Source organism: Haliotis rufescens, unplaced genomic scaffold (genome assembly GCF_023055435.1).
Source record: "Haliotis rufescens isolate VD_foot unplaced genomic scaffold, xgHalRufe1.0.p SCAF_9, whole genome shotgun sequence".
NCBI classification, from domain to species: domain Eukaryota; kingdom Metazoa; phylum Mollusca; class Gastropoda; order Lepetellida; family Haliotidae; genus Haliotis; species Haliotis rufescens.
Genome location: NW_025964383.1, coordinates 40,402,036 through 40,520,902, shown reverse-complemented (window position 1 = coordinate 40,520,902; position 118,867 = coordinate 40,402,036). Strand labels below are relative to the sequence as shown.

At 41.9% G+C, this 118,867-nt stretch overlaps 3 protein-coding genes across 3 annotated transcripts; 2 read left to right on the top strand and 1 right to left on the bottom strand.

Annotated features, from left to right (window-relative positions):
* The first annotated feature begins 3,137 nt into the window (after nucleotides 1-3,137).
* Nucleotides 3,138-12,163, top strand: LOC124113592. Its single transcript, XM_046474026.2, has 4 exons — nucleotides 3,138-3,559; nucleotides 4,419-4,844; nucleotides 6,288-6,719; nucleotides 10,008-12,163. Exons 1-4 carry the CDS (start codon nucleotides 3,529-3,531, stop codon nucleotides 10,781-10,783), a joined length of 1,665 nt encoding a protein of 554 aa, XP_046329982.2. The 5' UTR covers nucleotides 3,138-3,528; the 3' UTR covers nucleotides 10,784-12,163.
* Nucleotides 12,164-46,810: 34,647 nt separating this feature from the next.
* LOC125377536 lies at nucleotides 46,811-56,973 on the top strand. The gene is made up of 2 exons (XM_048391285.1): nucleotides 46,811-46,858; nucleotides 55,583-56,973. The coding sequence occupies exon 2, from the start codon at nucleotides 55,613-55,615 to the stop codon at nucleotides 56,492-56,494; it is 882 nt and encodes a 293-aa protein (XP_048247242.1). The 5' UTR covers nucleotides 46,811-46,858; nucleotides 55,583-55,612; the 3' UTR covers nucleotides 56,495-56,973.
* A 6,069-nt stretch (nucleotides 56,974-63,042) lies between these two features.
* LOC124113574 lies at nucleotides 63,043-110,448 on the bottom strand. Its single transcript, XM_048391266.1, has 4 exons — nucleotides 110,298-110,448; nucleotides 75,683-75,904; nucleotides 64,976-65,218; nucleotides 63,043-63,789 (listed from the first exon to the last, which is right to left on the bottom strand). Exons 1-4 carry the CDS (start codon nucleotides 110,362-110,364, stop codon nucleotides 63,554-63,556), a joined length of 768 nt encoding a protein of 255 aa, XP_048247223.1. The 5' UTR covers nucleotides 110,365-110,448; the 3' UTR covers nucleotides 63,043-63,553.
* Nucleotides 110,449-118,867: the final 8,419 nt, after the last annotated feature.

Below are 118,867 nucleotides of genomic sequence, written 5' to 3'. Positions count from 1 at the left end.
GCCTGACCACCCGATCTCGTTAGTGGACTCTAAGGACAAGCATAGATGCCTTTTACGGCAAACATGGGTTAATGAAGACCAATTCTACCCCGGATGCACACCTTTAGTAAACGGATTGGGAAAATAGGGACGCATCACAGAGATTCTTGTGTAGCTGGTTTTGTGTTAAGGCAGTGAGGGCACGAAGTAATCCTGCAGAGAGTTAGAGCTGGTTTTGTGTTAAGGCAGTGAGGGCACGAAGTAATCCTGCAGAGAGTTAGAGCTGGTTTTGTGTTAAGGCAGTGAGGGCACGAAGTAATCCTGCAGAGAGTTAGAGCTGGTTTTGTGTTAAGGCAGTGAGGGCACAAAGTAATCCTGCAGAGAGTTAGAGATGGTTTTGTGTTAAGGCAGTGAGGGCACGAAGTAATCCTGCAGAGAGTTAGAGCTGGTTTTGTGTTAAGGCAGTGAGGGCACGAAGTAATCCTGCAGAGAGTTAGAGCTGGTTTTGTGTTAAGGCAGTGAGGGCACGAAGTAATCCTGCAGGGAGTTAGAGCTGGTTTTGTGTTAAGGCAGTGAGGGCACGAAGTAATCCTGCAGAGAGTTAGAGATGGTTTTGTGTTAAGGCAGTGAGGGCACGAAGTAATCCTGCAGAGAGTTAGAGATGGTTTTGTGTTAAGGCAGTGAGGGCACGAAGTAATCCTGCATAGAGTTAGAAACAATAAAGAATCAGATGTCCATCTCTTCATTTTCTGCAAGCTTACAAGAGCCTCTAAGGGTCGACCACTATTTATATATAATACCATTATTATCGACCAAAAAACACTTGTCCCAGATAATACCTGAAAAAAATAATTATGCTTCAGACTGCTGAAAACAAAAGAAATTGTCTGCCACAAAATATACATGGGTGCAAGATATTTTAAAATATTTGTCAATTAAGGCTCATAGGTTCTGTCAAGAGATGTTATGCAGCTCCATATGAACAAATGTCCAATCCCCATACAAAAACTCGATTTGACGACGGTATAGAGAAATCTTTGGTTCTCGTTATCAAATGAAAGGAAGTGGCACATTATTATTCTCACCACAATTAACACCAGTAGAGGAGTTTGTTAGTTTTATGGACACAAACTGACGAGGTGTAGAGATGCCTCATTGTTGATTCATAGTCCATATATTAACACGGTATCATAAATCTCGTAATCCACACCCCCTGTCGGTTGTTTACGTATGCAAACCTTAGCGCGATATTCCATTCGTGACCAACTCGTGTCTTTCCGGGACAAGCCGAATAGCTTGCAGGTTACGGAAAGGGGCGAGTGGTGACGAATGCGCGATATTCCAGCGCCTGATCGAATACAGGATACGCCGTGGAATATCACGACTACTCGTAAGTAAATTTGTTCGTAACAGTTTCTGAAATGTTTTTGAATTGGCATTACCCTTCCTCCATTGGTGATTGGTTAAAAAAAAAAATTAGTTTGAACGACCTCCGGTGACCCAATATAGGTCATATGCGTACTGATTATGCCATTCGTGACCAACTCGTGTTATTCCGGGACAAGCCGAATAGCGACTCGTGCCCCTCTCGTGGCCATTTTTGCGACCGGGTTCCGTCTTAGCGCAAACGAGCATACCTAAAACAATTAGCAGCTCGTTGCGTAATGGTTCCCATATCTTTCCCCATATATTATATATATTTCAGGTGCAATTTAAAGCACATCGGGACATGCTAAATTATACAGTATGATTGAACACATTTAACTGTTCTTGGGTATGTTTTTAGATGCAAGACATATGTAAAATCTTCTTTGACGAAGAACTTGAAATCATACGCGCATTCTCATTGGTTTGTCGTATTTTCACACATAACATTCATCGATAGGGGGGACGAGTCTTCTTGCAGGTTACGGAAAGGGGCGAGTGGTGACGAATGTAATTATGCATAATTCATAACAGGAAGTGATGTACAACACATATTCCACACGTGTCACACCACAAAATGGCGATACCGCGATAATATAGTTGCCCGCCCTTGAGTCGCTAATGTCAGGTACTTAGTTTACCGATCTCGCTAAAGAATATCAGCAGCGATCAATCCTTATTGATGTGTCATAAAAGTTAACCAAATAACAAGAAATAATTAGCATATAACATATTTATAAGTAAGTAAGCGTCATTACGATCAATTATGAATAAACTTCCCCGATAGTATAGCTACATTCATAATTAAGGACGGGACCAATGCCCACCTAAACCTGAAATGGCACAGATTTGTACAACATCTTTTCAAAACTGCTGCCTGCGCCAATAAACAATATAACTAGTTTACCCCAATACAGTTGGCTCGTGTAAGGCATGCGTAACTGGGATATGATCTTCCAGAAGGAACTGTTTGGTTGTTGGTTTGTTTCTTGTTTAACGCCACACTAAGCAAAATTCGCGCTATATGATGGCGGCCTGAAAATAATCGCGTCTGGACCAGACAACCCAGTGATTGACATCATGAGCATCGATCCACGCAATTTGGATACGATGACATGCATCAACCACGCCAGCGAGCCTGACCACCCGGTCCCGTTAGTCGCCTCTTACGGCAAGCATGGGTTGCTGAACTGACTTCTGATAGTAAGTGAGCTGAAATGGAGTCTAACGTCGCGTCTAAGGGTATTGCACTTATAAAGCGATGTGAATGTGTGTGTGTGTGTGTGTGTGTGTGTGTGTGTGTGTGTGTGTCTGCTGGTACTAGTCTGGACTAATGCCGATTTTTTAGTGCTAGCCAACTAGCCAAAAGAGATATTTGCCGCAGTTCAACATGAATACCCCACTCAGACACAGTATACTGACTCCGAGCCGACCAGTCCTTGTTTTACCCCCTTGAAGCCGAGCGCCATGCGGGGTAACAGCAAGTACTATCTGTTAACCTCTTTAGGTATGACCCGGCCGGTGATCGAATCATGTAGGATTGGAACCCACGATCATAGGTTTCTGACACAACAAAGGGTGGCAACTCTTCACACAGAATTGCGGCGCCTTAGACGCCTTGACTATACATGCGCCCCGAGTCTAAAAAAACCTGTTATACGTTAATTATAGTGATTACAGGAGGCCTTGGGGAATAACGCGTCAACAATAAGGTCACATGTGAGGGAAATTTGTCGCGTGCACGTTACATCCGGGTTGAAGGTCCAAATTCAATGGGTGGTAGACAGAGAGCGGTCGCCATGCTCGGGGTGCTGTTTGTGGAGGCAATCACCAATACCGGCGACACTACTTTGGATTGCCAATAGCTGTGATATTAGTAGTGCATAAGCGGCCCTCATGGAGTGTCAACATCTGTGATATTACTTGCGTGGAAGGAATCCTATTGGGTCTCAATATATGTGATATTACTAGTGTACTATCATATAAACGGTCCACGGGGAGTGTCAACATCTATCACAATACGAGCGGGCTTGGAAGCGTTCTTCAGTAGGTTTTACCGTCAGTGACGCAGAAGAAGCGGCACTTGGAGCTGACAGAGACGGCCCCCAGATACCAGATCTCGTCATGGCGGGATCACATGTGATCCAGAGGAACAGTGAGTATTACTGTTTCACCATCTCATCAATTCCCCCCCCCCCCCCCGCCCCCCCCCCCGTGTCACCTTGCCGTGATGATAACCAAGGTAGATGCATGCATTCTGTCATAAATTTTATCAAGATAGATTTATACACCCGTGTTCCATTTTATATCAAGCAGATTTGGAAACGTGTTATAGTGTTTGTTAAGTCAGATTTAAGCATCTGTTTAATTGAGCAGTCGACAGTTTAAAGCGGCGTAAAACCATATTCACTCATGAGTCACTGTCTGCCCGTCACTAAACCCACGACCATACTGACTAATCTGAATAAGTATGAACCTTTGAATATTCGGGGGGAAACAAGGACCCATGCCCTGAGTGAAATCTATCCTTGACAAACAGTTTGTTGAGTCTGTAAGGGCCGTGGATCTGACATAAATACATAATCTGGGCCTTGAACTCAAAATCAAACATCAAAATACCAGTATACTGAAGTGATAAGGTATGGGATCCATCATGTTAATAAATGACCCACATCAATAGAACTATGACATGGGGCTGCCCCAAGTATATTTAGATCCTTGTCATGTTGCTAGGTCGTCGTTAGGCACAATGAACGAGACACTGTAATGGGTATTCTTATAACGACCGATATATTTAACAAAGAATGTGGCCACTGTAACTTACTTCGTAAGGTGATCACACGGATCTTGTCGACAACATGATATATATATATATATATATATATATATTCCCACATTCTCCTGTATACCTTATCCGGAAATCATAATAATGTCATCACTTTGTTTTATGGATTTTCATGTTTGGTTTTCAAAGAAGCCATTTGAGTGGAAATCTTTTTTCAATATCATTGCAGCAGATGTATTTCAATTCACCGACAAGCCTGGACAGAACGTGCGCTTGGCGAATGGTAAGACGTCAGCGCTGTGGTTCCAGCGTTGTTTCGACGGCAAGTGTTTCGTCACGGAACCTCTCTCCAGAGGAGGACGTCTAACACTGGAACTGTCCGGGAGTGGCGCCCTGCTTCTTGGTCTCCTCAACAGACGCCCAACAAAGTCCGAAGTCCGTGATGTTGAGAACAAGCTATCACCAAACTGTGTCTATTTGCAGGAGTACGACATGCACAAACAGAAGAAGTTTACAGTGTCACTTTCTCGCGAGACTTCTCGAGAAGTAAAACTAAAAAATGATGTCGAAACAAGAACCCTTGAGATCAAGAACGGACATATTTTTCTTGCCTTTGAGCTCCTGTTTGGGGACTTTGTAATGGAGCTCCTGTCAGGTGAATGTTATTTTATGTCGGTGATGGTTATATTTGTTTGTTTGTTGTGTAACAACCCCCCCCCCCCCCCCCCCCCCCCCCCCCCCAGCAATATGCCAGCTATATTACGGCGGTCATAAACCCCCTGGTGAAAATCCGGGTTGGAATAGGTCTTCAGCAACCACTGTTTGTCGTAAGAGGCCACAAACGGGATCGGGTGGTCAGGCTCGTTGACTTGGTTGATGCAATTCATGGTATCCCAATTGCGTGGATCAAATGCTCATGATGTAAATCACTGGATTGTCCGGGCCAGACGTGATTATTTACAGACCGCCGTCATATAGCTGGAATATTGCTGAGTGCGGCGTTGAACAACAAACAAACAAACAAACCATTCCCGTGCTCGTTTTTTTCATTAAATATGTGTACAGCCTTCGTGAATATTTCAGTAAGACGCCGTGACGTCGGAAAATAAATTACGTTAATTTCCATTCTACCATGACTAAAAACTATTTTTTTCTTGCGCATTTACAGACTGTCGTCATATAGCTGGCATATTGCTGTGAGCGGCGTTAAACAACAAACAAACAAACAAAACTTTTATGATTAGTCCTCAGTATGTATGCAGAAACTAAATTGTTATTTGAAAATCAAGGCTGACGGTTACTTTGGTTAAGTGTCAATCTTGTTGACATTTGAAACTGCTGACTACATATGCATGGTACCAATTGTAATGTTTAGTTTAATACAGGCTAGAAATACTGACAGGCTCCGTGCTCTAGGGGAAGAGCGAAGAGCGCAAGGTCGGTGGTTTGGTCCCCTGCTCGCGTTTTACCAAAGACGTTTAAAGATGGTACTTGTTGTTACCATGACTGACGCTCGGCATTAAGCGAATACAACACGATCTGGTCGTGTTTTGTGTGAGGCAGCCAGTTGGCTGGCACTATAAAACCTGTATTAGTTTGGACCAGAATAAGCAGTCACGCACGCAGTCACGCCTCTATGAAAATGCAATATACCTAAAACGCAATGTTAAACGTCATTTCACCTCACACGTCCTTTTTTGGGTCCGCCAGATTGTCATGATTTGACAAATCGAAAGAACCATTTTGTTCAAACAAATGCAGAGTAGCTTTTATTCATGTCAAGACTTGCACGTTTTGAATATTTTGAACAGGAGCTAGTCTTTCACCTAAAAGTGCGAAGTGAGGTAAAAAGTCTTTCTTTGATTCAGGTCTTGAAGGTACAAGTAAACTGTACTCCTAAGCGTCGCTCATTTTTGCCATACTTCTGAATTTGACATAAGACAAATCCGTGTAAGCCAAAAAGGATAACGGGCATGTTTGTTACTATTTCACAACATTCCAATGATAACCCCCCCCCCCACACACACACACACACACACAAAAGCCCCCAAATACTTCGTCCTTAACACAGTATGACATTAACCATTTGAATTTTCAGATGATGGGAGGAATTATAAATTTGACGCTGTTTGCGGCCCAAACATACGGTACCCATCACGAAGCTGTACATCTGTTTGTCTTCAGAATGCATATGGAGACACACTGTGCTCAGCCAGTCGAGCTGTTGAGAAAAGGGAGACAATCCATCTCATCTTCAATCCTGTTGATGAGGCAAAATGGTGTCATATGATCACGTATCTATCAAATAGGAGTCCTGCAATGATGGATGCAAATAATATGAAGATGGGACTTAGATCTCGCATGAAATTCAAATTGCGTGGGTCTGTCCAACTTTGCTTTCAAGATGGCGGCGTTCCTAGTTATGCCTTCAATGGAAGGAAAAAACGGGCTGATGTTAGCGACCTTGACCTTTCCGCTCCCCTCTTTCTCTACATGCAACTTTTTAGAGTACGAGTTGACCTCCATACAGGTAAATATGCAAATTCTAAGGTCAGGTAGGTACTACTTTCAGTGTTTAAAACATATATTGCGTAGCTCTTGTCTATCGGCGATCAAGTCAGAATTGACAATCCAGAACCTGGACAAATTACTAGGATCAATGAAATCATTATCAAATAATGGTCTAAGACACCCAAATCGGTGTCTAAGAGTGGCGTAGCTGAGGCATTTCACAACTGAGGCAACTTTGGAGATATTAATTGAGAAACAATTTAGCGACCACGTTCGGAATATCAGTTCCCAGACACATAGCTCTGAGGCTTGGGGTCTATTCCCGAACAGTTGGATTTGGCCGAAATATATCCGAAGGTTTTCCATATTCCAATTTTTCGCTCTGTGGGATGTTTTTCTGTGTTTCGTAATCCTGTTACGAAACGTTATGACAGGTCTGGGAAGCTCTTAACAAACATGACGTTTCAGAGTCTAGAGTAGCTTTCCTTTGATAAATATAGAATACTGAACGAGCTCCCGTGTAATACCAATTTTATGAAACGAGTGAATAGTTCTGGTATCTGACGAGCGAAAGCGAGTCAGATACCACAACTATTCACGAGTTTCATAAAATTGGTTTTACACGGGAGCGAGTATAGTATTTTATTTATTACTTGCCATTTATAACGTTTTTAGAATTATACTGTTGAGTGTGAATGGGCTGACACCTACACGATCAACGGCATAATCCAACTGAGTTTAACACAATAATACTTTAAATACGTCAAAAGATGAAACGTATGAATTTAATACCATCGAACGGTCCACCTTTAGACTTCAGGCGTCCGTTCAACAAAAAATATCGTAGCGTAAGGTTATCGCAACTCATATACTTTAACTTAGACCAACGACTGTCATTGCGCAACCGTACGATCGCCTTGTGGAACGGGGCCTTGCACCTCAAAGTTTACATTCACGTCACAATACCGATGACGTAATTTGTGGAATGTTGTTGCAAGATCCTTCGGCGAAACAATGCCATGTGACGTCAACCTAGCAACAAGGTTGCTGGGGTCATCGTGTGTGCATAAGCTCCTCTCAGTGATCTATCATCTCCGCTCGCAATGTCGTTGAATAAGCCAAGGGATGTTGAGAGCTATCAATATTTGTTCGTGTAACGTGTTCCGAGAGTACATAAGCACGCGTTTTGGTATTACACAATGTGTAATAAAGCTGTATGTTTATTAAATGGGTGATCTCTTCACGGGCAAGTAATAAAGGACAATTACTCCAGCAGGCGGACTGATGGATTCCCGATACTGATAAAGTTGAAACATATCTGTAGTAAACTGTCATTTTGCCCATATTTTGTCCGACGAAACAGATTTCATTGGACGTAAAATGCAAAATAGCGGTGAAACTTATATAAATGGATAACTGAAAATCATTGAAAAGTTTCTGCTGGAACTATATTGATTGCTGTCCGACTCCTAACAGGGTCTACATATGACGTAATGTATTAATGCGCACATTCCAGGAACACTTGCAATGTTAATATACCGTTTTGAGAGATAAAAATAATTATTTTGATAATAGAATTTTAGTGTGGCATTATGTGTTACAGCGGTTATGACGCTCGTGTGTTTTGCGATGGTAAATATCATGTACTAGTTGCCAATGCTCGCTAAATACAATGTTTATTTCGTAAACAGGATATTTACCATCCGAAATTACTCTCGCGTGATAGCCTCTATTCTTGCCGTGGTAACAATATACAGTCTCCTCAAGGCGGGACGGCCTCAGTGGCGTAGTGGAGGAGAGCGTCTGCCGGGAGAACGATAGATATAGCGGAATGGAGGTGGTTTGATCCTCTGACCGCGTCATACTAAATAGAGAATCTCACCCGAGTGTCTTTTGATATCAAATATATCAACACGAGTTGATAAAAGTGGAAAAATTCCGAGGCTTGACGAGGATTTTTGCCACTTTTATCAACGAGTGTTGATATATTTGATGTCAAAAGACACGAGGGTGAGATTTTATTTATCATCCAACATCATTCTTCCAACTTTTTCAATTTGGAGACAGTAATTAGCAGTGTCTTCAGTGTAAAAAGTACTGCTAACAGCTTCAGTAGCAGAGCCATTAGTGATGTAATTTGATTGTGACGTCATGGTAACCAGTGATGTCACAATGGTCTGCAAAGCATTGTGATGTAATTTCATTGCAGCGATATCTACAGTGTAGATATCGCTTGATCTCATCCAAGCGATATCTCTTGTGGGAGCCAGTTTTGGATGATAAATGACGTTTCAGGATGGTACTTGTTGTTACCCTCGGCATTAAGGGGCTAAAACAAGGACTGGTCGGCTCGGAGTCAATACAAGTCTGAGTGGGGTATTCATGTTAAACTGCGACATTTTATCTCAGTGGGCTATCACTATAAAGCCGGCACAGGCACGCACAAATGCAAGCAGCGATAAATACGTGAGTGCACTTGCATGATGTATTAGTGAAATAATCTTTAACGCGACGTAAAACGCCATTTCAGTTCATCTCACTTAATCCTGGTGGCATGTCAGACGTCGAGCCCGGACAACACAAACCTATGGTAGATAGTATCAGCGGTGATCCAAGCTCCCGTCGTATATAACACATCAACCAGGGTACAGCTTATTTGGTGTTCAATATTGAGGTACATTATAGTAGATTTGAATTTCTGCGACCAAGTGTTTGCTGGTCGGGTTTCTCGGCTTCGAAATAATCCGATATTTAATATTACCGATATTGTCATCAACGATCCACGCCTCAAGGTATAACACGCAGTCAACCAAGTCACCTAGCCTGACCACCCGATTCATTTGGTCGCCTCTTACGACCAGCATAGGTTGCTGGAGACCTATTCCAACCCGGTCAGATCTGTGAAGTCTTGATTATGCACAAATACATTCCTGCTCGGTGATGAAATTTGTTGACGTAGTTTTCATTATATGTAACTTTTATCGACAAATTAGAATCGAATATGAAAATTTTGTTCATAATATTCACTTATTCAATATTTGATCCAAGCAAGAAAAATATTACGCTGGTGGCAGAACAGGAATTCTTACAGTTGGCCCATTTACGATGTCGTGCGGCCATTTTAATCTTAATTCTTAACTGCCCGTTTTCGTTCGTTTTCGATACACAGAAATCTGATATGCTGCTCGTACAGAAGAATATATGCATCATCAGATTGGTTGATTAGAAAATTCAGCCGATGTGACCTACTATTTATGGTTTGTTTCGTTCCAGAGAAAGCAGAATTTTATTATTATTTCTTTTTCAGCTCGGCCAATCTCATTTGGACCGACAAGATGTGTCATCGATGGTGCTGACAATAGATCTGGAGATGGTCCACTACCACGCGAATTGCCAAGATCTGTCATCGATGGTGCTGACAATAGATCTGGAGATGGTCCACTACCACGCGAATTGCCAAGATCTGACATCGATGGTGCTGACAATAGATCTGGAGATGGTCCACTACCACGCGAATTGCCAAGATCTGTCATCGATGGTGCTGACAATAGATCTGGAGATGGTCCACTACCACGCGAATTGCCAAGATCTGTCATCGATGGTGCTGACAATAGATCTGGAGATGGTCCACTACCACGCGAATTGCCAAGATCTGTCATCGATGGTGCTGACAATAGATCTGGAGATGGTCCACTACCACGCGAATTGCCAAGATCTGTCATCGATGGTGCTCATGCTCGACCTGCGGCAGGCGCTGGTTCCTCAGAGTGTCTGATGACAAAGAAGTCGTTTTCGAACTTGATACAAAGCAATTACGTTTATCTGCAAGAAATCCTTGATCCAGGCCCTTTGGCGGATCATCTTTTAGCGGGTCATAAAATGTCCCCCACACAAGCAGAAGAGATCCTGGAATTGCCGACTAGGAGGAAGAAGTGTGAAAAAGTTCTTCACATCCTCATGAAAGTCCCTGACACTGAGGAGACATTTGTAAGAGCCATGGGATATCCACAGCACCCCCAGAAACACATTCTATTTAAACTCGGTTTGTTGGAAGGGGCTAGTTCCCGCGATTGTGAAACGTAAGCTCCATGAAAATGTAATTCCGACCTCCTGCAGAGATGGCGGATCCACGGATTTTACAAAGGGTGTTGCTGGTTATTCTCATCTTCTTTGTGTGTTAGGGGAGGTGTTCAAATGTAAACCTTTTACATTACGACCCTCGGTTGTGTGGGTGTCATATCTAGAATCATATATTATCCTTCTTTGAGCGTGCGTGTGTCGGGTTTGGGGAATGCTACACGCCAATCAGACAATTATGTACATATGCATTTCCATAATACGATGGTATCTTCGGGCAGAACATCACTGTGGCCCCTGACTTTCCCACCACTTGGTTTCGCCGCTTTGTTTTGTTGTTGTTTTACGCCGCACACAGCAGTATTCCAGCTACATGACGGCGGTCTGTAAATAATGAAGTCTGGACCAGACAATCCAGCGATTGATGTCATGAGCATCGATCCACGTAAATGGGATCAATGGCATGCATAAACCACGTCAGTGAGCCTGACAACCTGATCTCGTTAGTCGCCTCTGACGACAAACATAGTTGCCTTTTACGGCAAGCATGGGTTGAAGAAGACCTATTCTACCCCGATCTTCACGGGTTGGTTTCGGCGCTCAGCAGCACCCTGGTTGATGAGTAATGTTTAAGCCCCTATAATCAGATTTTGTCTTGACCCTGATGAAGGGCAAGAAGAAACTATGAAACGTTGTGTGTGTATAATACAAAAAGTGGTCATCCTTAATACTCCGTGTCATAACTAATCTTGGGTACTGAGCAATGGCCTTTGTATACATGTAGAAGTTTCAAACGATTATCGCCCAGTCGTCTAAGGCGCCACAATTCGATGTGCAGTGTTGCGTACCATGGGCACGCCAGAAATCTATGATGCAGGGATCGAATCCAGGTTCGCCCTGATTATGTTTCTAGGCACAGACACAAACAGACAGACAGACAGACACTCACACTACATGCAGGCGCCGCGATAAATTGTGCAGAGTTGCCTCCTTTGGGCACACCAGAAACCTATGATTGTTGGTTCGAATCTCGGTTCGCCCTGATTATGTTTCTAGGTTTTTTACATCAAGCTGACACGCCGTGATATGACTTGAAAACAGATCAAATCGGCGTTAAACCCGACGATGAAGTAAAATTCTCGAAGTCGATTGGTCAGATTAACAAAGATCAATTTCCACTGGACGACGGGACTACTTTTCATGTATCAGTCCCAAAAAGACACTGTAACAGCAATCGTATTTTTCAAATTGTGGCTATTTTGTTAAGTAGTGAGTGAGTATATTTTTACGCCGCTTTTAGCAATATTCCAGCAATATCACGGCGGGGGACACCATAAATGGGCTTCACACATTGTACCTATGTCGGGGATCGAACCCGGGTCTTCGGCGTGACGAGCGAAGGCTTTAACCACTGGGCTACCCGACCGCCCCTAATTTGTTAAGGAAGATAACTTATGGATGTCAACTTCTTTATTATGAGGAACACAACGTTTCGGAGTATATACCTACTCCTTCATCAGGTGAATGAATGCAATGAGTCAGAGAGCATATAAATGTACATGTAAGAACAACAAAAGTAATAAGATAACAAAAGGTGGAAACTTAAAAAGGGAAGCCAACAGATAATTGTCGCCGATAGGTGATTAGCAATAGACAAGGTAAGCTAACATTTTACAATTATTAGAGCTGATAATTATGGACAACTGGAAGCCAGGACTAAATTATAACTGATTGGTAATTGACAATGGAGCAATGGACAAACGGGAGGCCGGGGGTAATTGGCACTGGTAGGTAAACGGGAGGCCGGGGGTAATTGGCACTGGTAGGTAAACGGGAGGCCGGGGGTAATTGGCACTGGTAGGTAAAAGAATAGAAATAGCAAAGGGCAAATCCTCGCTGTGATCCTCATAATAAAGAAGTTGACATCCATAAATTATCTCCCTTATGTGTATCACTTATAAATGCCTTTCAAGGAAGTTTATGTTTTTAGTTTATGTATTTTTTCTCACGTTGTTGTTTTGGGGTTGTTGTTGTTGTTTTTATTTCTAACGACACATGAAACGAATGACAGGTTTTTCCGTGTTTCCTCTTCTTTATGTAAAATGCATGTCTATGCTCGACAGCTGCTGTCTGTCAATGACGATATCTTGCATTTCAAAACAAGCCTTGATTAAAACAAGCCTGTTGATTTTGTTTGTTTGTTTGTTTGTTGTTTAATGCCGCACTCAGCAATATGACGGCGGTTTGTAAAATAATCTAGTCTGGACCAGGCAATCCAGTGATTGACATCATGAGCATCGACAAACCTGTTGAACATCTTTTGAAACGTGTATTGTTCTACACATGATAGATCAATCAGACAGAAATATTAATGCAATTATGTGATCTTTAAAGGTTTTGACAGCACTACATTTATCACCCGTGACAACATGTTGGTGAAAAGCGTTTGGAGAGAGGGGGCAGTCTTTTTCACACGCAGAAAAATATAACACAGCTGATTCTTATGGAATACTGTAAGGGACATTCTCGCGATCTCGCATTCTCGCGATCTCGACCTTTGGAAACGAGGTAAATATGCCCAAACACGAGAATGCGAGATCGCGAGAACGCGAGGTTTGGCCAAAATCTCGCGTTTTCGCGATCTCGCATTCTCGTGTTTTTGGTACATAGCACTTTTTGTCAAAAGTCGACAACGCGAGAATGCGACATTTGGACATGATGCAAAATCTCGCAATCTCGCAATCTCGACTTGTCAAATTAGGCCACAAAATAACGAAATCGCGAGAACGCGAGAATGCGACATTTCATTTTCTCGCGATCTCGCGTTCTCGTGTTCTCGCGTTTTAGACGCTGTCCGTGCGCATGCGTAATATCATAAGGTCAAGCGCATGCGCACGTTAGTAGTCCTTTGGTCATGCTTCTTTCATGCTCTTCATTCTCCAAGTAGTATTTAGCAAACTTATGACTTGAGCTTGAAAATGCTATGTAATTTACATACACAAAGTCTGAGTCATCTCCCGTTGTTACAGTTTCCTATGTACTTTATAATACAACCATAAACATGCTCAATATAATTTAACAAAAGAAATTGTGTCTATGAATGTCCAATGATGGTGAAAACATAAATGTGTCCCAAAGCTGGAAACAAAACTATTACCGTCAGTGAGTGAGTGAATAATATTGCTTAAAGCCGCATCAGCAGTATTTCAGCTATTCGCGGCTACACTGTCAGTTACAGAAATAATCACAAGCCAGTGAGTTTCTCAATGAGGCAATTTTGTACACGGCTAGAATATTCATTAAAATAAAATTCTCACAGACCAATTTGTAGCATTCGGATAAAATGATATTGTCCGATGTTGTTTTGTTGTTGTTTTTTATACGATACCATATTCGCTACTTTAATTAATAGATTTTCATCCGCTCCCGCCTGACAACAAAACATCCTGCCTTACATTATTCTACACGTAGCCCTACTGAGCACACATGATGCATGCGAATCGCATCCGCCGACAGCAATTGTACACATATACCTAAAGTAGGTCGATAAGAACAAATTAAAAACGTTAAAATAAAATGCCTCCTGTCTCCCATGTTTTTAAAAAATCAATCAAACTGTAACTATTAATTTTTTTGCGGCCTTAACATTCAAATGACAGGCATGCTTATACTGGAAAAGTACCCCCAATATCCAGTCTGGGGGACCAGCATGACTCTGAATAAGTGAGTGAGTTTGGCTTAACACTGCTTTGAACAGTGTGTATATTTTAGTTATATCCCGGCTTGTCGGATTAAAGGGGCACTAATCTTCTTCTCGGCTGTCTAACACTGCCAGCTGGGGCTCACCATCTGCCGATATGCTCACTGACGCAACTGAGCGTGACAAGAGACTGGACTACCGTGTTCAAGAACATTGATTGGTTACCTGTAGTCTCTGAATCTCAGACAAAGGGCGCATGTTAATTAATTTCTTCAGCCTAAACAAACGGACAAAAAGAACGATGGAAGCTCATCAGATGTCGTTATTTGGAAATACCCCAGATGGTTATAAACTGAGGGCCACAAGAAACGTTACCAACATTAACTGATTTGCCACTTTGAAACAAAGATGCCAACCTGTTCAAAAACAGTAAAGAACACATTTCACGAATACAGCCTTCATGTTCTCTGTCGTTCTTTGCACGTGCTTTGCGGATTTTGGGAAATATTGGTGTTTTTCAGCAATTCTTTAAAACAATCTTCCCCAAATTATCGTGCAATTTCCGGGTATAAATTACGCAGGGATCTGTTCCCTATCAGTGGTTGCGATGATTAACACCAATGAACATGCCAAGACTGACCGCTGTCCAGAAGGAGAGAGCCATAGGTGTGCTGCAGATGGGTGCGACACAGAGAGCGGTTGCCATTAACATGAACTGCTCCAAGATGACCATTACCAGACTGGTCTCACGTCTCCGACAGACTGGCAGAACCGCAGACAGACCACGGAGTGGCAGACCATAGGTCACGACCCCGCAGGATGAACGCTTTTTACGGGTACGTCATCTGAGGAACAGATTTCTTACTGTGACGTCATCAGATGCCAACAGCTTAGGACATCCGGCCAGCAGACAAACAGTGACCAGACGACTACGACATTATGGTCTCCGGGCTTATCGCCCTTTCAAAGGCATGACCTTGACCCGTCAACATCGACGTGCCAGATTGACGTGGTGCAGACAACTCAGCGATGGCAACAAAGGGAATGGCGGCGAGTGCTGTTTAGTGACGAGAGCAGGTTCCAACTCTTCAAACCTGATGGGCGGACGCGAGTGTATCGACGACGTGGTGAACGTACGGCTCCTTGTTGTGTCCAGGAGGTGGAACCTTTAGGGGGCGGAAGTGTGATGGTCTGGGGCGACATTTGCGGAGACGAGAAGACGGAACTTGTCATCATCGAAGGCAATCTGACAGCACAACGCTACATTGACAATATCTTACGGCCAGTGGTTCTTCCTTTCACCCAGCGTCAACAACGGACGGTGTTCCAACAAGATAACGCCACACCCCATAAAGCCCGTATTACTAGAGACTTCCTCAACGCCAACAACGTGACTGTCCTGCCGTGGCCAGCTCGAACAACAGATCTGTCACCCACAGAACATCTCTGGGACCAGCTGGGGCGTCGTCTTCGGAAACGTCAACATCCTCCCTTCACGAGACAAGCGTTGATGGTTGCCCTCCGTGAGGAATGGAATCGGATACCTGCAGTCGATGTGAGGACGCTTGTCTACTCAGTGCGACGCCGCATTCGAAAATGCATTGCCGCTCATTAAGGTCATATCCCGTATTGAACGGTCTGGGCCGTCGTCACATTAAAGTTGTAACCAATGTTGTTGATCGAATACTGGACGAATGACCCCTTGTCAAGAAATGTCCCTGTTGGAGGTCAAGGACTTTGTTGTTGAATTAGTAAATTCGCATTTTACTGTTCTGAATTATATATTTCTACAATACAATTGTTATTGCTGCTTCAATTTGATTTGGTCATATTTTATCCTAGAAATATCGTTGGTAACGTTTCTTTTGGCCGTCAGTTTATTTTTATAGTATCCGAGCAGTGAAAGCATTTTCGGATTTTGGATTGCGCGGATAATACGATTGCTATCTCTTGTTGTCATCCACGTTTTGGGGCTTAACCCTACACCTGTGTCTTTGTTGCCATTCACTAGAAGCTCAGTTAATGAACCTATTACAGGTATAGTTAGTAGTAGCACTACTCAGATTACCTGACAACGGTTCCCATTTGGCATGTCTTGTGTCTGGGGTAATTATTTCATCTGAATCCAGGTTTGAATTGAGGTGAAATGTTGTTATGTAATATTCACGTGGCAGCCAAGCAAGAGGAGTGATCAGTTCATTTACTTTTTTGTACACGGATCATTCCTCGCCATCAAAAGTTCCACAGAAAATACGTTCATTGATTAATCACTGTTATCTTGCATAGTGGATTTGTAAGTGTTTACATGTGTAGGTTTACTAAAGCAGACAGAATACACTCATATCATGGCGTGAAGTGCCGATGTAAAAACAACATACTTGGTTCAAAGGATTAGCCGATAATACGTTTATTGATTGTTCATTGCTTTCTAACTCCATGGATATTTTTAAAGCACCATGGACATCATGAACATAATTGTCACACGTGCTATCTTAGCTGACCGATGAGACTTGCCACCTTTGTAAAAACATCTGAAAGAAACTTAGTGATCAGTTGCAAAACGAACACGGGTTATAATATCCAGAAACGCTCTATGTATATATTTTAACATTTGAATGTAACAGAGCCATGTGACGTCGAATAAGTTTATTTGTACAGCTGCAGACGTATGGGATATTGTTCCTGTATGTGAATATTCACGGATACATTCCTCGAACAAGGAAGCTGCCCAAATGTATACATAAAACTGCGGTGGGTCGTAATTATGATATTTGCATTTTGTTTTCATTCATTTGCTGTTGCATTGGATAGAATCAGTTTTGTTTCTCTTGTACCTGTAGGCGTGTATACATGTATATTACACTCAATGTGTAAAAAGTGATTCACTCAGGCAATTTATAAAATGTCTAAATATTTCAGTAATATAAAAAATTGACTGAATCCAAGTCCAGATTGACTAACAATTTTTAAGAGGTTCAAACGGGCTTAAAAATAGACTATTTATCCTAGTATTAGAGTGAGTGAGTGTGTTTGTTTTTACCCCCCTTTTAGCACTATTTCAGCAATAACCACTAGGCTACCCGACCGCCCCGCTAGTATTAGAAGCCAAAACTATAGAAACGTACTTTGAATTTTGTTTTCTTTTAATCCTATCATTTTCAGTCACTGGGTGATGAAATTGACCGATTTTCAGTCAATTTGGAAAATAACTGAATATTTAGGCGTTGCAAAAATTGCCTTCGTGAAACTTTATACATTTTGGCTAAACAATATACCCACAATGAAATACTATCAATAAAAGCGATACATGCGCTTACGAATGGCGCAGCACAGGTCGCGAACTAGTCTTGATATCTGCTATATCATCCGGATACTCACGGGGGAGGTTGGGTGGGGGCGGGGAGGGGGGACAATAACTAAGGCAACAACCAGTCTCGGGGCATTTCTGTAGATCAGTGTCCCTTTAAAATGAGAGGAAACCTTCCATTGTAGGTTTCTGGCACATCCAAGGGACGCAACTCTACACAACGAATTGCGACAACTCAGACGACTGAGCCCCACGATGACTGTATAGGAAATCAGCACAAAAACACGAGAACGCGAGATCGCGACACTTGTCCAATGTCGCAATCTCGCGTTCTCGCGTTCTCGTGTTTTTGAAAATAGTTACATATAACTGTATAGGCAATTAGCACAAAAACGCGAGAACGCGAGAACGCGAGATTGCGACATTGGTCAAGTGTCGCGATCTCGCGTTCTCGTGTTTTTGTGCTAAATGCCTATACAGTTATATGTAACTATTTTCAAAAACACGAGAACGCGAGAACGCGAGATCGCGACACTTGACCAATGTCGCAATCTCGCGTTCTCGCGTTTTTGTGCTAATTGCCTATACAGTTATATGTAACTATTTTCAAAAACACGAGAACGCGAGAACGCGAGATTGCGACATTGGACAAGTGTCGCGATCTCGCGTTCTCGTGTTTTTGTGCTTATAGCCTATACAGTTGTATGTAACTATTTTCAAAAACACGAGAACGCGAGAACGCGAGATTGGTCAAGTGTCGCGATCTCGCGATCTCGCGTTCTCGTGTTTTTGTGCTAATAGCCTATACAGTTGTATGTAACTATTTTCAAAAACACGAGAACGCGAGAATGCGAGAACGCGAGATTGGTCAAGTGTCGCGATCTCGCGATCTCGCGTTCTCGTGTTTTTGTGCTAATAGCCTATACAGTTGTATGTAACTATTTTCAAAAACACGAGAACGCGAGAACGCGAGATTGGTCAAGTGTCGCGATCTCGCGATCTCGCGTTCTCGTGTTTTTGTGGTAATAGCCTATACAGTTGTATGTAACTATTTTCAAAAACACGAGAACGCGAGAACGCGAGATTGCGAGATTGGTCAATTCTCGCGATCTCGCGTTCTCGTGTTTTTTGTGCTAATTGCCGATACAGTTGTATGTAACTATTTTGTAAGGTAATTCGTCACGGTAAACTCGCGTGCAACGGCTTGAACTGAGGTGCGCACAAACCATTGTATCCAACATCTTTAAGACACTGCTTATTACTGTCTACAAACTCAAAAAGTTGGAAGAATGATGTTGGATGATGAATAAAATCTAACGCTCGTGTCTTTTGACATCAAAACGACGAAATAAACCACGAGGTTCATAGAAATTTCTGCTTTGCAAATTAATGCAGTTTATTTCAAAATGGCTGCTCAAAATCACGTGACTTTTGACAATGTCAGAATGCACATTTTCCAAGTCTTTTGATTATACAGAAATATATATGTAGACTGGTAACATAATAAAGTCAAGAACACGCTCCCTTTCTTGCCTGTGAACTGACTGAATTTGACAAATATTGTCTGACAACTAACAGTCAAATAACCAACATGGATGCCAAATGGTATTTTTCAGAAAGAGTTTGTTTGTTTGTTTGTTTGTTTGTTGTTAACGCCGCACTCAGCAATATTCCAGATATATGACGGCGGTCTGACATCAAATATATAAACACTCATTTGGGTGGCCCAGTCGTCTAAGGCGCCGCGATTCTCTGTGCAGAGTTGCGTCAGTTGGGCACGCCCGAAACCTATGATTGTGGGTTCGAATCCCGGTTCGCCCTGATTATGTTTCTTGTTTCACCATACCCGTTCTCGTAGGCTTCATCGAAGAGGTAAACGTCTGAGACCTGCATCACTTCGGGCTTTCCTCTCATATTAAGCTGACACGCTGTGATATAACTGGAATACTGATAAAAGCAGTGTTAAACCCAACTCTCGCACTTACTGTATAGATGACTACGCGTTTAATCGCTAAGAACATCGAAGAACGAAGCGGGATGTATTATACGATTAATCATGACCTCATTTCTGATGATTCGATTGTGATCTTGTAACATTATAACGCAGTGAGTGACGACGTTAATTGTGAGAGGGAAGTGACCGTCAGGTTGCTCTCCATGGATGTTGTGGCACTTCTATCGTAATGGCGGCTGCATGAAGACGATAAACATCCCAGTGTCACCCACAGGGTACGGGTAATTTACATGTTTGTCGTGTCTCGAAATATGAATTGTAAATAGTATATCGTGCCAAATATATGGTGAGTTACTGAATAAATACAGCAGTTTCAAGAAAGTGGTAATTGTATTTATAATGTTAAGTGTATTTTACAACATGGACCAGGTTTATATTGTATCTTATGAGTGATGTCGGGATCGAGTTATCGCCCTTGATGAATTGTTTGTTTATTATAGGGTTAAGATAATGATTTTGTATATCATTGATTATTAAGTTCATGTTCATGTACAGAATATAGACGTATGTTTATATGAACTGAATGATTGTGTGAATATGTATGTGTATGAAACCTATGCAGTATTGTTTTTATAATGTTATTGTTTTGTACATTAAAGATGTCATTATCTACTCTGGCAATAAACACTCACACCCGTAGCCTATGTTTGAAATTGTATTTTCCTTCACAATCCCCGGTTACAATATGACAATCGGTTTTGGGAGAAAAGGTACGTGTAATCGACCTGAGGATTGTGTGAGCATATGCGGGAAATACCCGCCTTAAATAGGGGTAAATATTTTTAAATCTTGTACATTTTATCAACATCCTTAAAGAGGCTGTACATAATGTTGATATCTCATATAATCATTAAACGACTCGTGGTTGTTGTTTATTGTACAATAAAACACTAGCCCCTCATGGTTTATTCTCCCTGCAGTGTTTTATTGTACTCCCACTCGTCGTTTATTTCTTTACCAGTTGCCCGCTCATTTATGATAACATGCGGGCGGTTTAATGATAGTTTTATCCATTTTAACTATAACATAATGTAAAGCGGGATGTTTTGTAGTCAGGTTGGAGCGGATGAAAATATGATAATTAATTTTGTATTTCAAATTGGTCTATGAGAATTTTGCCTTTCATGAATATGCTAGCCGTGTATAACATTGCCTCATGGAGAAACTCACTGGCCTGTGATTATTTTTGTAACTGTAGTACTGCTGGTGCGGCTTTAAGCAATATTACTCACTCACTGACGGTAATAGTTTTGTTTCCAGCTTTCGGACACATTTATGTTTTCACTATCATTGGACATTCATGTACACAATTTCTTTTGTTAAATTATATTGAGCATGTTGAGGGTTTTATCATAAAGAACATAGGAAACTGTAACAACGGGAGATGACTCAGACTTTGTGTATGTAAATTACATAGCATTTTCAAGCTCAAGTCATAGGTTTGCTAAATACTACATGGAGAAAGAAGAGCATGAAAGAAGCATGACCAAAGGACTACTAACGTGCGCATGGACCTTGACCTTGTGATATCACGCATGCGCACGGACAGCGTCTAAAACGCGAGAACACGAGAACGCGAGATCGCGAGAAAATGAAATGTCGCATTCTCGCGTTCTCGCGATTTCGTGTTTTTGTGGCCTAATTTGACAAGTCGAGATTGCGAGATTGCGAGATTTTGCATCATGTCCAAATGTCGCATTCTCGCGTTGTCGACTTTTGACAAAAAGTGCTATGTACCAAAAACACGAGAATGCGAGATCGCGAGAACGCGAGATTTTGGCCAAATCTCGCGTTCTCGCGATCTCGCATTCTCGTGTTTTGGGCATATTTACCTCGTTTCCAAAGGTCGAGATCGCGAGAATGCGAGATCGCGAGAATGTCCCTTACAGTATTCCATAGATTCTTGATCAGCAACAGGTTTTTCTTATTAACAGATGTCTTTCATATGATTATGAGTAAAAAAAGAATAACCCACTCGGTACGCTAAAGCTCGGATTATAAAACAATAATTTCACTTGTGACATATTTTCCGTAATCACTCGATCGAGCCTCGTTTGTTATTCTATAATTCATGTGTCGACAAATTTCTCATAGTAAAATTCGAATGCCTTATGTTTGATATATTTTTATGGCCTTCTGGGTTTTTCCTGAAATAGTTTATCAAGTTAAAAGTTGATACGCTGAATTTTCTTTTTTTTCGAGATTATAATGAAAAGGTTTCTGAATACCATGATCATTTCTAATTTAATCTTGTATATCGTTTTATATTTGATCGAAGTTGATTATATAGGCATGCCCACGGTAGACTTTGCATTATTTTCTTCAAATACTGTTTGGTGATGTTAACATCATTTTGTGTTTGGTGTTGTTATTTGTTATTTTCAGGGTTAAATCCATGGTGTGATTCCGTTAAACGTGCATTACCTTATAAAGTATAAGAAATAATTCAAATTACTCGTGCCACATGTTTGAAATGGAAATGATCGTTCAGAAAGAATTTAAGTAAATGTGTGAGTGATTTATAACTCTTTGAGCAATATTACGACGGGAGGATATTTGTTCCCCAGCGCGCTCGATATAGTTTTGACAGTGCCGACGGACGTATTCTACAGCAGAAGCACATTACGGAAAACAATTTGGGCTCCGGTTTCACACAGAAAACAAATATTATTTTACTCCTACTTTAAGGGAACAAATGTGTACCGTAAGTCACTCTCAGAAACAAATACTCTGGGTCTGAAAATGTTCTGTTTCAGAAAAATACCGCCCCCCTATCATACATTTCAGTATATGACAGCAGCCTGTATTGACGGTAATCTGAGAAACCAGAGAAAATTAACAGTGTGCTGGTGGGGATCGATGACGTGCAATCATCCAAGTCACCGAACCTGACCACCGATCTCTTCCGTGGCCTCTACAGACAAGCATGGTTTGTTTGTCACCTATTTTAATCCGGAGTCCCCACGGCCCGATTAAGTGTTAAAGTTTTTAATGTTAGCAGCTGTCCAAGAAAATCGATGCCATGGTCATTCTAGAAATATCGATTAATACCGATCTCTAGGATACCATATTGTTCAAAATGTATGTGTCTTAAATATGTTAAAGTTGACCAGTATTCGTTAGGGCACTTGATACAAGTTTGGTCGCCTTATCGTATTCCAGAATAGTCGATACTGATGTCGGGGATGACTGGATTTTACACCTGCTGGTGACATACGGCCGAACGTGTGAAGGCGTGTATGTATAGCGGTATTTTCCCTACATGAGTTGTTCCCACTAAGACCATGGAGAAAAAACCCCGTCTGTTTCACAATGAGCCTACATTCCGATGTGCTTACACCTATGTTGATTGTAACTGGGGGGACAAGAATTAATCTTAATCCAGTCATTCGTTGTTCATTCACAAATTCACCAGACGTTTCTTCTTTTGTGACAATAAAGTCTCACAAGTTCCACGAGTCTTGAAGTCTATTGCAGTAAATACATGCCAACCGGGCATTCGTGGTACAATATCAGTTGGGGAAACACGCTTCTCAAGAGCCAACAAAATGAAGATCGGATGGTAACAATGTGTGGACTCGCTGCAGTGTTATATGAGCTCTTGACTGCCGTCAAACACACGTTTGATCAATGCAGAAGTTGATAATTCCATCTTGTCATCAGTTGGTCCAGAGTGTTTTAAGAGCCGCACAAAAGAAAACAATCGCCCCAACATTACCCGTCATCCCCTGTCATCGTTTGTTTTCTATGTCACCATGGTATGAGGATATGATTTATCATCCAAAACTGGTTCCGACAGGAGATATCGTTTGGATTAGATCAAGCGATATCTACACTGAAGATATCGCTGCAATGAAATTACTTCACAATGCTTTGCAGACCATTGTGACGTCACTGGTTACCATGACGTCAGAATCAAATGACATCACTAATGGCTCTGCTACTGACGCTGTTAGCAGTACTTTTTACACTGAAGACACTGCTAATTACTGTCTACAAACTGAAAAAGTTGGAAGAATGATGTTGGATGATAAATAAAATCTCACCCTCGTGTCTTTTGATATCAAATATATCAAAGATCGTTGATAAAAGTTGCAAAAATCCTCGGCAAGCCTCGGAATGTTCCCACTTTTATCAACTCGTGTTGATATATTTGATATCAAAAGACACTCGGGTGAGATTCTCTATATCTACTAATGTCTACTGTCCACTGTAAGAATTACAGGTGAAGTGAAATGGGGTTTTACGCCGAGCTCAAGATCATTGCACTTTATATATATATATATGTATATGTGTGTGTGTGTGTGTGTGTGTGTGTGTGTGTGTGTGTGTGTGTGCGTGCGTGCGTGCGTGCGTGCGTGCGCGCGCGCGCGCGTGTGTGTGTGTGTGTGTGTGCGCGTGTGTGTGTATGTGCGCGTCTGGGTATTTGTGTCTCTGTGTGTATGCGTGCGTGTGCGCGCGAGTTGAGATTCAAAGATCACGAGCACACAAACTGAAAGCTGTGATTTTCTACACGAGAAATCAACTGGACTGGACTCATTAACCATTGAGTATCGATAAATTTACCGTGGCCCTTTGCTTAACAACTACATGCTCAATTTGTTTCGTGGTAAAAAATAATTATTTGGAAATTCGGTTTCGTCAAAACTTTTCCCCAGATACCACTGATGGTACACCTGGTTTAAGACCTGTATCTGATAATTGTTCCTCCAGCGTTAAACTGACGCCGTGGGGATGTTGAAATACTGCTTAAGCACCCATTCACTCACTCTCCTTCAGGAAGAAAATCACATCTTTCAGTTTGCGTGATTGTGACCTTTGTGAATCTCAGCTCGCGCACACACACACACACACACACACACACACACACACACACACACACACACACACACACACACACACACACACACACACACACACACACACACACACACACCCAGACGCAAACATACACACAGACACACATACACACACAGGCACATACACACACACAGACACACATAAACACACACACGCGTCTCCCAACGCGGACATCGGATGGTCAGGCTCGCTGACTTGGTTGAAGCATGTCATCGATCCCAATTGCGTGGATCGATGCTCATGATGTCAATCACTGGATTGTCTGGTCCAGACTCGATTATGTACAGCCCGCCGATATATTGCTGGAATAGTGTTGAGTGCGGCGTAAAACAAGAAACCAACCAACCATATCTCAGTTGACAGATAGCTGTGCCCATTAATCTCACATTTCGTGCATACTTCACGAGGTGAATGGAACATAGGGTTTCCAAAATAAAAGTGAACGAGTGAGTGAGTGAGTGTGGCAGCATTGCGCCTTTAATAATATTCAAGCAATATCACCGTTCTCATGAATAGTTGAACAGGGGACTTGGCATGAAGTGCGAATGAATGGACATCTTTTCCACTCAACAGGTTACGCATACAGAGTTTTCAACCAACAATAAGATTTGTGCAATTATAATATGTTTGGAAAAAGTAAAGACAACATCCATGTATGCATACATGGTCCACAGAACTGTTTGTCTCTCAGGTTTCATCCTCCAATTTCTACCTTCATATCAACAGCTCATAACACAGTATTCCCTTCTGATGTCGTAATAGAGAGAGTGACAGGATATAAAATAGTATTATAAATAAATTAGTTTGCTATAGTTTTCAGGTCGTTGACACACTATTTTCATGCAATGTATTATAAACATCTACTTTTGTTTGAGTGAAACGGTCAAATTCAGCGAAAGGAAAATCCAATTTCCTTATGCAATATAATCCCTATGAAAATTCCAAAGAAGTCCTTACATGTATGTCAGTTAAAACGTTCCCAAAGTGCGCTTTGATGCACATGCACATTTCTGGTAGGAGAGTAACAATCTAATTTGCAGTACACTTTAAATGAGATTTCAAGTTGAGTTCAAACGTTCCAACATGAGTTGGGTTTACAGGCAATTGTCCAGGGTGTACATGGTCCAGGCATTGTTTGCCACAGAATTCCGAGGCACTTCCTTGTTGGTTAGCAGACAGTTAGCTTCAGAGGATGCTGTTGTGCTGTAGCTGAAGTCGATGCACGAATGGTCTCGCAGACATAGGATGCCACAATCGCCAGCTGTTATGGCTGATGTAGTCAAGGATGGGATGGACACCTTCCTGTTTGCTGTGGGCGTGTAGTAGGAACCTAGACAGTAGATAGAATTTACGGCTACAAATTATATTCAGCGTGTCAGCCCCTTTCTGATTAGAAATATGTATGTTTGTGTTGGCCAAAGAGAACATTGGTTTGTCAAACGATCGAAATACGTGTCACATTGAAGATAGTAGAGTAGGTTATTGGGCACAGTTATTTCGTGTTCCTTCCTTTGGTTCATACATTTTTCTTTGAGTGAATAATCACTATTGCGTATGGTTATAAGTTGTTCGATGGGGGAAACCATGAACATATAATGAGTGAGTGAGTGAGTTTGGTTTCTGCCGCTTTTAGCAATAATCCAGCAATATCACGGCAGGGGACACCAGAAATGGGCTTCACCCATTGCACCCATGTCGGGAATCGAACGCGGGTCTTCGGCGTGTCGAGCGAACGCTTTGACCACTAGGCTACCCGGCCGCCCCGAACATATAATGAAACCAAAACCACATTTGTAGATAATTCGGATATAACTGGTGCCCAGTGATGTCGTAAAATGAAAACTCTATGTCAATGGACATTGTGATGTCTGTTGTTTAACGCCGGACTCAGCAATATTCCAGCTATATAATGGCGGTCTTCAAATAATCGAGTCTGGACCAGATATTCCAGTGACTGACATCATGAGCATCGCACTACGCAATTGGGATACGATGATATGCATCAAGCAAGTCAGCGAACCTGACCGGACGATCCCTTTGGTCACCTTTGACGGCAAGCATGGGTTGCTGAAGACCTATTCTAACCCGGATCTTCACGGGTGACATTGTAATGAATTTATGGTAACAACCCGAACTCTGAATGTATCCCTTATTTACTACAACTCTAGGTTTCATATTTAAAGCTTCATGGGGCTAAATGTTGATTGTAATCAATCTCAGTATAAAGTTTGCTTTTTGGAATATCACAAGGATATAAAGTAAACGCGACAAAACATTTTCATAATCTTAAGAGTCAGAATCGTACAACAGATGGTCTCATTGTGTGTTTCAGTTGGCTGCGACTATCATCACGTACGTTGTCATTGTTTGTTTCAGTTGACTGGGACTATCACCACATACCTTGTCATTGTGTGTTTCAGTTGACTGGGACTATCACCACATACGTTGTCATTGTGTGTTTCAGTTGACTGGGACTATCACCACGTACGTTGTCATTGTGTGTTTCAGTTGACAGGGACTATCACCACGTACGTTGTCATTGTGTGTTTCAGTTGACTGCGACTATCACCACATACGTTGTCATTGTGTGTTTCATTTGGCTTTTAATAGATAATGATCATGGAAATGCTTTTTGTCGCTTTTATTGATGTTGGTATTTTTATTCGTAGTAGAACTGGTTTTTGCTATTGTGTTTAGATCTGCATGACGTACTCAACAAATGAGTGTCTGAAAAATGCTAATGGTTAAGAATGAGTGAGTGAGTTGGGTTTCACGCCACTTTTAACAGTATTCCAGTTATATCACTGCGTGTCAGCTTAAGTGGGAGGAAAGCCTGAAGAGATGCAGGTCGCAGGCGTATACCACTATAAGAACAAATGACATGACAAGTAATAGGTTTGGTCATGTATGTAAATCCAGGCGGCAACATCAGATATGGAACATTCACTGCAAAACACTGCATAGTGTTACATGCAGATAATATTAACCTGAGATGAGTTCATAATTGTGTTGAAGTGCGAATGAGTCGCAGATGGTTTAGAAAACCAAAACAATACAAAACAATTTCACTGTACACCACAAGTAGGTTACTCACAACATGACCCGTGAAGAGCCGGGTTAGAATCGGTCTTCAGCAACCCTTGCCTGTCGCTAGAGGCGACTAACGGGATCGGGTCAGGCTCACTACCTGTCATCGTGGATCGATGCTAATGATGTCAAACACTGGATTGGCTGGTCCAGACGCGATTGTTTACAGACGGTTGTCATATAGCGGGAATACTGCTGAGTGCGGTGTTAAACACCAAGCAAACGAATCAAACAAATTAAACTCACGACATCGCTTTGTAGCCCCGACTCCTTGAACATCAATGTGGCCGATGTTCAGCCTCACGTTGCTTGAAGAACGCCTTGTGACGCGGACAAAGCGGATGGGGAATGTGGCATTGCAGGTGAAGGTGAAGTTCTCCTTCCTGGCGACAGTGCTGGACACATTCCCACACCACATCACCTGGACATCAGGGCAGAGGCTGACATCTTTGTCCATCACCTCCACGTAGGCATTTTTCAGGTTACTAACTGCAACAAGCAATAAACACACTTTCTGTTGATGGTAAGTTGGGACACAAACTATGTAGCTAAGATTATTTTGTGAACGTGAACTGCTGCGAAACGTTTATTAGATAATGCACTTAAGGCTAACATTGAAGACACATCCTCAGTAAAATAGAATTCATTAATGCTCTGTCATGGTCATGTCGTAAATAAAGATTAATAAACGAGTGTCTGTCAGATATCATTTATCTTACAACGAGTTGTTTTAAAACGTATCTAACGAGCGAAAGCTTTGAAACAACACGTTGTAAGATAAATGGTATCTGACAGGCAGTAATTTGTTTCTTACACACCTTAAAATCGCATCTTTTCAGTATCGAATCGATGCGTTTTGTCTATTCTCATGATCGTAGTGACGTACTGTTGTCGCGCGTCCTGTTGTCACTGAACAAGCAGTACGTCGTGAGACGCCACTCATGACAGTTGTGTCATGTACTAATCCGACACTGTCATCACGAGAACAGACCAAATGCATCGATTCGATGCTAAAATGGTGCGATTTTAGGGTGTGTAAGAAACAGATTACTGCAGATACCATTTATCTTACAACTCGTTGTCTCAAAGCGTATCTAACGATCTGGATAATCTTTGAAACAACTTGTTGTAACATAAATTACATCTGACAGACACTCCTGTATTATTATCTAATATTATACAAAATATGGTATTGGTGTGTTTCAGTTCATTTTACTGAGAAACAGTATTGCTGAACAAAACATAAAATGTAACAGTCACAAGAGAGATATACGATATACACATAAAAAAACAATGTTCGTTTTTGGACAAATTCGTCCTTTTAACTTACCGTATCCGCTGTCCGATGCTGTAAGGGTGATGTTGCTGATACTGAAGTAACCCCTTAGGTCCACCTCCCACCAGGATGGGTTGTCTGCGCTTGTTACCGATCCTACTTTAGAGTAGGTAATATCGAGGGCCCGTATTGCAGAATAACCTGTAGTAGTGCTGCTTTGTTTGGCATCCTTTCCAAAAGCAATGCTTTCACCTACAAGGAAAAACAGAGACGGTCACGACTGTTGTTAGATGAACAGGTTTAATGATAACAATTCAATTACGAGAAAATGTGGATTTGAGGTACTTGATATTATACAACGTAAATGAAAGGTAGGTAGTAATGTCATAGCAACGGGAATAGCAAACTCATTATGAATCAACCTGATTTTGAAGGACCTATGAAAATTGGTTTAGTTGGTTTGTATCTTTACAAAATCCAGGGACAGGGGTGACCAGTGATCTAATGGAACACAAACTTGTTAAAACGCTATGTACCTGAGTTATCCTTAGATTTTCAACGCCATGGCCAAAATTATTAAGAAATCTACAGCATGCATAATTTTTAGCGTTTGTCCTTCAGTTGGCGTACTGTCAGAACCACCATATCCTGCATTACAACTTCCAAAATAAAGGTCATACCAATTGTGCAGATGTGAAACTATTTACATAAATGATATATCATGTGTTGTCAATTCATATTGAAATGGATGTGCTACAGCATATCAAACACTCCTTGTTCTAGTGGATAGAGCATCTGGCCAAGGAGAGGAAGCTAGACGATTGGACACACATGAACATCGACAAGTACACGATTGTCGCTATATGAGTGAAATAATTAGGGACTCGACGTTAAACCCAATTTCACCTCACCGCCACACTATAAGTATCACAAAAAAGTTTGGCGTAGTTTTTTTTTCTCTCAGGTCTCCACAAGAAGCTGATAGACTGCTATTTTGGTTCAGATCTTATTGCAGGAACCTATCGTTTGAGGACTATATGTTTTTGAGCAAGCTAGTGCACGATACAGGGATCTTAAGCCAACTCTCCAGATGGGGGCACGGGTGGCCCAGCCGTCTAAGGCGCCGCGATGAGCTGTGCATAGTTGCGTCCCTTGGGCACACCAGAAACCTATGATTGTGGGTTCGACTGTCTGTTCGCCCTGATTATGTTTCTAGATTTGCCAGCACCATACCCGTGCTCGTGGGTTTCAATGAAGTGGTAAACGTCTGCGACCTGTATCACTTGGAACTTTCCCCCCACTTAAGCTGACACGACGTGATATAACTGGAATACTGTTAAAAGCGGCGTTCAACCCAACTCACTCATTCTCCAGCTGAGCGAACGTTTCCGCATCTACAATGTTAGTTCCCATATGTTGACATATTACAGCTCGTATAGTAATTAAAATTATGTATTATCACAGCTGAATATTTGTTTCCTTCTCTTCAAAACTCAACGAGAAATACTCACCATGTATATTCTGAAGCCTTGTAATGCTAAGGAAGATTGCTACACTGGCAAGGGCATGATCAAGCATCTTGTCTCGCCAGGACCCGCAAGCAGAATGAAAATGTTTAGGCGTAAATCCCAAACGTGAAGATAGAAACGTGATACAAGCTGAGGGGTGATATCCCGAATGGATAACGTTTCTTTCTCGCTAGAGGTACATTATTTATGGCTACCAGGTGTGCTTATTGATTACTCTGGTCGCCCATTTGACTTGCAAAAAAAAACACTGCGCCTGACCATCATGAAACGAGTGGAGCATAACACTAAGAGAGAGAGAGAGAGAGAGAGAGAGACAGAGAGACAGAGAGACACATAGAGAGACAGAGACAGAGACAGGGGGATATAGCCATCAGTATGTCCGTTTGTCCGTCCGTCCGTCTGTAATCATTGTTTGTCCGAAGCATATTTCCTAAACCGTACAACCTAGCTTCCCAAAACTTGGTACACTTACCAATCAGGCTCAGTAGTAGTGCCTTTTGCTATTTAGAGATTTTTAGAATTTTATGTTTTTGTCGTTTCCATGGAAATATGATGAACTTAGGAAATTTGAGGGTAGTGCTCTTGTCCGGAGCATATTTCCTAAACCTTACAACCTAGCTTCCCAAAACTTGAAACACTTAACAATCAGGCTCAGTAGAAGTGCCTTTTGCTATTTAGAGATTTTTAGAATTTTATATTTTTGTCGTTTCCATGGAAATGTTATAAGGTTAAAAATGCATCTCAAAAACATTAGAAAATTATAGCAAATAAAACCATTATAGCTGCAATGAGGAGTTGCATTAGATATTGTTTGTGACAGAACTTTTACTTTGAAAGGAATCAATAGATAAAAGACATTTCACATTTATCACAAGTGTATTCTCGACATTTCATAATTATCATTGGATTGTTTTTTTCTGGCTAATGATAGATAATGAAACAGATAGAGAGTTTCAAGGTATATTTCATTTGGAGCTTCCGGATGCGTGTCACAAAATCAATGAGAGATGAGCAATCTGGCACGTAGGCTTCTGTATTTTTCCGATTACGACACACATGAGTTCATGGTCAGATCTAACTTTTAACGAATCAAAATGAGGTATTGTGACATGTGTCAATGACAGGCCAGGCCCGAACACTATAAAATGATACCTTCAACATTAGGGGAGGAGAGCGCGGTTTGCAATCGATTGAGTCGAATCCCGATCGTTCTAAGTTTCCCCCAGTTAGTGACGAGTCTGGCCGGTCTGATCCTGTCGTGTTTTGATAGATAGGCTGAGAGTAAGTAAAACTATGTGAGTATAAAACTGGTGTTGCGTTTCTTTATTATGCGTGTGTGAATGCTGATAGAGACAACTTGGAGTAAGTGTCGTTCGACCAATCACTCCTTGACGGAGCCGAGCCGCGGCGGACAAGGCGAGTGGAAATGTCTTGGCGTAATTGACCTCGAGGACCAGGAACGGCAATACATTTAGTAACTGTATTAGGGTCGCACTGGACGCCCGAAAGCAAAATTGAAAACATACCTTTGTATTTTTCTACGCCACACTCAGCAATATTCCAGCTATATGACGGCGGTATGTGACCAACTTGTACAACAAATTGATGCACAGGACTTGGCATGACCAGACGAAGTCGAAGTAGTGTATTGGGCACAGGAACCTTGTTTTTGGAACCTGTACTCTCAACGACAAGACTCCACCTCCACCGACACAGAAAGCAAATGGGTGCTGGGGACAGATTCTACATCAAGTCCCCACGGGGGAACGTCGCTGAATATAAAGTAAAGTTGATTATTGGAAATTTGAATAAAAGCCTACCCGAGGCATAACATTATACACCAGCGTGAACATTTTGTTTGTTAATTTAATCAATTATGTAGATTTTATGGCCAACACCTTTCTCTGGGGATAATTAATACCGTAACTGATACCGTTTGAATAAAACACTATCAATATCACAGAGTTACCATGAAACATTGCAGTAGCAAGTCAATCAGGTACACCAAGGCACGTGAAACGATCCATGCAAAACTGGTAATTAACAAATTGTAAGAACAAGTTGGCTCCTAAGATGAGGTGAATAATATCTGCGACTATTCATGCGGAAAAGGGAAGTATCAGCGTCTTTTCATTCCCTATTTAGACTTGCCTTGCATGTGTTTGTGACGGCTGCAAACCACCTGGGCAGGATACTGTCTGATGAAATTCCCTATTTTGACTTACCTTGCATGTGTTCGTGACGGTTGCAAACCCCTGGGGTAGGATAAGATAATGTATGATGAAATTCCATATTTTGACTTGCCTGCATGTGTCGTGACGCCTGCAAACCACCGGGGTAGGATAAGATAATGTCTGATGAAATTCCCTATTTTGACTTGCCTTGCATGTGTCGTGACGCCTGCAAACCACCAGGGCAGGATAAGATAATGTCTGATGGAATCCCCTATTTTGACTTGCCTTGCATGTGTCGTGACGCCTGCAAACCACCAGGGCAGGATAAGATAATGTCTGATGGAATTCCCTATTTTGACTTGCCTTGCATGTGTCGTGACGCCTGCAAACCACCAGGGCAGGATAAGATAATGTCTGATGGAATTCCCTATTTTGACTTGCCTTGCATGTGTCGTGACGCCTGCAAACCACCAGGGCAGGATAAGATAATGTCTGATGGAATTCCCTATTTTGACTTGCCTTGCATGTGTCGTGACGCCTGCAAACCACCAGGGCAGGATAAGATAATGTCTGATGGAATTCCCTATTTTGACTTGCCTTGCATGTGTCGTGACGCCTGCAAACCACCAGGGCAGGATAAGATAATGTCTGATGAAATTCCCTATTTTGACTTGCCTTGCATGTGTCGTGACGCCTGCAAACCACCAGGGTAGGATAAGATAATGTCTGATGGAATTCCCTATTTTGATTTGCCTTGCATGTGTCGTGACGCCTGCAAACCACCAGGGCAGGATAAGATAATGTCTGATGGAATTTCCTATTTTGAATTGCCTGCATAAGTTCGTGACGGCTGCAAACCAACGGGGCAAGATAACATGATGTCTGATGAAATTCCCTATTTTGACTTGTGAGATATGTTCCCGTGTTTTTTAAGGTGAACAACTGACTTGCCTTTACATGTGTTTATGGCGGGTGAAACGGGTGGGGCAGGATACGCTCACCTCTTCACGCACACTTGGTATCATCAATGTTTGATAATGTATCATAGAAACCTGCTCACGATATTTTCGGAATCGAGGGTTTTGTTGCTCTTATTTACTACCAGGTACCTAAAGTAAATGCATTCTTTCATGACCTTTGGTAGGTCTTATAGAAGGCAGACCGGGATTGGCATTGTGGGTGGCATCCTGATACTTGTCGAACTGATAGCTGCATCCACCTGTGGAACTGTCACTGGAGTTACTATAGGTCAATATTGCCATTATGTAAGGGCATACAACATAGAAGTGGAATGTCTATTTTAGAATATTTCTGGCCTTGTGAACAAGCTTGCTGACCACACACAGCTTTCTCACATTTCTAAATCGTTTGACTTCATAGGTCTAAGTGAAACATGGGTACAATCCTGTGACCTTTCTCAATATATGCATGACTTTATCCAGTTAGATTTACAGGCGGAGAGGCATGGCATGCTTTCTGGTAGAATTGTTGTGATGATAAAACGCCCTCTTGCCAAAACGTTTGTGAAACGAACGTCGATTTCCAAGATTCCCGCTTTTTAACAATCCACTATTTGGTATTCACAAAGATGTGTTATTTGTGCGTGTCTATGGCCATCCTTATGACACCAAATCATCAATATGTGGCATCTCAATGTTACAAGATTCATTTCTTGATTTTCTACAAGAATGTTGTGATTTATACTTGTTCATTGGTGGCGCCGTTAATGCCAGAAGAGCCAGTGATGATGACATATCAGAGCAACAGGATCTGGATGACTTAAGATATCTATTTGATAAGCTCAATCTAAAGCGTTGCTCATCAAACAAAATAGGAACTCAGTTACTTAATTTTTGCTCAGCTTGTAATGTGTCTATTTGTAATGGTCGATGTGGTACTGAATCGGGAATTGGTGACAACATTTAGCAGTGCCTCTGGAGCAAGCGTCATTGACTACGTGACGTCCTCTTCAGTGCTTTTTTCACTCTGTCGACGCTTTACAATTGTAACTAGGTCAGAGTCCGTCCACCTTCCGCTTGTGTGTTCATAATAGTCACGTGACAACTCACCCGCCGACTCAAAGGCTCATGGTGCACGTGAACCTTGTGACTACCGTTATGTTTGGGATGTCACCAAACGTGACGCATTCAGAGACAACTTACATTTTGATGATTATCTGGACATGTTTGACTCTTTTTCAGAATTGATACTTGCAGATATTGATAAAGCAGTCACAGTGTTTACTGTACCATTTGTAATGCTGCAAGCATTATGAAACGATATTGTAATACATCTAAGAAAAAGTCTGGTTTGATAAGGAATGTGAATATTTTAGTTGTGAAAGAAAAAGGCTCTTATCTGTTTACAGGTCTCGTACGGATCGGGGTTCATTGCAGAGATGCACAGAGGCAAGACATAAGTATACATCAGTGCTAAGAGATAACGTAACCATATTGTTAGTTCTTGTAACACTTTGTTAGATAATATACACAACAGTGAAAGGTTTTGGTCTGTTTTCAAAAGGCTTTCGCACAGTTCATCACATCGGCCCAATATATCCATAATAAAATGGTATAATCATTTTATGGATAAATTTAACATGGATCCAGATGATCTAGATGATGGTCAAGGTATAGAGTTAGATAATATTGGTGAATGTTTTGATGACATGACTCAGTTTATCCTCGATTTTGAAATGTAACAAATCTGCAGATACTGACAAGTTAATTGCGGAGTTCTTCCATAGTTCCAGTATTAAGGATATTACAAGAATTTAAACCAATTCCGTTTGAAAGTGTTATAATGTGCTTTTTACAAGCATCAAATAATGGCAACAATAATTGGGTTTCCCCAAATTGAAGTATTTGTTGTTTCGACTTTGATTTGAGTATGTATCGAAATCACAAACAGTAAGTATCAGGTCTTTGAAAGGCATTTAGAAGAGACACACATAAGGAAGAGAATATATGGATGTCAGCTTCCTTATTCTGAGAAACACAACGTTTCGGAGTATATGGTTACTCCTTCATCACCTGCACATGCAGAGGGAGTGATTGATCTGAAGAAAGAAAATGTGAAGAAAAATACAAACGATAATTTGACGTCTTTTTAGATACCTCCAAAACTGGTTCACAATTGAATCTTTATTAGGCTGTGTATCCTGCGTCAATTCGGGCTTTCGATAGAAATATTGTTGAAAACTGCATATTTGCCATGTTTTCCAGAATCTTGTCAATCACATTCGTGTCAAAAGGGACAAAAAATTCAATAACCTAAATGGTTTCATTGGATTTATCAAAAAGGAAGAAATCAGGTTTGTTAGCCTGGATAGGTCTGAGGCTGTATACGGACCTGTTCAAAATAATTTTGTATTTATCATTTTCCATGACGCCCTCTACATATTCTGGGTTGTACCATGGATGGATGTCTGTCAAAAACACAAACATGGCGAAGTGGGAAAAAAATGATCAAGCTACCCTTAAGATACTATGTTTGTGCCAAAGCTGATCATCCACTGACAATTTCATATTTACATTTTGATGTAAAATCACACATTGACGGTTTCGAGTTGGAAGTGACTGGTCTTGAGCAGCATACAGAGAGCGTTCGGTTTCACTTTTCAGACCAGCCGACAACATCGAAGCAAGGACTCTGCATGGTTGCTGATTTTCTCAACACACAACATAAACGCCATGCAGTGGTCCTTCAGAAAGCCTCTCCTTAAAAAATTGGGTCTGGGCCGATTTCATATGGCACCTCGCTTGGTTGACACTCATTTCTGTACCGCCAAGCAGTACAGAGCCAGCACCAATGCATTCGTTATGTCTAATGTTTGGACGACATCTTTGTATACTCTGAGGTTATCGTTTTGATAAGGTTGTTTTTAACTCATCCCACCTAATTTTGCAATCTAAATCCCCCGTGTCTCCCCGCTTATCTTTTAGCGGAGACGAGATGGTTCCAATGACTAAAACATCTGAGTAATACCATGGGCATTTTTAGCTATCTAGATATATGGCATTCTCTGTGTGATAAAGTTCACCTCTTCAATAGCATATTTCATTATACCGAAGGGACAGTTAATGTCAATTACTGAATCTAAAACGTTAGTGACCATCCCCTTAGATGCCTGACAGGACCTCGGTGTATTTCAGAAAACCGATAAAGATGTCAGGCTTGATTGAATTTTGCACCTGCTATTAAGGAGATCGCTTTATGTGAGGACATGTATTTTTAAAAGTACATGTATGTGTGGATATGGGATGACTTCCTCCATGTTATGTTATGAGTACACCATGCTTGTGGTGAGAGCATACAAAAATCAAGACCGGATGGTCACAATGTGTGAACTTCTTGTGTATCATCGGTTCCCTACTACACGCTTGGTTGTCTGAACTAGACTGGTTTAATTATTGCGACATAAAACAACGTTAAATCACTCAATCATCCCTTCCAACAAACAAACAATATTACAGTAACATAACATGAGTGGATAACCGAAAGGGAGTCCAACACTTATGGAGAATGGAACCTCTACTTTCAGAAATTCAGAAAACTAAACCCGTTACCAAAGCCTTCTGGAAGAAACGTAAATACAACGTCAAGGCTTGCATCTTCGTGTGAACATGTGCATGGCTTTTGAAATGGTTAATCACTCTGGTTTATAGTTTCAAAATCGAAAGTACACTAAACCGAATGTACGCTATAATGACCTGAAGACACATTGAAAATATATACGTTAGGTTGAATAGTTCGCAAGTAAATAATTTAAGATGTTTTGGTTAAGAACGTTTTATTTGTGGCACAGAGAAGAGTAAGATGAAGAGCTCTTTCTCCAGGGAGTCCAGGGGCGATCGGGTAGTCTAGTGGTTAAAGCGTTCGCTCGTCAAGCCGAATACCCGGGTTCGATTCCCGACATGAACAATGCGTGAAGCCCTTTTCTGGTGTCCCCCGCCGTGATATTGCTAAAAGCGACGTAAAACCATTCTCACTCACTCCAGGGAGTCCAACTGATACGGATGAACGTACGGTTGATTAAGAGAACACCACCAACAACGAATGACACTTTTGATACTGTAAAAAGTCTAAACTGGAGAAGACAAGGGTTTTGTATGATAGTATACTTACCAGCAAGAGAAGCTGATATCATTTTCTTCTTTACCGCGTTGTCATATTCATCATTAACACATCTCAATACTTACTTACTTGGTTTTTAATCTCTAGAATTTGTTAGGGTCTTTATTAGGTTGAATATATGCCCCATAAGATATATGAAGACTTGTTTTGTATTTTTAAACTTAAAATTTCAATTTCAAAATATTAGGTTCAAGTCCAGAGTTGGAAATGATATGTATTTTCCGAGATGTATAGTGAAATGTATGTGTAATTGAGAAATCACCGTTTAACCATATGTATACAACTGGATACGGCTTCCCTGATATGTCTTGAAAAGTGGTTTTGTTTCAAGCTACTTGAAGATTGATGACCCTGTGATGTTGTATGTTCATAACTGTTCACTGCAGTGTAAGCAACTACTGCCTTACCCACTTCCTCGTTTCTAAATGTCCCCTTCAATAATCCCGTTGAGGGGCATCAATATAGTGGGTCGTGAATGTGCTCCTACAGATGGTTCATTCATAAAACTATATGCTTATGCGTGAGTGAGTTGGGTTTAACCCCGCTGTGAACACAGCCTTCATCAAAGATATAAGTTTATGAAAAAGCAACGAATTTGATACCATAATGACACACGTCTGGAAAGCACATTTATTCACGGGTGATGTCTACAAATAACATGGATTCCTTTGATGTTGGGGACACTGTTTTCATAGATCTTAAAGGGAATGACACAGTGTTAATATCGTTGCCAAATTATTATTATTATACAATAACAATTGATAGTATTGGATTTGATGCCAACCCAATCACTGTCATAGATTGGTTATTTAATCATGCCTCTGCGGAATATGTCGTCTTATGCGTTCTTACACCGTCATACTTTCGGTATGCGTAGATAATCCGACCGGTGGTTTATCGGCAACCTTACATGAAAACACAATCTTCAGGAAAGAGACGTGTAAAGTGTCCTGTTTCGAATTGTCAAAACGCCTTCAAATCGTCCATCCAACAAGTAAATTACATGTGTCATCCAACAGGGTGTTATGAGCTGTTTGTTGTTTAACGCCAATATTTAGTCATATGACTGATCTGTATATAATCAATTTGAGACCAAACAATTCAGTGATTGGCGTATTGAGCACCGATCTACGCAATGGGATACGATGACATGTATCAACCAAGTCAGGGAGCCTGACCACCCGATTCCGTAACCGCCTCTGACGACGAGGTGCGGAAGACCAACTCTAACATGGATCCTGTACACCCCGAGAACATCCCAGGTCATATGTTCCTGAATCCGCTGTGTCGCACAGGTGCTCGAACTGTAATGTCCAAATCGCCAGAAGACATCAACTGTCAGCAGTGTCAAAATGTCCATGTTTCAGTTGATGTCATCACTTTGGTGCTGGCACTTGCTGGCAAACACATTGCCGTTAAGCCTTGTTTAAATGTCATGGGAAGTGACAGTGACACCAGCTGAAAAGTAATGTTGCGGCCGTGAGTAATCTGCTGCCGTGACATTTGCCAAGTGAGATTGCAGCTTGGCACATATAATTATATCACAGGTATAATACCATACAATGAGTTGTAATTGTTATTACGTTTGATGTAGCTTCAAATAGGCTACAACAAACTCTTTAATTATTATTGCCTGAACCAGATGTTCCTTGTGAGACTACTGGACCAGAGGTGGACAACAATCATACTGATAACCACAACATGGATGGATGTAGAGTCAAGGGAAATCCTTTCAACACTTATTTTTAATTAGGTTGCATACATAACCAATTGTAATACTTTTACTAAAAGGCCACATGATGTCAATAATACCATACTAAAAGTTGCAAGGTAGCACATTTTGAAAATCCAGCACCACTTTATGGCAACACTTGTGAACATTGCATATTATTGTTTTTAGAGTTTATGCAAAAACATGTTTTGTGTACATATGCTATATCCAATTAATGACACAAGCAACTAAAAACAAAGTAAACAGTAACATGAGTCACTGCCTTTAATCAAATTTGACAATGGGAGACGATGGTTTCCAAATGATTTTTTATATTCAATTTTTTCTCGTTCCATGTCCAGCCTCTGTCTTTGAATGTCACGGATGTCCCGCTGGATAGACAACAATATCTCGCCTCCAAGTTTGAGAAACGCCTGTCAAGTCTGTAACGTAGAAGAAAGTGGCTTCAGTGGCAAGGAGACCTCACTACAATGTGTTACATCTCAGAGAGGAACCCGTGGTAAACAGCAACGAGTAACCATATCAAATAATATAGCTTCTTACCTTTACATTTCAACTTGGTGGAGGGTGCTGCCAACAGCTCTCATCTTTTCCAAGGGCTTACCCACAGGAATTCATTTGGCCAGATTTAGAGCCAAAAGTGGGGGAACCCATCAGAAATCGTTTTTAGAAGTACTCGAGTATTCGCATACTAATATAACTCTTAAGATATTTAATATTTTTTATATCTTTATATTGATATTAATCTGAAAATTTTAATTTTAAACAGTAAAACAATATTTCAGATTTATAGGCATTTTTTACCCATTATGACATCAATGGATATAGAACTTTTCCAAAATAAATCATGTAAGTAGATTTTCTTTATAAATAATAACAGAAAATAATTCTTTTTTGTTTTTGATAAAGTGTACGAGCTAAAATTTATTATTTTCTCACTTAAGACATAGTTTATTTTAGAAGATCATATTGCATAACAAATAGTCTTCAGGAAAATAAGTGATGATAGTTATCACCCCCTTTGACAACATTCACATTGCCTTGAAACATTGACTGGACTGGATATTGTTTTTCTTGCACTGCAACGATCTTCCTTTGTGCACTGCAACGATCTTCCAGACGTTTTTCACCGATAAGAGCTTACGTACATGCATTTATAGATGTTCTTGACCCGATTGTAATGGACAAAGTTAATTAATAAACAAATACTTGATATATCTAGTCCGAAGCAAGCATTGATTTCTAGAACTGCAATATCACTAGACATATCTGTTGCCTTATTATTGAGAGACTTTTAAATTTTTAAATATTGATCAACAGGACATGCATCTTCCTAAATGAAATTGTTGACTATCTCTGCTACTATATGATGCTTTGTTTGATGAAATACGTAATTAATTGGAATCATATACCTAAGGTCACTATGACGTTGGATAATGGTGATGCTGCGCTCAAATGGCGGTCCCCTGATGTGCCTCTGTATGGCAGCACGCAACACAACAAACTCGATTTGGAGTTAAGACCTCCCTCAGCATTTCTGACTTCGGCATAAAAGAACCTCAGTCTCTCATTCAGTTGAGAAGCAGGAAGCTCTTCGGAAACCAAGCCATTCTTGAAGTGAAAAAGATTGCCTTGTTCAGGGTACAAATGTGACAGTAAGTGGGAGTAATTTGTTATCATTACGGCGTCGTGTTCAAATGAAATTTCCGAACATCAATTCAGCATAACATATCACAAATCTTACAAAACGAAATATTTAATTTACATTAAGATTTTTGTCAATCCCGTTATTGCCAATATGTGCGATGACACATTGGTCACGGTTTACATTGCTACCATGGCAATAGTGTAAGGGAGGTAACTCTCGCTGATGTTGATGAAATCTGCGTAGGAATTTTAGGTATGTGTTTATGTATTCTTTTATGTTTTAATGTCTTACGTCGTAATATTTAAACTCCCCAGGATGTATTACGCCAAGTAGTTTTTGAGAGGTTCCCATCAACGATGTCCTGTGCTGCTTTTGCATCAAGGGACACGAAGCGGTCACTGGAGGCTTGAACTTCGAGCACTACGGAAACGCTGGCTGTATTTCCTAGTTCAGGGGCCATCTCAGAACGGTTTTCAGCTTCAAAATGTGAGTAATAATAATAACAAATTTAGGTGGGTGTATGAAAGTCTTAACCATTATGAAGTTGAAATAAATGTCTTTTACTCTGTTAGAAACTGATTTATTTTTTTCCTTTGGCCAAGCCCACGAAAATTACATCAGTTATGATTATGATTGTGTAATTAATGGAAAAAAGTAAATTTCATTTACATTCAATGTCTTGATTTATCTCAGAAAATGTCTCGTCATCCCATTCGCTCAATATTTCATCGAAATCTCCGATGCGGAAGTCAGGGAAATTTTCTTCTGTTCCTCCATGTTGATGATTTCATAAATAGTTCCATTAATTAATGTATACATACACGGTGATGAAACCAAAGAATTTAGTGATGTTATGCCCATTCGACAACACTTTTTAACTAATCAGATCAGAGAACATACCTACTTTTATGTAACAAAACTCGATGACGTAATTTGTGGAATTTTGTTGCAAGCTCCATCGGCGAAACAATGCCATATGACGTCAGTCTAGCAATAAGGTTGCTGCGGTCAACGAGTGGGCATAAGCTCCTCTCAGTGATCTAACATCTCCACACGCAATGTCTTTGAATAAGCGAAGCCATGGGATGTTGAGAGCTTTCAATATTAGTTCGTGAAACTTGATCCGACAGTACATAAGCACGCGTCGTGGTATTACACAATGTGTGTTTATTTAAACTGGTGATCTCTTCACGGGCAAGTAACAAAACATAAAGCAATCTTGTCTTGTTTAAAGTCCGACAACTCTTAGTCTAGATCGCGTGCTTTGAGTACCCCACTGACAAGCGTAAATTGGCACGGCTCCCAGCGACTATGCTTGCCGTAAGAGGCGACTAACGGGATCGGGTGGTCAGGTTCACTGACTTTGGTCGATGCATGTCATCGTATCCCAATCGCGTAGATCGATGCTCATGATGTCAATCACTGGATTGTCTGGTCCAGACTCGATGATTTACAGACCGCCGTCGTGTACCTGGAATATTGCTGAGTGCGGCGTTAATCAACAAACAAACAATACCGCATGAAATATTACTTTAATTAACCATTAGGGTTTAATGAACCCGACAGCTTATGAAGGTTTTATAGAACTGGATCCAGTGGAACTGCGAATCAAATTAAGTCACATCAGCCTTTTCGTATGTCTATACGTATCGATGTTTCAGTGTAGATTGCTTGTAACCATGGAAAGGAATAATTTATTAAAGATGTTAAATAAAATACTTCCCAAAGGAGCATCTCCTACTGGCAACCTCGCCCAGAGCATGCACACATGATAAAAGAGGTGGCCATTAAACAGATCAAAACGTATGTTATAAAGGACGATATAAAGTTTATTCTAACGTCATTTAGAATAATCCGAGTTCAATATTCACTAGATTCTATGAAGACATGATACACATTCTTCTATAAATTCATCTGAAACAGCGGCGCTGAAGTAATCCAGTTATAACAGCGTTCGCTTGTCCCACCGAAGGCCCGGGTTCGATTGTCCACATGGGTACAATGTGTGTCGAGTGTCCCCCACCGATTTATACTGTTGGAATATTGCTAAAACTGGCGTGAACACACCACTCACTCACTCACTGAACACCCATACAAGATTGATCACATGCAACTCATAAATGTGAATGTGAATTAACCACGGGCAAATATATCTGATATCCCTTTTAAAATGTAGCTGTACGGCATCCGTTACAAAACGGTGTTTTTATGATTTGTGGATCAAAATCATGATTCCACCATGAATTTGGAGATTACTCCAATCTGATTTGTCAGTCAGAAAATATTGAATCATAATAAACCCGCCCTGAAACAGCTAGATTGAAAGCCACTTCACTGCGTAAGGATATGCGTCTGTACTTTCTGCTTGTCCACCAATAAAGTGGAGCTCACAAATTCGGTATCAATTGGAACTTTTGATATAGGAGTTTTGATGATGCCTATCTTGTTCCTGCGAATGAATGGAGTGATGAGGGTTTTGACCTCATACTATCCAATCTTTACAATCCTGGTAATAATCATATCACATACGTCTTCAGAACTATCTTTGGAAACTGTGCTTTGAAATAACGTCGGTTTGTTAGGCATACTTATGAATTATTAACAACAGATACTCTAGTGGCTTATGGTACCGAAAACACGGCGAACAAACAAATGATGTCACTAGTAGAACGCACTGTTGCATGCTCAATTCGCTAAAGAGATAATAGTTCGTTAAGGTCACTTCCGTGAGTGAGTTACGATTTATAGTCACATCGGCATTATTTCACCCATATCGTGACTAAAGCAATGTATACGTTAAGAAAACATCAGTCAACAAAGGACAGCAAAACAACTACACTTATCACAGATACATATTTAAAACTAGTGTGTTGCCATAAAATATATTACTAAACATAATAATAAATAATAAAACGGGCTATAGATCGCCAAAACTGAAGGTGTATCCCTTTACTAGGGACCATGGGGACTTATAGTACCTTATTTACACCGTCCCTTGTATACAAGTTTAGCCATTAGTTAAATTTAACAAATACACTACAGCTAAAATCGCGGTTGGACTAAATTGACTTTGAATGATGTGGAACTTCCGTATCCTCTGAGAGGGACAATAATGTTACAGTACTTTAACCCCCTTCAAGAATACAGTCACTAACAATCTCAGTAGCAAATTTAATTTACCAAATTTAAAACAACATTTATTTATGCTCTAAAACATATAAATCAACATTATTTAAACATTTCCATATCCTTTAAAAATCATAATTAAATTAGTACTAATACTATTAAAAATATCTTTGACAGATGACGAATTAAAATATTTATCATATAATGGGTAGGTTTCTCGGCAGGATAAAGCCAACGGATAAAAATGATATCCGTTGGGGTCATATGCGGATAGAGATGCAAATATCAAAGGTCAAGTAGGACTACTTTCACTTTTTATAAACAAACATTGCGTCGCCCTCGTCATTCGGCGATCGAGTCAGAATTAACCATTGGGAATCTGGATAACTACAGGGATAATTGCTATCATTATCAAAAGAACAGTCTAATATACTGAAAATCAGTGTCTAACTGTGACGTAGCGAAGGTATTTAATAAGTTTTGGCAACTTTGGAGATAAGAATTTCGAAACAATTTTGCGAGGACACGAGGCCTAGCCAAGCGGGATCAGTAGCCATATCTGTGCTTGTAGACCTCTGCGGCTTGAAACCTTCTCCACAAATGAACATGGTTGGATTTTGCCGAAATATGTTTGAATTGTTAACTTGTTTCGTTTTGTCGCTGTGTGTACATCTGCCTACACTTCTTAACGTTATAACAGGACAGACCGACTGTCAACAACGCCTGACCGTGGCCGTGACGTCTCATAGACTAGGGTTAGAGAAGCTTCCCTTTGGCAAAGGGCAGTTACTCTAGCGGATAGGGGGGCACGGGTGGCCCAGTCGTCTAAGGCGCCGCGATTCGCTGTGCAGAGTTGCGTCCCTTGGGCACGCCAGAAACCTATGATTGTGGGTTCGAATCCCGGTTCGCCCCGATTATGTTTCTAGGTTTGTCAGCACCATACCCGTGCTCGTGGGTTTCACCGAAGTGGTAAACGTCTGGGACCTGCATCACTTCGGGCTTTCCTCCCACATTAAGCTGACACGCCGCGATATAACTGGAATACTGTTAAAAGCGGCGTTAAACCCAACTCACTCACTCACTCTAGCGGATAGACCCATGGATTGCCGCGAAAGGCAATTAAAAGCAATTGTTGTTTTGCGTATATGTTGCTTCGCCACTGTTTAAAAAAAAAGAGATTTCAGTTGGAACTATATTGGCTACTGTCATTGCTGACACATCACTTACCCTGTGACGTAATAAATATTAATGCGCGCATTCCAGGAAAACTCGCAATGTTTCGGTAATGTTTGTGAGAGAGGGAAAGCGATTTTAAAGCACAGAATTAAAGAATGACATTATATGATAAAGAGTTTATCACGCTTATGTGTTTGGGGATGGTAAATATCCTGTTTTATACTAATTAGGAATAAACACTACGTATTTAGCTCGCCAAGGCTCGCTAAATACAATGTTTATTCCTAATGCGGGATATTTACCATCCCCAAACACACTCGCGTGATAACCTCTATTTATCCCTTGTGAAGGCAAAATCAACACAGTCAAGCAGGACATGCTTGACCGTGATTCTCTCATCACAAGGGATACATAATGGAAGATCCTCACCCTTCAATAAATATTCATGAGTATATCTGCTATGGCCAACACCACATCACCGCATTATGACCTCTTCAAATCTAGACTGACAAACCAAGTAGGTGGAACCGATAGCTGAGGTCAAAATTTCATCAAAAATATTCAATGGTGTTTCTGAAAATGATTCTGGTTAGTGTTTCAGGAGTTGATAATGTATGTTAAAAAAAAGGATAAAAATATTGGATAAAGGATGCATGGTTTACGTTGTCTTACGTGTATTGTGTATAGGGATCACAGTGATTCAAACGAGTTTCACTGACCTACAACATTAAACACTAACAAGACAAGAGGTCATCAACAAAGCCCCTTCCTTACAAACAGTATTATCTCTTGACCCCAACTAAGTTAAAACGTAGAAGACAATCCACGAGCAACGGGTACTAGCAGATTACCTGCCTCTCATGTCACTATTGCAAGTTCCTAGCCTTGATAACGGGTTCGACTTCTCGATCGACCGTATGATGATCCTTGGTTTGTCAACCCCAAACCCGTGCTCATGTGTTTCAACCGCGTGCCTTCCTTCCAATCGAGGCTGGAAGCGGAGTAAACTCAGTTTGCTCACTCACTTTGTCTTGACGTGAGAACCCCGAATCTACACTGCAATAGACAAAACATTGTATGCAGTTCACTGACTGACATGTCGTGAGGTTTACACTCCTTTTTCCAGGATGACTCACGGTGCCGGCGGTTTCCCCAGTGGCAGCGGGGGTGGGGGGTTCAGCGGCGGGGGTGGGGGGTTCAGTGAAGGGGGGTTCCACATGCACCACCACCACACCACACACCACGCTTCAGAAGGAGGAGAGGGAGGAGGAGAGTGTGGGGAATGTTGCTGCTTCTTCGTCATCCTCGGCATCAACATCGCCAGTATCCTCCTCTGCATCAGGCAGATGTTCCGCTACCTCCGGATCGCCCTCCTCTGGCTGTATGTAGCCACTGCCGTCCTCACCGCCGGACTTCTCATCAGTCTCAGAGTCTTCGGCACCAACAAGTTCCAGGCCGCGCCAACGGACATGCGCAAAGTAGAGCACGGCGTCAACAACGCCTTCTGTCAGAGCCTCACTCTCAACTCCAGCGATCCTTTTGAAGCCTACATCTTTGACGAGGAACCCGAGAACTGAGGATCTTAATACAAGCTATGTCACAGAGAACAAACATTTCGAATACTGGGGATTCTATCTCCTCCCCGGGTCTACACTACAGGTCAACAGCACCACCTCCTATTCACCATTCACGACCCTCTTCGTCATCCAAGGTGACAGCAACCTTCAGACATGTCTGGACGGTAAGGGAGACTGCAGTGGGTGTTACTACACGACTTGCTACCACACGACACCTATGTTCCACGGAAGCAGACAACTACACATTCACACAGGACATGGGTATGATGACTGATGACACACATTCACACAGGACATGGGTATGATGACACACATTCACATAGGACATGGGTTTGTTGACACACATTCACATAGGACATGGATATGGCGACACACATTCACATAGGACATGGGTTTGTTGACACACATTCACATAGGACATGGATATGGCGACACACATTCACATAGGACATGGGTATGATGACACACATTCACATAGGACATGGACATGATTTCACACAGGACATGGATATGATGACACACAATCACATAGGACATGGGTATGATGACACACATTCTCACAGGACATTAGTATGATGGCACACATTCACACAGGACATGGACATGATGACACACATTCACATAGGACATGCATATGATGACACACATTCACACAGGACATGGGCATGATGACACACATTCACATAGGACATGGATATGATGACACACATTCACACAGGACATGGGCATGATGACACACATTCACATAGGACATGGATATGATGACACACATTCACACAGGACATGGGTATGATGGCACACATTCACACAGGACATGGACATGATGACACACATTCACATAGGACATGGATATGATGACACACATTCACACAGGACATGGGCATGATGACACACATTCACACAGGACATGGATATGATGACACACATTCACACAGGACATGGATATGATGACACACATTCACACAGGACATGTGTATGATGACTGATGACATCCTTCAGATGTTTCTCCTTCAACAGGATGGATCTATACTAAGGCCAACTGCCCATTGTTTGAAATACTTGCATCCAATAAATGAAAGCCGGATCTGTTTATTGACTTTACTGATCCTGAACAATTATGTTCTGGTGAATTAAAGAAAATAGCTGATGAATGTATTCCTAAGTCCCATTACTAATGCCCTCATTCGTAAACCTTGGTTTTACAAAGACTGCAAACAAGCTAGGAAAGCAAGGAAGAAGGCTAAGCACTATTGCCGTCGCCATCCCATGGTCCACAATATGAACAATAAATTTAATTGCTATAGCCAGGCGTACGTTTGAACAGAATAAACGCCAATCTTGGCAAAATTGTTTCAAAAATAAATTCACTAACACCCATATCCAAGGTATGGAACATGATACAGAAACCTAAGGTAAGGGTTCTTAATCTAGCATCCATCATCTTAAGGGTGGGGACGAACTATTAACTGATAAATTGGGTATTGCAAATAAACTTGGTGAAACGTTGGTTAAACACTCTTCCTCGCCTTTGTACCACAATTCCAAAATATCAAAAACAGGGAAAAAAAAGAAACATATTAATTTTTATTCAAATAACGGGGAAGATTATCATGAAATATTCTCTATTCATGAACTCCGTACTGCCCCTGGACAAGCTCACGAAACTAGAACACGGATATAACGAACACGGATATAGCGAACAAGCGGATGCAACGAACTGTTAAAAAATCCCCGATTTATCTCCTATATAATATCATATAAAATTTACGTATATAACGAACTCTCTACAGCGAACTAACGGATACAGCGAACTGATATCTGTATGCAGTTTTCAGTCTTTCACCAAGCTGCCAATTTACACATAAAGACAGATGAGTCAAACAAGAGTACGTATCATTGTAATGACATCGTGATGAGTGATTTCAGTGTGATGGTATAAACACTGATGTAACAGTCTGTCAATACAAATTTTGGATATTGCCAATACGACGTTAAACTGTATATCGTCCATCAGCTTAAATAGAGCAGGCAGTTGATGCTGAACAACTGATAAACTATGATATGTCCTACTACAACAAGCTATTATAGGCCAGTCACAGTGTATGAGAACATATCATTGGAGCAACAAATAAAATCTATATCTTCGGATATAAATATTACATTTATAACATGACGGAGGACGCACCAATGTTTCACCACAAACAAAGCCATGTCTCATTACTAAAAGAGTAACGGTTCAATTCCCACATGTCTCACAACAAAATGAGCCCTGTCTCACTACAAACAGAGCCCCGTCTCACTGCAAAAAGAGCCATGTCTCACAACAAACAGAGCCATGTCTCACTACAAACAGAGCCATGTCTCACTACAAACAGAGCCCTATCTCACTATAAACAGAGCCAAGTCTCACTACAAACAGAGCCATGTCTCACTATAAACAGAGTCCTGTCTTACTACAAACAGAGCCATGTCTCACTACAAACAGAGCCAAGTCTCACTACAAACAGAGCCATGTCTCACTACAAACAGAGTCATGTCTCACTACAAATAGAGCCATGTCTCACAACAGAGACAGTGGACCAGACTGTTTCCGCGGCTTCACTGAGGACGTTCTTTGTCTTCCACAAGTATTGGCCATTCCTTTCACGACAGTGTGACAGGATAGACATACTGTTCAACCTTAATATCAAATTCACTCCTTTCGACATATCCATGGATGCCAGTTGTCTTGTGGCTTGGTCTGGTTTTGGCATTTGACAAATTACATTATAATCATGTGGCAACAGTCAGCTAGCGTGGGGATATCTCGCACCTTTAACTTGAGATTATTCTCAATCTGATTTCAAACTAACGGAATGTCCTATTCCACAAAACGGTGTTCTCTTCCCTGTGTGGATGGTTTAGGATTTCACACCTCTATATGTATAGTTGCTGTATAGAACGGGGTGATGGTTTTCCTTGTGAGTTGGTGTGTGGTTTCTCGCCTCTCTCTATGCAGTTCTGTATTTTAATGCCGTGTTACCCTGTTTGAATTACCGGGTTTGGGTTCCATTTCTCGGTTCTAGTTTGTGCCATTTTGGATTTATTTTCACTATTTTGGAAACCATGTTTTTGTTTGGAAGTTGATAGCTGCGGTTATAGACAAACTTTGACCCTTCGGGGGGATTTCAGGCACCAAAATGTTGTGAGTATGAATGAATGAGAATGAATGAGAATACTTTATTTTTAGCCAAAATATACTTTTCTGCAGTTAACATGTTGTAAAACAGTTAATTTGGTATGTTTTATTGGCGAAAGATTTCGCTTGCCGTAACTGCTTAAACTTCGGAAAATCGCTCAATAATATCTATGCTATGTTAGCAATGCTGTCTGCATTATGGTGTAACACTATGGTATTTACATGCTATTTACACATTTATTTATTATTTCTTTTGTAGATTAATTTAACTTGGTTTGAACTTTGTATTCATTAGGCTTTTATTTTATTATTTTTATTTTATTGCAGCTTAAAAATTGTACCAGTCAATGTACCAGTCTCAGTTATTCAGTCAAAGTCAGCTTTGTAAACCAGTGAACATTATGACAGTCGGTCTGTTGGTCTAGTTTGTACAGTCAGGACAGCGATCACCCACAATATGTTGCCAATGTTGAATTGGTCGCTCAAACTGTTTGAATGATGATTTGGAGTAATGTGAAATTTGTGACATTTTTCTGCCTGTCTGTGGTCAGTCGGGATTGTGACATGGTTCGAAAAATGTGCTTAACAGCTGCGGTTGTTGAATAAATGACTGTGTACAGAAATGTTGCCTTAAATTTTATTCGCTACAACAACAGGTGGTATATGGAACGCGATGATAGACCTCCTTGTGAAGATAAGTGGTGTACGCGTCACACTTTGTGCTCGACAGACATGTGATATCTTAACATAGACTGTATTGAGTCTTTGTTGTATAATCGAATTCATATCAGTTTCATAATATGCATCACTGTCGGTATAAAATAGATATTGTATTTCTCATGAACAGTCTGACGCTATCTTGTATATACATGTAATCGTATATGTAATTTTAAATCATGCATATATTATAATTCGGTATTTTTTATTGTTCATCTTATTATCACAAGCAATGGAGATGTCAAAACACGTGGATTTGGTAAACATGTGATAATGTTGCGACACACTGTATGTGACATTCCAAACAGACATGAATCATAGCACAGTAGCCAAGCTGTCAACATCCATTACACAACTAGTTTTGTTTGTTTGTTTGTTTGTTTTTTGTTTAACGCCGCACTCAGGATATTCCAGGTATATTACGGTGCTCTGTAACTAATCGAGTCTGGACCAGACAATCCAGTGATTGCCATCATGAGCATCGATTCACGCAATTGGGATACGATGACATGCATCAACCAAGTCAGCGAGCCTGACCACCCTCTCCCTCTAGTCGCCTCTAATGACAAGCAATACTCGCCTTTTACGGCAAGTCTGTACACAATTAGTGCCTGCGTTGTTTTATGGATGTATACGTGATGGCCGTTATTATGATCCTGTGCGATTGTATTATTATCACAGGGGCGGTTATGTAGCCCAGTGGTTAAAGTGTAAGGTCGCCATGCTTTAGACCAGGTTCGATTCCACATATGGCTACAAAGTGTGAAATCCATTCCTAGTGTCCTAGTCAATATATGGCGGGAATATTGCTTAAACAGCCTGCCAACCCTATTTACGCAGTGATCATTATCGTTAACATTTAAACATTGCCACTGTTATCATCATACTAATATTTCTTTTCATGATAATAAACCCAGTCTATATCATTATCATCCACTCCTTAAATTGGCTAACACCCCAACATTGCCCGGAGCCACTTTCAGCACGCAATGTGTAGATTTCCTACTTAGTATCAATGTTCATATTCACGGGTAATGAGGTCACATCTCTAACTGGTTAAACCCAAAGAGACATTTCATATGCATTCCGTCACGTGACAAACAACTATCAGTGGGTGATATCAGGTCATGGGATACATATACTCACCGCTCACGTTCCACTGCAACGAGTAAATACGCCCCCGTCACGTACACATATTGTACCGCTGAACATTTTATTTCATGTGTTCACATTTTGGTTTGAAAGGTAGGTGCTAGTCTGTCTTACAGACCCTGATACAAATATATATCAAATACAGCCCATGCAAGTCTATAATGTTTGGCAAGTCTAGATCACTGCAGTATCTGAAAATGAAGTGAGTCACTGGGCTCCTTTTTATTATATTTTTATTAAGATAACTGAACAACTGTTTTTTTATGTACGATATGTTCATTTCAGAGACTAGATTTTAGTCTAGGTAGGTGCCAGTTCTCCTTTCTTGTGTAATTAGGAACGGCTAGGCTAATATAGAATTACAATATAGAAAAACAACTTGAAGTGAGTTTCAGCTGATTTGATTTCCATTTGCTGGGACTAATCTTGCACTAACACTGCCTGTCCCAGACTCGATTGTTTACAGGGCGTTGTGAGCGGGTAGGTACCTAGTGTGATTGTGTCCCGATGACCTGAACGACATTGTAACACTGTCTGTCCCAGACTCGATTGTGTCCGGGGCGTTGTGAGCGGGTGTGTACAGTATCTGACCAAGTGTGATTGTGTCCCGATGACCTGAACGGCATTGTAACACTGCCTGTCACAGACACGATTGTGTCCGGGGCGTTGTGAGCGGGTAGATACAGTATCTAACCAAATGTGATTGTGTCCCGATGACCTGAACGGCATTGTAACACTGCCTGTCCCAGACTCGAATGTGTCCGGGGCGTTGTGAGCGGGTAGGTACAGTATCTGACCAAATGTTATTGTGTCCCGATGACCTGAACGGCATTGTAACACTGTCTGTCCCAGACTCGATTGTGTCCGGGGCGTTGTGAGCGAGTAGGTACAGTATCTGATCCTGTGTGATTGTGTCCCGATGACCTGAACGACATTGTAACACTGTCTGTCCCAGACACGATTGTGTCCGGGGCGTTGTGAGCGGGTATGTACAGTATCTGACCAAGTGTGATTGTGTCCCGATGACCTGAACGACATTGTAACACTGCCTGTCCCAGACACGATTGTGTCCGGGGCGTTGTGAGCGGGTATGCACAGTATCTGACCCTGTGTGATTGTGTCCCGATGACCTGAACGGCATTGTAACACTGTCTGTCCCAGACTCGATTGTGTCCGGGGCGTTGTGAGTGGGTAGGTACAGTATCTGACCAAATGTGATTGTGTTCCGATGACCTGAACAGCATTGTAACACTGCCTGTCCCAGACTCGAATGCTTACAGGTCGTTGTGAGCTGATGATAAGAATTGGTCTTCAGCAACTGATGCTTGTCGTAAGAGGCGACCAGCTGGATGAAATGGTCAGGCTCGCTGACCTGGTTGAGGCATGTCATCGTGTCACAATTGCGTAAGTCGATGTGCATAGCGTCCATGGCTGGATTGCTGGTGCAGACTCGATCATTGTGCAATCGCCGTCATACAGCTTGAATATTGCCGAGTGCGGCGTTAAACAGCAAACACTCATAAATAATAATAATAATCATAATAATCATAATAATAATAATAATAATACATACATACATACTTATGCTGTACCCGTCCTTTCATATTCTTTTGGTGTTGTTGATTGGACGAAACAAGAAATTCAGGGTATTGACACCCTAACACGAAGAATCATGTCAGAGAATAGATCCCACCACCCTTACCCTTCCCTCAATCGCTTATATTTACAAATCATTATGGGAAGACGTGGTTTGATTAACGTTGGGTCTCTTCATGATAGAATTGTTTTGTGCACTTTTGCACACATTTATTTGTCTGATGATCCTCTTCTGAAGCATGTCAAGGCTCATGATGAAAACAAGGCATTTCTAAAATGAGCCAAGGATGTGTGACATAATCTCAATGTCGGTGTTGATGTTGTTGATGGTTCAGTAATGCTGGACGGTGAAGAAATGAGTGTCAACTGAGCGAAGTGCAATATCAAGTCGGCCCAGACTCAGTTTTTCAAGGAGAGGCTATCTGAACGACCACTGCATCGAGTTTATGTGCAGTGTGTTGAGAAGATCAGCAATCCTGCAGAGTCCTTCACTTGGATGAAGTCGTCTGGCCTGAAAAGTGAAACAGTTTATTGCTCAGGACCAGTCACTTCCCACTCGAAACCGTCAATGTGTGATTTTGCATCAAAATGTGAATATGAAATTTAGATTATGTAATGAATTTAATGAGACTGTCAGACACATTGTCAGTGGATGCCCAGCTTTGGCACAAACACAGTATCTTAAACCACATGATGATGTAGCTCGATCATTGTATTACCGTATTCGCCATGCTTGTGGTTTTGACACAGAGGTCCACCCGTGGTACGACCCGGAATATGTAGAGGGCGTCATGGAAAATGATGAATACAAAATTCATTGGAATAGGCCCATTTTCAGCCTCAGACATATCCAGGCCAACAAACCTGATCTTGTCCGTTTTGATACATCCAATGAAATCATTTATATCATTGAATCTTCTGTCCCCTTGACACTAATGTGATTGACAAGATTGAGGAAAAAAATGGCAAATATGCGGACCTCGCTTTCGAAACGTCACGCTTGCATCCCAAGTACCAAGTTATCTGACTCCCTGCTGTCTGGGCTGCTTGTGGAGGGGACAAGGACCAAACAAACCCTCTTTGCTGCATTTTTTAGTTTGATCTGTACATTAAATAATAATTTAAAAAAATATAAAAAAATAATAATAATAATAATAATAATAATAACGAATGAAGGCAAATTGGTTAAGCGCATTTAAATGGTCATAATGTCAAACGGATTATTTGGAACTTTTGGATGAACTTTGTTTCTAATATCAGAACATGGGCAAGTTTGATCGGATATTTTCTCAAAGATGAAGATACACAGTGCCGCATATGTTTAACATTTCATCTTTGGCCACGGACTTGCTCATTATTACATTTTCTCCAGAAATGATACAAATAATCCTTTTCACACATTTCAGCCATGTTCATGTGATGGATGTTGTTATAATTCCACAATATAAGAAGAAAATGAAACATAAAATAAAATAGAAATAGAAAGTAATTTAGTTTGCATTACGAACAGAACTGTTGATGTTGTGAATATTTTCATAACATTCGAAATTCCGTTGGCAAAAGCTAAACATTATCAAGCGCACTTGAACTTTCCAGTCCATTTGGGCTCTCGGGAAAACCCAGATATCTATATATAGTATTATATGTTTAATGTCTACCACATGTTTTCCAGGATGACCCACGGCGGCGGCGGTTTCTCCAGTGGGGGTGGAGGGGGGTTCAGTGGAGGAGGAGGGGGTGGGGTAGGGTCAGTACACGTTCATCACCACTCAGAGGGAGGCGGCGACGGCTGTGTGGCATGCTGCTGCTTCATCATCAACATCGCCAGTATCCTCCTCTGCATCAGGAAGATGTCCCGCTACCTCCGGATCGCCCTTATATGGCTGTATGTAGCCACTGCCGTCCTCACTGCCGGACTTCTCATCAGTCTCAGAGTCTTCGGCACAAACAAGTTCCAGGCCGCGCCAACGGACATGCGCAAAGTAGAGCACGGCGTCAACAACGCCTTCTGTCAGAGCCTCACTCTCAACTCCAGCGATCCTTTTGAAGCCTACAGTTTTGATGGAGAACCGGTGGTGGACCCCAACAAGTTCGAGAAGTTCAATACATCATATTCTATGTTTTTAACAGGAGATACATACGAATACTGGGGGTTCTATTTCCTGAAAGGTTCTAAAGCCGTCGTGGTTTCATCCGGGGATGCTGATATATCAGTATTCATCATAAAAGGAAACTCCAATCTTCAGGCGTGGATAGACAGCAGAGGAGAATGTAATGGATGCTATCTCGTCTCTCACCCCACCTCGCCAGACTTCACCTATACGTTGAACGTTTCACAAAGTGACGATTACTACCTGTTGTATTACTCCACCTCACGCTACTTCTTGCCCGTGAACAGCTATGTGTACATAATCCGGACGCTATATGACGTCAGTTCCGTCACATCCAACTGCTCCTATCATCCTAACGGCAAACCATGTTCATTTGACATGTCACTTAACCCTCAAATGAACGTGGTGTACCACAATGGAGGCAATGGCACGCATGACAGCATCGACATGTGGGCTGTGTGCAAGAGTCGAGTGTGGATGTACGTGATAGTGTTCGCCTTCATCCCCGCCCTGATGGCGTCAGGCGTCACCATCCTCTTGTGGAAGTACTGCAAGGACGATAGGTCACAGGAGCTCCAGGCTTTGGTTTCTGAGGACAGCTTGCCCCACAACAAGTTTTAGCTGACCCCCGGATATACATGGCACTGTTTTTCTAATTTGATACACCATTCACTGGACGATGGCTGGTTGGACTGGGCGTTAATTTGGACTCCCAGTTTCCTTACCATACAGCCATATGACGTCACTGGTTAACACAACATGTCTGTCCCTATGACTCAAATGTTACTTGTTGCATAGGCTTAGATTGATGTATAAAGAACAAGCAAGTAAACTCACTGTTAGTGACCTCCCGTTTCTTTCATATTACTACTACATAAAGTCTTGACAGATTAACTGCAGTGATATGAACGAATCGGTGGTCCTCAACTTCTCAACCGCCGAGTAGTGCCAACAAACACTGATAACACCTTCGAATATGTCTAAAATACAGTCACCGCCTCCGTGGTCTAGTGGTAGAGCGTCTGCCCGGAGAGCGGAAAGTACGAGGTTCGAACCCCTCCCGCGTCATATCAAAAGACCCTGTCTGGCGCTCGGCATTAAGCGGCTAAACTGGTCGCCTCGAATCAGTATACTGTGTCTGAGTGTGGTATTCATGTTAAACTGCGCCATGGTATCTCAGTGGGCAAGCACTATAAATCGGCATCAGACTACTATAAGCAGCCACACACATACACGTGCATGCACGTCGCTTTAAAAGTGCAATAATCTTGGACGCGACGTTAAACCCTATTTCACCTTACCTTTCAAATACAGAACTGTGCAAACATAACCTATTGGGGTAGAAACACATAACTGAACCGACAGGTCCTGCCTTATGGGTAGAATGAAATACCGACAGGTCCCGCCTTCTGGGTAGAATAATTTACCGACCGTTCCCAACTTCTGGGTAGAATGATATACCGACAGGTCCCGCCTTCTGGGTAGAATGATATACCGACTGGTCCGACCTTCTGGGTAGAATGACTTAGGGACAAGTCCCGCCTTCTGGGTAGAATGATATAAAGACAAGTCCCGCCTTCTTGGTAGAATGATATAGAGACAGGTCCAGCCTTCTGGGTAGAATATTATGCCGATGGGTCCTGAAATAGGAATTAAAATCACACCAGTTTCATATATAAGTATTCTTTGTATAGCAGCTGGCTTATGTATTGTAATATTCTTGAAAAAATTAACCAAAATTGCATTAAGTATTGTTGACATACATTTGTCGAAATTGAGTGTCGCGACAACTCATTGTTATTTACAGCCACCAAGATACGATTACCACTGTTGATGTCTTATAACGAACCTTAGTAGTCTGAGAATGGGTATATGTATCATAAATGCCATACATTGACATGTAAACTGTCATATTTGTTGTCTTGGGCAAATGCATGTTGTTTCAGTGATCGTTACACAAATGGCCGATGTTATACGATCATGCAGCCTACATGATTAGTTTTGTTTCAAATATATATAGTACATACATATATGTAGCAACTAAAATAACATGATTCAGTCATTCCTGTTTCAATAATAGCTTCATTTCTTCTAATCATTGTGTTCTGCCAATCATTCCATTAAAATGATTCTAAGCTGTGTTATTGGTCATTTTGTACTTTTAAGATCGTAGTATAATTAAGGATAGTTGTGCGGGGTATGTTACCCACCAGCTCTATCTTAGCCATTGGGTACCCTTCACGATAGTGCTTGTCGTAAAAGGCGACTACCGGGATCGGGTGGTCAGGCTCGCTGACTTGGTTGATGCATGTCATTGATCCCAATTGCGTGGACCAATGCTCATGATATCAATCACTGGATTGTCTGGTCCAGACTCGATTATTTACAGACCGTCGTCATATAGCTGGAATATTGCTGAGTTCGGCTTTAACAACAAGCAAACCAACCCTTCACGATAACTACGGTTAGGTCTGGTAGGGTATGTCACCCAACTCTATCCTTAGTCCTTCGGAGCCCATTACGAAAACTAAGGTTAGGTCTGGTAGGGTATGTCACCCAACTCTATCCTTAGCCTTTGGGAACCCATTACGATAACTAAGGTTAGGTCTGGTAGGATAGGTGACCCCAAATCTATCCTCAGCCTTAGGGAGCCCAGTACGACAACTAGGTTAGTTCTGGTAGGACCTGTGACTCTAACTCTATCCTTAGCCCTTGAGGGCCCATTACGAAAGGGCCTGGTAGGATATGTCACCCAACTCTATCCTTAGCCCTTGAGGGCCCATTACGAAAGGGTCTGGTATGGTATGTCACCCAACTCTATCCTTAGTCCTTCGGAGCCCATTACGAAAACTAAGGTTAGGTCTGGTAGGGTATGTCACCCAACTCTATGCTTAGCCTTTGGGAGCCCATTACGATAACTAAGGTTAGGTCTGGTAGGATAGGTGACCCCAAATCTATTCTCAGCCTTAGGGAGCCCAGTACGACAACTAGGTTAGTTCTGGTAGGACCTGTGACTCTTACTCTATCCTTAGCCCTTGAGGGCCCATTACGAAAGGGCCTGGTAGGATATGTCACCCAACTCTATCCTTAGCCCTTGAGGGCCCATTACGAAAGGGTCTGGTATGGTATGTCACCAAACTCTATCCTTAGTCCTTCGGAGCCCATTACGAAAACTAAGGTTAGGTCTGGTAGGGTATGTCACCCAACTCTATCCTTAGCCTTTGGGAGCCCATTACGATAACTAGGATTAGTTGTGTTAGGGTATGTTTCCCCCAACTCTGTCCTTAGCCCTGGGCACATATGAGAAAATAACATTGTCCCATTTGACAATTCTATGCTCAAAATAACAGGTCAAACGTCGTTCTTGTTGTTCATGTATTGGGAGTGGTGATAGAATTCCTCATGATTTCTACCAAGCCACTGCATGCAAATTCTTATTTTGCTTCTTTAGAAACAAGAACTGTTATAGACGCCAATATACCAAGTCGCCCTATGTCACGCAAAGTCATCCTCGTCTTGGGCTCAATTTCATATCCACTCTCGATATTTTTCAAAACATGGAAAACAGTTGGTATAGTGGAATGCCTGTCCTCTCTGTAATGGCCTTTTCGGTATTCTTTCTCTCACTGTCTGGAAACATAGCGGTATATATACAGAAACCCAGTTTTGATACTCACCCAAAGTCTGATGCAACACAGAGGTTGTAAGTTCGAGACCCAAACTTTGTAGAAAACGATATACAGGTGAATGGTTGTATTAACATGCCATGAAATGAGACCTAGGTGGAGTAAATTAAAAACAGAAGGAACGAAATGGTTTGTATAAACACTTCATACTTTGGGTCAGTGTCAAAACTTTCTATAAACCGCTATTTTTCAGATATGTTTCTGCCGCTTCACACAGCAAATGAATGCACCTTTCGTAGAGCAATAGCATCTTTAAGCGGCAGAGAAACCAACCCAACCAACCAAACCCGACCAAATACGTGCCAGCTACATCATGTGGTATGTAGATAATCCATGCAAGCAAAGTCCGACAAACCAAAGGTTGATAACATGAGCAACAATCCATACCGTTATGGTGCATGCAACAGCAGACAACAGCACTCTCAGCAATCTCCCATATATTAACCAGACTGTATTTTTGGTCTTTCGGCCAGCATGTATATATGGGATGGCTTTCTGTCCCTTGATCCCATCGGAATGCCTACAGGTGAATGTTTGTGATAGTAGCTAGCCTCTCATTGGTTGAACTGTAGTCGTGACACAATAGGGTCTCTGTTGTCTTAGAATCGTGAAGATCCGGAGTAGAGTAAATCTTCAGCAACCCATGGTGGTGGTCAGGCTCGCTGACTTACATGATACATGTCATCGATCCCAATTGCATCGATCGATGCTCATGGTATTAATCACTGGACTGTCTGGTCTGGACTCGATTATTTACAGACCGTCGTCATACAGTTGGAATATTGCTAAGTGCGGCGTTAAAAAACCAGCCAACCAACCAACTCTGTTGTCTCAGAGGGCCGTTATGAAAAAAGTGCTAAGTGCTGTGGTAACCGTCTCTCGGGTAGTTGTTTTTGAAATATTAACACGCGGTTCAGGGACAGAGTCCTGCTTGTTAAACGTCGCTCGTACTTTAAATGGATATATAGTTGAAACAGAAAGTATTGAGAAGTTTAAATACCGTTTGGTCCCGGTCATTTGCGGCATGCTTTATGTGAACGCTTATAACGAACTCCGGTTATAACGAACAAAGGATATTGATCCCTTTGAGTTCGTTAGTTTACTGTATATATTCTTCAGGGTGTGATTTTCTTTTGGAAGTGATGTTCTCCCATTTCAGTTCTGTACAATTATACAGTGACTGTGGGCAGCAAGAAGTTAGCATGTTAATCGTTATTCATCATTCGTCATTAGACTGACGAAAAACCTTTTTTTTCGTCATTCAACATACATTATCATCCATTCGAATGACGAAATGTTTCCTTGTTTCGTCATTCAAATCACAACTTTAATATATACTCAACAACAAAAGTTCCTGTGACACCAATATTTTAGTGTATTTTTCAAACAATTAAAAGTTTGGTTTTCAATATTGAAGTACATGTATGGAATCAAGTCACAAAAAAGCAACTGCTACAGAAAGGCATGCATTCCATGCAAAAGTTCACTTTTATGCAAGCCCCTTGCATATCACTACCCAATAATGGGTATAAAAACGTGTGCGTTAACGGGATTCCATATGCATCGTTCAGCATCGTGCTGACAACAACCACTCAGAAAATTAACAAAATTACGCATTACGAATTGCCACGCCTGTCCGAAATTGAGCCTCTGCGAGCCATTGGTATGCTAGAAGCAGGGTCGAGTCAACGTGATGTTGCAAGACAATTTAACGTCCACAGAAACACTATTTGGTGTTTATGGCAACGTTGGCAACAGACGAATGCAGTCAGAGACCATCCTCGGAGTGGCAGGCCACGCGTAACTAATAATCGACAAGACAACTGGATTCGAACAACACACCTACAAAAACGATTCCAGCCAGCAACAGTGACTGCAAGAAGCATCCCTGGCCTTCACAAACCGTACGTCGTCGCTTCAGGTGTCTAGGGATTGTCGCCAGAACACCCGCGAGACGTCCAATTTAGACAGGAAACCACCGTCAAGCACGTCTGCAGTGGTGCAGACAGCGTCTTCACTGGACGGCCATGCAGTGGGGACAGGTTCTATTCACTGACGAGTCTCGTTTTCACCTCAGCCACAGCGATGGACGGATTCGAGTGTATCGGCGTCGAGGTGAACGTTACATCAATCATTGTATCATGGAAGGAAATCGGTTCGGGGGCGGCAGCGTTATGGTATGGGATGGGGTTACAGAAAGACAGAGGACCCGTTTGATAGTGGTAGAGGGAAATCTCAATGGATGGCGCTACCGCGATGTGATCATCGGCTCTGTTGCTCTACCGCTTTTGCATTACCTTTCAACAGGCATTACCTTTCAACATGATAAACACCCAGCCTCATATTGCTCGACTCGTTCAGGATTCTCTTGAACAAAACAACGTGAATGTTATCCCCTGTCCGGCTCGCTACCCTGATCTTTCACCAATCGAGCACATGTGGGATGAGATGGATCGGCGCCTTCGATGTCAAACACGTGTTCCACAGACACTCTAGGAACTTCGAAACATTCTCCAGCAGATATGGACACAGGACTTTTTGCGTCGCCTGGTCCATTCCATGAGACGAAGATGTGTTGCTTGCATTGCAACCAGAGGTGGACAAACACTCTATTGATTTGTAAATTGATATTTTGGCATGTTCATGGTTTTTTTTATGATTTAACGCATTTTCTGTAGTCAGTATGGCAAATTAACCATTTGAACACTTGTTTCAGAAATTGTTCAGATTTGGTAAAAAACATAACTTTGCATTAAATCTTATTCAATGTCACAGGAACTTTTGTTGCTCAGTATACATTCGAACGGCGAATGACGAAAGGCTCGTCATTCGCCATAACATTGTACATTTATGTCGTACGTTGAATGACGGATAGCGAAATAGTGATAGTGATCCGCCATACGAAAGCATTTTAATGCTGCAAATTGAATGTCGAGTTACCAATAACAAGGTAACTCCCGGTTGCGGCGAAAGCGCAGGTTCCCTGCAATTGATAGTTGTCCGGCTCAATGTCATGTCAATGTTAAAACGAACAGAATTCGAAAATATATTTCAGCTCCAGCAATCATACTACAAATGTTCTGATTCGTGCGAATGTACATTTAAGTTCTCTGGATAACAGTATGAATAGTAAAAGTGTTTTGGTTTCATAGCTGTAGTCCACTTCTAGTCAGATTCCAAGTTTCCATCCAGAGTTCCAGTTTGAGTTGGGTGTTTGAGTTGGGAGTTAGGCAGTTGTCCAGTGTCTTGGGTGTGTCGTAAATGCTTTCATGCGTCCAATGCGACCCTAATACAGTTACTAAATGTATTGCCGTTCCTGGTCATCGTGGTCAATTACGCCAGAACATTGCCACTCGACTTATCCGCCGCGGCTCGGCTCCGTCCAGGAGTGATTGGTCCAACGACACTTACTCCAGGTTGTCTCTATCAGCATTCACACACGCATAATAAAGAAATGCAACACCAGTTTTATACTCACATAGTTTTACTTACTCTCAGCCCATCTATAAATACAGGAAAGGATCAAGCCGGCCAGACTCGTCACTAACTAGGGAAACTTAGAACGATCGGGATTCGACTCGATCGATTGCAAACCGCGCTCTCCTCTCCTAATGTTGAAGGTGTCATTTTATAGTGATCGGGCCTGGCCTGTCTTTGTCACATGTCACAATACCTCATTTTGATTCGTTAAAAGTTAGATCTGACCATGAACTCATGTGTGTCGTAATCGGAAAAATACAGAAGCCTACGTGCCAGATTGCTCATCTCTCTATTGATTTTGTGACTCATGGACGATAACCAGGAACCAATCCAATGATAATTATGAAATGTCCAAAATACACTTGTGATAAATGTGAAATGTCTGTTATCTATTGATTCCTTTCAAACTAAAATTTCTGTCACAAACTATATCTAATGCAACTCCTCATTGCAGCTATAACGGTAACCATTTTCTAATGTTTTTGAGTTGCATTTTTAACCTTATAACAGGTGTTTACAGGCAGTTGTTCAGGGTGTACATGGTCCAGGCATTGTTTGCCACAGAATTCTGAGGCACTTCCTTGTTGGATAGCAGACAGTTAGCGTCAGTCGATGCAGTTTTGCTGTAGCTGAAGTCGATACATGAATGGTTTTGGTGACAAAGGATGCCACATTGCCCGGCTGTTACGGCTGATGTAGTCAAGGATGGGATGGACACCTTCCTGTTTGTTGTGGGCGTGTAGTAGGAACCTAGCGAGGAGATGGAGGTGAGGGTTAGAAATTGTGCTCAGCGTATAAACACCTATCTGCATTTATTATCATTCTGATTTGAAATATTACCGTTTGTGCTGTACAAAGGGGGTAGAACCAGTGTTGTATGGTTACTTCATCGTATATAATTATTTTCCTTGATTTATAAATGTCTTGCTTTGACTGAATAATAATTATTGCACATGGTTCACATCACGATTGGCTGCTTGAGTGTAGTTATGAAAGCCTGATGCGACCAAAACTAAGTTTGTAGATAAGTCTGATAAAACGGCAATCTCATTAAAATCAGAACGTAGTTCTCGCTGTCGCTAAACAAAGATCCGAGGACATCCCGTCACGTCAGAACAACGTTTCATCCAACCAATCAGAGCGTCGCTTACCAGATCATGAAAGTGACAGTCGGAATGTGTTTTCTAATCATGCAACCACGAAATATTTAACATGGGGTATTCCGAACCACAGTTAAAGGTTTTATGATTATATCCATACGATCTAGGCCATCTATAAGCCATTCCAGAATATTCTTCTTATCAGTTTTAATTTTTTTTAATCGAGAATACGTCAAAATAAGTTTTGAAGCTTAGTCCCCAGTTTGATAAAAGTATCGTAAAGCTCGAGAAAGCTGCCTTCTGACTGGCTAATGTCGATTTATTGTCGGCCATTTCAAAATTCGCGAAAGGTCGTTCTGACGTCACCCGTAATGGGATGTCTTCAGCGGTAGCGAAAACTAAGATCTGTTTTAAATGAGATTGGATAAAAGTGGTTTCAATTGACATCATTAAATGAAATGACATTCATGATTACAAACTGAACTGGTGGACAAGAGCCAATGGTTAGCAACAAGCTCGGTGGTTGATTGTTGCTCTCAGTGAAGTCGTGCTTTTGAAAATTGAAGCATGTGTGTAGATCAAGAATGTAGGATAGGATATTGAACATTCTCCAGGGAAACGTAGGTTTACATTGAGTATAAAACTGAGATCACTTGAGAATCAAGGAAGAACCAGGTTGGAGCTGTTAGATCAGAATGCTTTAGCATTGCAAAACAATGCCACTCTCAGAATGCTGTGCTTAGCATTGTGAATTCTGGTCACGTAGTGTGTTGTAAATGTGTGCAAATTGTGAAGGCAACAGGGCTACGCTCTCAATCTACAAGCAGCATACTCACGGTATCGCTTTGTAGCCCCGACACCTTGAACATCAACTTGGCCGATACCTAAATAATTATTTCCTGTAGTTCGTCTTGTGACACGTACGAAGCGGATGGGGAATGTGGCATTGCAGGTGAAGTTGAACTTCTCCCCACTGGCAACGGTGCTGGACACATTTCCACACCACTCCACCTTGACATCAGAGCAGAGGCTGATATCTTTGTCCATAACTTCCACGTAGGCATTTGCCATGTATGTATCTGCAATTTTCAAATGACACAAATCCCCTTTTATGTAAACTTAAAATTAGGAGTGAGTGGGCTTAAGGCAACATTGAATATTATTAGATAGAGAACCGCAAAAGAAAGGTCACCATGGATATATATATGAAAAAACTTATTTTCCCAAACACTGTTAACATACTTTGACACATATTAAATAGATGAAAGTTGGCAAAACTGATCATCAAGGTTGAAATTAAAGTGTCAAATGTTCTTAAAGTGAAACGCAACACCAGTCGCTGAGAAAATGGCATCACAAGTCAGTATCTCGTGTGTCCGCCATGTGCATTAATGACTGCCATGCAACGTCGATACATGGAATGGATGTGGCGGTTGGTGAAGGCCATAGGCACTTAAGCTCACACTCTGAGGAACGCCTGACGCAGTTCAGCTGCAGTTGTCGGCCTTGGTCGGACGTCATTCAGCCGTCGTTGAATCTCGTCCCACAGGTGCTCAGTGGGATTTAAATCGGGACTGCAGGCAGGCCACTGCATGGTTCTGATGCCATTCTGCTGGAGGAAGTCTCTTGTTGCTCTCGCAGTGTGGGCGCGGGAGTTATCATGCTGAAACTCGTGGTTTCGGCGACGTGCCAAATGAGGCATAACATGTGGTTTCAAGACTTGATCAATGCTCGAGCTGCTGTGACACCATTGCCTCTCCCTGGACCGATGTTCTTGAAGACTATAGGTCCGACCCTCTGTACAAGACCAATTCCGCCCCACACCATGATGCTCGGACCACCCCACGAGTCTCTCTAAACAACACAAGCATATCCGAATAATGTTCCCACGGCATCGCCAGACTCTCTCTCTCTCTCTGCCATCTGCTGTTACAAATAAACGGCTCTGGTCTGAGGAGAGGACTCTTCTCCATAGTAAAACAATGCTGAAATTGGGGAACCCATGTGCATTTCAATTTGCATGGAACTCACGTGCATGAGGTTACCACGGCCGTTGCCGTGATGCGTTTGGGCGATTGGTTTTTTTATCATCAAATATCATTTTCCTGGACACGGTAATGTTAAATTTTAGAAAGTTTGACAAAAAATGCCCAGATATTTAAATGACAACTTCTCATGGAATGTTACTTGGGGTGATGTTTCTTTTGCGGTTCAGTATATGAATATATCTGCAATGGAGACATGTTTTCTCAGAAACTTCTAAAGATACTTAATCAGTTATTATTTCCAGAGAAGGGGCCTTTTGTGTGTAATAATTTCACATTTAATCAATTTTCTTGATGACATAATGTGGTCCATGTGCCTATTCACTACCATATGAACAAACAAAATTCTGATGTGCCCTATGTCTGGGGATAGTTGTAACGCTGTTTGCTCGTTCTAGTAATATCACACCATGTCAGCTTAATGTGGGGGAAAAGCCCAAACTATACAGGTCTTAGATGCTTATCACTTTTGGCGAACCCAAGAGCATGGGTAGATGCTGACAAATCTAGAAAGATAATCGGGGCGATCCAGGATTCGAACCCACGATCAGATCATAGGTTTCTTGCCTGTCCAAGGGAAGCATAGACGACTGGCCACCCATGTTCTCTTACAATTAGGATATTGAGCCAATGGCTAATGTTATTTTACTTGTAAACTTCAATGAAATGACACAATATTTACAAATTTGACACCGATACACATACTAGTGTACTATGGCTGTGGCAATGTATGCAAACTGAAAAATGTTTTGAGTCATTACCTGAGTGACCATTTCGATACTGAAAGAGAGAGATGACAACGAAGCCAACCATTATATATTCTTGAAAGTTATTGTGAATCTGTGTGTGTTTGTGAGTTGTGGTGTGTAGTGAGGTATATGGTGGTAATGAAGTTGTGTGAGTAGTTGGTAGCGGTACTACAGGACGAGTAATGGGTCTGCGCATGCGCAAGATGGCGGCACATCCTTTTCCGGTGGCGCGCGCATCCAAGATGGCGGCATGTCCGTTTCCGGGAGGCGTGCGCACATCCAAGAGGACGCCGTTTTACGGGGAGGAGGGGGTCATAAGACAAAACAAACTGGAAACAAGCTGAACGAGGCTTGTTACTGTTTTACATTACTTTCCTTGATCTCGATACTAGATAATGATACGGACCACCCCAATAGTCGGGGACGTCAATTCCGCGTTGAATAGTTCGTTGTAATGCTGCAATAGCCTCAGATTTGTTCTTAAACCAGTGTGGGCTCTGCGATAAGATCGTCTCCGATTCATCCGGTGGGTAGGCCACTATTGTCCAGGAATAGACTTTACTCATCCACGGACATTGTTGACTGTTGGTCTGACACTTCAGACAGCTGCATCGAGACGACATGGATAATCTCTCATTCAGTGCTCGGACTGTGACGGTGTGCGTGGCTTCGCTCTTTTTATAGGGGAGGCACTGAAACCCTGCTTCCTGATTGGTCGAACCGTATGGCGGTGATGGGTCCATTCCAGCACCTGGTCTGAGCCGCGGTTTTCCAAACCGGACAGACCATTGTGTTTCTTTTCCATAGGAAATTGTATGGGTCATGGGAGAGATAGGAAAACAAGATAAAAGAGAAAGGTCATGCTTGAAAGGATCAGTTGCCTGGTGTCAGTCGGCCCGAGCACAGGATGGCGTCACGTGGTGAGGATGATGATGAAGAGGTCATGACCTCCCCTTTGACCCTACGCCATCCTTTTAGGATGTTCATTGCGGGACCCGCGGGATCAGGAAAAAGTTCCTTTGTGAAATCATGTATGGAGCAGATGAATTGCCCCAAGGTGTTGGATACACCACCCCATCGCCTTGTGTGGGTGTACAGCAAATGGCAACTGCTTCAACATGAGCTGGAAGAGATGGCAGGCGCTTAGGGGTTGCTCTTGAGTTTGTGTACAGCATGAAAGAAGCGGATCGTGCCTTGCCCGAAAAAGGGGTGGCCCCGCGTTGGCTGGTCATTGATGATTTGCTGGGGGACAATACAAAAGAAGAAGAAACGGAAGTGCCGCGATGGTTCACCAAGAAAAGTCATCACCGAAGTACATCCGTGCTGTATCTCACTCAGAACTTGTTTCCTCAATCGCCGCAACATCGCACCATCAGTCTGAATGCTCACTACACGGTCCTCTTTAAAAATCCGAGAGATGCATCGCAGATCGACAATCTGGCTCGCCAGGTGTTTCCAGGAATAGTTCCTTTTCTGCGTGAAGACTATGAAGATGCCACCCGAGAGCCTTACACTTACCTGTTCTTGGATTTGAAACCCACCACGTTGCAAGACCATCACGTACGCGCCCGCCTGTTTTCGAGATCCGAGACGCCCCTCATGTATGTGCCGAACCTATGAGATGTAGAGACTTTCCTAAAAACAGGTGAACCCCCTGACCTTCCTTCAGTTGACCTACGTCCATCATAGGGCAAAGACGGAAACAGGTTCATCCTACAAAGGGAAAGAACAAAGACAAAGAGATGATGAATGATGTCTGTGACAGTATGGTCTCCCCCTCATCGCTACAGGGACTTGTGACCTCTGCATTTCACAAGACTCGTTCACCACCAGGTTCGTCTCCCTCTTCAATGGTACCTGTGAACATGCATCGTCAGCAGCAGCAGCAGCAGCAGCAGCAGAAGTCCCTGCCAGGCCCGTCTTACTCTTCGGTGGTACCCTTGGACAAGCATCGTCAGGAACAACAATGCCCTTCCTCATCAGCACCCACGCCACCCTCGCCACCCTCGCCACCACTCGATCCTCAACGCTTTCAACGTCTGCAACAGCAGAAGTCCCCAATAGACCGTCTACTTTTCCGACAAGGGATGCGACAACCCTTGCCATCAAAGGAAGAAATCGGCTTTTGCAGTGGTTGGCAATGGTCGTGCGGAACCTGAGAGCAGGACACATCCCATTGAAAGTTCAACGTAAGACGTGGTTGCAGAGACATAATGATACCCTGACTAAAATTGTCAATCCACGTCTGCCTATGGATGAACGTCTAGGCTACCTGATGCAATGCAGTGGTAGTGGAACACTTGCAGGGGTCTTGACATGCATTCTGTTGCAATGGCAACATTATCTTCAAGCACCACTCCTCATACAGGGTAACACCAGGCGCCACCGACCTACAACAACAACAACGATGACTTCTATGCCAAAAGAAAAGGCTCATGAAAATGTCATGAAAGTGTATCAAGCTGATGCTCTCAGACGATTGGCGCACATGCGGAACCAAAGACAGTCCAAGAAGGCAGATCAACAGTTGCAACTCCCTCCTGCCACTGCCTGATAAAAGAGAGAAGCTGCAGATTAGGTGCCTTATTCAGGCTAACACCTCCATGCAGGAAAGAAGTCTCGGTGCCTCAGGAAACAGAAACATGCTCTGTGTCATTTGTGTGCTGCTGCTCCAGCGATGTGCAAAGCCATTCTCAAACATGCTCCTACCGATCTCATGCGTGCCCTTTGTGAATGTGTGGTGAACTTGTATGCAGGCAATATTCCCATGACCACGACTCAACGTCAAAACTTGCAACGACACGGTAAAGTCTTGAATACGCTCATGAAAAAACAAGTACCTCTAAGCAAGAAATGTAAACTTCTCTTATTGGTTCTGCCCTAGCCTCTTTGTTTGGAGGAAAGTAATAAATGGTGTGCCACCAAGAAGTACGCACGCAAGATGGTGTTGGTGCCTGAAGACACATGGCAAAGTCTACAGGCCACCAAACTACGCCATCGTCAGACACTTCACACCCCTCTCTTGGAAAAGAAACGTCTCCGAAATTTGGAAGAGATGGACGCGTTGATGCAGAGGTCACAGCAGCTTTTTCACATGCAGGAACAAGAATACAACCAACTGTTGCAACGCATGCTAGAGTTGCAGCGCCAACAGCGCAACAACAACAACAACACCATCAAACCGCTACAACCCAAAGTGCCACCACCACCACCACCGCCATCACCATCAACGATGGACACCACAGGTAGACCTGCCCCTCCTCAACAAGTGATAGACAAAGTGGTCATGAGTGTCCCTAAAGCCATGTCCAGTAAAGCCATGAATTTGATGACAAGAATTCAAAACAATCCTGACTTGAGTTGGACTCCAGAGGGAACTCTGACCGTGGAAGGGAAACCTGTCCCTGGCACACACATGGTGGACTTGATCAACGATTTAGTGCGTCACGGCAAAACCAAACAGGGGCCTGCAGGTTTGACCATTTTGAGTCACCATTTGGCCAACAATCATGTCCCTCATGAAATGATTGGAAATCCTCAACGATGGCAATGGATGCAGAAGCAGCAGCAGCAGCAGCAACACCATCCTCACGCCACACCAAAACACTCAATACCCAGTTCCCCCTCCCCAAGTTCTCCCTCCCCAAGTTCTCCCCACAAAGTCACAAAGAGAGACGAAGGAGGCGGCGGCAGCTGGACCCACAAGCGGAAGAAGAAGAAAAAGATGAGATGCCACCCCCACCTCCTTTGCAACAGCTTGATCCACAAGTGGAAGAAGAAAAAGATGAGATGCCAACCCCATGGTTGATGACCCCACCTCCGTCTGATACCAAACAGGACAGATTCATCAACAGACGAGGTTCATGGATAACCTTTTAGCACCACCTAACAAAAGAAATCTCTCTCCTCTCTATAAAAAGGCCATTCATGTACCGAGTGGCATCAGTCTGAGAGAAATGAAGCAACAGACCAAGACGCGACAGTGCATTCTTCCCTCTGCTGCTGCAGGGAAACAAAACAAAGGATTTCCTACTTCCCTTTGGACGGCCTGGTTGGAAAAAAACTTTTTTCATCCTGAACATCCTGCAAATTTTGGAGGCTGGCGACCTTTGTGGAAAGCAGCACGCATCCACACTTAAGATGCAAGAACCAGTAAAAGCAAGAAGAAAACCATACCATCGCAAAGTCAAATCAAGCGTTGGTTGCAAACCAAAAGTACCTACACCTTGCACAAACGAGCCAGACGCTCCTTTCCGAGAGACCACTATCGTGTGGGAGGCGTAGATGAATTGTGGCAAGCAGACTTGAGCGACATGATTGCCTTTTAAGACAACAACCAAGGATTCAAATATCTGCTGTGCGTGATCGATGTGTTTTCAAAGATGGCATGGGTGCAACGCCTGAAGGCCAAGAGCAGTTTCAAACCTTCAAGCCAAAGGCCGACGCCCCGCTCAATTGCAAACAGACAAAGGTAGACAATTTGTCAACTGCCCTTTCCAGGCTTTCATGACGAAGCATAGCATTCATTTCTACACCAGTCAAACTCCTGAAACGAAAGCAGCCGTGGTGGAACGGTTTCAAAGGACTCTGAAAAATAAAATGTGGCGATACTTTACACAGCATGGGACCAGACACTATTTGAGAGTCTTACCCCAGTTGGTCAAGTTGCCGTGTGCATCGGACCATTGGTCAGCAACCTGTGGACGTCATCCCAGGAGATCCTCAGTCAGACATTCGTGTGTTAGACTACATGGAGGAACAACAACAATGGCAGCAGTGCAAAAAGAAAATAACAACACAAAGACTGTCGTCCCCCAAGACAAGATCCCCTCTCTTTTAATGCCGGGCACCCGTGTACGCCTGAACAAAACCAAAGGCACCTTTGAGAAAAGTTATCTCCCCAACTAAACTGTTTACGGTGGACCGGTTGGTGACAGGGAGAACACCTCATGTGTATCGGATCAAAGATGATCATGGTGAAGTCCTCCAAGGAACCTTTTACCCTGAAGAAATACAACCCATCTTGAAAACAGACGATGTGTATGTCGTGGATCGCGTGCTGAAAAGACATCCAGGACCGAAACAGGGTCAAGAAGAGGTCTTGGTGAAATGGACTGGCTACCCTGCCAGTTTTAATTCGTGGATCCCTGCAGATCATTAACAGATAAAATAAGGAGCATGCTGTCACTCAGACTCATTCAGAGGGTGGACACACGCGATGACAGAACCGCCACCACCACAGCCACCCCTGCAAAGAAGCCTCTCAGCTTCCGTGGGTACAGATGAACCTTCCCTTGCTGCTGCACTACGTCATCACCAGCGCCGACACTCACCTTGGTGTTGTTTTAGCATGACTTTACCATGCAGTGAAGTCTTGTTTTTTGCTCAGATCATTGTGATATACGGTGTGATCATCATGAGCATGGTACAGTTGGCCTTGGATCACGGAGAGAAACAGTTGTGGACAGCCTTGCTCTCCAGTTGTCATCGACTGTGTATAAGCTCGTCTCAGTGATCCATAATCTCCACACGCCATCGACACACACACACCCTGCCACACCAACGGCCCTTTTCAGGGCCACCCATCTCTCCCGAAAGAACCGTTTCATCCTTTGCTTTGATAACCCTCAAACCAAAACAAAGAACCCACCTCCTCCTTCTCCTCCTCCCTTCCCCTCCTCCTCCTCCCTTCCCTCCCTCCTCCCTCCCTCCCTCCCTTCCTCCCTCCCTTCCCTCCCTCCCTGCCTCCCTCCCTGCCTCGCTCCCTCCTCCCCCTCATTCTCCTCCTCCTCCTCACCCTCCCTCCCTTCCTTCCTTCCTCCCTCCCTCCCTCCCTCCTCCTCCTCCTCCTCCTCCTCCTCCTCACCCTCCCTCCCTTCCTTCCTCCCTCCCTTCCTCCTCCTCCTCCTCCTCCCTCCTCCTCCTCCTCCTCCTCCCCCCCTTCCTCCCACCACCACCAGTACAACTTCTTCTTTTTTTACAAAAAAGAAAAAAATGAGCATAAAATATTTAACATGCGCTTCTTTCAATTTTGATATTTTCATATTTTACGAGCGCTTCTTATGACCCCCTCCTCCCCTGTAAATGGATGTGGCGTCCTCATGGAGGCGTGCACGTCTCCCGGAAACGGACATGCCGCCATCTTGGAGACCCAGACCCATTCCTCGTCCTGTAGTACCGCTACCAACTACTTGTGTGTATCGTGGTATATGTGGTGTGTGGTGGTGTGGTGTGTTTGTAGTGGTGGTGTGTAATGTGTGTTGATTTATTCTGTGTGCTGGTGTGGTGTGTTGTTAGTGATGTGTGATGGTGTAGTTTTTGGTATGTGGTGGTGTGTTGTGTGTGGTGTGATGTGTGATGGTGTAGTTATTGGTATGTGGTGGTGTGTTGTGTGTGATGGTGTAGTTTTTGGTATGTGGTGGTGTGTTGTGTGTGATGGTGTAGTTATTGGTATGTGGTGGTGTGTTGTGTGTGATGGTGTAGTTATTGGTAAGTGGTGGTGTGTTGTGTGTGATGGTGTAGTTATTGGTATGTGGTGGTGTGTTGTGTGTGATGTGATGTGTGATGGTGTAGTTATTGGTATGTGGTGGTGTGTTGTGTGTGGTGTGATGTGTGATGGTGTAGTTATTGGTATGTTGTGGTGTGTTGTGTGTGATGTGTGATGGTGTAGTTATTGGTATGTGGTGGTGTGGAGTGTGTGGTGTGATGTGTGATGGTGTAGTTTTTGGTATGTGGTGGTGTGGAGTGTGTGTGATGTGTGATGGTGTAGTTATTGGTATGTGGTGGTGTGTTGTGTGTGGTGTGATGTGTGATGGTGTAGTTATTGGTATGTGGTGGTGTGGAGTGTGTGTGATGTGTGATGGTGTAGTTATTGGTATGTGGTGGTGTGTTGTGTGTGGTGTGATGTGTGATGGTGTAGTTATTGGTATGTTGTGGTGTGTTGTGTGTGATGTGTGATGGTGTAGTTATTGGTATGTGGTGGTGTGGAGTGTGTGTGATGTGTGATGGTGTAGTTATTGGTATGTGGTGGTGTGTTGTGTGTGATGGTGTAGTTATTGGTATGTGGTGGTGTGTTGTGTGTGATGTGATGTGTGATGGTGTAGTTATTGATATGTGGTGGTGTGTTGTGTGTGATGTGATGTGTGATGTTGTAGTTATTGGCAAGTGGTGGTGTGTTGTGTGTGGTGTGATGTGTGATGGTGTAGTTATTGATATGTGGTGTTGTGTTTTGTGTGGTGTGATGTGTGATAGTGTAGTTATTGATATGTGGTGGTGTGTTGTGTGTGGTGTGATGTGTGATGGTGTAGTTAGTGGTATGTGGTGGTGTGTTCTGTGTGATGTGTGATGGTGTAGTTATTGGTATGTGGTGGTGTGGTGTGTGTGGTGGGATGTGTGATGGTGTAGTTATTAGAATGTGTTGGTGTGTTGTGTGTGATGTGATGTGTGATGGTGTAGTTATTGGTATGTGATGGTGTGTTGTGTGTGATGTGATGTGTGATGGTGTAGTTATTGGTATGTGGTCGTGTGTTGTGTGTTGTATGATGGTGTGGTGTGTTTTTTGTGGCGGTGTGTGATCTGTGTGTTGATCTGTTCTGTGTGATGGTGTGGCGTGTGTGATGTGTGATGGTGTAGTTATTGGTATGTGGTGGTGTGTTGTGTGTGATGTGATGTGTGATGGTGTAGTTATTGGTATGTGGTGGTGTGTTGTGTGTGGTGTTGTGTGTGATGGTGTAGTTATTGGTATGTGGTGGTGTGTTGTGTGTGATGTGATGTGTGATGGTGTAGTTATTGGTATGTGGTGGTGTGTTGTGTGTGGTGTGATGTGTGATGGTGTAGTTATTGGTATGTTGTGGTGTGTTGTGTGTGATGTGTGATGGTGTAGTTATTGGTATGTGGTGGTGTGGAGTGTGTGTGATGTGTGATGGTGTAGTTATTGGTATGTGGTGGTGTGTTGTGTGTGATGGTGTAGTTATTGGTATGTGGTGGTGTGTTGTGTGTGATGTGATGTGTGATGGTGTAGTTATTGATATGTGGTGGTGTGTTGTGTGTGATGTGATGTGTGATGTTGTAGTTATTGGCAAGTGGTGGTGTGTTGTGTGTGGTGTGATGTGTGATGGTGTAGTTATTGATATGTGGTGTTGTGTTTTGTGTGGTGTGATGTGTGATAGTGTAGTTATTGATATGTGGTGGTGTGTTGTGTGTGGTGTGATGTGTGATGGTGTAGTTAGTGGTATGTGGTGGTGTGTTCTGTGTGATGTGTGATGGTGTAGTTATTGGTATGTGGTGGTGTGGTGTGTGTGGTGGGATGTGTGATGGTGTAGTTATTAGTATGTGGTGGTGTGTTGTGTGTGATGTGATGTGTGATGGTGTAGTTATTGGTATGTGATGGTGTGTTGTGTGTGATGTGATGTGTGATGGTGTAGTTATTGGTATGTGGTCGTGTGTTGTGTGTTGTATGATGGTGTGGTGTGTTTTTTGTGGCGGTGTGTGATCTGTGTGTTGATCTGTTCTGTGTGATGGTGTGGCGTGTGTGATGTGTGATGGTGTAGTTAGTGATATGTAGTGGTGTGTGGTGTGAAAAATGTTCGATGGAAATGTTGGATGACCAGATAGAATACGCTTTGAAGGAATATCGATTCCTCATGTTATGACTTAAGACAGTGGTTTTGAAACATCCACCGAAAAAGTATTCTGTCCCTGACAAAAATCCCCGCCAACTCTCAAGAATTTTAACTAGTCAGTTCCTTACGCCATCCATTGTATGCTGCTGTGAGGGTGATGTTGCTGATACTGTAGTAGCCCCTCAGGTCCACCTCCCACCAGGATGGGTTGCCATAGTTTGTATACGACCCTGTCATCCAGTAGACTGGATTGATGGCCTGGCTCGCAGGATATGCAAGATAATAATACCTTCGGTTGGCAATATAAGTAGAACTTTGTTTGGCAAGTTTGCCAAACGCAATGCTTTCACCTACAAGGAAAGGTAGAGACTAAAACCATCGGCAAGAGAAATTAAAATGATCGTTTTTAATTTCGAGAGACTGATCATGATGAGTACTTGATTTTATATCAAAGTGACCTAACGAATACTCAGCAATAACGAACAATAATGTAAAACTCTTTTGTGTGGTACATCGAACAGATGTCACTGGTTATGTGAATAACGAACTCGAGATGTGACTTTGAGGACTTTGAGGAACCTTTGGAGTTTATTACACCAGATATATACTCTTTCAAAAAGAAACGCAAAGCCAGATTTGTGTGACGTACGAAAATACATTTATACGAGGAACCGTACAAGGTATTGAGCCAAAATGTTGTGGAGACTTGGTGATTGTAGTCATCTCAGTTATAGGTACATAGGTAATGTCCAAGGTGAAGGTCAGCTACCATCAATAGCGGCCTCACATCTCCAGCCCATGGAAGAGAAAAGTATGCGAATCATATCCTGGGGAATGGTAGCCCACTCGGTCTGCAACGCAAAAGCCAACTCCTGCAACGTCTGTGGTTGACGTTGGCGTAGCCGTCTATACAATTCATCCAACAGGTGCTCCATCGGGTGCAAAACCGGGATCTGGAGGGCCAGGGGCGAACATCGACGTTGTTGTTGTGTAGACAGGCTCTTGTGATCCGTGCTGTATGCGGTCGAGCGTTTACCTGCTGGAATACACCGTTGCCGTTGACTGCAACTGGAGGGACATGTGGTAGGAGATTTTCGTTGATGTATCGTTGAGCCCTAAGATTGCCCTGAATATTGACCAAACCTGTCCCGCCCACATCATAACGCTACCTCTACAAAACCTGTTCACTTTCTGTCCTGTACCCAGTTTCCGGCGTCACGTTCTCCCGACCCGTTCTCAGACCCGTGCTCTTCCACCCCCTCGACGGAGAGAAAATCGTGATTTGTCGCTGAACCAGACATATCTCCTTCTCTCCATCGCCATACCCTGTGTTGACGACACCAATGCAGTCGTTGTTGACGAAGTTATCGACTCAATATGACGTGTCAAACAGGACGTCTGTAATGGCCCGTTTTGACTAGGCCCGTTTTGACTAACCACCTGTATCCGATCTGCAATTTTATTTCAACCCACATTCTGCGGGCCACTTTACCAGTTGATACAAAACTGTGAGAGGTTTTTCGACGAACAAAGAAAAAATGGAAATTACGTGTTAATATTGTAGGAGAAATTTTATTTGTGATGTCAGACTCTTACAAACATACAACAATGTTGTTCCAACATTCTAAAGTATTACCCAGCTATGAAACCATTCATGTGTCGCAAAGAGAACATTGATAGTGGGCAGCAAAACGTAATAAGAGTTGCCTCCCTTGATAATGCGAAGGAGCCGTCAGGCATAAGGTAGATCTATATTTTTTATGCTTTTTCAATAGCGCATTGTTGGATTTTAACCTGTCCTACAAAGCCTGTGAATGTTGTAAACTAATGACCAGATAGTAAAGGTCTGTTTCTTATTGAGCACGCCAGGCGTCCTCACACACTGATTAGATCATGGCCCTTTTAGTGTCACGATGTTTGAGCTGTACGAAATCTCGCTTGCAACAAGCCTTCAAGTAACGTTACCAGTGATACAGATCGTACAATTTTTAGGATATTTGCCTACCCATTGAAACAAATGTCCCATTGATTTTGTAGAAATTATACAGCAGTCTATGGGAATGTCCTATTGAAAATTCTAAACATCAGAGATTTTCCAAGAAATGTCCTATTGTCATTTTCTTCAGCTACGTAGATCTAACATAGCTTGTCTGTTCAGAGTTAATAACATTGTTTTTTGTGTGACATTAGACATGTGAGTGTTTACAGTTCAGGAGACATATTGTGCTGTTGGCTTATTTTGTGCACGTAGGATTTTTTGTTACCTTTTACCTTAACTGTGTAGTTGACTGAGGTAATAGCCAAGTGTACATTTTATAAAATAGATATAAACTGGTTAGAAGTGATAAATGTATATGAATCATGTATATATGTATAGTATTTTGTAGAATTTATAATGCTTGTATTTCATACACACCAGTGTAACGGTGGATATGTAATTTATTTATATGTAGTATACTTATTTGTGCAGGGCTATTCACTGTACATCAATAAAGGAGGTTCCAGCCTGCGTCCCTGAGACAATGTATGCATGATTAACTATATATATAGTGTACTTTGTTTTATCTGGAAGGATTTGTTAAAATATATATGCCAAAAGTAAGTAACTATAGATCTAAATGTATTATTAGTATTGTTGTTATCTTGTGCATTTATACTGTCCATACCCATGATATTCATATCAAATTATGTATGTTTAAGGGCAGATCCGGACTACCGTGTAGTTCTCTCTCTACGCCCATTGAAAATAAATCCCTTCTGACTCCCTTATCTTTTAGACGACCAGAGTACCGCTGTTACATTTATATTTTCAAAAAGCAGCTTTTTTTGCAAGCCGCACTCATCATCACTGAGCACAACCTGCTGAAAAACAGATTTGATGTTTGATCCAACGTTTATCCATTCAATTTTTGTCTTGATGAAATAAATGTTGTGACAATACAAAAATATACCCTCATTCATTTTCAAAAATGTTTCTATCATTCAATATTTAACAATATAATAGCAAGTACTTTAGAAAAACCTCTAAAATGAAGTCAAAATCTGAAAATTCATTTATGATAGAGTAGTTTAGTCTTATAGTGTATTTTAAGGCAAGGAACAAATAGAAACAAAACACGAAAGACAATATGCTTTGAAATCATCTCAATACTGAACTTTAGCCAATTTGGTCCAATTTCAGTACTGTGGAAAAATCTTCAAAATTCAGTCCAAATTTGAAATTTCATTTTATGATGGAGCAGTTTAGTCTTGTGATGTATTTTAAGGCAAGGAACAAATTGAAAAAACACAAAAAAGAAATCTTTAAAATTTAGGCAAAATTTAAAAATTCAATTTGAAATGTTGCAGTTTTGTCTGATGGTGTGTATTGAAGCGAGGAGTAAGTATTAAAAAACAAAAGAAAATCCATTGGAATCATCAATTTATGGGATTTTAGCTAATTTGGTCCTGCATCACATACTTTATTTTTGTCATTTCAGGTTTCCTCATGTTGATGGAACAGATTTGTCCACATTCAGAAGTTTCCCGATAGTAATGCAGAGGTTCTCCATGTTGTAGTGGTTGGACATGTGTTGAATTGAATCATGTTCCAATATTACAGCTGGTTAAGTGCTGTATTAAACGTCATGACATCTTCAATATGTAAATCAGGAGCAACAACATCCACATCTGTGAACATCTTGTATCCTACAGTGATGAGACAGATAAGTGATAGAAATATATTCTTTGTTTGTGAAAACATTATGCTAATACTGGCGGTACAAAGTTTAAGTATCACTTTCCTTTCAGTAGAACATCGAATAAAGTATGATTTCATTGCATTTTAAGCTCACCTTGACAACATTAAAGTGAGCTTTTGTTATGGTGATTGGGCCATCGTCTGTTCCTATGGGTCTGGCACCAACAAAGTAAGGTTTTCATTTTGAAACTTTCCTCTTTATATTTCAGCAAGACACTTATCTCGCCACACTTATCTTCTCAAAATCTACTAACTTTCAAAATTCCAGAGTTTGAATATACAGTTATGTTATGATATGTTTCTCCACAACAAAGATGGATTTTGATTATGAAAAAAATCAATATGGTGGTCATAGCAGGATGTTGATAGGTTTCACTCCCAATATGCCTATGTGCCATTATGCCTACTGACAAATATGTAATAAACTTAGCTTACCCATGTAAAAATGAACTGGTCTAGAAAATAGAAAAGACCAATTACATGGAATATTGTGAAAATAAAATGTTAACATTCACTTTACTGATATAATGACAATTTATAGAGAAATGGTCTCCTACTGATAAGATCATAAACCAAGGTCATGTTTTCATGATTACACTTTATGTAGTGTTGTGAACATTTTGAAGGTAACACACACATTATGAAAATGTATAAAAACAAGATATGTAGGTATAATGCACACAACTTAGTACATTTGTAAAGAATAACTCAGTTTGGTATTTGCCTAATATAAAAATTTAATGAAACCCAGAAGATTTCAGGCTGCCTAGTGTTATATTTTCAACAGACTTGAAATGAACAGAACTATAACCTCTCTTGGTTCAATTGCCATTATTGAGGCCTTAATTTTTTTCAAATTGAATTTACTGGTATTGGTTATTACTGCCAAATCATTATGTTTCTTTGGAATGGAAAGTCCGATAAGATTCAAGAGCTAATGTAAAAAGGAGAAGCTTTGGTATTATGATTTCTTTACACCAGTCAATTCTCTAAAACTATCTTGGGTGAGAAAGTTATTGGACATTACAAACGAGTCAAGATGAAAAATGCTCTTTTTTGCTTCTTCCCTTGCTGTCAACATTTGTCTTGTATTTGGTGTAGGCCAAATTCAAGATCTAAATTCCAAAACACTTTTGAACTTCTTGTCAACTTTCATTTTTATTATTGGTTTTCAAAAGTGATCAATAGCATGAAAGACCAACATCTTTTGCCCAATTAGATGATAATGGAAATGTCAGTGTCAGGAAATTACTGTCACACTATTTAGGCAGACTAGCGCCGACTCCAAAGGTAAACCATCTCTGAACCACCTTCAGAGGTGGTAACTTATGAGACAAGCGACACAAGCGCTAATGTGAAATGGTAACTGTCTCAAAGTTACTTTAGAAACGGTCTAGAGACGGTTAAATCACCTAATGTGAAAGGAGTATAAGTCAGAGGAATGTTTGTTGGCTGAGCATGAATGGGATAAGTTATGTGGAAAGGGTCGTTGTAAGGATGGGTACCATAGGAGAGTAACCCGAGTAAGCCCCTGTATACCGGACTGTACCCCGACAATGCAGGAAGTCACCCGAGTTTACCGTACAGTACCTAAGTGTTGCATACCATACCTAAGTCAGCTTAGGGGGATGAAAAGTATTTGGTTTCATTTCATCATAGTAAATCATAAAGACTGGGTGGGAGGAGGAGGGAGTCAACTGGGTGCATTTAAGATGAAATCAGGGGGTAATATGTGAAAACAAAAACAACAGATTAATTTCGCACACTGTGTCAACTAACTCTATTTTGTTTATTATATAAGATAAATATTTCAGAAAAGTAATTTCATATTTCTTTTCTTTCAAGGATGAAACTGAAACATGAAGCATATACAGATATTTGTCAGTTACTGTTGTGCTAACTCAATGAAAATGTTTATATTTCCAAAATATGAGACTTGATCTTGTTGATATTTAGCTTATTTCTTTTGTTTGAAGAAGAACGCATGCGCTGAGATGTATTTGAGGTATTGTTGCTGCTGGTTAATTTTTTAAAATAAATGTAATGTTTTAAAGAATTTTTTAGATTAAACACTATCAATGTTATCTTTGAGTTTATTATTGAAAGAAATGTTGTGTACAGAAAACATGACAAAACCAAACAAATATTACAAAAAATGGATGCTGTAGAATAAGACAGTAAATGTTGGTATTCCATGACTGGTGTCTAAATGTATTACATCTAGCAAGTTATTTTAACAATTTAATTACATGATAAGTAATGATAAAATTTTAAAATATTTGTTTATTAAGTTTGTAGTATGAATTTGCAATAGTTGCTTTTCACTAAATTCGAAATAAGTGTTCAATCTGCCTTATTTGTCTATTGTATGTACTGTATGTTGTTATTGTAGTTATATGATGTATCATTTGTAACCAAATATCTTAAAAATCCATGAATTATTTCTTCATTGTTAACAGTCAGAGATCGGATTGTGGAGGCTCCCCAAATTGGGAGCCTCCTGGTCCACACTCCCAGTTCAAATCTTTGCCTGTAAAGCCCAATCTTTGTGATTTCTGCAGGTATTTACAGAAACATGATGGGCAACCAAGCAAATGTCACCTGGTTGCATTGTAAACATAAAATTATGCCAATTATGTGACTAGATTAGTCTTTTGAGGAGAAAATGTGGTACAAAATTAGCCTAAAAAGGCCAAATTTGGCCAGCTTCAAAGACAATTTTCAAGTAACCAAGCATTCTCTTATATCAAAGTTCAACCATTTTTCTCTCTGTTTCAATGGTTTTTATCATGGTTCCAAACTCAGATACAGAGAGTAGAATGGTTGAACTTAAGTATAAGAGTATGCCTTGTTACTTGAAAATTATCTGACAATGCTAACTTTAGCTTCAAATTCAGGAAATATCTGCCATTTTGAACATGTTTTTGGCTGAATTTAACCACATTTTCTCCTTTCCAGTCTGATCTTGTCACATAATTGGTACAGTGTTTCGTTTACAATGCAACCTGATTGCATTTGCATGATTTTCTTGACGTTTCTGCAAATAATTGTCATTAATCAATAATCATGCATAAATCACAAGAATAAGGCCTTACTGGCAAAGATTTGAACTGGGAGTGTGGAGACTCCCGGTTTTGGGAGCCTCCACATCTAGTCTCTGATGGGTTAAGGGAACTATTTTAGCCCGTGGGTTGTTCTGGAAAGCAGGATTAAACCCAACTCACTCACTCACAAACCTGTGGGTTTTTTTCCTACTTGTAACAAGCACTCTGAAATAAAAAGAATGTCATTAAGGCCAGACCAGGGACCATATATAAATGGTCTCTGGCCAGACCAATTTAATTTCTTATTTATGAAACCTCCTGTCACATGTTAACAACACCTCACAGACAAAAGAAAAATCTGTCCAAATATATAACCCTGCACACAGAAAGTAATATGTCAAAAATAACAATTGTGATGTTATTCGGGCATGAAACCCCCCTGCCATGATGTAAGATGTTCCTTTTGAAAACCTAAGAATCTCCAATATGACTTCCATCTTCTAAATGAAAATATCACGTTTTAGGTAGTCACTTTTAGTTTTGAACTTCTTAATCATGCATTATTAACCCAATTTTCAGCCACCCACTTGGCCTTTAATACTGTTACTGTATGAAGTAAACTGAAGTAACAGTATTTAAGGCGTAGTTAAGTCAGGGCTTTTGAAGGAGGCCCTCCTAAAGAGCAGGGTGGAGTTCTAATGTTGTGTTTATTAGGGATGGGACGAGTCCAAATTTACTACCCGGGTACCCGCCCCCTCTTACACTAACCTACCCTGGTACATTCTCTAGGTCACAGGAGATGTCTCAAAATGTCCGATTGGGATATTTTTTAGCATAGGTACCCGAGTTACCCGTCCCAGCCCTAGTATTTATGTAACAGTAACCAACAGAATGCCTTACTTTTCTGTTGGATTACTGTCAGTCAACAATCTTACCATATGCAGTTACATCACAGATACCGCCATGCTCAGTGATTATAATCCTCAGTAATGAGCCACCCAACTGTGCAACTCATCTCTTTTATAAACAATAGAAAGAAAGATATGCCAAAACATTCTTTGCTAGTCAAACTATCAGTCAAGCAAAATGGGAGTTCCAGCGAGCAGGTGTTCAGAAAGCCCTGAGTTAACTTGGCCCTTAGCTGAAAACTCTGAAAGGAATTGGCAAAAAGAAAGGAATTTTGTTCCATATGTGTGAAGTTACTGTTATAGTTTTCAAACATTCCTGTTTTAGTTTTCTTTGCATATTTTACAGTAATATGTACCTATTTCCTTACATTAACTTATCCTGGTGTCCTAAGACTAAAAATTCTTATTTACATTTTATATTTTTAGAAATCATCATGCCTCGAGCAGCCTTAGGACAGACTTTGTATGAAGCCATTGAACTACTTCTCAGTGGAACAATTGTTCGAGTTAAAGAACGACTTCAGCTACAGATAGTAGCATACAAAAAGATCAGCCTATATAAACTGGAGTTGAAGATTATGCAAAACCCTGCATCTAGGAAGCAGGAAAAGAGTAAGCGAGTGAGTTGGGTTTAACGCCGCTTTTAACATTATTCCAGTCCTATCACGGCGTGTCAGCTTAATGTGGGAGGAAAGCCCGAAGTGATGCAGGTCTTAGACGTTTACCACTTCGGTGAAACCCACGAGCACGGGTATAGCAGGAAAAGAGGATTGTTTCGAAAATAAAATAGTTGCCAAAAGGAGTGAAATTAAAAACATCATAAGAAGTTTCAGCAAGGAAACAAAAGGTGCTGTCTCAAAAGCACCATTGAAACCAGTGTATTCCGTTGCTCCCACGGAGAGACACCAGATTGACATTGTGGACCTGTCTGCAGTAGCAGAAGAAAAAGACGGGAAAACATACAAATATGTCCTGTCTATTTTGGATAACTTTTCCAGATTTCTGTGGCTTGTCCCAATAGCAGATAAGACTTCAGAAACAGTAGAAAAATCGTTGACTGAAATTTATTAAGACAATCAGTGGGGCACCCCTAAAATCATCCAAACAGATGAAGGGGGTGAATTCAAAGGCATGGTGAAGACCCACTGAGGCAGACTTGGCGTGCGACTCATCCATTCGAGGGCCTATCATCCCCAATCCCAAGGAAAGGTATGTTTAGCACACCTGATAAAGGGGCTACTTATAGTATTTGCACTGTTTTGTCAGCTGCTGCAAACTGTCTTGGCTATTAGTTTGTTGCAAAGATCCTTTGGACTCATATTGCACACATAGTACCCGCCTTTTTTAATCGGGTCATCATAAAGGTCAAATGTCGAAGTATGTTCAGGTTCAGATTCATGAGTATTAAGCATAATCACTACACTGCTAAATGGCAACATACTTTCATCAGTAACGACTTTCTTTCTTAGTATTGTTGTATGGTATTGTAGCTGTTGGGACAAACATAAAATGATGGGACAAACATATGCAGACGTGCCTAATCTACCAGTTTCCCATTTTACATCCAGTGTATTCGTTTGCTGGCCTGGGGATTATGTATTCCACATATGCAATCAGTTTTATCAATTTTAGGGACTAAATCAGCAATTTCAAACAGATTTGAACAGTCTTTACTCCATTTATCTCGCCCTTTATGTTTGGATTCAATATATTTATATAACATTCTTTTCTTTTGAAAACACATTACTTAATCTACTACTTACCAGTAAAACATTCCGTCAAATACTAGCCAGAACATGAAAACCCCTACTTACAAAAGATATTATTTGCTTGGACTGGCAAAATAATCTGCCTGTTTGGGGTGATCAAGAGTTTGCAAGTATGCATTTGACAATAGGTTATTCAGATTTTTGTTTGTCATTTAATGATCTCTTGAATATTCTGACTCTTTTTACTAACACTTCCAGAGTGAGCGGTCACACAGATCATGGAAGGATTGTCTACATTATGACATGCAGAATCTTGGTGATGTTTCCTTGGTGCACTCACTGCCAGACTATTGTCGGATTCACATTGAATCTCTCAATACATCACTTGGTGAGCATTTAAATCATGTAAATATGTTTAACAAACTAAGTTATTGTTTATGTACATTCAAATTGTACATGAAGATATTTCATAAAGATTGTCGATTTATCAATTTAATGATGTTGCAGTGTTACATGCTAGCTTTTAATAGCATGACTTTGACTCATTAAACTTGCTTTAGAACAATGGAATATGCAAATACGTTGCCAAAGAACAATTCATATCTGTGAAAACATCTTACTAGCATATATGTTAAAGAATCATGAATATTAGCACAATATTCCTGAACTAATGAAACTTATTTTTGGTCAGGTGTATGTCCATATAAAGCAATGTTTGGCTTAAACCCCATCGCTTGACAAGACTGTTGAAGGCTGGTGGTGTTGGCGTTGAAGACTGCGAGGTGGAAGAGGTTGAAGAACAGGAACAGATGGAAGTAAGAACTTTGTACTTAAAACTAAAATGAATTTTCTTAAATCCAGAATCCACCATAAAATGCTGATAAATCAGGATAAATGTGTCTGCCAAAATCAAAATTTTTATACGTCAACTTGAAGACAGGAACCACTTTTGCTCTCTTTTTTGTTTGCCGTCAGAACACAAAAAGTCAGATGTAAGTGTTAAAAAAACCCAGGAAGTCCCATCATTGTGAAGTTATAAACTTCAGAAGTGACCAAGAGACGTTTACTTAAGCCGGGAAAGTAAAACAATCCTATAATGCATAAATCAGTTGAGTCATAAGAGAGACTAAATATTTTTAAAGTAATTGAAGTTAATAAATTCAAGTTTGTTTGTAAAAGGAATACTAATATATCATAATAGATATCTTACGTACCTTGTGGTTATTTATTCTCAGCCAAAAAAGATTTTCAGTTTTCATCTTTAAAAAGTATTAAGATTTCAAATGTTGACCAGTGAACAGAGATTTTCAATACATATTCATTTGTTTCCGATAGGTCATATCTTCATATTGCTTATGTAACAGTTTTTAAACAAACTGAGATTAGTTTGAAGGCTTTGCTTAAAGTGACCATCAGAATAACATCATTTCTTTGTCAAAAATGTACTTTTAGTATCAAGTGACAAGACAGTGGTTAGCAATATGCATACCCATAGTTAACTCATTTCAGATTTAAATTATTATAAGAATTATAGTAACACTTGTGAAGTCATAGAATGATGCATTGTGGGAGAGTGCTGGATTAGAAGTGTTTGAAATCGGAAATTACATTCCCTCAATTTACCAAACATTGAACATTGACATTTTCATTGTTGAGTGGAATTTTTTTTCACAATCTTTACACCCTGACAGGACAATTTGTGATGATGGTATTATATTATCAAACACAAACACTAACAAGCATTGAAAAGCAAAAGTTTAGGATGTCACTACTTTATTATAATAATTGATACTGATATATATAATTTGCAGCCTAGCAATGAAGATGTGACAGTATCAAAAGATGTGTGTGCACGCTTGAAAGAACTTAGGAATATCGGGAAAGATGTCTGCAACAAATCGGATAAAGCTTCAAGAAAGATGGTTGAGAAAGGCATGAAGAGGAAACCTTTCGTTGAATATGAAGTCGGCGAGATTGTGTTAGTTCCCCACAAGGGTCTGTGAAAGGGCGTGAAAAGAGGTGGGAGAAAAATCACTTCACCAAAAGCAAAGGAGGGAACTATACTCAAAATCAACAGTAAAACCCATAGATATATCATTAAAATTGGAAAAGCTGTGTCCTGGCACAAATTGGAGGACATAACCTCATTGACTCAATCGAAGGAAGACAAGAGGTCTAAGAAAAGAGACAGTAGTCAAAGCCCTCGTCGAAGCCCTAATCTAAGCCCTCGTCAAACCCCTCATCAAACCCGTCATCAAACCCCTCGTCAAAGTAGGTTTTATTTCATTTTAATACTCGCAATAGCAGAACAGCAAACCCCATGCATCATTTCAATAAATTCCCAAATATTAGTCACTCTGACAATTCAATAGGTCTTCCTTTCCAGTTCATTCTCACAAGGGTGAAAACTTTAAAAAAATTAAGGAAGACAGATGTTGGTTTGACATATATGTAGCATGACTTCAAAACTATACACAAATACACCATACAACAGGAGGTAAACTAAAAAAACGTTTTTGTTGCATGTTTTTAGAAGACATTTACACCTGCCTTTACTTCAGATGTGTGTTCAAGTGAAGGTAATACTTTACTGTCTGATTTTATTAGAGCATAATAATCATTCAATTTAACTCACAAAGATGCCCTTTATATACTATTTGTGCAACGACTGATAACCTCAGTTATGTGATATGATGTTAATTTTAGCCAGCACTCTGGACTGAATGCTGTTATGATGATTGTGTAACAAATCCTTTTCAGAACAAATATAAAAAAAGGGAAGGTTAGGACTTCATAGAGCAATTTATAATCTTTATTACTGTTATTATTATTGCCCATCATTATTTTGAAGTAGGAAATTGAGAAGAAATGAATGAAATATATTGTTTTTAAACAAAGAGATGTACATTGGTCTGGTATTACATGATGTCAACTTTGATCGAATAACAATAAGAGCTGAATAGCATGAAAGTGTATACCATGTAAATACCCTCTAAGAGCAACGATTTGCCATTAGCTGACCTGATGATATTAATTGTAAAGCATGGTATGATGGTGAGTGGTATTTAAAGCAGGACTAAGTAAACATGCAAAGTTATCTCCTTGGGTATCATGTGTCATGTACTTCGAATGTAGATACTGGGTTCATGGGTTAAAGTAGTGTGAAGGTGAACGTGATAAATAATATTATCAGTAGATTTTACATAAAATGAGGCTAAGTTCCACAGATTTTTTCCAGGATCTCCCAATTTGAGATCAAGCACCCACAGCATTGCTTTAATGTAAGTCAGCAAAATAATAAATATGTAGTGTTGTTTCATATTTTATCCGTCAAATAATCTTTCTATTCTTCAGGCCAGAAGTGCAGAGCTTGCCACCAAACCCTAAGTGTCTGCAAATGTGCTGTAAGCATTAATGGTAAGAGAATGTAAATGCTTCTTTAACGTCACAGAAATGCTAGTGACAACTTTTCAACCTACTGTGTCACAGGCATGGGCTGAAACTTCTCATTTGGGCACATGTGGGAGGCAATTAAAGCAGGCAAATTTGTTTCCTTGTTTTGTGCGCTATATATATATATATATATATATATATATATATATATAAAATCACTATCAATAAAAATAGATATGTAATTTGGATTTTTACTTCTAATTGATTTTCCTTTCTTATGAAAACTAATTAATAGTTAAATGAAGTTTAAGTAACATGAACTTTAAGTAACAACTGAAAAGACTTAATGTTTTCTTGTTCGTTAAATTGCAATAGAGATAATTCAGTGTTAACTCTGTTTTTGTTATTAATTGTTTCATGTTTTCAGTAACGTACTTTTGTGAACATCTCTTGAAAGTGGTAATTGTACTAAAGTGTAATTTTTCCCACAACTGATGCTTCTGACAATGATGACAGCTGTAGGTCACCCAGTCTTTCAAGAGGAGACGAATCCGACAATGATGGTGTGTGTTTAATGCTAATGATACAAATTCTCATGCTTAACACAAGATTCTTTTGTGTCACAATCATTTCCATGCATAATTAAACCCCCGTTTACGAAGTAAATCGGGGGTATATAGCGTTCCGTTCGTCCGTCCTTCCGTCCGTCCTTCCGTCCGTCCATCCTTCCGTCCGAGCTTTTGTACGGCCCATTTACCACAATGAGTACTTGTGCCTTTTGCTAGTTTGAGGATTCTGATTTTTTTAATGTTTGCCGTTTCCATGGAAACATTAGAAACTTAAACTTTTAGGGTGGGTGTTTTGTACGGCCCATATCTTTTTAACTATGCATCCTAGCTTCAGCAAACTTGCTACATTAACCACTATGATTGTTTTTTATCTTTTATAAGATTTTGAAAGTTTTCTATTTTGATGTTTTCATGGAAACATGATGGAATTTTAATGACTTGTTTTGTATAGCTAATATATTTTCCAAAATTGTTTCCCTCATGTAGATCATCATAAATATCTGTGCTTTGTGTTAGTTTGAATTTATGAATTCTTTACCATATTTGTTAAGGCTAGATGGATTTTCTTATATGTACATTGCCAATAACTGATATTGGCCATCACATTGGCCTGAACATATTTATACTGTATGGGTTTATTCTGTGTAAAGTTGACTTTGTTACATGTATGTCTTTTGAAGTTAGTTAATGATTAGATTGTTTGCTTGTGATCTATTTTACAGAGTTGTCATGAATTTATTCACTTGGTATCATTTTCTTCTACTGGGTCAAAACACTTAATATTTTTCTGTTATTTTTAATTTTATTATTCGAATAAAAATCAGGTAGAATTGTTTGAGAATACATTGTATACAAAAGTGATACAGAATATTTAAAGATCAATGAATTTCTTTATTATGCAAAAATAGTGTTCATGTGTGAGTGAATGAATGGTTGTGAATGTTGGTTCATGTATTTGTCTTCTGTATTTAAAAAAGACCAAAAACATTTCCTCATTTATTTTTCTGCATGGGTCTCCAACTACCCTTTTTGTAACAGATGTTCTGCCACAATTAAATGTGAATTATAAACACAATCATGTGGAAGAATTTGCACCTCATCTACTTTTGTTTGAGCAAGCATTATGTACGTGAAATGTATTTATGGTTTCATTATGCGAAATAGAACTCTTCTTCAATGTATATTTTAAGTCAGATTTTTTGTTACTGAGTTTGTGTATGAATGAAAATGAGGATTGAGTAAGGATTGTAATGAGTGCTTACTGGTATGTGAAGGACTCTTCTGTTGATATTTCTTGTGAAGTAATAAAAATTACTATTGAAATTTGTCTTTGTTTCTTAAATGACATAGAAAGATAATCTATTGTAAGTCTCACACATCAGGTTGGATGTCCACATACATATATGCACAGGAGTGGCATGAATACATGTAGGTTTATTGCCTGATGGGTTAAGAGCACATGTGCATGAAGTTTCAAATTTTAACTCACTTTCAATGACTTTTCAAAATTACCGGATTTGATTATTTCAAAGGATATTATTTCATAAGATTTTTCCAAATTATTGAAAATATAGTGAGGGAGTGAGTGAGTTGGGTTTAAATGTGGCTTTCCAGAAAATTTCCCTGATCTCACGAAGTCCAGATTTAATGTAGGAGAACCAACACCACCATGGTTGTTAAGTGATGTAGTAAAACCTGGAGGACAATGCTGGTATCTGGCTGACAGATGGTGTTATGCAGCATGCATTCGCAATGTAGTATTGAATCCCAATTTCACCACTGCTGCTGATGGAAATCAAACTCTGGATCTTCAGTGAGCGTCCTGATGTAACTAGTGGCTGAAGGCAGGCTCTCTAACCACTGAGCTAACCCATTCCCCCCCCCCTCCCCCCCCCCCCCCCCCCCCCCCCCCCCCAATTGAAATATGGAACACATTGTACTAAAATTGATGATTTCAAAGGATTTTACTTTTTCGTATGTTCTATGCCGAAATACACATCATAAACTTAAGTCAACATCACAGATTAAGTTTCCAAATTTTGACTGAGTTTTAAGATTATTTTTTTTCTAAATTACTGAAATTGGACCAAATTGGCTAAAGTCCCATAAACTGATGATTTCAAAGGATATAATTTTTCTCCTTTTATATTTATACCTTGCCTAAATACACATAACCCGACTAAATGGCAACATCTCAGAATGAATTTTTAAATTTTGACTGAATTTTACAGATTTTTTCCAAATTACTGAAACTGAACCAAATTGGCTAAAATCCAATAATGAGGTGATTAAAGGATATTTTTTTAATTCTTTTTTCTATTTGTTTCTTGCCTTAAAATACACTGTAAGACTCAACGGCTCCATCATAAAATGAAATTTCAAATTTGGACTGAATTTTGAAGATTTTTTCACAGTATTGAAATTGGACCAAATTGGCTAAAGTCCAATAAACTGATGATTTCAAAGGATATAATTTTTTTCTTCTTTTATATTTATACCTTGCCTGAATACAAATAACCAAACTAAACGGCACCATCCTAGAATGAATTTTTAAATTTTGACTGAATTTTACAGATTTTTTCCAATTTACTGAAACTGGACCAAATTGGCTTATGTCCCATAGACTGATGATTTCAAAAGATATAATTTTTTCTTCTTTTATGTTTATACCTTGCCTAAATACACATAACCAGAGTAAATGGCATCATCCCAGAATGATTCTTTTTTTTTTTTAACTTATCCTGCATTACTCCGTATTGCATTTACTGCTGTCTTTTGACAGAGAGACGAACTGTGTGAGATCCAGCTGCTGAAGAAAGTTGTCCCAACCAGCTCAGTAGGCAGCGCCCTCTCACAGTCGGCACGTGACCCGGAAGTCATGACGTCACACCTAAACACATAACTGCTTTGTCACCTCCACGGACGGACGTACTTTGTATCCCTTGTGGAAATTAAAGCTTATTGTTTTTATATTTTGCGTGTTTCTACATTCATTATATGCTGCTACATTGTTACCTGTTATAGGCCGTTACCTTAGGGTCTTTCCATTCGTAAATTGTAACGTTTATCGCTCGTTTGTGGCTCAAGTCACAGTAATTTACGGGCGCAATGTTGTTCCCGCCATTTTGGCCATTCATCACGTGGCCACGTAATTTCGTGTTCTGCGTTTTGAATTCTCTCTTTGGCTTGGGTAATACATTAAATTTATGTATGTTGTTTTTGGTGTGCTTAAAGCCTTGCCTTTTCGCCACCTTTCAGCGTAATTGTTTCCTCTCATAAACTTCAATAAAATACAAAGTTTTTGAGTTACATTATGTCTCCCGTAGACTGTGGTCTTGCCACATGGTTACGTGTTTGCTTAAAGCTATGCCTTTTCGCTACCTTTTAGCGTAATTGTTTCCTCTCATAAACTTCAATAAAATACAAATTCTCTTTCTGATTAAATCCTCCTTGGGGCACTTATTGCATTTACCTTGCTCAAGAAAATCTACATGACATAGTTGTAACCATTTTCCTTAATAAAAAATGTTACCACACAAAAAACTTCGTTTTTGTATGATATACGACCACCCTTACGGGGCCTCACTCCCAACGGCGCCTCACGCCAAGGGGAGCAACTCTCACCCAAATCACTTTCCTTATGTCATCTGTAAGAGACAGACGTGTTGATTTCACACAAGACAAAAATAAGAGAAATCTATCGTTCGACAAGAACCATGGCTGACCAAACTGTATGTATGGTACATTTCTTTCATTGCAAAGGCGTAATACCTCGCATTGTGAAGTTATAGAGTTGTAATAATACGCCACGTGCACGGTACCTTTGAATTCAAATGGCCGTAATGGCGTCCATATTGTAGTTCCAAGAGCTGATACATGTAACACCAAGGCCATTAAGAAACGGCTTGGGGTTTTGTTATATCATACAGCATTGGTCTACAATTTTTTCCTTTACAAAACCCAAGGTGGTGTGTTAATTCATAAACTACACTTACCTTTTTTACGGGTTTTACACCTTAGCGCGTAACACGCCCCTTTGGTGTTATAATTATACTACGACATTGGCTATTAGTATCGCGTTACAAATCGCATTCTACATTACGCCTTTGCTTCTAGTTTCACAATTTATGCACGTATCTTTCCGATCTTAATATCGCACTGATACACGTTGATACCCTTCCCGCCCACCTCAGAAATTACGGTCTTGTTTACAAGACCTTCAAACTGTGTACGGGTTGTTCTAAGACAGGCACGAACGCTGCCTAATATGTCTGGCGGAGGACATTGCCTTTACCCCCCGGGGCCCCCCAAAAGAGACAAGTTGACTTGTTCCACTTTAAAGAGGTCTATTAATCAGATATCAGATCTACTAAGACATCCCCCCCCCCCCCCCCCCCCCCCCTCCCCATCTAAAAAGGGTAAAAAAGCTGCCGAGATTGTCTCCCCCGCTCCCTCTCTGGGGGCCGGGGGAGAAGGCTCGAGAGTCCCCGTAGTAAGCACTGCACCCTCTCCTGCACTGTCTTTGGCAGACTTTTCTGCGTTACTTAAGTCGCAGATGGCGTCGATGATGGAGGAGGTAAAGTCTCAGCTCCGAGAGGAGATGCGGACCGAGCCTTCCCCGTTGTCGGCGCCGGAAGCGGCTTCGAGACCTTGTGATATGCCCGGCGTCGGCCGAGGCAGGCCACTTGGTCTCGGGGACGATCTCAGACCGGGCTTCGGCGCCGGCTCGAGGTCGCCCCCCAGCGGAGGGGTGGCGGGCGCCGGCCCGTGCACTACCGACGCACAGATTTTCCCTAGCGGAGCCAGACGCCTCTTCCGAGGCCGAGGCTTTCACTAGTGGATTCGTAGCCCGGAGCCAGGGGGGTTCCCTTGGTCTCGGGGACGATCCGAGACCGAGCTTCGGCTCCGGCTCGAGGTCGCTCCCCAGCGTAGTGGTGGCGGGCACCGGCCCGTGCACTACCGACGCACAATTTTCCCTAGCGGAGCCAGACGCCTCTTCCGAGGCCGAGGCTTCCACTAGTGGATACCTAGCCCGGAGCCAGGTTGGTTCCCTTTGTCTCGGGGACGATCCGAGACCGAGCTTCGGCTCTGGCTCGAGGTCGCTCACCAGCGAAGGGACGGCGGGCGCCGGCCCGTGCACTACCGACGCACAATTTTCCCTAGCGGAGCCAGACGCCTCTTCCGAGGCCAAGGCTTTCACTAGTGGATACCTAGCCCAGTGCCAGGTGGGTTCCCTTGAACCTCCGGCACCTCGGCACCGGGACTCGGCCTCGGGCCGGGTGCAGAGACACGTGCGGGACAGGATTGTCCAGGTACTGCCTCAGGTGGCTGCGCCCATGCCAGAGTCGGAGACACCCAACTTGACTAAGGTCAAGCAGGGCCGGCGGTTGCCCCCCCTTTCCCGTGTGCGGTGCGGAGTTGAAGGCTGCTTACATATGCTTCGAGGAGCAATATCATAATGCATGCCAACAGCTCCGTGTGTCCGTACACTTCGCATATCTGTCGGCTGTACAGAGGGAGTCAGCGGGAGAGGGGCCGGCCGACTCTTCGGAGTTGGCCGCGCAACTAACGGAAGTTCAGTTATCTTGCGCGGGACGCTATTCGTAGCTGTGCCTCGCAGATGATGTGCGCTGTTATGGGCATGCGCAGGCGGTGGATGTCGGTATCTAAATACTCGACTTACACACGCCAAGACCTACTTGCTTTGCCGTATAAGAGGGTGCCACCCTCTTCCCTGGGGCTCAGCAGGTGGTCCGAGAGGCTGCTCAATTGTATACTTCCATCAAAAACTCATAAGGCCTTGTTGGAGGTACCAAGCGTTAAAACCGCGTAAGCGGGCCTCTCCAATTGTCCCCTCCTACGCTAACGCACGGGTCAGACGTCCACACCTGCTTGGAAGCCGCCGCTTCCTTCAGGTACAAGGGCGCCGGGAGGAGCAAGAGAGGCACGGGCCGGGGCAAGGCAGCTGGTCGAGGCCAACAGCTTTTTCGCGGGGCTGGGAACGATGGGTTCCCATTAGCGCCCGAAGAGCCCCGGGTGAACCCACAGTCGCAAGTTATCGAACTGCCGACAGCCGGGGTCCACTGCCTCCAGCCGGATGTCCCCGTAGGCGGCCGACTGGCTCTATTCCTGAAGGAATGGGAGACAGTTACATCACAATCCCCGGACCCCGTCCATTTTAAGGTATGGCCATTTGCCTCGGTGGAAAACTCATCCGCTCCTCCACTTTTCCGGGATAAAGCACACTCCGGTGCCCGCTACCCGAGAGAAGGCGGAATTCCTCCGTGCCGAGGTCGACGCACTTCTTATGAAAGCTGCGATCGAACCGGTCCCGAGGGACAGGAAAGCGAGGGCTTCTACTCGACTTGTTTCCTAGTCACCAAACAGTGATCTCAACTGTCGAGACAGGAGAATGGCTAACGTCAATAGACTTAAAATACGCCTATCTCCACATACCAATACACCCCGAGTTCAAGAAATACCTGAGGTTTTCTTTCGACGGGAGGTGTTATCAGTTCAGGGTTCTACCATTCGGGATCTCCACGGCCCCGAGGGTGTTCACCAAGCTGATGTTGATTCCCGCCCAAGTGGCCAGGTCAAAAGGTCGGTTCTGCCATCCGTACCTCGACGACTGGTTACTAAGAGCTCTATTGCAATCCCTGAGTCAGATAGCTACACAACAAGTGATAGATATTCTGATCACTCTAGGGTGGATGGTCAATCTCAAGAAGTCAGATCTGAGCCCCACTCAGAATCTAGTCTTCCTAGTGGCTAATTTCAACACGGTGAGAGGACATGTATCTCTGTCACAAGATATCAAGTCCCTTAAGCGCAAGTCACACTGCTCGTACATGGCTCCAGTTACTGGACAACATGGCGGCGACAGTGGATTTGGTCTGGCGGGCGCGCTTGAGAATGAGTCCCATTCAACAAGCACTCCGTCGACTTTGGGCGAACACTGCCTCGGGACTATGGTCCCAGCAGGAGATCAAACTGCATATCAATGTGCTAGAACTGAGAGCGGTCAGGTTGGTGTTCCAACGCTTCCCGGATCTGCTTCGTGGCCAAGTGGTTCGTCTAGAGATGGACAACCAAACGGCGATGACTTACATCCGGAAGCAGGGGGGAACGGCGTCTCCGTCGCTTCGACGAAAGACGTGGCAGTTCCTACTATAGTGCGACTCTCACGATATCAGGGTGCTACCTGTTTATCTCCCGGGGGTGGACAACGTCCGTGCGGACGCTCTGTCTTGCCGGATCCTCGCTCCTCACGAGTGGAGGCTCGACCCGGGGATATTCGGGATTTTCTCCCTGTTATACAGGTCGTTACAGGTGGATCTGTTTGCGTCTGGGTTAAATAACCAGACACCAACGTTCTGCTCCCGAGTCCACGACCCGAGGTCGGTGGCACCGGACGCCTTTCAGCTAGATTGGACGGACAGTTCTGTGGGGCATTCTCCCCAGTACCTCTGATTTCCAAGGTCCTGTCTCAGCTAGCCACTCAGCCTGCGCGACTAATTGTGCTCCTGGCACCTCTTTAGTCGGCGCAGAGTGGGTTTCCAGTAATACTCAGGTTTCTGGCTCAGCCTCCTGTTATATTACCTTTACGACCGGACCTCCTATCCGAGAACGGGGCCCGCCACCCGAATCTCAGGATTCAATGGGTGGCTTGGCCACCGTCAGGAATCGCCTCCAGAAGAGCGGTATTCCTGCACGAGTTGCAGACACAATACTGGCTTCGCGGAGGGATTCGACAAACGTTCAGTACGATAGATAGGCCTGGTGTGTCGATGGAGGGATTGCAGATCTTTTTTCTGCAGATCTCGTATCCGTGCTTGAGTTTCTCCAGTCGCGACTAGATGACGGCTTGGCCGCATCAACAGTCCGAGGGTACTCTACAGCTATCGCAGCTTTTCACGTCCCTGTCGACGGGGCACTTCTGGGTGCACACCCATTAGTGCAGCGCTTTTTAGCAGGTGTGGACAGGATCCGACCGCCAGTCCGGCGGATCAGTCCCCCTTGGGTCTTGTCAATCATTCTCGATTGGCTGTCCGGTCCTTCCTTTCGGGATCTGTCGTCTCTCTCTCTTCAGCTGTTGAGCTGGGAGACGGCGTTCCTTGTGGTGGTAACGTCCGGCAGACGGGTAGGCGACATTCGTGTTATGTCAGCCGATCCCAAAATAACTGTCTTCCATGGGGTCGATAAATATCACCGGGACAGTCAGTTTTCGTCTACCGGACTATTACCGTCCTAGGGTCGCACACGATTCCACGTGAACGGCTCCTATTGAGCTACCTGCTCTTTCACAGCCTTCCTCGTCGGGGACCACTGCAAGACATGCTCATGTCTTGGATGTCCGCACGACTCTTAAGGCCTATATCAGCAGAAATATGGGTGTCCGTAAGGATAACCAACTATTTTGCTGTTACTGCGGTAGGAAGGTTGGCTCACCTGGGAGGTGTTTCGAATTCTCAACTTATGACAAGCCGCAAAAACAGGCTTTATCATAATATATGGTCGACTACGCCCTGTCTCTAGCCCCCGCCTTTCGACGGTGGTGCCTCACCATAAGGTTGGTTCCATTTATTGAACTCAATATTTTATTCTGTTCAATAATCAAATACGATGTATTTCTTTACGCCTGTTGCTGACGGATGCCACTTCCTAGATTATCTTTGGGAGTCTGTCTTGATGCAATAAGTGCCCCAAGGAGGATTTAATCAGAAAGAGAATTTTACAAACCTGTAGAGGTTATGAATTCTCTGATGAAATCCTCCTTGGGGCACGGCCACCCACCTCCCCACATTCCGTCAGCATTTGACATATGGAAAGTGATTTGGGTGAGAGTTGCTCCCCCTGGCGTGAGGCGCCGTTGGGGGTGAGGCCCCGTAAGGGTGGTCGTATATCATACAAAAACGAAGTTTTTTGTGTGGTAACATTTTTTATTAAGGAAAATGGTTACAACTATGTCATGTAGATTTTCTTGAGCAAAGAAAATGCAATAAGTGCCCCAAGGAGGATTTCATCAGAGAATTCATAACCTCTACAGGTTTGTAAAAGATTTGAGTTACATTATGCTTCCCATACTTTGTGATTTTGCCACATGGTTACGTGTTTGCTTAAAGCTATGCTTTTACGCTACCTTTTAGCGTAATTGTTTGATCTCATAAACTTCATTGAACTACGAAGTTTTGAGTTACATTATGCTTCCCGCACTTTGTGGTTTTGCCACATAGTTATGTTTTGCTTAAATTCCAGATTTTCTGCTTCGCTGCACTTGTTGCCGCGGGAACAAATCTGGTCGGGGCCGCCCCTTCTGCCGTGATTGTACGACGCTCTGTACTTTCACAAGGCAGTGCCGATGTTGCAGTCATTTGTCGCTGTGATCCTTCAGCTCATGCGAGTATCCAGGACACACCTCGCTCAACGTGCTCATCGACGCCCATCTACGTTGACAGCAGCAGCGCTCAGTCGAGCTTCGCAGTGCTATACCAACACCACCGGCGCTCCCAACGTAGAGTCTGCCTCCCATGGCATGACATACGACCGTTCACGGCCTCCTACACCACCCTTACCATCGTCTTCACCATTGCCCGTAACGGGTTTCCTGTCACCATCTTCGTCGACAACGCTGACTACTCCGGCGTCTCAAGAGCTCCGGCGCCTCTGGCGCCTCTCGAGTTACGGCGCTCCTGGCGCTCCTGGCGCTCCTGGCGCTCCCGGCGCCTGTCTCCGGCGGCTCTAGAGTTACGGCGCTCCCGGCGCTCCCGGCGCCTCTGGCGCCTCTGGGTTAAATAACCAGACACCAACGTTCTGCTCCCGAGTCCACGACCCGAGGTCGGTGGCACCGGACGCCTTTCAGCTAGATTGGACGGACAGTTCTGTGGGGCATTCTCCCCAGTACCTCTGATTTCCAAGGTCCTGTCTCAGCTAGCCACTCAGCCTGCGCGACTAATTGTGCTCCTGGCACCTCTTTAGTCGGCGCAGAGTGGGTTTCCAGTAATACTCAGGTTTCTGGCTCAGCCTCCTGTTATATTACCTTTACGACCGGACCTCCTATCCGAGAACGGGGCCCGCCACCCGAATCTCAGGATTCAATGGGTGGCTTGGCCACCGTCAGGAATCGCCTCCAGAAGAGCGGTATTCCTGCACGAGTTGCAGACACAATACTGGCTTCGCGGAGGGATTCGACAAACGTTCAGTACGATAGATAGGCCTGGTGTGTCGATAGAGGGATTGCAGATCTTTTTTCTGCAGATCTCGTATCCGTGCTTGAGTTTCTCCAGTCGCGACTAGATGACGGCTTGGCCGCATCAACAGTCCGAGGGTACTCTACAGCTATCGCAGCTTTTCACGTCCCTGTCGACGGGGCACTTCTGGGTGCACACCCATTAGTGCAGCGCTTTTTAGCAGGTGTGGACAGGATCCGACCGCCAGTCCGGCGGATCAGTCCCCCTTGGGTCTTGTCAATCATTCTCAATTGGCTGTCCGGTCCTTCCTTTCGGGATCTGTCGTCTCTCTCTCTTCAGCTGTTGAGCTGGGAGACGGCGTTCCTTGTGGTGGTAACGTCCGGCAGACGGGTAGGCGACATTCGTGTTATGTCAGCCGATCCCAAAATAACTGTCTTCCATGGGGTCGATAAATATCACCGGGACAGTCAGTTTTCGTCTACCGGACTATTACCGTCCTAGGGTCGCACACGATTCCACGTGAACGGCTCCTATTGAGCTACCTGCTCTTTCACAGCCTTCCTCGTCGGGGACCACTGCAAGACATGCTCATGTCTTGGATGTCCGCACGACTCTTAAGGCCTATATCAGCAGAAATATGGGTGTCCGTAAGGATAACCAACTATTTTGCTGTTACTGCGGTAGGAAGGTTGGCTCACCTGGGAGGTGTTTCGAATTCTCAACTTATGACAAGCCGCAAAAACAGGCTTTATCATAATATATGGTCGACTACGCCCTGTCTCTAGCCCCCGCCTTTCGACGGTGGTGCCTCACCATAAGGTTGGTTCCATTTATTGAACTCAATATTTTATTCTGTTCAATAATCAAATACGATGTATTTCTTTACGCCTGTTGCTGACGGATGCCACTTCCTAGATTATCTTTGGGAGTCTGTCTTGATGCAATAAGTGCCCCAAGGAGGATTTAATCAGAAAGAGAATTTTACAAACCTGTAGAGGTTATGAATTCTCTGATGAAATCCTCCTTGGGGCACGGCAACCCACCTCCCCACATTCCGTCAGCATTTGACATATGGAAAGTGATTTGGGTGAGAGTTGCTCCCCCTGGCGTGAGGCGCCGTTGGGGGTGAGGCCCCGTAAGGGTGGTCGTATATCATACAAAAACGAAGTTTTTTGTGTGGTAACATTTTTTATTAAGGAAAATGGTTACAACTATGTCATGTAGATTTTCTTGAGCAAAGAAAATGCAATAAGTGCCCCAAGGAGGATTTCATCAGAGACACCAACGCTCCCGGCGCTCCTGGGGTTCCCGGCGCCTGTCATCGGCGGCTCTAGAGTTACGGCGCTCCCGGCGCTCCCGGCGCCTCTAGAGATACGGCGCTCCCGGCGCCTCTGATGTCTCCGGCGCCTCTGGCGCCTCATGGGGTTGCGGCGTCTCCGGCGCTCCCGGCGCCTCTAGAGTTACGGCGCTTTCGGCGCTTCCGGCGCTTTCGGCGCTTTCGGCGCCTGTCTCTGGCGCCTGTCTCCGGCGCCTCTAGAGTTACGGCGTCTCCGGCGCCTCTAGAGTTACGGCGCTCCGGGCGCCTCTCATGTCTCCGGGCGCCTCAAGAGCTCTGGCGCCTCTCATGTCTCCGGCGCCTCGAGAGCCCCGGCGCTCCAGGCACCTCTGATGTCTTCGGCGTCTCAAGATCTTCGGCGCCTCTGATGTCTCCGGCGCCTCCAGAGTTACGGCGCTCCCGGCGCCTCTGATGTTTCCGGCGCCTCAAGAGCTCCGGCGCTCCCGGCGCCTCTGGCGCCTATGATGTATCCGGCGCCTCAAGACGTTCGGCGCCCAGATCAAAAACAAGCTTTAACAAGCTCAGATCCACAAGCCGAGTATCTCATCCGATCTTCTGCTTCGGCATAAGGGGCACCATCGGCAATCGCCTCCCCGGCGCCACTGCCATCTACTTCTATTACTGACGTGTAGCTCATAGCTCGTCACACGGAGAAGCATGGCGAAACAATTGTCGCCGCTCCTGTCGCTACTCTCCCGTCGGTCTTCGTGATCGTGACTATCGTTCTACTTCCTGGGTGGAATCTTTTCAACCAATAGACAGTTGGTCTGATTCAACTTGCCCACTGAGACGTTATCCTTAATCGTTTAAAGCGCTATGGTTCCGGAAAGATGACCTGCGGGTTTCCATCGAAACAGAGCTTCTTGTGGACAGCGTCTGTATCAGATTCGACGACGACATCCACTAAAAAGAGTCTACTTCGTCGACATCGCCGACACCAACGCTGTTCTACCCTGCCCTAGCGCCAGCGTTTCTGAAAGAGACTCTTCCTCGTCGCTCCCCGTGTTTTCCACGACGCCCCCAGTGCTTCCGCGTTTTTCGCAAAACTCGGGTACACCACTTGTTCGTCTATCACACAGTTCATTGAGGATTGTCTGTGTGTGGAGTTTGCACCTCAGTTCCGACTCCAATGCGGCTTTCTCGGCTACTGCGCAGAGTGATTTACATGTCACGTGTCAAGTACTCGGACTGTCAACAACTCCGACCGGAATAAGGTCAACTTACCATGGCAATGCAATGTATTTCTACAGTTTGGCTTACATGTTTACCTATTTGCTTGGTGCAACCACTCAACCACGCGCCTGCCGCAGTCCATCCATGCACAGATGATGGAAACAATAGACCTCCTCTGCCAACACGGCTGTCACGAGGCACCTTGTTTCATCAGCCCCTCGCTATAAGAACGATAGCGCCTATACGGCGTTCAAGGGATGGAAAAGATCGCCTTCCTTCGTCCGGTTTGATCTTTTAGACTACGACACCTTCATGTCTTCCGCTTGACTACCGGACACAGTGTCGATTTGATACTTCGTCCCTCGGCCGTCCCACCGACCCCTGTTGCATACCTGCCTCGTATCGTGTTGTAGTCCTTCATCGTCACCTCGATATAAGAACAGGAGTGCTTATACGACGCTCAGGGGATTGAAACGATCTTATTGCTTCGTGCAGTGGACATATTGCCTCGACTTTCTACTACCCGGTTACGTCGATGCCCCGGCGGTCGATTATGAAGCTGGTTTACTTCGTCTACATGGGGTTTGGTTCGCAGGCGAGCACACCTCTCCACGTATCGTCCCGACGGTACACAATCGCAGACCCCTGTTGCTGGCTTCTCAACTTTGCAGTTTTGTAGACGACCTCATTTACCATGACTTCCCGCTCTTCCACTGACACCTTGTCAGTGGCTAGTGGTCCACACCAGCCCACGTTGTGACCACCTGTGATCCGGAGATCAACACCATTGGCACAGCGACAGCCTCGAGGTAAATGCTTATCCAGGACGTCACTTGCTGACAGTGAATTCTCGGTCACGCCCTGTTGATCATGTCCACTGACAACGTCACCATAGTGTGGTGTTTGAGGACTCAGAGTACTCGCCACTCTCCCGGTGCTACCAACTCCACCGAGGCCCCCGAGAATCAACATCTCCGGCGTTCCCGGCGCCTCAAGATCTTCGGCGTCTCTGACGCCTCCCGCCAGACTATGTCAAACGGTCGACTCCCCAAACATAGATCTGTTTGCCACTTCTCTGAAAGATGCCAGCTGTCGTCTTACATTCCACCAGTGCCGGATACGGCCGCTGTGGCAGTCGGCGCCTTCAGCTGTTCCTGAGCAGGATTACGCGCGTACGCTTTTCCGACTCCGGTTCTCCCTCCCCCGGTTCTTCAGAGATCCAGGCCACTCGGCACCTGACCTTGAGTTTGGTCGCGCCTTGTTGGCCAGGCAGAAGTTGGTTTATCGACCTCCGAAACATAGCCAGAGACTACCCCTGGAACTTCCGGTGTGGTCCAACCTTCTGCTCCATCCACACAGTCGGTTGCCACACCCTAATACCCGCATGGTTTCGTCCGAACGCCTGTCACATCTGCAGAAAGCCCCATGAGCCAAGGGCTATTCGGCTAGAGCGACCGAGGCTATTGCTTCAGCCCACCGTCCATCTACACGGGGACTGTATGCTGATAAATGATGCTCGTTCCAGGCATTTTGTTCAGACAAACACCAGGATCCGATGACAGCGTCACCGCAGTTCCTGGATCAGTTCCTTCTGTACTTGCGCAGCACCCGTCGGTTGAAGGGCTTTACCACCCCCACATACCTGGTCGCCATCAACTCCGTTTTTGCCATCCCGGACGATCGGTGAATGACGAAAATACCCAAACTACGGGCCTGGCTGCGCTCGTTCAGTCTTGAAGACCAGAAGGCCCAGTTCCGACCGCCTACGTTGCATCTGAATGTGGTCTTAAACGCCCTTCGAACCGCTCCCCTCGTCTTCCTTCTACGACCTAAGGAAGAAGACGGTGTGTCTACTGGTTTTGGCTACTCCCGCTCGAGTCCATGTACAGCACGCCCTCAACGTCTCCCGTGTCCGGTTCGAATGCGGTACCCAGGGCGCCGTTCATCATGGACCGTCCTTGGACTTCAGCGTAAAGACTCAACTCCCAGGACAGCCTGATAGATCAATCTTTATCCCCTCCCCCCTCGTCCATTGTGGGTGCCGAGAATGAGGAGGAGCGTCATTATGCCCAGTAAGGGCACTGAAGGTTGTTCTACGACGATCTAAAGCCTGTCTAGGAAACACCTTTTTTCTACCGGTCTCCCCTTCGTCGCAGTCGTTGGTCAACCGGAATACTTTTCCCTCTGGCTCCGGGTGGTCATCCTTAAAGCTTATGAAGCCGGCGGATTGGATCCTCCCCCCCCGCTCTCGCTCTTCGGTAAGTTTTATTTTTGGCTACCCGCCTCATTGTATTTTGGTTACCTATTCGGGCGTTCGGTTTTTGCATCGACTCTTGTTTCCTGAAGACAGGAATGGTCGTAGATGGTTCCGGTCATCACTTGTATGCGGTGCGGATTCATCGGACGAGGGTTTATTATGGATCACATCTGAAGGTATGCCCACCGGCCATGCCGTCTGATAAAGATGCAATACGGAGTAATGCAGGATAAGTTAACAAATTTAGTAAAATCTAAATACTTTTTACATTTGTATACTTATCCTGCATAACTAAGTCTAAGTGCTCTCCCTTTCGCTACGCTACCTCCCCGAGAAGTTTCAGATGTTATGTTTAAAGCAGTTATGTGTTTTGGTGTGACGTCATGACTTCCGGGTCACGTGCCGACTTCAGCAGCTGGATCTCACACAGTTCGCTCTCTGTCAAAAGACAGCGGTAAGTGCAATACGGAGTAATGCAGGATAAGTATACAAATGTAAAATATATTTAGATTCTACTAATTTTGACTGAATTTTACAGATTTTTTTCCAAATTACTGAAACTGGACCAAATTGGCTAAAGTCCAATAATGAGGTGATTTCAAAGGATATTTTTTTTATTCGTTTTTCTGTTTGTTTCTTGCCTTAAAATACACTGTAAGACTAAACTGCTCCATCATAAAATGAAATTTCAAATTTGGACTGAATTTTGAAGATTTTTTCACTGATTGAAATTGGACCAAATTGGCTAAAGTCCCATAAACTGATGATTTTAAAGGAAATAATTTTTTAAATAAACAGTAAAAGAGAAATTTTATATAGGTGTAATCGTAATATTCGGTCTGTGTTCAAATAAACTTTTCTGATTGATTATTATAAGTTATTGTTAGATTCCTTATATGTTGCATATTTACAATGAAACTGTAATTTATATGTGAGTCATATTATTTATGTCAAAATATAAGACCGAAAAACAAAACTTGTGTCATTACTTCTGGCGGTAAATGGTATTCTCTTATCAAGAACGTGATAAAATCTACTGCAAACACGATATACCGATGTTCTGTGAGAAAACTGGACGCACACTCGCAGTAAATATATACTGTCCGTTTGAAGTTGCACGCATAGTTACTTGATTACCAAACACATATTTGAAACAGGATGGAGCACTGTTCAGAAAGAAGAAAACATCGCTAACTTTGCATATTACATAAAAGTTACAATGATAAAGTAACCACATATATATTTACGTGACCTTTTGTCTATTACTTTTTAGACGGGGACTTCATAAAAATTTAGCAATGCGTGTAATATTCAAAAACATATACTAAGACCAACTTTTTTAGTTTGTCTTAATTTCCTTCATCTTAAAAAATGTGAAGCGATGTACATATTGGAGAAGGGGACAAGTCAACCCGTACTTTCAACAACCCGTAACCCATACCTGAGATTTTGGCTTACCCATACCTACATTTGGCTGATCCGTACTCAAATTGGCCAACCCGTACCTAAAATTGGCTGACCCGTCCCCAAGTTCGGTTTACCCTTGTCTACAATTGGCTGACCCGTACACTATAGACGTGTTTGCTATTAGAAAACAAAGTGGCGGAGAAACAGGATTGTTTTAACCAGAAGAGAAAGGAAAACATACAAAAAAGTGTTTGATGCACATATTCATTCAATTTCATTCAATTCATACAAATTTATATTTAAGTCTCGGTGAATGTGATCGATCTGACGTAGACAACATCATATTTATACTAACTTCCGTCCAAGAGACCTGTTTGTGAAATATATCGGATGTTGTTTTCAGTAATTCCGACTGCCTTGAAGGTAGCCATTGTTATTACAAACTACGTATCGGTAGCGATTGGCTCATTCAGTTATTAACATGCTTTTCATTCAGTTAACTAAACATTGCAGTTTTCAGATTATCAAAACTATATCAATTTCTATTGGGTACGGGTAAGCTTTTTCAAGGCAAGGGCCGCTGAGACCGGGTGATTGAAACATGGGTACGGGTCAGCCAAGAGATGCGTTCCCTCACTAAACTTAAGAGTAATAAACAAACAAACCACGTGAAATAAGAGCATACAATATATGATAAAATCCAAACAAAAATACGGCATGTAAAATTGTCTGCGAGGTCTCTCATGAGGAATGTCCACTGGACGACGAGGTAAGGTTATTGTTGGCCTCAGTAGCACAATTGTACATGTAAATAGATTTGAACTAATAATAAATGGCTGTGTAGGTAAAAAGTATACAAATATATTTTCAAAAGAGATAGATTTTTTACCAAAACATATCTATCAATAATCTCCTATTGTACTTCCCCGTCCTTGTGTTTATACATCTTATTTTCTGAACATTTCCTAACAGTGTATTTATGTTTCATGTAAATATTGTTAATGAAAGTTATATACCCAAGTTGAAATAAGTTGTGCCCAAATTAAATATAAATATGTTGCAACAACACAGAAGATATAAAATCCACTGCATTCCATTGGACAGACTTGCGGTTTTTTCTTATCATTTAAAAAAATATATTTTCATCATTTAACTGGATTTGGGCGACAGTATCAAAAGACATTTAAGTTATTTTGTTTAAGACGTCGATAAGAATAAAGGACTGACGCGTTGATGCCCCAGAAACATTTTACTGTTAGACTTACGGCAGAAGTTACACATATAACAACTCTTTCACCTTCGTGTATTTCCGAAAATCGCGAAAATATAATGATTGTTACAATACAAATAATGTTTACTCATATAGGAATAATTCGCTTTCGCTGTAGTACAGTCCCATTCCCACTTTATACATGTGCTAAAATATCTCATGACATTTGAAAAAGTTTTTTGTACAAAAATATTTGTTAAAAAAATGGCAATACATATCATATTAGAAGCAACAAATAGCATAAGAGAAAAAGAAGAAAAGTTTCACATATCTTCATTTAATACAATCTACTTTGTTTGGAAGAAAATGTTATAAAGACACACAAACTTGAATGTTCCTGGAAGAATGACCTAATATGTTTAATTTCAAACTTCGAATCTGAAAGCAAACACAGGATGTTCATTTAGAAATGTAACTGCCTGTACAGAAAAGGCACTTGCATGATTTATTCAATGTCAGTTTCGTTTCCGTTTACCAATGCAACATTTTAATGTTCGGGCTATGATATCCGCCATTATGGATTGGTCACTTCGCTTTTGGCATGCTGTCGGCTTGTTTAAATCAGAGACTCGCAGATAGCGTATTTTAGTCGCTGTTTAACATTATATATAATAAAATAATATTTATGAAAACGTTGCGAGATTTTTTAATATTGATTAGAAAAAATTGGTCCGGCTAGTCAAATTGTTCCTCTACAGACGTCTTACTCGTAGACCTGCTGCTCTTGAATGGTTTCGTACGGTCTGGTCGGAGATGTCTGCGCAGCCCGATTATTTAGGATGCAGTTGAGGTGGCTGTGGTCGTCCTTTCACGTAGGTGGCGCAGTCGGATGTAGCGATATTGGGCGGGGTGGTTATTCTTGTTCGTCCCGAACTTGGCCGATCACGTATTGACCGATACTGTTGAAACGGATCACATTGAAAACCCAGGCTACAGCTGATCGGGATTCCCCTGCCTGCAAGCGGCCAATGACGTTGTTTCTTTGCACTTCTGTTAACCTTGCCATGTTGTTGAACTGTCACTGTTCGATTGACGCAGATGCCAGGCAATCAAAAAGCTTGCACTTCAATACCGTTCATAGTGCTGCTGCACGTGCAGTACGTGCAGCTCCATGACCCTTTTGTTAATGCCCTGGGTGCGTTTATCCGAATCGTACGTGTTTCACGACTAATGGTTTGCATGTCCTTCTTGTGATCATTTTGATCCGGGAAGCTGAGACATGATTAGCGTTTAGGCTCAATGAAATCTGTTTCATCGTATAATCGAGACGATTTATCTGGCGTATATATTTTACCTATTTTACAAATTAGTAATAGTTTTGGGATGTTGCCATGCCATGAAAAGTACCTGGTCCTGTATACAGCACACAGGTCACAAATCAGGTGAACTTAAGCAACGTTGGTCGTGGTTATCGCTTTTGGCAGCTTGACTCCTGAGAGTTTCTTGGACTTCTCAGTTCGCCACTGAAGCACGTGCAGCACCTGCAATGTCTCTTTAGGCAAGTGACTTTGCTCGACATATGCCTCTGTTCACCCAGCAGGGAATGGGTACCCGGTAGTATGATACGGTATCACAAACTACATGGGTTTTAAACACTCTTGGAAGCTGAGAATTAAAATCGAATGCACACTGGTCCATTGACCGGGTAGTAATAATGTAGAGCCTTAGCATTCACTTGGTGAATGGAATCTTGCGCTTTGTAAATGGAATTATTATTATGAATACCATTTGAAACACGTTTGATGGAATCAATTAGGTGATTAACGGAAAGCAGCTGGATGTTCACACACACTGTCACAGTTGACACTTGAAGCTGATCTGGATATTACATGTGAAAAGGACCGCCTCCGTGGTCTAGTGGTAGAGCGTCCGCCCGGGGAGCGGAAGGTTCGGGGTTCTATCCCCGGCCGCGTCATACTAAAAGACGTTAAAAGATGGTACTTGTTGTTACCCTGTCTCGCACTCGGCGTTAAGCGGCTAAAACAAGGACTGGTTGGCTCGGAGTCAGTATACTGTGTCTGAGTGGAGTATTCATGTTAAGCTGCGGCATGGTATCTCGGGCTAGTACTATAAATCGGCATCAGTCCGGAGTAGTACAAGCAGCCACGCACACACACACACACACACACACACACACACACACACACACACACGTGTGTATAATTGCAATACTCTTGGACGCGACGTTAAACCCAATTTCACCTCACCTCACATGTCAAACGTCAAGGACCAAGGACATCTGCAGTCAGTGTCCTAATGTGCCCACCCTTGGAGTCAAGTACTGCCTAACATCCCCTGCCCGTGAAAACAATGAAGCAAGGAATAGGACCATAGCGACTGGTGGCTACTTACACTGGTCAAAATATATTAGTTTTCAGGTGGTTCAAAAGAGGTTTTTACAGAATTGCCTGGACATAGTCTGCGGTTGTAATTCAAGCTGTTGTACCTGTCTATCACCCCACAAATGTTCGATGTGGTTCAAACATGGAAAGAGTGTGGGTTCGAATCCCGGATGGGACTCAAAAAGTTGTATAATGAGTACTTTACTAAGAAAGTATGTATATATATATATATATATATATATATATATATATATATATATATATATATATATATAACATTTGTTACATTTTATCACTTTCTAACTGGCATTGTGTATTCATAGCTTTCGGCTATGGGAGCCGTGCCAATTTATACTTGTCAGAGGGGTACACAACGTAAGTGACCTAGACCACCCGTTGTTGGACTTTCATGTTTGTAGACCCCTCGCGATCGGTGGCTGATTGGGTACTTTGTGTGCTGGCGATTAGGTGGGGTGCCTCACTCTGAGAATGTGGGTTCCAATCCCGGATGGGACTCAACCCCCAAAATGCTAGAATGTATACTTTGCTAAAACAGTTTTATTCCAAATATGACATTTGTAGATGTGACCACTTTCTAAATACATTGTGTATCAATTATATTCATGATTCCTGTATCGCTACGAATAAAATTCTGACATATATTGTAATGATTTTATCCATTTTAAGGTGTTTTTTTGTGTGCATTGTCTCTTCAGCTGCATTCACCTCAGTCAAGTTGCAGTTATTAATTAGGAACTATGTTATTACTGTTTAATAACAATAGGCACGTAACAACATTTCACTAATTACGTGATTGGGTATTGTGACGTGTTTGTAACGTTGGTGGTGCTACATTCTACAGGTACGCTGTTGTATGGTATTGACGCGTCAACTTTAATCGATTTTAAAGTAAAATGTTTGATTGTTTTGATTGTAAAATGATGTAGATGTGTAATATTGTATTTATACGTTTGACCTAGTTTATGACGGGAAATCAGGTTTTAAACAGTTAAAAACGCCAAGTTATAAATATACTCATACCCGTGTAATACCAATTTCGCTCGTCATACACCAGAACTATTCACTCGTTTTACAACATTGGTATTACACGTATAGCCCATTCAGTATTATGTATATGTATCGGGTAATCAGTCACCTCAAGAAGCTGATAGTAAGTTTTAGTTGCATTTTGTTCAGATGCTAGATTTTTTTCGGACTAAATGCCTATGAGGAAATATATTATTCAATTAACTTACACATCATTAGCAGGAACAACGAACTCGTGATCAACGCTAACATTTCTAATTAATTAACCTTAATTAAATCTCATTAATGTGATACGAATGGCGATTTAACTATCAAAGAACATTTTGCTTTTCTACACCCCCAAACAGAACAATACTCACCATGTGTGTACTTCAGTCTCGAAACACTAAGACAGAATACCAGACTGGCGAGCACATGAAGCGACATCTTGTCTTCAACATCCACAAAGCAATTGAGAACGATGCTGTGTTAAGCCCAAGCGATCCAGCATGGGAACGTGATATCTGCTGAGAGGCGATACAAAGCCGAAGTTTTCCTGATGCTCAGCTTACATATTTCAAGACTATCATGAGCATGTTTTCATGACACAAGGCAAGGAACAATAGAACACAGTCCTGGGAAGCCAATCCAAGAAATGGTTCGATATCAGAATGTATAATTCATGAAACACTACCGGATGTATGTTTCAAATAACAAGTTGGAATAACTTAATAGCAGTTGGACAACTTCTGTTTTGTTTCAGTCGACCATTACATAAGGCGCACAAACGGTGAAAAGCATGGCAACACTGACATTTAGGATGGGAAGGCTAGGTCATCGAGCCTAACTGCGCTGTCCATTTAGTCGCCACATATATTCTTACCCAGACACCCCATGTTTTTTTGTCTCGATATTGATACATTTCGAAGTACTTAAAAAGCTTATTAAGCATCGGAACGACTATGTAACGTCTTGAAGGACACTGCATATTGATTTAGATTACGTGCTAATGTAATCGGTTAGTTTGTAATATACATTGCATCTGTTTCAATGTTATTTTTTTATATTGTAACCATTACATCTAGATTGTTATCACTCATCTCTAAAGTAAAGGTTAGGTGAGGTGAAATTGGGTTTACTAGTACTAGTCCGGACTAATGCCGATTTATAGTGCTAGCTCACTGAGATACCATGCCGCAGTTTAACATGAATACCCCACTCAGACACAGTATACTGACTCCGAGCCAACCAGTCCTTGTTTTATCCCCTTAATGCCGAGCGCCAGACAGGGTAACAACAAGCACCATCTTTTAACGTCTTTTGGTATGACGCGGCCGGGGATCGAACCCCGGACCTTCCGCTCTCCGGGCGGACGCTCTACCACAAGACCACGGAGGCGGCTAAAGTAAAGTTAAACTTGGATAGAGTATCTGTAAAATATCCATCAAACACTGTAAATCATCTTCATTCAGATTCCACAAAACAAATTAATCATCTAAAAATCGTTTTCATTTGTCTGTTGAAATTCAATGCCGAATTGTTCAATTACCGAACCTTAAGTTTTTTTATTTAAAAACATATTCACGAACTACACCCGACGTTCATCAACCGAGCATTCTCCATGCAGAAACATCGCATCAATAACACACACTTTCTATGATGATTGTCTTACTTTAAGTGCAGTGATCCTTTTATGTTACAGAACCGATGGCAATAAACTGAGTTCTTAATGACATACACATTTAAAACGTCAACGCCGGAACAGATTCCATTGGGCGTACAATGGCAGCAAGTATATGGATGAATCACTGGAAATCAGTGATGACATCAGGTGTTCACAAAAAGGGTAAGCTAATCCTGAAGAACTCGCCACTCCTATAGATTCCTGGAACATGGCTTCCAGGAATTGTCACTTGTGGTCAGTTTCATTGTCTGTTATTCAATCTAGATAATAAGAAATGATTTCGATTATGAAATATTTCACATATTTAGATATTTAAATATTTATCTACATGTCTTCTTCTAAAAGCGTTTTGAATTTCAGTCGTGTTTCAACAGTTTAATCATAATAATAATCGCATTGTGTACTTTCTCTATACTTTATTCAACAATAATCAAGGGAAATAAAAGTCTGATATCATTTGAATGACTATGAAAACGATTTGTAGGTGAAGTCTACTATTCTATTTTAACCATTGTTTATGAGCATGTCGAAATAATAGACGAATTTTGTCTGAAAATATCTTAATACTTGTATACTATATATAAGTAGCCCAATATCGTAGTGGGATCATTCATTGACAACCATGCAACAGTATTAATGTGCGCTGCAGATGACAAGTGATTGGTTACAACACACATATTTTACATGTAAACGGCTACGTAATTTACATCCTCTGAGGTTATTATGTGTTTTTAATACAGCTGCACAAGTATAACATGCCTTGTGAGGATATTACTGCGTTGTCTGTATACGCTAGATACACAGGTATGAATCTTGGAGTATTAATCAGCCGACAGTGCAGGATAGAGTACATGAACGCTGATATTGGACAATTCAGTCTAACTATGTTGTATGCGAATTGGTCGGTCTCCTACCTTCAGGATAGGCGCTAGTCTGTAATTATAAGGGATAAGGTATCAACGGTAAGTGTCCTTAAGTATGGTTTCTACAAGGTTCAGTCCTAGACCGCTTTAATTCTCGGTCTATTCAGGAAGCAGAGGATGTGTTGTAAACAAAAACCCACCGTTAATCAAACGCGTCTTTCCCGATAATCATTCTGTTGGAGTTGAAGACCTGGGAAGCTGTGTCTGAGGACGTTTATGACTGAGAACCGCTGAAAACTCAGTGAATGGTCTAAGGACTATCAGACACCCTATACACATCAAACAGGAACTACTAAGAAAACTGTAACGTGTACCGAATGCAGCGGCGAGAATTATTGATGGATGTAAGAAATGATTCCACATTACACCAGTCTCGGCATAACTCGGGAATCGATGATGAATTTGGTATTCGAGCAACATATCTATTCATTCATGATGTATGCAAAATTGCCTTCCTTTTGCTATCGTGGTTTCCAAAACTTCCTCTCCCCATTGAAATCGAACAGACGGGCGTAGAACGGAGCCCAAACGTTTATGTCCTATACGTTGTAAATTTGTTCGTCTTGGAATTCCTGTTCAAATGTTAAATCGAAACTCGATACTATTAACACTAAAATTGTAATAAATGTTAGATTTAACGAGGCCTCAGTGGTGAGCTGTCAACAAGATTAATGTGTGTTGAGGATGATTATAAAATTATTCAAAAGAAATAAAATGCAGCACGATTGATGTCTGTGAACAACAGGAGCAACTACTGGAACATTAGTAGCTGATAACACCATGACTGCACTAACACTAAAAGATCGATACCATGGCCATTCAAACGATCTAGATTTATGGCATCCCATCAAAAATAATGCCTACCTCTTTAACATGATACTTTATCACCCAGAAGGGAATTCCAATTAATAAAAAGGTAGTGAGCATACGTGACAAAGATGACACCTGATGCCTGACAAGCCCGCAGTGAATTACAGATTCTAAGATGCTTCGCTAAAAGATCAAAGACGCCAACTATACTTTATCCTGCGATAACGTACACTTTTTGAGTTACGTCATAATTGCCTTCCCCGTGATCTAACGTATCCTCGGTAACATCGTCCTTTCATTACTGCCAAGCAAGATAGTGCACCCACACCAGTTATCGGTGAAATAGTTTCTTTCGAAATAATAATTTTTAATATTATTTCCTGGGGAGAAATATGGCAAATGATATCAATCATATCTCATACAGCGGGGTTTCCCCAAACATATCCAAACCTCTTTGACCGTGCATGGTGCCACAGCAGCCACAAAGTTGGTGCCCCAGGAATTATGTCTGTCGCTAGACACAGGGATGAGCACTCTGTGACATGTTTCATAACTGCATGTTGTTCAGTGTAGGGCATTTAGCAACATACTGCAGACATACAAAACGACTGCTGTTGCCCTTCTCAATCCGTGACATGTTTCATAACTGCATGTTGTTCAGTGTAGGACATTTAGCAACATACTGAAGACATACAAAACGACCGCTGTTGCCCTTCTCAATCCGTGAAATGTTTCATAACCGCATGTTGTTCAGTGTATGGCATTTAGCAACATACTGCAGACATACAAAACGACCGCTGTTGCCCTTCTCAATCCGTGAAATGTTTCATAACCGCATGTTGTTCAGTGTAGGGCATTTAGCAACATACTGCAGACATACAAAACGACCGCTGTTGTCCTTCTCAATCCGTCACATGTTTCATAACCGCATGCTGTTCAGTGTAGGGCATTAAGCAACATACTGCAGACATACAAAACGACCGCTGTTGCCCTTCTCAGCCATGCTCGTCCCACGGCAACGCCAATCACACCCCAGGCCGCCGATTCACGTTGGTTACGGCAACCAACTCGACAAGCACACTATTTCATGGCTTGCAGTTGCTGCAGTCTCTTAACAAAAGTGGTGGCAACTTTTACAACTCATAACCAGCTGCACAGAACACAGAACAATGTACTTTAGGAATGTTTCGAGTCACGTGATTAACTTAAAGCACATTAATATAAAAAAAACTTATTTTACTCCAACGTATGCTGGATAATCACACACTGATCGGATAATATAATGTGACCTATTTACATACTAAACTACCAATTTTATTGGTGTGCTATGTTTATAACGTACTTTGTCACTTACAGTAAGAGACCCGTGAAGATCCGGGGTAGAATAGGTCTTTAGCAACCCATGCTTGCCCTAAATGGCGACTACGCATGTCGTAAGAGGCGAGTAACTTGGCTGAGTCAAGTCATTGTATCCCAATTGTCTGGTCCAGGCTCGATTATTTACAGACCGCCATCACATAGCTCGAATACTGCTGAGTGCGGCATTAAACAAACAAAAACTGAAAGTAAGAAAGCAGGAAATTAGGTGGAAGAGCTCGTCAGTTACTCCTGTTCGAGAATTTTCTATTTCCGTCAATGGTCATTACAGATTCGCTTGGTTGACATACCTTTCTGAACTGGCAAGCAGTACAAAACCATCAACAAAATCAACATTGACATTGAAATTATGTCCCTTACCCTTGGCTGGCTTTAGAAAACTGTGGAATGCCTTGTTTTCATCATCATGAGTCTTGGCATGCTTCACAAGAGGAACATCAGACAAATAATTATGTTCAAAGGTGCACACTACAATTCTATCATGATGAACCTTAATCAAACAAAGCCCTCCTAATGTAATTGGTAAATATAAGGGGTTGAGGGAAGAGCGAGAGTGGTCGGATCTATTGTCTGACATGATTTCACCCTGAATTTCATTTGATCATTAATTACAGATTAAATATATATAAATACAGCAAGAGGGTTTAGGTGATTCTGGCACAGTTAGGCTGGTTAGAATCATTATCAGCTCAGGGCCCTTGCTCTCTCTACACGCAGCCCAGACAGTGAATGGGACTTCTAGGAAGCACGGCCTTGTCGGCTGTGCCAACACTGCAGCCTTCTGGATTGCCCAAGTTGTCAGAAGGGCTGACAAACTGCCAGCAAACACGGATACTCTCCCAAAGTCAGTCAACAGATTGGGAGGTACCAAACCTTAGGCACCGAGGAAAATGGGACAACTTCGTACTTTGGATTGAAGCATGACATTTTGAAAGAGATGACTTGAACTTTCTAACAGTCAGCTTTCCCTTCATGTCTAGCAATATTTCATTGGTGTTAACATTTCCAAAAATTTTGAGATACAATCGAGCATGCTCTTTCTACCAAGATTTCAAAGAGCATCATACGACTCTTGCTCAGAAGTTAAGTAGTATAGGTAATGGTGATTCTGGCTCACTTACACTGGAGCCAGATTTATATACCTATACTGCTACTACAGAGGGAATTTTTTATGTCAAAACGATGATGCAATTCAACAATCGTCATGAGATTAAACTAAATTGTAATGAAAATGGCTCTAGCCCACCACCACTTGGAGCAATTTTCGAACCTATCAATGCTTTGATGATAAAATTTTTTTTATAGACAATAACAGTTCTGCCACAACCCCACTGGAGCCAGATTTATATACCTCTACTGCTACTACAGATGGGTTTTTTTATGTAAAAACGATGATGTGATTCCACGATCGTCATGATATTAAACTAAATTGTATTGAAAATAGTCTCTATTATTTTTACTCATATGCATACCATTATTTTGAACAAAGTGATATTCAACATTTTTACTAGGTTCTTCGTTCATTTTACTAGGATAGCAGACTATTACTCTTTTTCAAAATTGGAAAGAAACAATTGATGACCGTATTTGGTTATGTAAGCATTCATTTAAATGTGATCAAGCAATCTATTTGTAATCTCCAACCAGTTCTTTGGTTTTGGCACGGAATAATTGACACGCTTGTTGTCTCCTCTGTTCTATGAACTTTTTTCTTGTCTTCACTAATACCACTGGTCTTAGGAGAATTTGATCGAATCTCCTGCTTTATTACGTTGTATTTGGTGAGTTCTGACAGCACTAAACGAATCTAATCCTCGGATATCTTACAATCAGCCAGTGCTGTTGAAATATGATCCTCAATGCTGTTCAACTTTGCTTCGGCGAGTATCCTAATATTATCGTGTTTTAATGCTTTCTTTTGCAACTTACGAGAAATAAATTTTATCGCTATTCCAGCCAGTCCTGAGACTCCAGCAGCTACTTCCATACCAAGGACGATAGGCGTAGCAATTATAGTTGATAATAAACCAACACCGGCTACAATGAGTCACATGCCAGCTGTTACAAGCGCAGTGTCAACTCCACTGAGACCATTCACGGCTCTGCGATACTTTTTATACAATCCAAGTCTCAACTCCCTGCCTTCTCTATTTGATGTTTTATGTCGCTTATTTGATGTAATCAAAATCCATCAACAGTATCCATCTTTTCAGATGCTTCATCGAGTGCCGGATATAAACCCATAGTGCATATTATTAGATCATGTAATAGTCTTTAATTTGACTTGCTTCAATGTTTTGAGAGTATACATCAATCTTATTAAATGTATATTATACGGCATAAATATCTTAGTAAGAGAAATGCTATCACCTCTAATAATTTGGACCCCCTAAATGGTTGAAACGTGTGATGCTCCAACATAAATAATACTACAACGTCGACGCTCATGTTTTTTTAACCATTTAATTGATAGACCTGGTAATATCTCGAAGGCATCTTCTGATGCATCCCCAAACAAGACTTCAATAATAAGCGTAGAAGGATTATGTATTGCACTCAAGTCCTGTTTTATATCATTGAATTCAGTAACCAAATTTAAACTAACATTTTTTTATGCTGGACGACTCAATAACATATGACCTGGGTTTTCTGGAAGGGGAGAGACTAACACACTTTTTTTGTTTTGATGGGATATAAGCCCCGAGTACGATCCCACTATTTATTATCTCAGTTAAATTATGTGCCTTACCCATCATCACATATGGTGGGGTAATGACGATATTCAATAGTCACTCGACTTTTTCTTCGACCATTTAGTCCATTTATTCAACCGTTGCGAGTAAGATTGTATGAAGTGTTTTTATGGAGTCTACTTACGTCGACATCACTTAAATCTCCTAGATTACCTGTGAATGTAACTTCTTTCCACTTGTATACATTATCTTGTAAGTGTAAAGCGTAAAACTTGCCATCGGTACTGGGTTTACCAAATCCTTCTGTGTCTCCAAGGACGGAAAGCGCAATTGTATTACATTGTCTAAGGTTATGCGACCCAGGACCTAATGAATCAATCTTTATTAATAATATGGAGTGTTACACTTAAGTATCCTATATGTACAGGTTGATGTTTTAGATCTAATACACAAATTTTGAGATCTGAAATAATACCCCGCTTTAATTTTTTATATTGTAATGATGAGAAAGATTCCGTTCTACCGCTATTATATTTTTCATCTTTGATTGGAATAGCTCTCAGCAGAGTTGAAGGACTTTCTAGTTGAATATCATCCGTTGTACTGATCTCATCAAGATGGATGCACAACTCTTTATAGGGAACTAAATCAGGTAATTTAGTTCCATGTTGTGTTTGTTGGGATTTATGATTGTCATTATTCCTACTCCTGAGTTTACAAGTCCAAGTGTATCTGCCACCTTCATGGCAAGCATTAAACTCTTTTCTCCAGAGTTTAAAATCAGCATCCCATTCGAGTCATTTTGTGTGAGACTAAATCCAAAAGGCTTAAAAAATTCATCATTGAGTGAGCATACACTGTAATACCCATCAGGTATAATGTAAATGTCATCATCATCTAATCCACCTGGTAGTACCTGAGTATTATGTCTCGCAGTACTTATATTGGTCCACCCTTGGCTGGCTTTAGAAAACTGTGGAATGCCTTGTTTTCATCATCATGAGTCTTGGCATGCTTCACAAGAGGAACATCAGACAAATAATTATGTTCAAAGGTGCACACTACAATTCTATCATGATGAACCTTAATCAAACAAAGCCCTCCTAATGTAATTGGTAAATATAAGGGGTTGAGGGAAGAGCGAGAGTGGTCGGATCTATTGTCTGACATGATTTCACCCTGAATTTCATTTGATCATTAATTACAGATTAAATATATATAAATACAGCAAGAGGGTTTAGGTGATTCTGGCACAGTTACGCTGGTTAGAATCATTATCAGCTCAGGGCCCTTGCTCTCTCTACACGCAGCCCAGACAGCGAATGGGACTTCTAGGAAGCACGGCCTTGTCGGCTGTGCCAACACTGCAGCCTTCTGGATTGCCCAAGTTGTCAGAAGGGCTGACAAACTGCCAGCAAACACGGATACTCTCCCAAAGTCAGTCAACAGATTGGGAGGTACCA

What these genes read in the sequence shown, in the direction of transcription:
- LOC124113592 (XM_046474026.2), top strand. Translation starts at nt 3,529, where the DNA reads ATGGCGGGATCACATGTGATCCAGAGGAACA. An exon ending in ACATGTGATCCAGAGGAACA is followed by an intron (nt 3,560 to 4,418) that starts GTGAGTATTACT and finishes ATATCATTGCAG; the next exon opens with CAGATGTATTTCAATTCACC. An exon ending in TGTAATGGAGCTCCTGTCAG is followed by an intron (nt 4,845 to 6,287) that starts GTGAATGTTATT and finishes TTGAATTTTCAG; the next exon opens with ATGATGGGAGGAATTATAAA.
- LOC125377536 (XM_048391285.1), top strand. Translation starts at nt 55,613, where the DNA reads ATGTCCCGCTACCTCCGGATCGCCCTTATATGGCTGTATGTAGCCACT.
- LOC124113574 (XM_048391266.1), bottom strand. Translation starts at nt 110,364, where the DNA reads ATGTCGCTTCATGTGCTCGCCAGTCTGGTATTCTGTCTTAGTGTTTCG. An exon ending in GAGACTGAAGTACACACATG is followed by an intron (nt 75,905 to 110,297) that starts GTGAGTATTGTT and finishes CTTTCCTTGTAG; the next exon opens with GTGAAAGCATTGCGTTTGGC. An exon ending in CGGGGCTACAAAGCGATACC is followed by an intron (nt 63,790 to 64,975) that starts GTGAGTATGCTG and finishes TCTCCTCGCTAG; the next exon opens with GTTCCTACTACACGCCCACA.